The sequence below is a fragment of the Akebia trifoliata genome, chromosome 10 (genome assembly GCF_017979445.1).
Source record: "Akebia trifoliata isolate Shusen 1 chromosome 10, ASM1797944v1, whole genome shotgun sequence".
NCBI classification, from domain to species: Eukaryota; Viridiplantae; Streptophyta; class Magnoliopsida; order Ranunculales; family Lardizabalaceae; genus Akebia; species Akebia trifoliata.
The window spans coordinates 30,421,652-30,562,944 of record NC_141384.1 but is presented as its reverse complement, the minus strand read 5'-3'; the positions used below and the strand labels follow the sequence as shown (position 1 = coordinate 30,562,944).

General features: G+C 34.7%; 15 protein-coding genes, 1 non-coding gene and 1 pseudogene across 33 annotated transcripts in view; 7 read left to right on the top strand and 10 right to left on the bottom strand.

The window, feature by feature from the left end:
• The window catches only part of LOC147393809 (P-loop containing nucleoside triphosphate hydrolases superfamily protein), a 7,354-nt gene extending 4,960 nt beyond the window's left edge, over positions 1–2,394 (bottom strand). For 2 of the 3 annotated variants that reach the window (XM_086455017.1, XM_086455018.1), the window contains exon 1: positions 1,300–2,394. In XM_086455017.1, coding sequence (XP_086311143.1) covers positions 1,311–2,261 — 951 coding nt within the window. In that variant the 5' untranslated portion in view covers positions 2,262–2,394 and the 3' untranslated portion in view covers positions 1,300–1,310. The remainder of the gene's footprint in view (positions 1–1,299) is intronic. The other variant, XM_086455015.1, reaches the window with a different exon arrangement.
• A 2,538-nt stretch (positions 2,395–4,932) lies between these two features.
• Positions 4,933–9,058, bottom strand: LOC147393808 (uncharacterized). Of its 2 annotated transcripts, XM_086457164.1 has the most exons (3): positions 8,806–9,058; positions 5,673–5,959; positions 4,933–5,600 (listed from the first exon to the last, which is right to left on the bottom strand). In XM_086457164.1, exons 2-3 carry the CDS (start codon positions 5,935–5,937, stop codon positions 5,101–5,103), a joined length of 765 nt encoding a protein of 254 aa, XP_086313290.1. In that variant the 5' UTR covers positions 5,938–5,959; positions 8,806–9,058; the 3' UTR covers positions 4,933–5,100. The 2 variants fall into 2 exon arrangements, with proteins under 2 accessions (XP_086313290.1, XP_086313289.1); XM_086457163.1 differs by having other exon boundaries at positions 4,937–5,959.
• A 2,194-nt stretch (positions 9,059–11,252) lies between these two features.
• LOC147393807 (ubiquitin-conjugating enzyme E2-17 kDa-like) lies at positions 11,253–15,194 on the bottom strand. 2 transcript variants are annotated; one of them, XM_086455887.1, is made up of 5 exons: positions 15,056–15,194; positions 14,882–14,959; positions 13,571–13,698; positions 12,134–12,238; positions 11,253–11,650 (listed from the first exon to the last, which is right to left on the bottom strand). In XM_086455887.1, the coding sequence occupies exons 2-5, from the start codon at positions 14,949–14,951 to the stop codon at positions 11,507–11,509; spliced, it is 447 nt and encodes a 148-aa protein (XP_086312013.1). In that variant the 5' UTR covers positions 14,952–14,959; positions 15,056–15,194; the 3' UTR covers positions 11,253–11,506. The 2 variants fall into 2 exon arrangements, with proteins under 2 accessions (XP_086312013.1, XP_086312014.1); XM_086455888.1 differs by having other exon boundaries at positions 14,882–14,974; positions 15,056–15,112.
• A 2,308-nt stretch (positions 15,195–17,502) lies between these two features.
• On the top strand, positions 17,503–24,330 carry RRP41 (3'-5'-exoribonuclease family protein). 2 transcript variants are annotated; one of them, XM_086456521.1, is made up of 13 exons: positions 17,503–17,590; positions 18,434–18,541; positions 18,666–18,712; positions 18,858–18,918; positions 19,400–19,438; positions 19,542–19,609; positions 21,352–21,430; positions 21,515–21,551; positions 21,912–22,028; positions 22,132–22,217; positions 23,198–23,287; positions 23,460–23,519; positions 24,026–24,330. In XM_086456521.1, exons 2-12 carry the CDS (start codon positions 18,488–18,490, stop codon positions 23,505–23,507), a joined length of 726 nt encoding a protein of 241 aa, XP_086312647.1. In that variant the 5' UTR covers positions 17,503–17,590; positions 18,434–18,487; the 3' UTR covers positions 23,508–23,519; positions 24,026–24,330. The 2 variants fall into 2 exon arrangements, with proteins under 2 accessions (XP_086312647.1, XP_086312648.1); XM_086456522.1 differs by having other exon boundaries at positions 17,557–17,590; positions 18,427–18,541.
• Positions 24,331–26,387: 2,057 nt separating this feature from the next.
• LOC147393805 (hAT transposon superfamily) lies at positions 26,388–35,560 on the top strand. Of its 2 annotated transcripts, none has more exons than XM_086455518.1 (4): positions 26,388–26,545; positions 31,684–31,723; positions 32,221–33,855; positions 35,106–35,560. In XM_086455518.1, coding segments are annotated over exons 2-4 (2,043 nt in total). In that variant the 5' UTR covers positions 26,388–26,545; positions 31,684–31,722; the 3' UTR covers positions 35,513–35,560. The 2 variants fall into 2 exon arrangements, with proteins under 2 accessions (XP_086311644.1, XP_086311645.1); XM_086455519.1 differs by lacking the exon at positions 26,388–26,545 and adding an exon at positions 27,215–27,575.
• A 1,067-nt stretch (positions 35,561–36,627) lies between these two features.
• LOC147393804 (Galactose mutarotase-like superfamily protein) lies at positions 36,628–40,670 on the bottom strand. Its single transcript, XM_086455529.1, has 8 exons — positions 39,466–40,670; positions 39,156–39,230; positions 38,447–38,503; positions 38,199–38,362; positions 37,967–38,101; positions 37,775–37,877; positions 37,296–37,395; positions 36,628–37,147 (listed from the first exon to the last, which is right to left on the bottom strand). The coding sequence occupies exons 1-8, from the start codon at positions 39,574–39,576 to the stop codon at positions 36,960–36,962; spliced, it is 933 nt and encodes a 310-aa protein (XP_086311655.1). The 5' UTR covers positions 39,577–40,670; the 3' UTR covers positions 36,628–36,959.
• A 4,963-nt stretch (positions 40,671–45,633) lies between these two features.
• LOC147393803 (G-box-binding factor 3-like) lies at positions 45,634–55,506 on the bottom strand. 8 transcript variants are annotated; one of them, XM_086455526.1, is made up of 13 exons: positions 55,253–55,501; positions 53,394–53,467; positions 52,389–52,433; positions 52,149–52,260; positions 51,919–51,999; positions 50,760–50,816; positions 50,456–50,598; positions 50,205–50,262; positions 50,047–50,095; positions 49,383–49,594; positions 47,857–47,934; positions 47,635–47,760; positions 45,634–46,317 (listed from the first exon to the last, which is right to left on the bottom strand). In XM_086455526.1, exons 3-13 carry the CDS (start codon positions 52,427–52,429, stop codon positions 46,087–46,089), a joined length of 1,188 nt encoding a protein of 395 aa, XP_086311652.1. In that variant the 5' UTR covers positions 52,430–52,433; positions 53,394–53,467; positions 55,253–55,501; the 3' UTR covers positions 45,634–46,086. The 8 variants fall into 8 exon arrangements, with proteins under 8 accessions (XP_086311652.1, XP_086311646.1, XP_086311647.1 ...); XM_086455520.1 differs by having other exon boundaries at positions 52,149–52,247; positions 53,394–53,529; positions 55,253–55,500; XM_086455521.1 differs by having other exon boundaries at positions 52,149–52,247; positions 53,394–53,523; positions 55,253–55,500.
• A 6,357-nt stretch (positions 55,507–61,863) lies between these two features.
• Positions 61,864–66,472, top strand: LOC147393802 (Ubiquitin-associated/translation elongation factor EF1B protein). 2 transcript variants are annotated; one of them, XM_086456588.1, is made up of 5 exons: positions 61,864–62,113; positions 62,414–62,466; positions 62,646–62,810; positions 65,315–65,416; positions 66,068–66,472. In XM_086456588.1, exons 1-5 carry the CDS (start codon positions 61,915–61,917, stop codon positions 66,200–66,202), a joined length of 654 nt encoding a protein of 217 aa, XP_086312714.1. In that variant the 5' UTR covers positions 61,864–61,914; the 3' UTR covers positions 66,203–66,472. The 2 variants fall into 2 exon arrangements, with proteins under 2 accessions (XP_086312714.1, XP_086312715.1); XM_086456589.1 differs by having other exon boundaries at positions 61,867–62,110.
• A 2,659-nt stretch (positions 66,473–69,131) lies between these two features.
• Positions 69,132–77,856, bottom strand: LOC147393801 (Galactosyltransferase family protein). The gene is made up of 12 exons (XM_086456146.1): positions 77,503–77,856; positions 77,195–77,258; positions 76,711–76,760; positions 76,403–76,593; positions 74,736–74,799; positions 74,544–74,616; positions 73,571–73,694; positions 72,079–72,166; positions 71,906–71,956; positions 71,013–71,084; positions 69,805–69,917; positions 69,132–69,598 (listed from the first exon to the last, which is right to left on the bottom strand). Exons 1-12 carry the CDS (start codon positions 77,613–77,615, stop codon positions 69,576–69,578), a joined length of 1,026 nt encoding a protein of 341 aa, XP_086312272.1. The 5' UTR covers positions 77,616–77,856; the 3' UTR covers positions 69,132–69,575.
• A 4,120-nt stretch (positions 77,857–81,976) lies between these two features.
• LOC147393800 (V-type proton ATPase subunit E-like) lies at positions 81,977–86,590 on the top strand. The gene is made up of 6 exons (XM_086456471.1): positions 81,977–82,200; positions 82,540–82,640; positions 83,823–83,979; positions 84,934–85,130; positions 85,900–85,999; positions 86,281–86,590. The coding sequence occupies exons 1-6, from the start codon at positions 82,099–82,101 to the stop codon at positions 86,314–86,316; spliced, it is 693 nt and encodes a 230-aa protein (XP_086312597.1). The 5' UTR covers positions 81,977–82,098; the 3' UTR covers positions 86,317–86,590.
• A 1,848-nt stretch (positions 86,591–88,438) lies between these two features.
• Positions 88,439–91,396, bottom strand: LOC147393799 (tRNA dimethylallyltransferase; the record flags this gene model as incomplete). The annotated part of the gene is made up of 2 exons (XM_086456811.1): positions 88,439–88,803; positions 91,122–91,396. Coding segments are annotated over 2 exons (381 nt in total), but the record flags the coding sequence as incomplete, so codon positions are not given.
• A 2,723-nt stretch (positions 91,397–94,119) lies between these two features.
• Positions 94,120–95,019, bottom strand: LOC147393798 (uncharacterized). Its single transcript, XM_086455143.1, has one exon. The coding sequence runs from the start codon at positions 95,017–95,019 to the stop codon at positions 94,120–94,122; it is 900 nt and encodes a 299-aa protein (XP_086311269.1).
• Positions 95,020–98,782: 3,763 nt separating this feature from the next.
• On the top strand, positions 98,783–103,717 carry LOC147393797 (LIM domain protein). 3 transcript variants are annotated; one of them, XR_015182459.1, is made up of 4 exons: positions 98,783–101,217; positions 101,303–101,494; positions 101,928–102,049; positions 102,818–102,955. XR_015182459.1 is itself a non-coding variant. In XM_086457195.1 (3 exons), exons 1-3 carry the CDS (start codon positions 98,957–98,959, stop codon positions 101,932–101,934), a joined length of 2,460 nt encoding a protein of 819 aa, XP_086313321.1. In that variant the 5' UTR covers positions 98,783–98,956; the 3' UTR covers positions 101,935–102,962. The 3 variants fall into 3 exon arrangements, 2 of the variants coding, with proteins under 2 accessions (XP_086313321.1, XP_086313320.1); XM_086457195.1 differs by having other exon boundaries at positions 101,928–102,962; XM_086457194.1 differs by lacking the exon at positions 101,928–102,049 and having other exon boundaries at positions 98,790–101,217; positions 102,818–103,717.
• A 1,085-nt stretch (positions 103,718–104,802) lies between these two features.
• Positions 104,803–107,651, top strand: LOC147393796 (CURVATURE THYLAKOID 1A-like protein). The gene is made up of 5 exons (XM_086456855.1): positions 104,803–105,038; positions 106,234–106,328; positions 106,534–106,641; positions 106,804–106,875; positions 107,383–107,651. Exons 1-5 carry the CDS (start codon positions 104,885–104,887, stop codon positions 107,446–107,448), a joined length of 495 nt encoding a protein of 164 aa, XP_086312981.1. The 5' UTR covers positions 104,803–104,884; the 3' UTR covers positions 107,449–107,651.
• Positions 107,652–108,427: 776 nt separating this feature from the next.
• TRNAM-CAU (transfer RNA methionine (anticodon CAU)) lies at positions 108,428–108,512 on the top strand. The gene is given in 2 exon segments: positions 108,428–108,465; positions 108,477–108,512. It is a non-coding gene; the product is annotated as a tRNA-Met (tRNA).
• Positions 108,513–111,778: 3,266 nt separating this feature from the next.
• LOC147393794 (eukaryotic translation initiation factor 1A pseudogene) lies at positions 111,779–112,464 on the bottom strand (annotated as a pseudogene).
• Positions 112,465–115,632: 3,168 nt separating this feature from the next.
• Positions 115,633–121,235, bottom strand: LOC147393793 (BTB/POZ domain-containing protein POB1-like). Of its 2 annotated transcripts, none has more exons than XM_086457196.1 (6): positions 120,775–121,235; positions 118,976–119,101; positions 118,249–118,370; positions 118,109–118,175; positions 117,208–117,487; positions 115,633–116,739 (listed from the first exon to the last, which is right to left on the bottom strand). In XM_086457196.1, the coding sequence occupies exons 1-6, from the start codon at positions 121,031–121,033 to the stop codon at positions 115,926–115,928; spliced, it is 1,668 nt and encodes a 555-aa protein (XP_086313322.1). In that variant the 5' UTR covers positions 121,034–121,235; the 3' UTR covers positions 115,633–115,925. The 2 variants fall into 2 exon arrangements, with proteins under 2 accessions (XP_086313322.1, XP_086313323.1); XM_086457197.1 differs by having other exon boundaries at positions 118,109–118,172; positions 120,775–121,234.
• Positions 121,236–141,293: the final 20,058 nt, after the last annotated feature.

The following is a 141,293-nucleotide window of genomic DNA, read 5'->3' as shown; positions in this document are numbered from 1 at the left end:
GATTCAAAGGTTCACTAACAGAAAAATCCAATTCTTGGCCAATTTCTAGAAACAAACAAAAAGAAAGAACATGTGGTGATCTACATAATAGGAGAGGGACCAGGAGGGCGAAAAAGATGTCTACAAATAGGCACGCATTAGAGAAAGGATGACTAAAGACCTAGACCGTGTTAGATGTATTAAGGGAAAGGATGAAACACCTTATTACAATATGAAGCGATTAAAGAAAGGTGTGGGAGTTAGTTTCAGAAAGTATTAAATAAAGAACACATTCACGGCTTGTGACAATGAGGAGATACATAGGAGAGTCGAAGGCAGAAATACTTTTGTAGTATTATGGTATTGAGTGTGAAAGCAGATCTAGCAAACATAAATACGGAAAGGGCATTAGAACCAGATAATATTCCACTGAAATTCTGAAAATGCATAGGAAGTATTGCATTATCCTGGCAAATTTAATAACTCAATAATGTTTAGAAGAATCCAAATATGTCGGATAAATTACTAAATTAAAATCCACAGGTGGTGCTAGTATTGTATTCTTCTTTTGCTTCTACTTAGAACGCCATCTAAAAATGCAGGCATTTTACTTTTGTGAACACAGGTTGGTGTTAGAATTTTATTCTTCTTTTGCTTCTACTTGGAACACCATCTAAAAATGCAGGCATTTTACTTTTGTGAAACGATTTTTATGTACATCAAGTTATTCTAGTTTCAAATGACAATGGTGAATTCATCATTCGTAGAGCATTTACAATGGAGCTATTTGTGGGTCTGCTTGCGTCAGATCCACTAACTTTTCTTTGTTTTTTTGCTCCAATGGACTAGCCAAAAACACTTTTTAGTGTGTCAAACTTCAAACACATTGTTAACTTTAGCTAGTCACTTCGGCATCCAACCCATCCGAAATTTAAAAAAAATATATATGGGAGGTGGGGTGTGGGACCAGTGTGGAGGAAGTGGGAGTTTTAACCTGTATGATAGAGATCGTAGTTAGCTAGGGGGGTTTGTTTGTAAGTAAAGGTCCTACGTTGGCCCCTTTAGTGGTTGCTTTTTAACGGCTCCATTGAGTTGCTCTTATAAACTTAGTGTGTGATGCATTCACCCAGCTGACTAACATAGCTTGATAACTGATCCAAAAGGGGGCTTTTAAAGAATTGCAAGAATAAGAGATAAAAAAGACCATTAGGCAGCCAAATTTAACCGTTAAGCCATAGAAAACCTACAATTGGGGAATCAGGAAACAGTTTCAAGAACAGATTTTGATAAAGAAAGAATGCTTAGAAGTAACAATCTAACCTCTATACAAACTAGATCACAGCAGACCGTTTCCTGACTCTAGCTTTTTCCGCATCAATGATAGACTCCACGGTCTTAACCGCACTCTCAAGCTTTCCTTCTGCATTCACCACCACATAATCAAAGTTCTTGACATGTTTCACTTCTTCGCGAGCCGTGGCAATCCTCACAAGGAGCGTATCCGTGGTCTCTGTTTTACGATCGACAAGTCTCCTTACGAGTGCAGATTCACTCTCTGCTACAAGAAAAATGAAAATGGCTGAATCACCAAGAATGGATTTCAAGGTGGCTGCCCCTTGAATGTCCACCCTAAGAACGATATCGAACCCCTTAGACATGAAATCTCGAATCTGTTGCTTCGGAATTCCCTTGTAATCTCCATATACAAGAGCGTATTCTAAGAGTTCGTTTCTCTCAACCATTGAAAGAAACTGTTCTTTAGTAACAAAGTAGTAATCTTTCCCTTCTACTTCACCAGGTCGCTTCGATCGACTTGTTGCCGTAACAACAAAATGGATTCCTTCACGAACTTCGCGTAATTTCTTGATTACAGCATCTTTGCCGACTCCACTAGGTCCGCTAATAACGATGATTAGAGGGTTTGGTGGAGGTGTTAGAGGGTCAGAACTGAAGGGGGAACCCAAAACTGATTCGAGACCTCTTAATAATTCGGATTTTTCTGCTGTTATAGGCGGCAAGGGGACGATGGAAGATCTCTTGGCATCGCTCAGTCTGCAATCTGAAGCCATGAGAGAAGGAGATCTAGAGATCTCTCTTTGGGATCCGGTTCTGAATCTGAACTGGTTTCGAACTAATTGTGGAGAAACCGAGAGAGGAGTGGAGATTTCTCTGCGGAAGAGATAAGGATGTAAGCTTGATCGGCCGAGAGAGGTGAAGAATCTTCGAAAGATCATCGAAGGTGATTGTGATGAGCTCTGAAGGTTCATAACCGCCCTTCCCATCTTCTCATTGCCATTAAAGCTCTCGCTCAGTCTGCAACTCTTGAGTCTTGATGCCCTAACCCTAGCTTCAGATACATAGAGGATGCTGTAATAGTGTAATCCAATCCCACCACCCCGTGCAAATCGCACTTACTGACGTGAAAGTGGATAAGGAACCATAGATTCTTTTTCACTCGTGTCTCGATGAAAAGCATCTATGGTTCGTATACACTTTCACGTCAAGGAGTGTGAAATGAGGTCCCCAGCATTCTTCTTTTCCATCATAATTTTTAAGTCAACAAAAAAATCACATTTGTTGAGATTGACAAACTTATTGAATCAAGTATTGGGTCCAATTTAACCTGAACCAATACGGGTCGGATAAAAAATTGAATGGATAGGCCCTTAGGCCGATCCAATTAACTTGTGCCTCAATGATAGGTGATTCGACTAATAAGACCGGCCCCTCATCTCAACGTGTCCCTTCACACTACATGATTCGGCCAATATGCCCCTTCACACTCCATGGTTCAACCAACAAGACCAACCCATCCTCTTAACAAGTTCTTTTAACACTAGAGGGTTTGACCACTAAGGTCAACCCAACTTTTCATCGTGTTCCTTTACACTAAATGATTTAGTCATCAAGACCAGTGAGAAATCCACGCAATAATTGAAAAGGTAACCTTATATCAAATTACTCAAGTGGTATAAAATTATACATAGCGTCCAAAAGAATCACAACTACATAACTTAACTAGGTCAACTCAACAACTGAGTAGTCATCGAGTTAAGATAATTTCACATTTAAGGTCACTTCTCATGTAAAATATAAAAATTATGAGGAGTGGGTCTTCATTGCCATCAAAGCATCATAGATATTAATTTTTATAAATACTAGCTAACATAAGAAAGAGGTTATAATAGAGTTTACTACCTCCTTTAATGAGCTTAATGTATGTATAAGGAGACTACTCTCACTCAAAAGACACAAGACATAAATCATACAGAATTTTATTATATTTTTTTTCTCTATAACTTATATAAAAAATTAACTTGATTGTTGGAGGCTTTTTAGTAAGTATTACACTGGTGTCTTTTCAAGTTAAAGCGAATAAAGAAGATAATTCAGAAAATGAGATTTATTGGAGAAGACAATAAAAAACTTAGAAGAACATTAGAGAAGAAAATTGGAGAAACACATTAATTACAATGCAAATCTTGATGAGTGGAAGATCCGAAAAATCCCCCACAAATTTCTTTATCATTTTGTGTTAGAGGCCGAGTAATGCAACCTAGGATAAATAATTGTGGCTTTTCATTTGAAAATAATCTTATAAATAGTGGTAGTTGATTATTAATTCTTTTGGATAGAGTATCGTGGAAATCATCCCAATTATTCGAATCACAATCATTTGATTGATCTCTTTGAACAACTCTTTTTAAAAGTCATGTTTTGGTGAATACTTAAGATAACCCTTGGGTTTTTAACTAATCAATAATCTTGTGATCTTGTTTTAGATTGGAATACAAATATCTAAACTCCTTCACTTTCATCTTCCATCTAAAAAACCTTGATTTATCTTTCCAATCTTCAAACTTATAAGTTATATTCATTCAACATTCAAATGTCAAGGGCGACAAAATGAAATACATTCGATTATTATGATTGAAAATATCAAGTGTTTTTCCTAATGTAGTTAAAGGCAATGTATTGAAAGCAAGGCTAACTAAGTTGAAAATAAATTACTTTAAAAAGCTTAAGAGCTTAAAGATGTTTTTTTAAAGAAAAACAAGGTTTTTTTATTTTAATAAATATTCCAAAGATTAGGCTAGACAGATATTTCCAATATTCACCAAAATCTGAAAAAGTGTCTACACTTAGTGAATATTGGAGATACCATGTGCTTGAAGGCAATGACATTCCCCTTGACCCCAGGCTTTTCAAATAGATTAAGGGTGTGTTTGATTGCATTTTTTCATGAAAAATAAATTTTCAATATTCTTAAAAAATCTAGCAAATGGTAGATTTCATTTTCCCACTCATATTCATGAAAAAATAAAATTCACTTTCAATTTTCATCCATAAATCAAAATCTTAATCTCCTTTATTCTTCTTGTCCATCCCAACCACCATCACATTTGACTCCACCTTCCCTGTTGTCATCACCATCACTATTGTTGTCAACCACCTCCTTCTCCTCCTCATTTCTCTCTCTTCTTCTTCTTCTTTTTTCTCCACATCCGCTTTCACCATCGTTGTCGTCTTTTTCTTTCTTTTTTCCTTCTCTTTCTCAATTTTTTTTTATTATATATAAATACAATCAAACAATAAAAAATGATTTTCCAACCCTACTCATTTTCCACCACCATTATTTTTTATGGAAATTGACTTTTCATGTAATCCAACAGACCCTAAATGAAATGATCAAAATGCCCTTATTTAAACTTTTATCCCAAAATCAATCATCTTTGACCTTTGGATAATTATTTTACCCTCGTATTAATGTTCTATCTGTTACAATCTTCAAAACTCAAGGCAAGATAAGATGTTTGATGTTAAAAAAAAACAATGGGATTTTGGATATATATAAAAAAATGATCTTAGTTCAAAATAATAGATTGAAGAAAATATTGAAAAAACTAAAAATGATTTACGGTTCAGAGTTTAAAGATAATGGATTTTTTTGAAAGAAAATTACAGATTTATTTAAAAATGAGAATATTTATGTAATTTCACATTATTCTATAAGTTAAGACTACAGTCAAGGAACTTATCATCCATTTGAAAACATATAGGGCATCTAAAATATTTAATCAACAATAAAACAGTCGCGCACTAACGAAGAGCTTCAACACTTTAGTTGTCAGGATCTGAAACCAAAAAATCATCAATATCTTCAAACCAATCACTCATGTTCCAAGACCAAGACCCTAAATCCTCATCCGAACCCAGAAAATTACCCCCAAAATCATCTCTTTTAAAATTATCCTGTAAGCTTGCATCATCGAAGATATCCGCCATTGATGGAGCTTCAATATCCCAAAAGTTTTCAAAAATCGGAGTTTCTGGACGCAGAAACTCATCGATTGTATGTGATGGCTCACTTGTCTTGTCTTGATCTTCTTCTTCTCTTGCTCCTTCAACTGGTTTTTGAAGATTCTGTAGTTCTCGGGAAGAACAATTGAACTGGAAAACTGAGGTTGGAGAGGAGAGATTGTGAGATTCCTCAGCTGGATTGTACCCAGAAAGATTCGTTAGATTGATCTCTGGCTTCGATTTCTCTTCATGAGAAGGAGAGAAGTTCTTCAAAGTCACACGTCGCTTCGTCCACGAACGTCTTGACGGAATACTCGCCGCTGCAACTTTCTTTCGGCTGTTAACTTTAGATCTAGTAATACTCCTTAAATAACGGTTTCTCCTTCCGTTACCGTTATCTCGAGAAGAAGAGTGCTGTATCCTTATCTCGTTAATGTGCTTCTTCACACGTTGACGGGATAGGAACTCCTCGTCATCTTCATTGCTGGATGAATCCGTCGCGTTTCCGTCAGTTACCGTTACACGTACAACTCTGGGTCGAATCGGCCGATTCGAACCGCTTGATATAGTTCTCGATCTCGCAAACGGCTTCGAGGCTTTGTTGGTGAAGTTTCGGTGCTCTGTGTATTTGATTGTAGATAAAGCGCTTCCGTCCATCTCGAACAGCTTCAGATTCTCTCTGCTCACATTGGAAAAGAGAGAGAGAGAGAAACGAAAGCTAATTCAAAGAGTGTGCCAAAAAGAGAGAAAATTGAGCAAAACAAAAAAAAGACAAATTTCTTTGAGACCAAATTCTTCAAAGGGAATAAAGAAAAGCTGAGATAAAGAGAGAGAAATTTGAAGATCGAATACGCTCTCAAAAAGCACCAAAAGATGATAAAGTTCAAGGAGAGTTACAGAAGAGAGAGAAAATCTTCAAAACCACACTATACAGAGAGACAGACTTGGATAATAATGTTTGAAGCCAATAATTTCTTAACTAAAAAGTCTTCAGTCGGTCAATACTTGAATGGCGTTGCACCAACACATAATTATAGATATATTTTGTTCGGATACACAACTGCATATCTTTTATGGAGATTTGCAGTGTTATATCCCAAGAAATAGATCTACGATTCTATGTCCATGCCTCATCAGTCAAGTATTGACCTAGCGGTGACTTTCTAGTATATCAACACTCTATTATAATTATTATTATTATTATTTATTTATTTATTTATTATTTTTTTTTTGAATAATGCTGGGGTGACACAAACGGAGACATAAAGATGACAAAATGATGTAGTGTTGTGAATATTACTATAGATGCTTTTCCGCGAGATACAAATAAAAAGCATCTATAATTATGTGTGCATTGTCACATCATTTTTGTCACCTTTGTGTTTCTATCTGTGTCATTCTAGCATTTTTTTTTTTTTTATATGTCTTAGTACATTGGTGTTTAGGATTGTAATTGGGAGTTGGAATTATATTAAAGAGTTGTTATTATCACACCAATTTTTACTAACGCCACATCAAGTATGTGCAATTTATATAAGAATCGGTGTGGCAATAATAACTCTCCAGTATTATTAGACTAATTTTTTATTTTACTTTATTATTTTATTATTGATTTTTAAATTTATTTTAATAAGATTTAAGAATTTTTTTCAAAGTAAACTAACTTACAAGTTTGAGTGACCTCAAGTTGTACCTCATATCACACATCCTGACTTGAAAGTGTGCAAGGACCATAAATATTATTGACTCGTATCTTGATGAAAAGCATTATTGATTTCTACACACTCATTAACCTTTCAATCATTCGTTAGTTAATTACTATATAATTCGAAATTACCTGATCAAATCGCATTAGTGTTTCACACGTTAAGTGACCCTAACCCGCATAGGCCAAGGGTGAACAATCTTCATCTACGAAGTGAACTACTGAGGTATCTAATCACGTTCTCTTCACACCCCTAATGTTATTTGGAATCCAGATAGTTAGTTACCTTCGATTTTTGACATTCATTTATAGGTCTCTAGATTTCACTTGCACACATTGACACTCATCGGCCACGACATGGACTACTAAGGTATCTAATCACATACATTCACTCCACATGTTTCCACACCCCAATGTTAGTAGGAATCCTAATAGCTACCCCAAACCCCAAACTCTTTAAACATGTTTAAAAGATTAGGGTTCGTCACTTTCTGTTTCCTTTTCAAAACTAGGAAGATAAAATAAAAGTTCTCATTTAAAAAACATGTAGTATCTCATTCGCTGATCAAAATCAGAGCAAAAAAATCTTACATCTTCGTAGTCCAAAGCCTAGAGTCTTGAATCTCAAGTTTGTGAACCAATCAAATCTTACCTTTTTCTTCTTCTTCTTCTTCTTTTAAAAGTTTACAACTCATGTATCACATTAGAATTGAAGCTAAATACTTTTCACATTAACTTATATAATTATAATCCACACCCATCAAACCTCTACAGTCAATCCCTATAATATCCTAAATAATTATCTATCATAACTCTTTTCTTTCTCCAAACAAATCAATTATCATGATTAAATGAAATGCAAATCTTATCAAATAAATTCTAAAGACAATCTCTTCTAAATCTTAGTATCCTTTAAATCCTTAATTACTTACTCAATTGTCTCACTAATACAAAAATTAATGAAGAGCTAGAAAATGACTTGATTGTTTGAGAAAATTCAAGGGCTTTTGGTTAAAGTTGAAGAAAGGAATTTAGACTTATTTTTCTTTAGCCTATGAGATAAGACTGAAGTCAAGGGGGGCAATGTCATCATTATAAAAAGATACGGTATCTCAAATATTAATCAAATCTTCTCCGTTAAACTAATGCAAAATAACCTTATTACCTTAGTCTTCAACTTAAAATCAAAATACTTTTGATTTTTCTTCTCAAAATCAATCATCTTCAACTTCTTTGGTAAAAAGAAAAAAATTTCTGATTTTCAAGTACTTCAAAAATAATAATAAGGTTGATTTATGAAGTACAAGACCACGAAATTATATATATATATATATATATATATATATATATATATATATATATATCTAGGGTTTTCTACAAGGGATTAAGGCAAGTTCAAAATGATGGGTTGAAGATGAAGCTAATAGATTAAAATTGATTTACCATAGAGGCTGATGAGTTTAAAGATTAAGGTATTTTTTTAATTTATTTTTAGTCTAGAAAAGAAGAACAAAGTCAAAGGGGGCATGTCATCAGCTTGAAAACACAGGGGTATCTTAAGATTCACCAATTTAATAGAGGGATGTCTCAATCACACAAAAAATTGAAGGGGGGCACGCGCGCGGGTGGGGGGGGGCAACAAATTAAATCACTTCAAATTTACAAATTAGGGCACACCGATTTTGATCTACTCATCTAATCAAATTTGGATTTGTGCATCTCTAATTAAAATCACCAAACACTAACAAGATGAACTACCTAATTATCACAATTAATTTAAATTAGCTAACTAAATACTAATTAAATAAAAAGCTACTTACTTGGCGCACACTAATCGGACTCACTATTTGTTGACTAAACCACATACGAATGATCCTTGAATTTCATACTATATGTATCTCGAGCCAGCTGCATAACAAACTAATACTACGATGGGTGATCCTTCTGGGACGATTTCTAAGAATTTTTTTTTCCAAGGTTGATTTGGAATTTATGAATTTCCAAGAACCTAGGATGAATATGATCCACGGGAGCCTCAGGGTTGCCTGGTCGAACCTCCGAACCCCCACCTTCCTTATGCTAAAATTGTTGGATTTATGGCATGAGGTTAAGAGGTATAAATAGTTGCCTTAAGTGCGCCCTTACTACGTGTTTTCGATGTGGGACTAATATTTTCGATAATACCCCTTGTTATAAAATAGTAATAATATAATGACAAAACTTCCCAGAAGATCACCCATCCTAGTATTACTCTTGTTCAAACACGCTTAAGTATAGAGTTTTGGACTTTCCAATTAAATATTATTTTGAATTTATAATTTTTTAGATTTTATAAAATTATTTCAAACCCAATTTTAGGCATATTTAAATTATCATTTGTTAACTCCTAAGACCAGTTATTGTTATGCTTTATATAACTCAATGGAAGTAAAATTATAACCACATAACACTCTTATTTTAAAATATTATTATAATTATTATTTTTCAAAGAATATATATTTTTTTACTAGAAACATAAAATATAGTTTTGAATTATAAAAACAAAAATACTAAAGTGATTGTGCAAGACAAGACATTACGTTAGACACTGAACTGATGTGGAGGTGTGCACGGGACCATTGATCTCTTCCTTGAGATATGAGTGAAAAGCATCTATAGTTGTATGCACTACGTTAACTCAGTGTCTAACGCAGTGTCCTGCATAGTCAATGAAAACCCTGACTAGCCATCCACCGAATCTGAGGTTAAATCATCCCGTGAGCCTGGATTTGCTAACTCGACTAACAGGTTTTGCAAGAGAGGAGAAGAACTCAACTACTGTTCATAGGTTGCCCTGTCTTTCTCTTATGTGCAAGTTCATCACCTTTACTATAAAACGAAAATGTTGGTTTGACGTGATACACAATGAACAACATTCAGTGATAACAAAGTGAATTGTTATAGTGATTCATTGTAACGATATGTTATAGAGTTTTGCTTCAATAAATAGCATTTCGCAATTGTAATATGGCATTTCGCTTCAACTAAACTTCATACAAAATTTTATTTCCTCTTTCAAGCAAATCACTTACATTTTCTTCTACAAGTTGCTTGATCGTGCCTATATTATCTACATCTCTACAACTAATTTGGCATGCTTCATCACAACATAAGAAAAGCCTAATTTAACAAACCAGATGTCAAAATTTTCATTGTCAATTTTTTTTTTCAACGAATCGAAACTATCAAAATTAATAGAGGATGGGAGAAATTTGATGACTCTAAACCGTCAAATTGAATAACATAAAAAATTTCAACAGCTATGGGCCGTCGAAATTCGCTTTCTAAAATTTGTGGGCTTTGACCTGTCAAAATTTTCAGTTTCCACATAGTGCATCTACCAACTTAATCCTTCTTTTCCTACATTGCCTACAGAAACTCTAACCTTCACTGAAAAATAATTCAATCGTTTAATGGGACTTTCCATTGCCTTCCGTCGGCAATCGAAAGAATGTGCATATGTTGCTCTAAAGTTATCTATTTTGAATCAATATTCTTCACAATAATCATAAACATCTAATTTTCGATGACTAATTGTCACCCATGCCTGCAAACATAACAGCCCAGGAACTTGCCATTGTCAGACAAGTACATAGCCAATCTTCTAGGTTGATCGTGCATAATCTTACAAGTTTCTGCCTTTAGGCATTAACACTGAAGTCATTTTTTGCCTATCCAATTGTCATTTGTAATAAAATAATATTAATTGCTCTCTATCATTGCAATGATTGGGCATGATCTCGCAAATTTAAAAATGAGGATCACGGTCTCAACCTTTTATTGCATAATTTGTCTACAACTAAATAGAAGTACAGCTATAATATTATTCTCACTGCTGCACTCTCTTTTATCACCAAGATGTTAATGAAACCTGTTTGCATAGATTTCAATCCACATTGTTTAGCTAGGATTCTCATTAATTTAAAACCTTCAACTTACTCTATTAAAACTATGGTTGTAAAAACCTTTGTTGAATATCAGCCAAATCATGTCAATCTGACTTTCTGTTAGTTTATCACTTATTAGAACTAACTCCATTTTCATGAATGGGATCATTTCTGATTTTATCGTAGTCTTTTCACTATTAATCCATCTCAGTATCGTCATATCTAGTATTAGTTCACACACCACATTGCCAATAAAAGAGACCCAACTCTCATCCAGCAAGGTGTTGACCGCTATGTAGTGTGTGGCGTTCCTCTTCCCACCCTGCAATCACTTGTGAAAATAATTTTGAACTATAGATAGTTTACTTTTTCAAAGAAGGTCCAAAGCTTAAATTCTCATACAAGCAATCAAAAGCAATCAATTGTGTGTATTTATGGAGGAGAAGGGCGGGTTGGAGCAGGGATTAGACCTTTCTCTTTTGGTCCCTCTAATAAGTAAGAGTGAAGAGAGACAGATCACACTTCTTTGATCATACATATTTTACTGAAAGACCAAAATCATAAGAAAGGAAAACTACCCTCCACATGCAAACACTTAACCCATGGCATACTTCTGGGTCCAGCTCCTCGCAGTTGTCTCGTACTTGCTCCTGTCTGTCTTGTACATGTGAGCAATCTCTGGCACCAAAGGATCATCAGGGTTCGGATCCGTCAACAGAGAACAGATTGAGAGCAACACCTGAAAATGAAAATAGGAGCCGATGCCACCCACTTAAACAACAATTATGATTAAACAGACTGACTACTTAATTAATAAACATTCACCACAAAACATTTAAAAATAAATAAATTGTCACTCTACATTTTCATGTAGAGTTCCACCAAGATATTGACTCAAGGGGTATTTTCCGTTTGATTAGATCCTTCGCATGAAGAACGTATAAAATACTTTCCATCTGTAAATTGGGACCAAGACACATTTGGCCCAAACAAGCATATGATTAAACTGAGGGATCTCTTTCGAAATCTCAACCACACCAATAACCAAAAATGGTAATTCCAACTATTTAAGTCATGGTGTATAAGACTAAAAACCATGGACTACAAGTACCCTTTACATCGACACTTAGCTTTCAATTCTTCTTGATTGGTATTTCTTTGGAATAAGTAATATTTGTACACTGATGATGAAAAGAAAGTTGTAAAGTTATATAGGAAGAACCTTGGAAATGGTGAGTGCAGGGCTCCACTGCTCCTTCAAAATGTCAAGGCAGATGCTACCATTGCTGTTGATATTCGGGTGGAAAACCTTTGTCCTGAATGCGACCTGCATAAATCAACCAAAGGTGAGAGAGAAGATTTCATTAGGAAGTCTTGTTTATAAAGTGCAGGTTGGTTTATGTATCACATCCCGTGGGTCCATGGAACCTGAAAAGGAACTTGACAGACTCCTGTGTTCGATTGAAACCTTCTGGTAGGGCACATTTGCATTTTTCATAACACAAGACAAGCCCAGATTAAAAGCTTTGGTTTATTGTCGTTTCTCTCTTAGTTCTTCAGTTTGTGAAGATTCTGCCTCATCCAGCTATTCCTTGGACAACAACATTCCACACGAAGTTGACTTACAATAACCGCAATGACATGTTTTGAAATCATTGCTTGATGTACAAGCAAATATAGGAGAATAATAAATGGTTTGCATTTTCCTACATTTGTTTGTGCATCATGCAACATTTGGAAGCAAGGTATAGCCATTTTTATTTTTGATATGTATAATTTTATTGAGAGAAGAAGAGATACAAAGAAAGAAACAAAGAGGTGACCAAGTAAAGAAAACAAAAGGCAAAAGCCCTAAGTATGACACAAGCTCATTTTGATGGTCTCATCATGAAATATAAATCTACAAAACATAGAGGAATTGTGAGTAGGACCATAAACTCAAGGTAACTTTGTGTGTGTGTGTGTGTGTGTGTGTGTGTGGGTGGGTGGGGGAAGAATTGTGATTAAATGGGTCTAATTTCCAGAATTTGGAAAATATCCCAACATCGCATAGACATTTTGGATGGCCATGAGACAACAGGAAAGCATGAGTCTCCAAAAAAAAGTACAGTCCAACTCAAATCTCAGGAAAACAATACAAATGGGGATTTGGATTTTTCGAAAAAAGCTGAGTAGAGATGGCATCCATTCTCTTTCATAACTGGGTCTAGGCTTTCTAAAAATGAGAAATTACAAATGAACTTAGACAAGTATGCACATCAATATTTATCATCCCAATTAGCATACATGAAGTATCTACAAAAACAAATATGGTACATGATGAGTCACCACAAATATCGTGTAGCATAAATATTAGCAGGAAGCTTGTAGCATACCTCACTTTGAAACAAGACAATACCACTGGCACACTTCTTTATTACCATGTAAAAGATAAAAGATTATAATATCATCCTCCCACTAACTAGAAATCGACACAAGCAAGAAATTAAAACCAGATTTTATAACTGACTCATCAACAGAAGTAGAAATCGAATACTTTAAAATCCAAAGAAAATTTCCAAGGAAATAACAAAGAATGCTGGAGAAAATCAATTGTATGGGATTGACATTAAGAATATATACATATACTTTCACCATAGCAATTGAGTTGATGTGTTACCTTGGGTGGTTTAAATGGATAATCTGGAGGAAAATGGATAGTAACTAGAAAGACGCCCCCAGCATAAGGACTGTCTGGAGGACCCATAATCGTTGCTTGCCAGTGGAACATGTCTTCAGCAACAGGGCCTTCAAAATATCAAATGCAAAGATAAAATAATAAATAATTAAATAACAGTACAAAAAATCACTAATAAATATTCAATATTTGTGAACATATTCAAATTTTACAATGTCAGGATGTATAAACAGTCATGCATGAGAAACAGATGAGAAGACAATTGCACCCACACGTTGCTTAGTTTTCAAAGTTAGAAAAACATACTTCTTACCGTGTAATCTTCAAAAACCCATTAATACATACTAAGATGCTAGAGTTCCACTTTGTGGGTATAGAATTGCATCACATAGTAACTAACAAACACCAAAGAAATGAAAAATCAACGGTCAAAACTAAATATAGAATGATTGATCAGATTGTACTGACTTTGATCTCTTGTGGAGGTAAAAACTGGTGAACACGATCAGAAGGATAGAGATCAGAGATCCGATCTCAGAAACTGCAAATTGACAACAATAGCTCCCAAACATGTTTCATGGGTTGTGCCATTGGCTATGTGAGTTGCACCAAAAAACAGATCTAGCAATTAATGAGATTCTTCTTATGTCTATTTAAATATGGCTGTCAAAGGAAAAAATCCTTTAAAGGAACCTAATACCTAATGGATCTAGGATCAACAAGTCACCATTAGATAATAAAATTTCCTCCTTGTTTGTGGCAGAGAATCCCACGAAACATAGCAATATGAAATTATGAATACAACTCTGAAGGGATAACGCCAAGTACAGCTACACCAGAAGCAACCCCTTTTCAGAAGCTTCAGGTGAGGGGTTCAATCCAGCTCACTTAACCATAATAAAGCCAAAAAAAAAAAAAAAAGGCAATTTTATTAAATACTTGTATTTTGGGGATCAACCTTCAAAATCCAGTTTTTATCCCGAATTCCAAGAACAGTTTTGTAATCCTATTAAACACTTGTATCTTAAAATCTGATTTGGATAAAGAAAATTGACCACATCAAATCAGGAGAATTACATAATAAATCATACAACGATCAACACCATCATCTAAATCCACAACATATCTAGATCATTTTAACCCCAAAACAACCAAACAAGGCAGAAAAACACAAACAGACCACCAAATCCACAAAAAATCGCAGATCGAGACTCAGAACAATCCCAGATTCAATAACTCATCAAAAATGACCGAAAGTTATAATATTTACAGGTTTTAGATTGAAGAAGGTACCTGCGCTGCAAGATGTAGGAGGATCTTTCTGGAGATCCTTGAGTTCTTTCAAGATCCGCTTTGAAGCCATGGAGAAACCTAGATTTCGAAACCCTAGATCGTCTTAGTCGGGAGAGATTCAAAAGGGACTGCTAAGGAGAAATACGAATAAAAGCGAAAGAAAGCAAAGTGTACCTTAGAATTTCGATCCTCCTTTCCTTCCTTCCTTCTCTGTAGGTGTCTGAAGACGGAGGAATTGGGGATTCGCGGAATAATCACTTTTTATAACCAAAGGCCCGTCTTGTGGAATACTACACATCGTTTCTTGGTTGGTCAATGGTCAAATAGTCAGATGGTCAAATGGGTCCCACTTGAGAAATGGAAAACGGGTTGTAAATTGAAATCGGTTGACCCATGGATGGCTATATAGGCCTGTCAATGGACCGGATTAGATCAGAAATCCGATCCGTTTGGATTGGGTAAGTTAGGGTCTGGGTCAAGGATTTTGGATTTGGAGAAAGATTGAATCCAATAAGGTTCGGATTCAATATTGGATTGGTTCTGGATCAACCAAAGTCCTTATTTGATGAAATATGAGAAAGTATATAAATTATATTATATAATTTGTTTGAATATATGAAGATTATTAGATTTTGTATACCAGATTGGAATTGACCAACCATTCGAAGGGTTGGTGAGATGGCCAAGACCAAGTCTTGTTCGAAAGGGAATGAGAGTTGAGTATATAAATTTCAGGGTTATGGAGGTTTTGAGTTTGAATCCTCCCTTGGGGACTTTGTTGGAAACTTGGTAATGATTTTTAAGAAAAGTTTGTTAAGAAGATTGAGAAAAAAACAAAAAAAGATTTCAAAAGTGAATGTAAGAAAGAAAATACTTAACTAAAATTATGGTTGATGCACGCACAAATGCACTATCTTAAAATAATTTTCGCCTCTGTTGCAGTTTCATGGCTCTATAAGCCTCCGCACTCCTGGATACAACAACCTACACTTCAAGGGAGTACTTTGATTGGAACATTACAGTGACTTTGACTAATTAAGTACTTTCTCAATATAATAATAACATAATATAATGTTGATAAAACAGTGAACAATAGAGAGAAGTTGATGTGAAAATCGATGGATATAAAGAGGGAAGAAGTGCCCGTCCAAATAATCACAAAAACCTTATTAGTTTCTCTTTGTTGCATTGGTTCAAAACAGACATGAACAGGGAGATTTCAAGGACACCATGACCATGCACCAATGATTGGATTTTCAACGAACAAAATTTGGTTCGAAATTTTCAAAACAAAATTTGAGTAAAAACTTGGTCAATTTAAAATTCAAGTCCAATATGCGTACGTATATGTGTGAAACACGTAGGATGCACAACACCAAAACACACACACACACACACACACACAGGTGCATGCATTGAGGGATTTAGGAGGTTGGCTCCATATCCCAATAGAAATCTACTATGACTTTGGATTTCCCTCTTGGGCTCCCATGTATGCATGTGAGCCCTTCTACTAGTTATATTAACTTTAAGATTGATAGAAATATAAGAATATAAGAGTTGAATTCCAACTCTTCTTTTAATCAATTTGGGACTAAACCAAAAAGATAATAAAACACCAAAAAAACTACTAAACGATGAGATTTTTCCAAGGAATTTCACAAGGGGTTTTTCACATTCACCCTTCTTATAATTCCAACAGACCTACCCCCATAAAGTACCTGGTGTTTGTGAGGAGAGGGGACTACATGTGCCTTGAGGATTAGTCAAGTCCTCTAAGAGGCTTGAATACCTCAAATAAAAAACTAAGAATAAAAATTGACCTTGATGGTTACTGGATCATGTTTAGATGTTTAGATGCGAATATTGAGATCTAAGTTGAATTATGGGTTGTGAATAGGGCTATCAATGGGTGAGTTCGAGCCTAGCTTGGTTGAGCCCTAACCTGATCCTGAAAAGGGGGGCTCTACCTAGAACAACCCTAGCCACCTATTAGGGCCTAAATCGATTAAGCCTTAACCAGATTTAACAGGCATGAGCTTGATTCATGTTGGGTTTGATTCAAATAAAATGACTAGAATTTGATGCTTTTAATGAAAAAAAAGAGTGTAGTTTGCAAATAATTTTTGTTGTGTTTGATGATTTTCAATCAACTTCAAATTAATGTTTTATTAACCTATAATTATCATAGATGAGAGCTAAATTGTAATTACAATATATTTTATTTTTTTAGAAAAATATTCATCTAATTAAATATATGATGAATATTTTTATAATATATAATAGTGGATTGGGTCGGGCCGGACTGGGCACTATTAGGTCTTAACCCAAATCGGATTTGACGGGCGGGCCCTACCTTTGTGGATTCCATATGAAGGCGACAACCCTTATATTGTCGGGCGGGCCGGATTAGCGGACCAGCAGACTCAATTGATAAACCTAGTTGTGGAATACTTGATCATTCCTTGGGCCAGTGATCAAATGGGCCACACTTGAATAATGGAAAACGGGTTGTAAGTTGTAACCGGTTGACCCATGTATGGCTAAGAACGAATTGAATCGTCTTGAGTCGGTTTCGGATAGAACGGTTGGACTAGGAAGGTAACGATCCGATTCCTAAACTCATAAATTAGGGTGTTTTTCTTTAAACCATCGCACCCGCCCCCTTTTAAATTCTTCACTGAAGAAGGCGTCGAGTTAGAGAAAAAGGTCAGCTCTTCTCTTCCCATCTTTCGTGTTTTTTTTTTTTCTCTACTGGTTCAAAGTGCATTTTATATAGAATGCTACATATCAATCTGTTCTTCTTTCGTTCTCTCTCCCGACACCTAACCCTAACCATGAAATTCGGTAAAGAAAAATGGGTTTTCTGCCTATAATTTTATATCCAAAGATTTTTTTTGTCAAAAGTACGTTAAAATTTCTGAAAATTCGGTTCCCTTCTATATGTAAAGTTGATTTTTTGGGTCAAAATGTGTGTAATTTTTTTTTTTTAATGAAACTTGAGTTGGTTTTCTAAATTTTACTTATTTCCAAGGTTTCTGAGATGCTTACTATTCAAATATTGGAGTTTGTGTTAAATTTCCATTATCTGTTACTTACATTTTGGTAGTAAGTTTGATCACTCTGTAGAATTACTGCTTTTGATCTCAGTAACAATTCAAGAGCCAGGTACATAGTTGACAAGTGAATTGATAAAATTAAGCTGAGTTTGAGGGAAAAACAAATCATTTTTCAGTGAAAATACGAGATTATTATAGTTGGGGAAATTGGTTTGATGAAGACTCTACTTACTGTCATGGAAGGCAAAGCAAAAAATTTGGATATATGTTTAAAGCTTATGTAAATTAAATATATATTTTTTGTCGAAAACTAATTGGGATACCTTATTTGGTGTGTGAGAATAATTTCATTAATCTGGGTATTATTATTGTTTTTTTTAAAATCGGTGAAGTAATGCCCACTCTCAAGAAAATATTACAGTGCACAAGGGTAATCTTTCCACTCTGATTCTAAAATTAGTGTAAAAAAATGTTTCTTTTCCTATGTTAACAGGTCTCAAGACAATTGTAGGCACTCTTTATCTCTCTTCACACATATTTATCAGATATGGAGTATGTGAGCCCTGAAGGGCTTCGCTTAGATGGTCGTCGTCCCATGGAGGTTCTCTCTCTATCTCTCTTGTTGTGTGTGTTTGTGGGTGTATTTTAATTTATCTGGATTTAAACACGTCACTTTTTTTTTTGTTGGTGCATAAATTGATATTTAAAAAAAAAAAAAATCTCAGATGAGGCAGATTCGTGGAGAAATAGGTGTCGTTTCCAAGGCAGATGGGTATTTTTTTTTTTTCTTTTTTCATCTAATTATTTATATATTAGTCGTGCTAAGTGTAATCTAGGGATTTGTTTGTCAAATTGAGATTCTGTTTATATGGGTCTGGAACTAAGTGGGTCTAACTCCATCTCTGTTTTAATCACAGCTCTGCTGTTTTTGAGATGGGAAACACCAAAGTCATTGCTGCTGTATATGGCCCTAGAGAGGTATGAACAAATATCACTTCAGTATTTTTCTGTTTTAAGTTAGAACTAGAGTTCGTGTAGGCACATGCATCCTCTTTGGGGGTTAAGGAGGTAAAAGGGGAAAAATAATAAAATTGGAGGGGTATTATTGAAAAAGGGAAGGGGATAGGAGAGGAAGAGAGTAAAGACAATAAAGTTGAAGAGGTGGGAGGAAAGTAATAAAGTGGGATCACTGTTGCTGGATGGGATGTTTATACCTCACAAGTGGGCCCCAACCTTTTTGCCCATTCAAAAAACAAGGAAAATCTTGTAAGATATATGAGTACGAGAGAATAATTAGAGAGTTTAGGAAACTAAGAAATCTACATTAATTATGGAAATCTTAAGAATAACATGAAAAATAATTAGGATTGGTAACATTTTTTTTTAAACCTTGACAAACATTTTATGCTTGAAACTACTGTCATCCTAAGGAAAATTCTGTTTTTGTATTACATTGCAGGTCCAGAATCGGGGCCAACAAATTAGTGACCAGGCACTGGTACATGCTTTGACCATTTATTTCTGACCTTCTTCATTTTTTCAAATTTTCACGCTCTGATAATTTTCTCATTGCTCATCCTCATTTCTAATGTTGTATACAGGTGCGCTGTGAGTATAGCATGGCTAATTTTAGCACTGGAGATCGTATGAGAAAACCGAAGGGTGACAGGTTATTCCTTTCTTCTAACCTTTAGTGATACATCATATCATGATTAAGCTATTAAATAGTTTTCTTATCCCCTGTTTTTTAAAACATTGACTTGTATGCTTGGATATCCTTTTTCACTAAATTTAACATTTTGGTGAAGTTCCAAATGTCTAAACATTAGTGAAATAAAAAATCACTGGCCAATTAAAATGGACCTACTCAGAGTGAACATTTGTTCGGTATTTTATATCAATGAAAATAGAGTACCGATTTAGGAGAATCTATTGCCTATCACACTGTCTAGCTTCTTTTTGTCTATTGTACATTTTGTTATTTGTAATAAAATATAATTCATGTCTTAGAAGATTTTAGGAGTATAAATTCTTAATTTATAACGGGTTATTTTAAATGAAAGATATTTTTTAGCACCTTTATTATCCTCTGCACTCTTTTAAATCCAAATAATTACCCCATTTTATGACCTATGATATCCGGATACTTAAATATAACTAAGGTATCCGCATCCACATGATATGATACCGATCCTAGATACCACATGGACACCTCTACATTACAATTCTCTCATTTCTTATGGTACGCAAAGTCATTTTAACTCATAATATTTTTCCTGTTAATTAAAATGTGTAGATAGTATATTGTACAAGTACTATTGTAAAAATCTTCGCAATATTAGAAGTTCTATCACATCTGGCATTATTTTTAATACAAAAAAGAACCATACTTGGGTTAACATGGCTGGAAAAAATAATCAGTATTGGATAGGATACCTATGTCCATATCAATGTCCTAGATTTTGCGTAAGTAGGAGGCATATCCTGTTTTCTGTACTTGGTTTCGGATTGGTATTCATGCTGGGGGTATCTTAGCTAGTTGGAGGGATTCGCTGTTCATGATCAGGCTATGGATCCCAACATTAAGAAATGTTAACAATGAAAAGGATGTAAGTGAACTAGAACTTAGCAAGAGATATTGAGCTATAGTTGATGTCTTCATACCTTCAAGCTCCCCTAATACCGCCAAATCAAGTTGTTGTCAGGTTAGTGCTTACTGTTATATCACCATTGAAATTTATTCCCATTTTGACAGTTATTTCTTAAACAACAAGATTATCGTGTCCATGATGTTAACTCTAGAAGAATAATATGTCTAGGTAAAAAACATCTTCCCCCTTTTTTTTGGAACGGTAATTTTTTTTTTTTTAAATTGAAAATGAATAAACAAATATAGAAGTCAAGGGTCAAATTACAAAAATCAATATAGTAATCCCATGTAGGATGTGTGCAGATAGGGGATAAACTAGGGGAAGTCGATTGAGATAGTTTGAGCATGTGCAACAAAGATCGATATTGACCTCAACTAAAATGAAGTGCAAGTTGAAGGTTGTAAAAGAGTGAGAGGAAGACCAAAAGGACGCAGTTGAGGTAGTGACAGCGCACATGGACAATTACATTAATATAAGAGTTATATTAATTATATTATTAAGGTGCTCAAAAGGACCAATATAGCTTATGATGACATTTACCTAGCTACAGGTTCTAGAGCTTTCTCAACAATCCATTTTTTAATTATATTATTAAGGTGCTCAAAAGATACCCCTGGTGAATTTTCTAGAATGATTCTTACTTAAGACATTTTTCTGCTTTTGGGCTTTTGAAAATGAATGCTTTTAACATCATGACCAAATTGTGAGATATCATAGGTTCAATTTTCATGGTCCATGAATTTTCTCTTTCTATGCGTAGGCGATCCACAGAAATATCTCTTGTAATTCGCCAAACCTTGGAAGCTTGCATAATGACGCATCTAATGCCCCGTTCTCAGGTTTTATTACATTTATTTGGGGTAGTTTAACTATTGTCAATTTGGGTACTCCCTTTTCTAAAAATTTCTTTTTGTCTTTTGCAGATAGACATATTTGTTCAAGTCCTTCAAGCTGATGGAGGTAAACATAAATTTTCTTGAGAAATGCTAAGGGGGTTCTCTTAACGATTCTCAGCTATGGTAAATGTACAACTTATTTCTGGCTCCTCCTACTACCAAAAGTAGGGAAAAAAAATAAAAGATAAAAATTTTATGAGTTTTTATTTAATAATCCTATTAGCACCAAAATTTTGCAATAATTTCAGGAAATGTAGTGAACTATAATTTTTTCACCAGGGATATTCAAGTATTTAACACCTGATTAAACGTATTTTTATTCTCTTATGAAAATATTGGTATTTGTTCAAAATCTTACCATACTTGTTAGTATAGAATCCATTTCTGTGAATGAAACTGAAGCTATTGCAATCTTACTTTGCAGGAACGAGATCTGCATGCATAAATGCTGCAACCTTGGCACTTGCAGATGCTGGAATTCCAATGCGTGATCTTGTTACTTCCTGTAGTAGTGGATATCTTAACAGCACTCCTTTACTGGGTACATCAATAATTTGTCTTACACTTCTTAAATAGTTTACTGTTTAGAAGGATCTCAGGACTCGGATAAGAGCTCATCGTAGTTGAAAATTTTGAATTGGCAGATTTGAACTATGTAGAAGATAGTGCTGGAGGCCCTGATGTCACTGTAGGAATCCTAGCCAAGTTGGATAAAGTGACTTTACTTCAGGTTTCACTCTGACAATATTTTTTAAGTTTACCCTTATTTTATTTTGCAAGATTTTCTAGGATTTGTTACTTTGTGGAAACACCTTGGTCTGTCTTGCTTGGATATATTATTTTCATTGTTTACTGATAAGCACTCTGGATTCCTATCGTCGTCAGTAATCAATTTCCTGGAAAGGGTATGTTGTGGTGCTTCTTAGAACTGTTTGCTAAACCTTTCTGTGTGAGGAAAATAAGTCAATTCCTCATAAATGCCATGCCATATTCTAGGACCCTGATTTGTATTTAGCGCAGTGCTTGGGTCAAGGACAATTGTAGAATGCTGCTAACGGCACACCAGGCAAGTTTTTGGCACCTGCCATTAAATAAGATCCCTCTAGAGGACCATTTGGGTGAAAAATTGCTCATATAGGGTCTATAATTCCTTCGATTTTATTTTTTTTGGTATACCTGTTTTATGAATCTGAAAGTCCCTATGAAAAACAGCTTTTATATGAACTTCTGGGGCATATTGTTGATGTGCCTCACCAGGATTGGCCATTGCCTAAAAATCAGATTAATGTAATCAATAGAAAACTGAAGCTTTTTGTCCTGAATGTGTCCTCGACAAGACCCATGGTCTGAAGGGTTAAGATCATCTAATTGGGCTGCTTTGCGGGCTAGGAGATCCCCTACGTTGTTTTGATATTCCAGATCTGTTGTAATAAACTAAACAGGGATGGCCTGGTTTGGAAACTATACAAATTTCTGACCAATTGTATGACAAAATTGTGTATCATTTTTGGTACAATTCAAGTTCAAGTAATGTTTTCAAGCATAACCTTTTGCAGGGGTTGACATATCACTCATTCTCACATTTTTCTACTAAATTTGCAATGGAGTTCCATTTTTTATTTTTTAAGTGTTACACGTTTGAAAAATATTTTTTACATGACGCAACCAGTTTAATCTTTACAACATGATGATTATGTTGCTCTAATGCAGATGGATTCAAAACTACCAATGGATATCTTTGAAAATGTCATGCAACTTGCAATAGAGGGGTGCAAGGCAGTAGCAAATTACATTAGAGAAGTAAGAACTTTTTGACTTGGTTAGCTTATAATCCAAGATCATTTTTTTTTCCATGTTATTTTAATTTTTTAACTTTATGATTAAAGTGACTTGTGAGTGAGAAATAATTTCCTGATTTAAGAACCTGTTTTGTGGTGCTCTATTATCTTCCCTTGCTTGTTTTGATTGACAGATACTGCTAGAGAATACCAAGCAACTGGAGTGTCGGCGTGGTGTATAGTTTTTGGTCAGGGTAAGACGCTTGGAGCCTCTCTTAACCACTGAATTCTTTGATGGGAATGGATGGTATTATCTAGTATTATGGTTTTTATTGATCTCTAATATGGCGCCATGTGCAAGGGGCCGAGATCTCTAATTCATAATTGCATTATACAAATGGTTGGATTTCGCTATTCTGTATAGTGCACACGTATACAATATCGCCGTGGCTTCAAATTTTAATTTTCAAATTGGAATCAATGGGCAGATTCATCTTTTAATTTTATAATTCAACATTTCAACTTATGAGTCTGGGGCTTAGACCCATAGCTCAGTTGGTTTAACACATTGCAAACAACTTCGAGGTCGTGGGTTCAAGTCCAACACCTTACCCATCCAAAAAAAAAACTTATTGAGTCCGTGGAAGCTATTCTCTCTGGTTCCCTAAATATTTGTGCAAAATACTTGGAAGAGCTAGAATGTACTCCATTCTAACGGTAATCTGGCTAATGGTTGACGAAAAATTCCTATATTTTGCAGGTAAGCTTCCTCTGTTGCCTAAAACTTGTGTGCAGCACAGCATCAATAGTTCGTTACTTGATCTTTGGACCTCCCATTTTCTTAGAACTGCACCTCAAAGGGAGAATCTTCAACCCTGTTCGACATGCGAAAAGAGTCATTTAGTCGTCGTTTTTCTTCTGTTCTGGAAATGTTGTTAAACGGGTTGCTTGTTTTACTCCCTTTTTAAGGTAGAGCAACGTTACAGTTTCACAAAATTTACCGAAAATCTTACTCTTGAAGGATGGTCAAGCTTGGGTTTGTTAAATTTATTTGTCATTAAGACATGTTTCATGTTTCCTTGGTTACCAAGTCAAGAAGGATTGGAGAGCTTAGGTCAATTTGACAATTTCTTTAGATTCTTCTAAGTAGGAGGAGATAATTATTGATTATTTAGGAATCTAATTGAATTGGGCATTCTTCACGAGAATTCTGATTTAACGACAAAGAGACAAATAATAGATTCATCATTCCATTACAACCTAATCAAGAATGGGAGAATTAATACCTTATGAATCAATAGATTTGAAAGAAATTGAGAGATTATATTCAATGGAACATATAAAATCAGTTTGAATCAATAAATTTATATTTAGAAAAGAAGAGAAAATCATAAAAATAAATTAAAATAGAGATAACTAAATTTAAAATTTATTAAATGAGTTGTTATGTTGAATTTCGATTTTCAAATTCCTTATGTAGATAATTTTATTACAACTTTTGAAAGTGTCTAATCTATAAAAGAATAATTTTCTAATCAATCTATAAAACATTGCTAACTCTCTAAACACATTATTTGGCCATACATGCGTATTTCTAAATTTTAATTATTACCTAAAGAATAAAAATGAATTTAGACAAAAATAAAAATTAAATAAAAAATAATACTTTTAACGTAACTATGAAAAGATATCCTATCAGAAATACAAATATCTCTAGAATATGCTTTAAAGATTCATTTTTAAAGATCGAGATTGTGTGTTTATGTAAATAAAAAAAGAGTCATGATTTTCTAATACTCGCCCCTTGGCATTAGGGCTGTCAACGGATAGCTATCCGATCGGATAGTGCTATATCCGAATTCGAATCCGAAAATAACTAATACTATCCGAATTCGAATTCGAATCCGATCGGATATCCCTGACAAACATTCGAATTCGAATCCGAAAAAGATATCGGATATCCGATAATATCCGATTCGATCAAAAATGGACGAAACCCACATATTTGTTCGAAAAATCACTCCGACCAGTTCAGATAGAGCGAGAGAGAGACAGAGAGATAGAGATGTACCTGCATGCTCGCCGTACTGCATGCTCACCGGCCGGGGAAGACTTGTCGGAGTTCGCATAGTTGAAACGACGAAACCCACGGATTTGTCCGAAAAATCACTCCGACCGGTTCACGATAGAGAACGAGAGAGAGAGAGAGAAGAGAAGAGAAGAAGAGAGAAGAGAAGAGAAATGCTACCTGATGCTCGCGGCCGGAGAAGATAGTGGCCGAAGTTCGATTGAAACCCGCTGTGTCGTCTGGTTCTTTACGGCTAAGGTGGGTTAGATTGAGAAGACGAAGGTTTTAAAATAAATTTTCGTTGTATAAAACGAATACATAACACATATATACATATAGAAACGTTTTGTTGTAAAACATAAATACATGAATGTAGTGTTATCGGAGCGGATATTATCGAATCGGATATCGCAATATCCGATTCGTATCCGAAATCATTCGAATGTTAGAATGACATCCGAATCCGAATCCGATATTCGAAATTTCGAATAATATCCGAATTTTCGAATTCGAATTCGAATTCGAATTCGGATTTCGGCTATCCATTGACACCCTTACTTGGCATGGCATGGGTTAGAATCATAGATTGTTTTCCCGTGGGATACACACTTACACATCACCATAAATATGTGCAATTGTGTATCTTGAGGAAAATAATCTATGATTCTAACACATGCCACATTCGAGGGCATGTGTAGAGGGAGTGTCAAAAAATCATTATTATAAGTAGATATATGTATTTGGAATTGAACGGTGTACTGAAAATGGCCTTAAAAAATTTATTTTTTACTAAAATACCCCCAGTTCCAATTTTATGTAGTTTAAAATTAGTAAGCTTGATATAAAATATTACTCACACGTCACCCCCATAAACCACCAAACTTAACGACGTTTTTCTCGCTAATTTTCACTTGAAAGTTGAAACTGAAAACTGAAAAAGTTACTTTTCCGTGTTTGGACGTTTGTTTATTTCGAGAGAAAACGTAAAGATAATTAGCGTTTTAAAATATCTCAACTTTTCAATTTATATTGGTACACGTGTTTATCGATATATCGTCGATACAAACGAACAAAAGAGACTCTAACCCTAACTACAACGCGATATATCGCGATATTCGTCTCTCGTTGTAAGAGAAAAAAAATCGTCTTCGCGATAATTAAAATTTTTTTTTTGCAGAATCGGCGATTTCCGAGAAGATCTCTTCATCTCTTGTGAGTTCTCAACTCTCTATTTATTCTTTCTGCGCTTATATGTTTATTAATGGCGATTCTGATCTGGGAGATTTTTGGTATCTTAGGGTTTGTTTGAAAGACTTTATAAGTGGGTTTTCTGTGAAATTGCAGAAAATATTTGTTTTTCTGGTTCGATTATGAGTTGTGTCTGTAAGATGTGCTGAAGAACGGGGATCAAAATGTGAAAAAATGAAACTTTTTTCGTTATTAGTTCAAATTTCTCATGCAGACACTCAAATTTTTGGTATCTTAGGGTTGTTTGAGGACTTTGTCGGTGGATTTTCTGTAAATTGCAGAAATGAATTTGTTTTCTGGTTACTGTGTCTGTAAGATGAGATGAAGAATGAAGATCAAAATGGGACAAAATGAAACCTTTTTCGTTATTAATTTAAATTTCTCTCGCGAACACACAATTTTTTGGTATCTTAGGGTTTGTTTGAAGGAGTTGGTGGTTTTTCTGGGTTCGAATATGAACTGTGTCTGTAAGATGAGCTAAAGAACGAGGATCAAAATGGGAAGCAAGGAACTTTTTTCGTTATTAGTTCAAATTTCTCTTACAGACACTCAAAATTTTGGCATATTAGGGTTTGTTTGAGGAATTTGTTGGGGGGGGGGGGGGGGGATTTTTTGTAAATGCTGAAAATAATTTGTTTTTCTGGTTCGAATATTAAGTGCCTGTAGGATGAGCTCAAGAATGAGGATCAAAATGGGAAAAAATGAAACTTTTTTCGTTATTAGTTCAAGTTTCTCTTTCAAAAACTCAAATTCAGTAACAAGGTTTCGACAAGTTGGAGGATAAATGAGGGCAGAATCAGTGTCCGTACTAGTTTACATGGTTTGGTTGAAGAAGTCATGGTCTCGGAACTTGGGAATCGGGAATCGTGTCCGAAACGTGTTAAAAAGTCGGTTTCTTTGGCTCCAAAACACGCTTTTGGCTCTGTGGGAGACTGGAAGCCCGGAAGTAATTCCACAGAGAGGGTTTATGTCACACTGATGGGTATAGGGATTTGTAAGTAAATAAAACGAGTTGACTCACTCTATAAAGGAAGATTAATTTCATAAAAATCTTGATCTTGATATGACCTGTTTACAACCTTTTAACTCCTCAAAACAAGTAAACTTTCTTAGATTATTCTTCCAAATAACAATCCTAATAGACAACAAAAAAAGACAAAATAAATGGAAGGTAAATAATTCTCCTGATTGACTACAAATCCTAATTAATACTAATTCAATAAATTATCTAAGTTAAGATACGAGAATAATTAGAATTCCCCATGTAAAAGGAAGTGCATGGGTTCCACTTGCCATGTCAACTGTGAAAAATCCTAACAATCTCACCCCTTTTGCTAATGACTTGTCCTCAAGTAGAAAATATTGGAAAACATGCACAAAATTGGAGAAGTCCTCTTATTTTGTAGGATTTGAAGGGCATTTGTCTTATCAGGCGGGAGTGGATTATCCTTATCAAATGACCAATCACCTTCATTAATAACATTTGTATACGTTTGCTCCAATGCAAATGTTTGAAAATCTCATCACAATTAAATCAGAGACTTTTTTCCCTATGCTCCTGTATTTTTTATGAAGTCAAAGATAGATAGAGAGCTACAGAAGGAGTTGTAATAGTAATGGAGACTGCGACTGATAGAGTGGTTGTGGTATTAATGCAAGAGTTAACTGTTTGTTAGTAGTCCTGTAAAGAGATAGATTCTCTTCTTGAATTCGTTTAAGACTAATAGCCTATGAGATGCTAGTTGGTCAAAACGAGCATATCTCATATTGAATTCACTTTTTAGGTCATTGATGAAACAACCTATAAGTTACTTGTTTGTTGAATCATTCGCCTGACACGCTAAAACTAGTTTGATAATCACTTATAGATGTGATCGTCTGTAATATTGAGGAGGATCCATAGAATGTGCCATAACCGCATAAAGGAATCCATTCAAAGTAGGGTACGCGTTCTCATTCATGATAGTTGGACTAGGGAGTTGCATCACCATCCAAGTGGAAGGATGTCATATCGACTTTTGGTCATCTGATGCATTATGATAGCAAAGGAATCGCTCTGTCCTTGATATCCAATCGAGTGGATTAGAACCATTAAATTTCAAAAAAAATAATTTGAGGATTTGGGGTTGCATGAACAAAAGATGGGGTCATGGAGGAGCCTGGATAAAAGAAGCCTTATTAGTCACCCCTAATAGTTTTGTTTTAAAAAACAATCGTAACTCCTACATGACTAGATGTTGGAATTCACCTTGTTTCTTAGCCATTGTCACAAAAGACTCTCACATCTCTTTAAACTAAGTTAAGGTTTCTTTCTTGTGATGTTGTAAATCCCATTCCACAAGAAAGTTAATGACATTGATTTTTTTTTGTGCGTGTGTGTTATTTTTCTCCCCATAGAATCAATGCTCTGATACCAAATTGATGGGTTCAAGGATCTATTAGGCAAAGAAAACGAGTTGACTTACTTTTTCTTTTTTATAACAATTTTTTTATTAATGGAGGACAAGAACTCCTCAAGAAGAAACAAAGGAAGAAAAACAACAAACAAGAGCAAAGAAAACAACAAAAACACCACCCCACCAACAAGCAATATGCCCACCCAAACTGGAATCACTTTCTACTAACAAGCTCCCACCTAAACAAGAAATCCTCAAAATGGAAACCCCTAAACTCGAAGAATTGTTTACACTAATAAACCAACAAACCCATGAGAACTGTTTAATAAAAATCCTAGACTCCATAGGAGTTGTTTACACCCTTATAACTCATCAAATCAAGAGAATTTACCAATAAAGCTTGGCTAAGATTCTCATATCATTCTTACAAAAAAACAATACTAATATAAAGCACAAACCAAATAAATGGAAAGTAAATAATACTTCTAATTGGTCGCATGTCCTTATCTAGTAATTATCCAATAAACTATCTAAATTAAGAGGAGAATAATTAGAATTCTTCGTGCAAAAGGAAGTGCATGGGTCCTACTTGCTGCATCAATTGTGAAGAATCGCAATAGATACACAGAAAGGGAGGAACGGACAATAAAAATTGATGGAAAAAAATACTTTGAATTTACTATTTTTGACACTGGTTCTATCATTCATAAGATGAGAAATTGATAGGAATATTTTCCATAGAATTAGAGCTAGAGATATGGGGATAAGCGAGAAGCCGCTTTGCAGGGTAGACTCGCTCCTACCTGCAACTCAATCTGCTTCTATATCCCCCTCTTATCTTAGGGGGTCATCCAGCCGGCAATTCCTTCGGCATCAAGTCGGAAAACGGTAGTAAGATTAGTAACCAATACATCCAAATCAAATGAAAAGGTTATAAGACGGTTGTAAGATCACCTTGCTATATGGTGCTGAATGTTGCACATTCAAGAGAGAACATACTCATAGAGTGAATGCTGGGGATGAAATTGTTTAGATGGATGAGGGGAAAGACCCATCATCATCATGTATTATATTGAGATAGTTATGTCCAACGAGTGACTGGTGACAACCCCAATTACAAGGGACGTGCATCAACAAGAATGAAAAGAAAACCAAACAGGAATGGATCAAGGTACATAGAGTAGATATGAATGCAAAACAAAAGACATGGTTTTAAACATATTTAATAAAACACAATGGATGACCTCACTCCCTTTATCCTCCCATAAATAGGGGTTTGGATTTAATCTTGCTAAAAATCTCAAAGATAACTTTTAACTTTATTGTCTTTCCGCTTCTCTTCCTTTCCAAAAATACCCTTCCAACTTTATTGTCTTTCCTCTACTACCCTTTTCCAATAATATTACTCAAATTTTATTATCATTTCTCTTCTTCCCCCTTAAACCCAAAGAGAAAACTCTAGTTTAGATATTATAGAACAAGACGGGTGTCCCCCCGCCCCCCTCTTCTCAATCTTATCACTCCCAATAAAGAGGGGTTGGGATTTAATCTCAATACGAATTTCGAGGATAACTTTTAACTTTATTCCTTTTCTCTTTTTCCCCTTTCCAAGAATATCCTTCAATTTTATATAGTCTTTCCTCTTCTCCCCTCTTTGCCAATAGTACCCCTCCCACTTTATTGTCTTTCCTCGTCCACCCCATTACACCAAAGAGGATGCTCATGCCAATAGGCATGGGCAAATTCTAGTATATATATAAATTACAATTGTTGTGAAGTATACACATTGACACTCAGTTCATTGATTCAAATATATAAAGTATGAGGTGAGGTGTACAAAGAGTTTGCTTAGGGACTCAAGCATTCTTTTATTGAGTTAAACTGAAGTATCTGGTGCCACAAGACAGCCTGTGGATAGGACTCATATTTGTATTTGAAAAACAGAAGAGGATTGATATTATAATTTGGTTAGTAACCAAGAGTTTAGGTGAATCATGATAAAAGTAATTGTTTATTAGTAACCAAGAGTTTAAGTTGTAACCACGTGCTATGGTGTAGGATGAAGGGATGTAATGTGGTCTTTAACTTCTAATCTACATTTGCTATCTTATTTTCCATATGATTTTAAGCTAAAGCAGGTCTTAAACTCCATGTAGATTTTTGCTAACGTATAACAAACTTTTGAATGTGAGCTTTCAATCGGTCGAGACTTGATCATAGACCAATTGGTTACATTTTTATGATTGTCACTTGACAGATCATTTTGAATAAAATCTTTATTATATTTTTGCTGCGTTAGGGACTCTAGCAGTAGTTCCAATTCTTTATTTCTCTGTGTTTAGTGATAAAAAAAGAAGTTGTTTCAAGTTCCTCAATTGTAATTTACTTTTTGTTATGTTCTATCTTGTAGAAGCTGCAAGTTTTCTCCATGCCTTATGCTTGGTGGCAGCGTAATTAACATCCTTTCTTGGTTTTCAGTATAATTAACATCCCTAAAACACTAATAAAAAAAAATAAAAAAAAATCCTTAAATAGCATTGGCTATTTATTATCTATTAAATCTCTTAATAAATTTTTGCTGGTGTTTTTCTTGGCACCCATGATTTTTAATCTGCCGAGATGCTTAATTCTAATAGGCAGTTGTTGGTTGACTATTTAGCCTCTCACTGTCCTTGGCTCATTACTCTTTGTCTACTTCTTTTTCAGGTCAAGCATAGCAGGAGAGAATATAGTTCATTTGCCATCAGTAAGTTTGTCTAAACTTCTTATGCTTTATGGATTATGCAATTTCATATAGCATAGTCCCTTAGTGCACTAGGAAAGATGTTGGTGGTCCAATCTCTGCCCACCAACCTGTCCTCCTCATTGATGAGCACTTTTGAAGAGATGATCATCAATCAATTTTCCAGGTGAATGTACTTGTATTAAAAGAAAAAAAATCCATCAAAGGCTAGGTCTGTGGTTACGAGGCCAAGCACTACACAATATTTTCTCTTTCACAAACATGGAAAGAGAAGCATGTTTTTAAAAGTTGATGGCTGCATTAATTCATGATTAAGGTGTGGTTAAATTTTCATTGACGCAAATTTCAATCATAATGTGCATCTCTGTTCTTCTGAAGTTGAGGCATTGAGATTCTCAAATCTAGTTACATCTTCCATATTTTTTTTAGGTCAAATTATCAAGAAAATAAAGCAAGAAGTCCTACTTGATGTATAAATTCATCATATTCTTTTGTGGCAGTGGTTCGTGAAAAAGATGTGTGCTGGGAATATTGTGAGAAGTTAGAAGGCAACAAGGTGAGATGCAAATTTTGTCTTAGAGTTCTGAATGGGGGCATTAGTAGATTGAAGCATCATTTATCTAGACTTCCCAGTAAAGGTGTTCATCCATGTAGCAAAGTAAGGGATGATGTTACTGATAGAGTGAGAGCTATAATTGCATTAAAGGAGGAGGGTAAGGAAGCTTCGAGTGCTAAAAAACAAAGGCTAGCAGAAGCTAAATCTCCTGGAAACTTGTCCTCTAGTAAAGCCCTCATGTCTATGACTATGGAAACATCTCCAATGTCAAAAACCTTTCCTTCTAGTACACAAGTGCCTCCCTCAGCTTCGTATGACAAGGAAAATGCAGAGAGAAGCATTGCTCTTTTCTTTTTCGAAAATAAGTTGGACTTCAGTGTTGCACGTTCTCCGTCCTATCAGCTAATGATGGAAGCAATAGCAAAGTGCGGTCATGGATTTAGAGGTCCATCTTCAGAAGCTCTGAAGATCACATGGCTAGAAAGGGTCAAATCCGAAGTCAGCGAACAATCAAAAGAAATTGAGAAAGAGTGGGGCATCACTGGTTGTACGATCATAGCGGATACTTGGACTGACAATAAATCAAGAGCTTTAATAAACTTCTTAGTTTCATCACCCTCTGGTACCTTTTTTCACAAATCTGTTGAGGCATCCACATATTTCAAGAGCCCAAAATGTCTTGCTGATTTATTTGATTCGGTTATTCAAGATTTTGGCCCAGAAAATGTTGTTCAAGTAATTATGGATGGTTCACTCAACTACAGGGCTGTTGGAAGTTACATCATGCAGAGCTACAACTCCATCTTCTTTACTCCTTGTGCGTCTCATTGTTTGAATTTAATCTTGGAAGACTTTTCGAAGATTGATTGGGTGAACCGATGCATCTTACAAGCACAATCTATTTCAAAATTTATATACAATCACACATGGGTGCTTGAACTAATGAAGAAATTCACGGGGGGACAAGAACTGGTTCGAACTAGTATTACAAAGTCTACATCCAATTTTCTCTCCTTGCAGTCCATGTTGAAGCAAAGGTCAAGGTTGAAGCATATGTTCAATAGTCCGGAGTATTCAACAAATCCTGCATATGCAAATAAACCACAAAGCATATCATGCATTGACATTCTTGAGGATAATGATTTCTGGAAGGCAGTTGAGGAGTGTGTGGCCGTTTCCGAGCCTTTACTAAAGGTATTGAGGGAAATCTCCGGGGGAAAACCTTCTGTAGGGTCCATTTATGAGTTTATGACAAGGGCCAAGGACTCTATAAGGACATATTACATTATGGATGAAAATAAATGCAAGACATTCCTAGACATAGTGGATAGAAGATGGGAGAACCAGCTCCATTCACCTTTACATGCCGCAGCAGCATTTTTGAATCCTAGTATCCAATACAATCCAGAAGTAAAATTTCTTGGAAATATAAAGCAAGAGTTCCTCACAGTTCTGGAGAAACTATTGCCGACGCCCGAATTGAGAGAAGATATCACGGGACAAATTTTTCTTTTTAAGAAGGCTCAGGGGATGTTTGGTTGCAATCTAGCTAGAGAGGCACGTAACACAATCTCGCCTGGTACGTACACATCGTATTTGTTATTCTATCTATTCCTGTCCATATTCTTGACATTTATCGTGCATGTGGTAAAAATTGATAGGATATAAATATACAAGAATCATGATGAATGGATGATATCAGTCCCTACAGCTACAATAGATGGGTTTCTTTTTTAATATCAACTCTAGTGTTGATTGCGTAGTCCATGAAACAAAGAATTTCACATGGGTTCCACTTCTGATGGACGTGATTCTTGAATACGTGAATCTCCTTCATCGGGTACATCAATTGGTCATTTTTTGTTTTCGTACATGTATACAACATAGTGGGAATATGGGGGCATACAGGGAATGAGAAAACAAAAGAAAAAGAATAACATTATAAATTTTCATCCATGTCTTTCTATGTATATTTTAATAGTGCAAGAATAAAATTTGATAGTTTTGACACGTGTCCTGTCTTTTTTATGATCAAATTTAGAGTCGTGCTAGAGTGACCTCAAGCTGGAACCTCGTATCGCACTTCTTGATGTGAAAGTGGATAGAAACCATAGATGCTTTTTCACCCGTATCTCGAGGAAAGGCATCTATGGTTCCCACACACTTTCACGTCAAGAAGTGCGATATGAGTTTCCAGCCTGAGGTCACTTCAGCATTATTCTAAAACTTATAGATTTTTATTTTTGTTTCTAGGTATTATTTGTAAGCATCATTTTCTATGTTTAGCTTGTATTTATTATTTAGATTCCGTTCCGTCTGTGGAAGCAACATTATATGGAACAACAACCACACAACTTTAAGCCTTATAATCTGAGGCTGGATGAATGAATCATGTTCCTCCATTCCACTCAGTCCAGAGCCACACTTTTGTTATTGAAATTGAGTTCATATCCGCTTTCACTATCTTCATCCACGTATTTTTGGGTGTTTCTCTTTCTCTTGTTGGACCTTCAACTAGAATATTTCTTCTAAGGTTGTAATCAGCCTTTGTTGAATATACCCAAACCATCTCAGTCAACTTTCTCTTAGTTTAGCTCCTATTAGAGATCTCCTACATGTTTTTTTCTCTGTTCGTTTCTAAATTTTTTAACTCATTCATCTCAACATCCTCATCTCTGATGCTTCTTAACCGTGCGGCAATCAGCTTTGTTTGAGCAAAGTTTTATCAAGTATATCATATTAATGGATAGTCATGTCTACATGTTATAGGTACATGCACATATTATTTATTTGTCGAAATTCTTAAATACCCAGCAATAAAATATGCAGGACTATGGTGGGAACAGTATGGTGATTCAGCACCTGGTCTGCAACGAGTTGCAGTTAGAATACTCAGTCAAGTTTGCAGTGCTTCTAATTTTGAGAGGAACTGGAGTACATTTCAGCAGATCCACTCTGAGAAGCGAAATAGGCTAGATAAAGAGACATTGGGCGACCTTCTTTATATCAATTACAATCTCAAACTAGCAAGCCGGACGAAAGGGAAGCCCATAGAGACTGATCCTATTTTAGTTGATGACATAGATATGACTTCAGATTGGGTAGAGGAAACTGAAAACCCAAGCCCGACTCAGTGGCTTGATCGGTTTGGTTCTGCTCTGGATGGCAGTGACTTGAACACAAGACAGTTTACAAATGCTATGTTTGGTACAAATGACCACATATTTGGTTTGTAATTATGCCACCTTTAGTACCTACCTATTAAATATATGGAATTTTGTTTCTGATGTCGTTTCAAGTCTTCTTTTAGAAACTGTTTCTTTAAAGAGTTCTTGTTCTTCGTATATCCGCATCTTGGTTCGAATATTGGTTTTGCCTTTTCGTAAGAAATTTGGATGAATGTAGGCCTTCAATCTTAAAATGAGTCATAGCTGAATAAAATGTAAAAGCCTCCAAAGTTACTTAAAATACATACCAAGTTAGTTATCCTGTTAGAAGACACCTTTTGCACATTGGAATCCTTACAGCCCCCATATCATACTTTTTTTTAGGATCAATCAGCCCATAGTGCACTTGGAAGCTTTATGTGCTCTGCAGTTGAGACCCATAGTTTATAATCTTGCACTTAATAATCTGTAATTACTTATATTTAATATTCATGGAAAACAATGGAGAAATAGTGAAATATTTAGGTCTCAGATGCATATGATATCATTATGATACTTGGTTCGTGTGATCATGGATTCAATTTTTTTTTTTTAAGATCTCAGATATTTCTTTTGGTGGGTCGATCATATAACTTAAATCCATGTGGAAACTCAATCTGATACAGTCCTAACTTTGATCATGTCAAATGTGCTTCTCACTTGGTGACCTCCAATAACCTTATTTTTCCAATTGGAATACTAAATAAAAATTATCATGAATTATAATCATTAACATTTAATGCAGAACAAGTCCAAACTGGATATAATTTTTTAGAGTACCTGCAATGTAAGCTTCTGGAATCTGGATTACTGCTATGTTCATGTTAATACTTCGATCTCAGTATTTGTTCTCTGCACTACTGTTGATGAAAGTAACACAGAGAAGCTGAGTTCCCTTCTTGAGTTTTCGCATTTTAATGGTTTTTTTTTTATTGATTAAATAAATGGGCACATGCAACACCTGCACATCACACACACCGGGTAAGTGATGGTGCACCCTCGCAGGTGAGCCCGAGGAAATGCTGCTCATACCAGGTATCAAACAAAAGAGAAACGTCGCCTGAGAGATTTGAACTCTCGCGATATTCACATTTTAATGTTGCCGTTGGATCCTACTCTTATCTGGTATTTATTGCAATGGCATGGAGTTCGAATCATGAAAATTGAGCACTCACCCCCTTACATCCCAAGTGAAGACTGAGCCTCATATAGCCCTCTTACATTTCGACACAAAACATAATCAATCAAGGAAAACAACAGTTTTCAGTTAACATTACACAATTTTCACAAGCATGGTTGTGGCAAACGCTAAATTATGTTTTTAAGCCACTTCAATGCTGCTCCTAATATGGTTTGGACTTGGAGTTGGACTCAAGCTTCAAATGTGACAACCACTGTAACAACAACAATAAAATGGGTCATTACTACTATGGTCTTCTTCCACCCCTTGGAGATCTCTCTCTTCTGGTGAGGATCATCAAAGGTGCTCACTGCAGTAACTGGAAGGCACAACGGAAAGCTCCAACCGGCCTGTCCATTCCTTGCCTGGCTTCAAAGTGATAGGCTTCTCAATCACCGCACCATCAACACAAAGCATCTGTTTGTACTCATCGTCACCAAAATCTGCCATACTTTTGGATTTCTTCTCCCATGGATTCCAAACCACTGAGAAGAGGATACCCCGAAGTAATAATGTCAGATCAAATATTTATAATATTCCAATAGTTAAAACAATTGAAGGAAAAAAAAGAAGAAGAAAGAAAGAGCGATTATGCTCTTTTTTTTTAAGTTTAGCAAGAAAAAAACATCTTACCAACATCTGGCAGTCCATCCTTTCGTATAACAAACGTTCGCTTCTTTTCATGGTCTAGGACAGCAATTACATTTGGAGCACTAAGATAAACACGATCCACCTGCATTCATGAAGACTCGCACATTTTATTAAGGGCAACAAATCCTTTAGAAAAGAAAGCAAAGCAACATAACCATGCGTACCCCACATAATACCTCAACTTGTGTTATACAAGTCCTTAGATTTCTTTGAAGGTTCCAGAATCTTGGGAAGTTTTATTAGTGGCAACACAGTTATAAGCATATGTAAATTATCCGGAAAATAAAAATAAGGGAATACCTGAGAAAAACCAAAAGAAATTTTATATTTCCTCTAAATTGTTATTGGTAAAGAGGTCAGCATTTTTCTTCAAATTTTTCTAAAGAATTGTATGTGGGCACCATTTCCTTGTTCAAGAGAGACAACATGTCGTGCTACTCATATATTCAAAACGTATTTACCTCAGATTCGAACGTAATGGCATCTCCTTGTTCTGTAAAACGTTCTTTGTGACAAAGATTGTCCAAATAGTCGAGTGTTTCCAACCCTTCTATCCTCACTTCACTGTCAATGCAACCCATTTTCATATGAAATCCAACTTAACCTAAAAAGCGAACAAAAGTAACACTGATTGAAGATCGAGTACTCCATACCTAATGTCGGAAACAGTGAGATACGTGTGATAGGCAAATGAGAAATTAAAAGGCTTCCCATTGATATTCCTGATGCGTGAAATCATAGTGAGATCCCCACTAGTTGAAAGGGACACCCTGAGACGAAACTCGAAACTGCAAAGGCCATGGTAATTCTGGTTTCTGTTAGTAACACACCATTATTTACTTTGAAATAATCAGAAGGGTTTTCTACAATATCCAAGTTCCATACCTATGAGGCCAGCACTTCAGATCTTCTTCAGATGGTTTGAGTAGCAAATCAACAAAGGATTTACCAATAGAGTCATTGGGATGAAGAGGTGGGGGATTATTATCGAAGGTCCATATCTTGTTCCTTGCGAACCCATGTTGCTCCAATGATCCACAGTTTCCAAACTTCACAAATGTGAAATATAATCATTAAATCCGAGATGAAAAATTGGTATGCGGCTTGAAATTAATTAGTGAAGATGAAAATACCTGTGGGAAACAAATAGGGATTCCTCCTCTCATTGCTTTCGGTGGCCTAAAGATTGCCTGCGATAGTTGAAAAAATGAAATAGATCAAGTCTAATCCTTGTGGCGGAACAGGGGAAGAAAAAAAACATAAAACCCACATAAGTTTATTGTTTACTTATATCAATTCATGGATTTTTTCAGATTTTTATGTAATAGTAAATGACAGAGGACCCATTGTTCCATCTCATCTACCTTAGATGATACGATTGTGTTTTTCTCCAAAATCTTGAGTTATGATAGATCCAAGATGTAGTACATCAATTGAACCGTCCAGCTTGATACACAAGTGGTTGAAATTTATGATATTGGTGTTTGTGTATATTATATACAACTATACATCAAAGTCAAGCCCAAAAAAATTAAAATAAACATTAAAAAAAAAATTAAAAAGCATGAAACTACAACACTTTGCCAATATGTATCTAAGTGAATTATACAATTAATCTACAAGTTTTAAACAGGTTTTTAGTCAAACCAAGAAACCTTTTCAATGAGATTTTAATGTAAACTATAAGATTCACTAATTTGATTACTCAATTAATATTCGATTAGATGAAACATTTGTGCTAATGGAATCTTCTCAGGACCTTTGTGAATCAGTGTTTGCATCCAACTACTCATCGAGAATCAGAAATATTACAACGATAGAGAAAGAGCAGAAAAACTAGACCTTGGTACTTGTAAATAGGAGTTCTTCCCCTCGATCGTTCCTCCATGAAATAACCTGTCCTCCATGTAAACTAACCTGAATTGCTGACATAGAAATCATCAAGAAATAAACCAGACACCATTCATCTCAAAAAGAAAAAAAACTATGATTTTGAGTTTCGACCATAGAATTAATTACATAGAGAATTATCAATTATATCTAAACAAGGATCCTAAATTCAAATTCTACAACAAAATTCAAATTATACATCAAATTTGCATACCCAACAACCAAACAAACAAGTGGGGAGTATAGGATATTAGGATCTAACCTTTGCAGAAGCACCTCGTGGCGACCGAAGCATAACCTGATCGATTCCATTCCACTCCTTTGTGACCTCAATTGCTGCTCTTTGATCCCAAACCGCCGCGAAATGACTCATCTCTCAGAACCCAAAAAACCAGAAATTTAAAAACAAGAAAAGGTGGACTCCAAATCTCAGATTTGGGCTTTAAAAACAAGAATTTGAAGAACAGTTGTAATCAATGAAAGAAGTTCAGAGTCATGGCTACAGTTGAGAATCTGAATTTCCCCCACATTACTTTTCTTGTGATAAAGGCAATTTTCCCGTGAATAAAAACCAAAATCCTATCTAGTATCTACCAACCTACTTAATGCCAGAAATGGAAGAAAAAAAATTAAAATTTCGAATAACCCCAAAAGCAAATCCCTATGAGAAATTCAAAGAAAAAAACTTTAATGAACTTCACATGAAAATCTCTTCTTAACAAAAATACCCTCTAAAGTTCTAACAAATTTGCATCACAAGAACACAGACTAATACAGAGAAAAATCTCTTCTTTAATGAAAAATCCCCTAAATTTCCCTTTTTTTCAACCAAAAGAGAAAAAACCAATTCCCAAAAATAGAAACCAAAATCTCCCAAAATATATCTGAAAGTGCACTAATACTTCAAACTCGATTTCCAACAAAACCCAGATCCAGAAACTAATACCGAGAAGAACCAAATCCCTAAAATCACGAAAGTCCAACAGAAAACTCTTCAAAACCAACCCAAAATATAACGAAGTTTCCTCCCAAATGCTCAAACACCATGTTCAATAAAACCCCATTTTAAGTAACAATTGGAGATCCCAAAAAGAATTAGAAAATTATCAAAATCGAACAACACATGCATGGCGTGGAAAGAGAAAATGAATCTGCACTTGAACATAGACAGAAAGAGAGAGAGAGAGAGACGAGAAGACAAAACTGTTGCAAGTTGAAACAAGAGAAGAACCTCTAAATTAAAAAAGAGAAAAAAACCGTTTTTTTTTCGCTTCTCTTGCAAAGATTCAAGGAAAGATATGGAGATGCGTGAAGTACATTGACCTATACAAACGGTCAAAATTCAAAAAAGCTGCTTCGAGATTTATAATTTTTATTTATTTATTTACAGATTTCTTCTTATTTAAATAAAATTTAAAAATGAAGAAATATGAACAAGACTAAAATACGCCCATGGAGCACTACATGCCTTAGAGTTCGACATCACGTGGATTGAGGACCCAAATGGTACGGCTGAATATCAGACGGGCAACAAAAAGCCGTGTCTCAAGCCTAAAGCCTTGGGGTTTGACACGTTAAGAGTCCAATAAGGGCATTTTAGAAATTTTCAAATATGCTAGAATGCGCGGGATGCACACAAGTATAGGTCTTGCTATTTTACGCATGGAGTTTGGACGGAAGAGAGAAGGTTTAGGAAATTATCGGCGTATATTAGCAAATAGAGGAAGGGACCAGATATGTTGCGCATGGGGGGGCTGACCGGACTCGTTCTGCTGCTTTGAAAAGGAGAACGGAACGGAATTTGTGGTCTTATTTGTTAGGCTATCTAAGCAGGAAAATGCGGGGACACGTGTAAAGAAAAGAGGAGCCGGTTTCATTTATGGGTCTTGTTAGGGCACACGTTAAAGTGCATTAAATACAGGTAAGGGTAATTCAGGTAAAAGAAAAAAATTGAGGGTATTTTTGATAGAAAATTTAATTGTCAAGGTGTATTTAATGCATCTTAACGTATGCTCTTAGGGCACTTTGTTTGGGAATTGGTGAGTCCACCTGAAGTGGTTCTAGTTGGTTAAGTTTAGGAAAGTAGTTGGTCCAGCACTTGTGTTTCATAGAATTCATTCGGTAACTGTCGAGGAAAAATTATAATGACCTAAGATGATGCCATGTGTTGCACGGACATAAACTTGGATGGTTGGGAGTCAGGATCTCTTAAAAAATTTTTGACGATTTTTCTAATATTAACTTAAGCGTCGGAGGGTCTGTGATGCAAGAATACCCAAGGAGTAAGGGGTAGGAATCAGAAACATCAGATTTTGAGGTGGATTGCATTATAGCAAACTTTTGCATCCACAATGACCATCTTTTAAATATAAAAAATTATCAGGAACATTTTTTAGACATTTTGATAATTATATTAAAAAATTTGGACTTTTGATCATAGATTCAATATTCTAGATACATTTTTTTAGTTATTATAGAAAGATAAGGAATATTTTCATCTCAATAAATTGGAACTTTAAGTCGCATCAAATTTCGACAAACATTCAAAATGAAAGATTGGTCTTGGATAGTCAAAGTGACTCGTTAGACCAAGGCCGTGTTTAAAATTTTTTGACACAATAAATCCAGGTTGGACTAGGATTAACAAGGCCCAATTTGGTCTAACCCATTACTATATGTCCGTTATATTAGTTCGATGCATGATTTTATAATAAAATAAATAAATAAAATAAATCATAAAATAAGTTTATCCTCGTCTCTAACCATTATTCAATTAAAATGGAGATTTGACCCTATATTTGATGATAAGTGATTTAAAATGACTAAATAATTTTGAAATGTGTGTAAATTTATATTTTTATAAAATTCAAAAATAATCCAAAGAGAGGATTGGGCTTAGCCAATTTAGACCTAATGGAGTTTAAGATTGGTCTTAGGTGCATTTGCACCCTTTAAAGATAGGTTAGAATTCAAAATGATTCGGACTCACTCATAATCCTAAGTTGGTCTAAATAGTTTTTACTTCAAACTCATTTTAAACTTTTACATTTGGAGAAAAGTGAAAATCAAGTTGTTACAAGATAAAAATGAATCGTGATAATCTGGCTAACTCACATGGCAAACTCAATCGACTATCCTGACGTGACAAGTTTGAAAATCATAGATCTACGTTCCTCGGGATATAAACTGTACTTCCCCATAAAAACGTATATCTTGAGGGAATCATGTATCCCAAGGAGCACAAATCTACGATTCTCGAACTTATCACATCAGGTAAGTCGATTGAATATGGCAGTTGGGATAGTCAGATTATCACAACTCAAGTAAAATGGCTAATGATTTTTCTGACTCAAGTATTTTTACTCTGTTTGACGTGGCAAGGGCATAGAACTGTTGATTCTTTCTTGTGTATCTCGAAGAAAACGAGCTACGATTTTGTGCCATTTCCACATCAGACTGAGTGAAAATACTTAAGTCCGAAAATCACCGACTCGATTAAAATAGAACCCTAGAATGCTTTTAGAGCCTAAAAAGTGTGGGAAACAATCCCCAAAAAACCTTCCTAGATGCTGTTTATGATGTGGGGGTAGAGTGAGTTATGGGTGGTCATACGTTTGGACTTTATTCTTTAAATCACATAGGGCGCACGTTAGATTCTGTCGGAATTAGGTTGGGGGAAAGGACGTAAGAAGTTATCTCAGCACATGGAGGATGACACGATCATCTGTTTGAATTGTGAGCCCGGCAGGCGCGAAAATTCTCTCAAGAAAACTATCGGCGCACATTAGTTATCATCCTATGGATTAGGTAAAGTGCGCACATTAGTTATCATCCTAAGGAAGTTGGTTATTTTTTTTTTCTTTCTCACACTCCAACAGCCATTATGACATCAGCAATAAGAGAGAGAAATTATCTCTCCTCCATGGTGGAAAATGGAAATTTTCTGATCGGATCATCTTGTTCATTCAAAAATATGATCCAATGCCACAGGGTTGGAGAGGATGAAATTCTAAGAATTTTAAAATAATTATAAAAAAAATCTTTATTTTTTATTGATGAATTTTTATTTTAAATTGGGGTACTTGGTAGTCGTCCATAGTCAAGAGGCATGTCATTAAGTTTAAAACATAGGATTACTTCAAATATTCTCAAATAAATATGTTTCTTTAAATTTCAAAATTCGTTGAAAAGGTAATTATGTCATTTTTACTTCAAAATTTTTATTTAGACAAATATTTGATAAAATAAGTACTAAACATAAAGGACTTTTTGGTACATATTTTTAAAAAATAAGTCTTGGGGTCATTGTCCCCCAAAAAAATGTTGTTTTATTCCCATTTTTTTCAGTCTTTTTCATATGACAAATCTTTATTATTATTGTTATTATTATCAATTTCTTATTTTTTTCAGTGTGGGAGTTGACATATAATAGAATTTGGTGACTCATAAATGTAAAAAATATGGAATTTTATGATAATAACTTGATTTTATAAATTTCAATTATATATATATGTCCCATTTTCAACGTTTTTTTCAAAAAAATTCCTTGTCATTTTAAACCCGTACTCCTACTTTGTAACTATGTGTGACTCATAAAAACAAGTGAAACCCTTTCCTTACTAAAGATAGTAAGATTTTGAGTCTTACCAGAGCCCTCTAACTCATATATACGTATAGAATGAAAAATAATAATTTCTTTCAAATTAGATTCGAGGTTTTGAAAATGGACAACTACCAAACTTCAACATAACTCCCAAGCTTAAAAATGAAATTCAACAATGAAAAATAATTTATTTTTGAATTTCATTTTTTAAAATTTATAGAATTTCGTCTTCTACAACCCCAAAGCATCGGATCATATTGCCAAGAGCTGAGCCCAAGGACCCTCAGCAGGGGCGGAGCTAGGATTTTCTTGTAGTGGGGGCAAACTATGATTAGTTGTATAGTTGAAGAACTTAAATGGAGGGAGGTGAGGGTGTAGGGACAAAAATTGAAGGGACATGAGGGTGTGGGGGCAAATGGGGAGAGAGATGAGGGAGTGGAGACAAATGAGATATGTAATTAATTGAAAATATAGGAGTGTCTCAAAGTTTTGTGGGGGGCAATTGCCCCCACCAAAACCTTACTAGCTCCGCCCCTGACCCTTAGTAAGGGTGAAATCCTTGCTAACTTAGACTAGGAAGACTAAAAACAACAGGCCTTGTAAAACACCCTTTGGGACCCACTGGCAATGAATGCTTGGCCCACTCCTACCATTGCTAGATATAGGCATATAGCATGCTCTATGTTTTTTATTAAACCCATTGGATCCCTCAATTCCTGTAAAGTAGTCCTCATGGGAATAGTGAAAAAATTCTCCGATTTTACAAAAAAAAATCGAGATTAGTTTATGTTTCTTTCAATCAGTGATTTAATCCAGACTTATTAGAAAAACTTTGAAAAATTCATTTTTATTTTATATTTAATATGAAAAATTGTAATTTTGTTTAATATTATATTTAAAACATGAAATACACATTTTTATACCATTCTTAAGTAATATTATATTTTCATTTTTTTGATCTTTTTCCCTAACATAGTTGAATTTTTTTTTCCCTAATTTTTCCCTTGCTGAAGTTTCATGAATCCCAACTTTTTGACTATGCTTATGGGGGATTTTTTTCAACAATCGGCACAACTCGAGATATTATACAAGCAATCCAAATCCACTTCATCGACAATCAATTGTGGTACTTGTCAAAAAGTTTTCCAATCATTTCATGTCAAGGGATTAACAGTTATCATTTCATGTCAAGGGATTGACAGTTTTTACTCACCCGCTGTCTTTCATCGACTATCAATATGGTACTTGTCAAAGAGTTTTCCAATCATTTCGTGTCAAGGGATTGACAGTTTTTACTTGTCTGCTGTCGTTAAAGAATCTCTCGACACCCAAGTCAGATTTATGATACAATTGACTAAAATCTAATCCATCACATATTCCTTGGCTGGGCAAATGACATGAAGAATGGTGCGTTATTTAGACGCTTAAGAAAGTCAGGTGGTTGGATATCATATTTTTTTGGGAAATGTATTTATTGTTATTTTAAATAATAAAAAAATCATACTGATTTATACCATGATTATGTGTTGCATTTTATTTTTTTTTAGTCAAATTTTCAAATAGACTTTTTATTGTCAAAAATCCATTTGAGTCTATTTCGCTCAAGACCATCACCATTATTTTTCCTGAACCAAATATTAGATTTTGAATCTAATCGATAATAACCTTCAAAATCATCGGAAACTTCAGTGAGAAATTCTGAAATTAGATCCGTAAGTCGACTATGAGTATATTTTGGAGGGGGGGGGGGGTGTCAATGAGCCGAAAACGCCAAATGCGCTGTAATCTATTTTAAATAAAATCTATTTTAAATAAAAGACGAGAGAATGCAGAAACAACATTTTACTTTCAAACCAAGTTTCCAATAATACGTGGTTGAGCAAAACAAAGTTTACAAACCTTCTCACTGCATCTCCAACAATAATTGGTAGGATTGCATCTACCACTTCAGAAATCCAAGCAGCAGGGGAAGCAAGGAACCAATAAGTTTAATACACAACATCATTCATAATTCTCTTCAATGTTACAATAATTTCAAGTTTCAATGAAAATCTCCCTCGGACCTGTGGAATCTAATAGACCACATTAGAGAAACAATTTCCAATCGAAAACATCAGACTTACCTATTGAACTCAGTTTGGCGTCATTTACGGCAAGAGTTGTCCTGAATTACTGTTAGTAGAAATTATGGCCGGTAATTTTTTGCCGAAACCACAAATTAAGTTAAAATAAGGGAGAGCGGGGGCACGAAGTCTTGTTGCACAAACATCAGTTCCTTGATCAGCCCGCAACCACAGCATTGGCTTTGGTACTCGATTCTAAGAGTTGATGTAGCTTGGTTCCAGAATTTGAGTTTTCATGGGTTGCACTCTCTCGTTGCATGCTTTTAGTAACAGAGACAGAGTTGTTGTTCACTCTAGATAGGAAGTTCTCTGTACTGAGAGTTGGAACACCCTCTGCTTCCATGTCATTGGAAGCCAAAAGTTCCGACTGAGAAATTTTCAGCTTCTCCTGTAAGATGAAACCCAAGCAAGTTCAACATAAATATTAAAGATGTAGGAAAGGCATTTTAGTACACTATTGCACAGTATTTATTAAACCCAAAATCATCATTTCCACCAATCTATAGCATTATGTTGAGTTTAGTTCCACATCGGACACTCTTTGCCTTGTCTCTTTCCTTTTAAGCTCCTGGGCCTCCCCACTCATTGCCAAATGGTATCAGATCAGGCCTTTCCATCCTCCACGTCACCCAGTTCATATCTCGGCCCAGTTCGGTCCACACGTACGGGGGCGTGTTAGAGTTTAGTCCCACATCGGACACTCAATTGCTTTGTCTTTCTCCTTATAAGCTCCTGGGCCTCTCCATTCATTGCCAATTGGTTATGAGTTGGACCCCCAAACTTATCGCATTAAAGCCAACAAAATTTAAGAAACTGGGCAGAATTGTAATGACAATGAACATGCCTAAATCTAATATATTTTTAAACCGAAATGACTGAGATGAAACAGATTTGCTGAAATCTTATGTAATTCTGTATCATCTCATCTAGACATCTCAGCATCATTGGTGAATGGGAATATACATTGGAGGAATTCTCTGTATGTCACATACTGTATCGATCTAGATGATCTCGTTTTTCTCCTACCGAAACAATGCCTTCATGCAAGATTTTAAACCATGGATATGAGCACAAGTGTCAAATTCCAAACAAATATGAAATGTAGGGTTCAGCAAAACCCAAAAAATAAGATTCAAACTCAATATCATATTTTAAATAATTCATAACAAATGATTGGTTATCAAAGCCTTATCCCAAAATTTTAGGGTCAACTGAACTGCAGAATGTTTGTCTGTGATGGGCGACACCCTAATCATGCAAATGATGTCAGCAATGAGGCATCTTCTTCTAGGGAAAATTTTCTTTAATGAAAAATGAGGGTTTTTAACCTTGTTGCATCAACATGATATTTTCCCTACAAAACCATGTTTCCCCTCAGACGAACTAGGATTGTCCAATGTGATGTATGGGCGCAATAATCCATCTTGGAGGGGTCATGTGTACAATATAGTGGTGGATATAAGAGTTCCATCCTTCCGCTCAAATGTTCTATACATGGGCTAGCCATTCATGAAGTGGCTCAGGAATTCGTGCCCCAATTCTGATGTCCATACTGTACGCATTGTATGGACTACGGACCAAATATAGTATCAAATGAGTGCCATAACCGTCTATAAAGCCCTAACAAGGTGAAAGGATAGCAATAAGGTCCATCAGTCAAGGACAAGGATTGTGATAGATAATGAGGGGATAAGAGAGCGAGTACCATTAGTGCAGCATTCTTGAGCCTCAATTTTTCTGAATTTTTTGTTAATTGACTTATTTCCGACTTAAGGGACAAATTCTCAGCACTTAGGGATTCAACTTTCACCACAAGTTCTTCAGTCTCCGCCTGGAAGAAGAGAACAACAAGACTGACATGATGAATGGTCCAAACAGAACGAAATAGAAGAATTAAAGAATAGGCATGTTCACATATTTCCTGTACCTGCTTCCTTAACCTTGATCTTCTAGCAGATTCTCTGTTGGCCTGTTTCCTCCTTTCCCGTTTAAGCTCCCGTTCATCCTGAGGAAGTAAGCACCAATAAATAATGTGAAAAAAAAAGGGGGGAAAAAACGTACACATTTGCAACCCAAAGCTAACAAACCACAATTAATACCCAAAGCTAACAAACCCCAATTAATGAGTTGAATGGCCAACTAGCATTGAATCAGTTTGCTAGCTGATTACTAGTGAAATCATCACTTGTACCTTAGGCCTTTTGGTTAAGGTCAGTTTACTAAACTACTTTTATTCCTCGACATATTTTCATATGATGCTTTCTGTGTTAGGAAACTTGGTCACGGTAATATTCAGAATTACCCATTCAAATTCAAGAATTCAGAAGTTGATGAACATACAATTCAAAGCATAGTAAATTATATTTGACGCACAAATATAAACAATGAAGAAATACTAGAGAATGAAACATTTTTCAAAGAATCCAGTTAGTGTACAACCCTGTCAGCCAATGTGTATGTACCAACACAGCTAGAACACCTATTAATACTGTTGTTGCTTTCTGATTGATTGACAGGGAAATTCTAGTACAATATTGCTCCTTTTTTCGGATATTTCCTTTTGGTTTCTACTGGTCTAGACATGATTCACAACAAGATAAATCCTGGCTCAAGATCGATATGGTGGCACATAACAAAGACAGCAGTTATAGTTCTCTCATGAGTCAACACATTCAAATATGGACACCAGTGGCGGAAATGAAGAGTTGGGAAATGGGTTACAACTCTTCATGTCCAAAAATCAAGAACCTTGATATGAATAAACACATCATGTACAATATGCTGATATCATGACCTGGTTTTCAGTTTTTCTAAGCTGAATGACCTTTTTTTAGTGCTTTGTCATGCCAACTGTAATGAAACTTCTCATATTGCAGAGATGTTTAAGCAATAAGGTTTGGCATCATATGCAGTGCATGTGTGCGTCATTATTACATAGATGTGAGGTACAGATTTGAGAGTACCTTAAGATGGAAAAAAAAAATATTCTCCTTTTAAGGGGCTTTGGAACAGTAATCATAGAAAAGAATGGTATGGGACTTTCTAATTTTCAAAATAAGATAAAGAGTATAACTATACTTGTGCATTTACAAACATTTAATTCAAATACGGTCAACAAATAATCTGATAAATCCTTTAAAAACTCGATGAATCAATCAGGTCATGCACCAAGCCCCATATACAATTCAGCTAGCTCAGTTCTTCATTGATTCAACCATATCGAATTTGATAAATCCCAACAGACCTCCAGGTCAATATTGTTTAGCATTTTCATGATTAATGCCTGTTGCTAGCCAAATGTTGGATGGAATAGAAAAGGAAAACTAGGCTCCACACCTAGTCTTACTAGAACTTATTTATAATGAAAACTTGAAAAAATTTGCAAAAGACTTAGTGGTATAGAGAAGCTACAAGTATTAAACAACTAAACAGATAGTAATCTAAAAATTGTACCTTTATCCGGAGTTCCGAAGGTAAACTATCATGAGCTGGTAAATCTGATCCCTGTGTGGGAGGAAACGTAGCTGCAATAGTCTTTGCTTTCCCATCAGGTGAAGGTACAGTTCCTACAGGATTCCCCACAACACTAGCTGAAGCCATAGTAACTACATATGCCTCTCCACCATATATGGGATGGGCCTCTGTATCAAGTTTCTCATCCTTGACTGAAAAAAAAAATTGAGCAAACAAGCAAGGCTGAAATGATATACTAAACACAATAAAATTCCAAAACCAAGCCACCAACTACATAATTCCCTTTCTAAACTAAACCCAGGCAGGGCAGAATAATACTTGGCCATATTAATTGAGTTGTCACTCAAGAACAGAGGTTAGAAGTACCAGGGGAACAATGTCATAGTCCCAGGTTCATAATGTTATAGTAAACCAAGGTCTCTACAATTCTAGATTGATGCAGCACCAGTGGGAACAAGGTGTAATCCAACAATTATGCCAATCATGCATCCAATGATCTGTATTTTAGGCCATATGGAACATAAGATGTTGGTTATCAAGTATGTGGACCTGACACCAGACTGACAAGCCTATGCCCACCCAGTTATGACATCTTATAGTATTGGTTCCAAGAAATAATCCTGGGTTGACAATGTTATCATACCTGTGGTGGCTACACCCTTGCATCTTCTTTTCCTCTGCTTTTGGTCCCCCTAATAGGAGACAGAAGATCATAATAAATATTCGTTATTTTACACTTAAAAATTAAAACAATGAGATTGATGACATTAAGCATCAATCATAAAAAAAAAAAATTCTTACTCCTACAGCAGTATTCCCATCACTTGCATTACTGGAACCTTCTGTCCCACAGTCCAACCTGTACCCAAGGTCATCAAGTTCAAGAGTTAGCAAAGCAGAAAATTTAACTGGTTGTTGTAAACCATGGATATCTACAAAGTGGGACTCACTTAATAGGTCTACAACTCCTACATGTGCACCACAGGTAGGGTATGGGGGAAGAGAAGACAGGAAAATATCAGCATAGAGAATTTGGTATAAGATAAACAAACCTCTGTGATACCTCAGCACTCCCAGAATTTTCATTGCCTATTGACACTGTAAGCCCACCAAACCCTTTCAACTTCTTCATTAAGCCTCGACCTTTATTGTTGGACGACTTAGCAGGTGTTGCTAAGCTCAAAGGAGTTGCCACCTGCATTGTCACAATAGTTAGATATGACCCCCCCTTTGATGCAGAAATGAAAGCTTCTTCCCATCTTTCCTCCCGGATGAAAGTATTCCTCATGTTTTTCTGTCAAAATTAGCTTAGTTTGTGATATGTATAAGAGGAAATCGGAGGAAAAATTCTGTTACCATGGCTTCGGATACAGCAGTGGGAGATGAATTCCCATGGCCTTGTGAATGTGAGCCCTGGACATAGAACAATAAATTAATGTATTAGAGAATTTCTTCCTAGATTAGGTTTAATTTCAAATTAGAACTACTACGTTTTTTTTCTCTGAGAAGATAAAGTTCATCCAGTGTCATTAACCAACCAATAGCTGTACTGTGTTGCACGTGATCCTTTTTTTTTGGGGATAGGCAAGCAAGGGTTAGTGGTCAACAAAGGATGAAATCACATTCAATGGGTTTTGAACCCAGATTGTGGTATCAACATTCACAAACCTTGCCAACTTATCACCTTCCGATACAAGTGACCCTTGATCGGAAGTTCCAAACCATCCACATGATGAGCCCTTGAATAACATGTGTGCCAAATTTTACCCTTCATCTTGGGCCGGGATGAACTCAAACCAAAGTGACAACTTTTAAAAGATTGGGTTAAGCTGGGAGCACAATCCAACTCAATGTCAGGTTTCCCAAAAATTACATAATAGTTTTTCAACAAACATGATACAACTTAAGTTAGGGTGGAGAGTAGTAATCCAGACTAATACCGTTCATGCTGAGGACCTTAGATCAAACCTTGAATTGGTCAGGTTATTTTATAATTTTCAGTACACAGATTTGGACTTGGCTAGGTCTCAACCGACCTCGAATCGCACCTCATCCATAATTATCTGATATTATCATTTTTTTTTTATAAATAATTATCTGATTTTATCATTGATATTTGAACAGTTACTTAAGTTGAAGTATATTCTTTTACCATTGAACTACCTTGAGTTATATCTTTAATCATGGCATGGTCTGGCAATTCAAAGTCTGACCATCACTTCAAGTCCAGATTATAATATATTGACCTTGATCCTTCGTTAAGCCTTACGTGCATGAAATTGTCATCAAAATATAATGAGCTTGTGGTTATCAGACACCTCTCTTCCCTTAGGATTCTACAGAAGGTACTCAAGGCATGTTCAACCTTTTACAACCACCATCTCTTTGGTCTTTCATTTTGGGTTCAGTAAGTTGGTGCCAAATTTGCAAACAAGAGGTTGCAGCAAGGAAGGTACAACCATTTCTCTAACCAAGTAGCAAAAATAGATGCAGTTTCATCTAAATATAAACTTACAGGTGGAACTAAAGGATGAGCATAAACACCTCCATGTGAGTAGATTGCCGCATAGGGTGTGCCATAAGGTGGCACTAGAGGCTGAGACAATTAAGCAGGTGATGAGTTGAGAATCTCACTAAGCAAATAGTCTATTTTGTAGATTTGCTACAAACCTTGAATATAAAATTGCAAGAAAGACCAGATAGAAGACAAGGTAAAGGGCAAATTATCCTGAATAGGAGGAATACCTGAGGTGTTCCCCACATATATGGGTGAGGAGGATGGCCAGATGTAATTGCCGAATTGAAATATGGAGGTGGTATAGTGACTCCTGGCCCATAATATGCCTGAACATGTAAGCTAAAGAGCGAGTCATTTTTCATGAGCTATTTTCTTCTTGAGTCAGAGTTCTGGGCTTTTGAATTGTTCACCACAAATAACCGAATAGATAGATAAAGAGAGGAATAAGTGTGCATAAAGTAAATAACCTGGATAGCTGCCCAATTGGGATATGCATGAATGTTGGCATGTTCCTGCCAGCACAGAAAGATATACAACTATTCACGCACTAATATGAACCACCAAGAGGTATCAAAAAGTTTATGGTCCTAAACATAACCACCCGCAAACATATAGAAACGTGAGTCGGTATATTTTACTTGCTATTCTGACCTGTTGGTGGAACCCATACAGAGGTCATGTTGGACGATGAAATCATACATTGAGTTGTCCATGCACTGAATATCATCCTCTAAAAGTCAATCCCATATGTCTAACCTCATGAAAGCTGACTTGAAGTTGAATATCCGGTCCGGACCATCCAATTAAACAGCTACTTTAGATCAACTTTCCATATGGGAAATAATGTCAGAATGAACTAACTCTTGGTGGTGAAATCACCAGTGAGGACAATCATCGTATTGTTCAATTGTCTAACATGATGATCTCTTCATGGCCTCGCCAATAGAAGTAAGAGTAGAGAGCGAGAAATCCACAAGAGAGAGAGAGAGATGGGGGGAGTGTGTATGTGTGTGCGTGTGCGGGCGCGCGCGTCGGGATATTAAGATACCTTTTTTGGACACACTAAATGACACTTTCTTATGGGGTCCACATGGAAATGAGTGGATGATTTTCAGGGAGGATTATCACCTCACCATGTGAATCGGCCTCACCTAGAATCAGCTCAGTTTGAAATTTCTAGCTTTATCAAAAGAGAGTTGTAAAATGAAAAAAATATGGGCCGTGCAATGTACACATTGCTCAAGTAATGGCATTGTTTATTTATCTATTTATTGCAACTAGAGGTAATTCAAATAATAAGAGTTTCTTTAAATAGAACAAATACACTAATTATTAAGAAGGTAAATAGGTATAACAATTATATAACTTTTTGGGCTTAGACCCATAGCTCAGTTGGTTTAACACACTGCAAAGCAACTCTTCAAAAATCATCCACAAACTTCATGGAAGACTCAATAATTTTTCTCACTCACCTGTGTAGGTGAACATACTTTCTCACAATTAGATGGTGTCTCAGCTTCACTATTTCCCATGGTTAAGTTCCCAACTGAAAGGTAGCAAATTCTTTAGAGCAGACGTAAAATCCCTTTATCACAGCAAGCTCTGTTGCTAGGATAAAAAATTTCAGTCAGATTCATTGAAACTAAAAGATGTACAAGGAACTAGGAGATTTGATAGAATAATGTTTTGTGATACATAACCAAAAAAAAAAGGTAACAAAAGAAATGCCACATGAGAAACATGTAAAGTATGTTTTCTTTTAGGGAATACTGTCTCAGAGATCCTTTCATCTAAGAGGATAAAAACGCTAAAAGAACTTATCCACTACTAATAATGTGCTCGAAGGATGAGGTCCTTTCTAGTGGGACTGTAGAAAATATATTTGAGTGCACATTGGTTTTCTTGAGACGTAGATATTTCCAGTACTACCCACTAATTGAAATGATAATTCAGCATATGGCTGCTGCCTAGTTTTTGTAACTTGATTGCACTTAAGATCCCCATTGTGAACTGCCAATTGCAGCTATACAACCCAACGAACAATAGATATGCCCTGATTTACAAAGTAAACGAACTATGTTTTAACTAGCCATCTAATTGAACACTTACTCAACCTTCCTACGGGCTGTCACAAAATTCGTCAAACTTGGTTGAAAATTCAGAAAAAAAAAAATTTTTGCCAAAAAGGAGTGTTGAAAAAAAAAATCAACTATTAATAGGATAGATCGAAAAAATCAGTGATTATTAAATTATAAAAAGCATCAATTTTTTAAAAAAATTGTCGTTTTTCTTTTAATAAATCAGTAATTTATTAAAAAATCAGCATTTGTTATTTAATCACAGATTTTGTTGACCTACCCCTTTATTTGATTTTTTTTTTTTTCTTTCGCCCTACCCCCTCACCTGAAATTTTTTCAGATATATTCAAATTAACCAAATTGACTCTTGTTGAATAATTGTCTAATCCGAACTTAGTTACTATGCCTACTGGGGCTTATAGCCTATTTCGATCACCAATTTTGTGACCTGAAAAAAAAAAAACTAAAATTTCCTTTCAAAAAAAGCCTTTTTGGACAAAATGGTGCTCCAAATAGGCCAATGGAAAGTTAAACTTCTATTTTACCATATAAATCTAAGGATGGAAAGCATGGTACCATCACATGCCCAACAAAATATGAAAGAAATAATAGATTTCAAAATTATACAAGATTATTCTCTGATATAATTTTGGAGGTCTTACCAACTTTAAAGAAGAAGCACCTTCAAGCAGGAACCTATTTGAGGTTTGAAGGTATCTTATTAGTCATTTTCGTATTACAGATGAGGGTTTTTTTATTCAATCTCCACACATGATTTTTGATAAAGACAGGATATCAATGTCGTTTTACAAACATGAAACCTACTTCTCCATTTAACTTTACCATCAAACATGCATGAAGTAATGTGTGCTAAATTACGAAATTACCCTCGTTCCATGAGAAAGCAATCGTAAGGCAGTAAACCTGAGCTAAAGCTTTATGTTTTTTTGCTTGAAACCTAGTTTTTCATTTATTTCCTGATAATCTGGTTGTGTGGATATCTGTATTGTGATTCTTCAAAGTTTAGAGGCTCGTTCAGATAGCCATTTTTGTACCAAAATGAGAGAAAATCATAAGATCCGAATAAAACTTATAAATCAAATCAACGAAAAAACGTAGCAGTTACAACATTCTACTTCAAAAATTACAGAAAATCATATATCAACGTAAGCTCCAAATTCAAAAATTCAACCTTCATCGAAATTCGAAACTTCCAGATAAAATTCAATAAATCAGACTTAAGATCGACATACCTGAAACTGTAGATTCCTAAACCTCGTAGAATCCCTGAAAAAAAAAAAAAAACACACACACACACACACACACAAAATCTCCTCCTCGTGAACTCCGAAACTGAGAAACAAACTCGCAAGCTTCAGCACCGAGAGAGAGAGAGAGAGAGAGAGATTTAGGAGTAAAAAAACCCTAATTATCTTCTCTTCTTCATCATTTTTCCTTTTTTTTTCTCTCTCTCTCTTCTGAAGGAGAAGAGAAATAGCTTTTGTTGCAGAGCGGGGAAAGAGTAGCGGGAAGAAGAAGTAGCCAAGGCGACAGCCACGTCATTCAGCACGTGTCAGAATAACCGACTTATATACGACATGTATACAAAAGATATGGTAGTAGTTGAGTTGGCCATCGATATTCGTGCAGGCCATTCAATTTTTCTGCGTCAGGTACCCTGTACACGTGGAGGCTATTCTAGCGATATACGCATCGTTTGTCTTAGTTGACCAACCTATCACGTGGCTTTCGTGTATATTAGTGCCCACGTTAACAAAGCCCATAGATTCTATAATTTGATCACTCATTGACATTATGCTTCAATTTAGCATAATTGTCTGAGGGTTTAATCTAACTAATCAAAATTTAAATAAATTCAAATGATGATCTAAAAATAAGGGGAGTAAAGTGATCATCAATGATACGAAATGTGAAGGATATTCTTTTTGTAAAGGAGGCATCAACGACACACAACACCTAGAGATCTGGTGAACATAAGAAACTCTTATAAAGGAGACATCAACGATACACAACACCTAGAGATCTAGTGAACACAAGAAACTCAGACGATCACATCTGAGTTTGAACGATTAAGTAAATTCAATTGAGTTAGTCAAACTTATAATTGGGTTCTGATCTCCATGTCTTGAAATAGAGTATGGTTAAAAACACATGACTAAATGACTTAGTCATAATTCATAAATCTATAAAAATTAAAGATTTGACGAGGTTAAAAAATATTGAATATTAATAAGGAAATCCCAAAAAAATATTGATTGAATAAGAAAATAATTTCGATTACATATATTCTTAATTAAAATCTACATTTTTAATTGGATAAAAATCAAATTGACAACAAGATTTGAGGGGATCTCAAGGTTTTACCTTTATAAGTATATATAGATACAAACTCTTTTTAAAAAGAAAAGGTTTTTCCCCTCTTTACACTTCTATTTATTATTTTTTTTCAATTTTATCTCATTTGAGATCGAAGAGGTTGTGTTACAGGTACATCCAACATTAAGGAGAAGATCATTGAAGATCCTAAGATGGCATATCTCCAAGCTCGTTGTGTCCACTTACAAACATCTCCTCAATCTCTATATTACAAAAAAAAAAAAAAAAAACAATTCATGTGCCCTCAAAGACATGAGAACAAGCTCACATTCATAATATATAAATTAAGTGGCAAAATTACATTAGTTTTTTATTTATTTATTAATTATTATTATTATTTTTTTTTTTTTGGTAAATGTCATTTCAAAATTTTAGTTAGTTAGTTGTCAGTTCCTTTAGTCACATCACTAGTTATTTCTTCCTCGGAGAATTTTTTTTTCTCACATGGCATCCACTCAGCTTTAAGTACTTTCGTCTCTACTAGATTAACTTGTACTCAACATCCTAACTAAAGGTTGAGTGCTAATGTACTCTTGAGAGAGATGTCGTTTTTTGGACTCATTAATGTAGAACTCATGATTTATTGATCATTTTAAACCTTAAGATTGAATATTAATTTTATTTACTAGATCTCGATACAATAAGTCTACTTAGGACTTTTTTCATTACAAGTGTAGTGAATTGCCTATACGCTAATAGGTTTTTTATTCAAAAATTTCACTCGATTTGTACTCGACTAACGTGATAAGGGCACAAACTTGTTGTATTTTTTCTTGTGTATACCTAAGAAAAGATCTGTGGTTTTGTGCCCTTGCCACATCAACGGAGTACAAATCAAGTGAAAATTTTTGAGTAAAAAAATCACAACTCTTACATATATGCAATTCTACATGTACTCTAGATTGTACAATTTCCCATTGTTCACGCAATAATTATTAATCTGGTCTTCGTTTTTCATGTGGATTATGCAGATACTTTTAAACTAACAAGGGAAAATTACATAAAGAGGGTTAAATATATTAATATTTATAAAAATGTTATTTAAAAAAAAATTATTTAAATTATTGGACAGTCTAACGTTTTAGTAACTCACTAGACCATCATTTTAACATGTTGTATACAAAGCTTTACCAAAAATGCCCTCCAAAGGATTAAAACATTGGACTATCTGGCATTTTAATGTGTTCCTCCTGGGCATTCGAAGTGGTAAAACACATCAAAACACAGGACAGTCCAGCAAGTTACTAAAACGCTGGACTATCCAACAACTTAAATCACTTTTGGTAATTTCTTTAAAAAAATTAATAAATAGTTTAATATTTATTTGCCTTTTAGTAATTTCCCTATTACTATAATAACCACATCAATAAAATATTCATCAAAATATTTTTTAAAATTGTGTTATAGTGAATGACATGTAGTCAACTTACATTTTAGGAGAAATTGTTTGAGTAATTGTATTTTCCTTAATTATTGTGTTAGCCATTCTTTTAAAAATTTCAAAGACACCCGTACATCTAATTTCTTAATTCTATATTTTTATGGAAATGAAAATTTACACAATTCATTGTATAACAATTTTCATAAAATAAAATAAAAAATTAAGAAAACCAACAAATGATTAAATTATTTTTGCAAAATACTCACCTTAAAACATCCTATATTTTATTTGGAATGGGTACGTAGATCTATTTCTTCGCTTTTTGATCAATAAGTTAGTGGAGTCCAAAGTAGATGGTCTCCATTGCATTACCCATCCAATAACATTTTTTTGGGTCATAAAATTTCTAAGACCCAAAATAGATCGCTCCACTTGGTTATTCTTTGTTTTTTAAGGAATAAATTCAGTCAATTAACTGAAAATAAGTCAATTTCAAACCTATTTAAATATGAGTTGAATTAAAAAAAATATTAGAATATTTATGGGTAGCACAATTGAAATGGATAGCCCATGACTATCATAAGCATTCGATGACCCATATTACTAGTTCAAAATTTTAGATCATAAAGGCTTCTATAACAAAGTTTCTACGGGTTTTGTTAACGTGTCTTTTAATGACACAAGTTAAACTACAATAAATACACCTTGAGAATAAGCATATGGGATTTCTCATGAATGCCCAAAGTAACCAAGCATAACGGCTTAACGACCCATACGTCTGATGTGAGTGTTTCCCTACGCGACTTGTTATCGTCAAAGTGCAATGAGTACACCTTAGCAATCAGCTTTGGAGGGTATTTTCGGTACAAAATCCAATTTTCCTTGTGTATTTTTTGCACTTTAACGTATGCCCTAACAAACCCAATTTCTACAAAGTCGAGGGTATTTAGGTAAATCCACTTTTCCGCGTGGTCTAAGTCATGACCCCACCAGTCTAAGTCGGTGAGGTGGTTTCACTCTGACGTGTCAATCCATGCTCATAAAGAATTAGTGGGTCCTACTATCCGATTTCCCCAAAGATGCGACTCCAGCTCATGCATCCCACCTGCGACATCTTATGATGGACCACGTGTGATCACGAGGTCCACGTGGGAGATCGCCAGGTTTCGACCTCTCATTGGTAAGATGTCTGTGGTTACAACTAAGTATTAAAAGCTGCAAGTACGTGACAGATGTGCTGGTGCGCTGTAGCGTCAGCATGAAATGTGGGCCGTTAGATGTGGACGTAGACCGACGGAGATGCTTGTTTTGCAGTAAAGTACAAAAAGACAAATGAAATGTGGGTTCTGACGTGTGAAGCCTTTTTTTTTAAGGGTGTCGTGTCAAGCAATCACTTTAGGTGTATCGTACGCCACGTTTTGATGAGGTCAGTTGACGTGGACACGAAGTAAAGTAGTTTTCAACAAATGTACAAATTTCCACGTGTTAGGTAGATACTTTTTTAATATACTTTGCTTGTATCTGATAATTCTCTACTCTAGACTCTAGTTATTTGGATCATGATCTACCCAATTTGTCAAGTTTGTTAACGTGTGCTCTTGAGGGTAATCTTTGGGAATACTCAAGTGAGGGAATTTTGATTAAAAGAAAATAAAGGGCATTTTCGGCACAAATTTTGGATGATATCTTAATAATTCATTTGGTAGAATTTTCTTTTGGTAATAGTCCCTACACCTCATCCCTCATCTCTTGTTTATAATATCTTTGAACTACCCTTCTCTCATCTTCTTTCATATAATTAGATTTTTCAATGAAGATTATAATCATTTTCAACGATCTTTGATCATGAATGATGGATGGAGAATGCTCTTCTCTTAATTTTGAACATTAAGACGTTTTTTTTTTTCGATGATTTATAACAAAAAATGAAGAATTAAGTAGAGACTCTAATTTTTTTTTAATGATTATATATATAAAATTAGGATCCAACTCCAAAAAAAATATGAAAATATCTCGATCACATTTACAGGCTATTTCAACATTTGTATTTTATAATTCATTACTTAGTGTCAAGTTCACCATATTTACAAAGATCCTCCACTGAAGGTTGTGTATACATGTCATTTCCTGTAGGGAACCCTTTTAACTTAGACGAGGGATAGTTCATGTCCAAGATAAGACTTGCAACATTCTTTCATTCACGAGAGATGTTGATGATCACGAGAGACATGTGTCAGTCGCTGTCTCAACAAACAATTTTTCACAGTCTAATTTTAATTGGGAAGATACTGTAATATTCGATAAATTTATAATAAAAAATATTGGCCATTAAAGTTGGCAAGCTGAGCCTTGATAAGCTCCTCAAAAAGAGTAGATCAAAGTGTTTGAAATCCCACGAAGCAATGAATTCTGTGGGGCTACCCTCCACGGTCTGATTGATCCTTGAATCAACTATTTAATCAATACACTTAGGGCTGCCAATGGACCGGGCTGGGATAGATTCGGGCCCGCCTTTTAAGTCTTAAAAACTTGGCCGGAACCCTACCAACTAAATATCGGGCCGGGCTTAAGAAATCAAATCTTAGTCCAAGCCTAGTCCACCCCGAGTCATTTGCGGGCCAGGCAAAATCCACTTTTAACTCTTTTTTATTGTATGAAGAGTATAACAAATAATAATAAATTAATCAAAATAATATTTTATCATCACATTTGCATTCTATATAATAATATTTCATGGTTACCATTATTAATTTATAATTTTTTTTTAAATATAGTGAAACGGGCCAGGAAACGCAACCGGCCTATATTGAAAACCAAAATCCGGCCCTATAATAAAAAGGGCTTAGCCCAGCCCAAGAAGATAAATAAATGGACTAAAATACTAAACCCAAACCCAGTCCATTACGGGCCTATCAGGATTGGGCCAATTGTCCGGCCCATTTACAGCACTATATAATTTAGAATCACTTTGAACCGGTTAATACCAGACCCACGGTGCCGATCCAATCCTAAAATCCAATTTTCAAATTAAAGATGCACGCTTTGACCACGTTCTTCTGTGAAACAAAAAATTATACTAAGTATAAAGACCAAAATACCCCTATGCCCTACTTCTTTGTCTGCACCGGGACGCTCCAATTCCAACATTTTTCAACCTCTAGAAATTGATTTAGAAAAAAAAAAAATTACCAATTTTAAAACTAAAGTTGTACCCTTTGACCAAGTTCTTCTGTGAAAGACAAAAAGATTACTTAATAAAGAGACCAAAATACCCTTATTTCCAACTTCTTTAGCCCCGACAGCACGTTTCAATTCCAATATCTTCAATCTCTAGAAATTGGAAAATAACCACAAACAAAACCCTAAAAATTTAAGCCTAGCATTACTTTGTTGTATACACCTTTTCTTATTGATGCTTGCATAGCGTGTTTAATGTTTATTTTATTTTTTTGATAACCAGCATTCCTGTGGATAGCATATCGGACTTGTATTTACGCTTTGCCTAATCCATAGACCATGTTTTTGTACAAGGATTAGTCCAAGGATACGTGCAACGTCCGCACATCACACACACCAAGTAAGTGAGGATGCGTCCTCGTGGGTGTCTCCACAGTAATTAATGCTCATACTAAGTATCTAACTCACAACCTACGAGCATTAATCGCTTATTGATTGAGATGTTGAAAATGTTGGTTGTTGATGATGTTTAGTAAAATTAACGTCAAAGATTCAACTAATACCAGGTTGTGGAAGCTCTCAACTATTGTTCCTCTAAGCAATGACAACTTTCCTCTATGTTATAAAATGTGAAATTTGAGATTGTTCTCCTCATGCATTTGAAAGAGGGGCGTTAATTATTATTAAAATGGCAAAAAAATCTCCAAGGATTAGAAAGATAAGGGTTACTTTGGTATTTTTGACAAGAATCGTTAGTTTCTAACGGAAGACTGAAGTCAAGCCACGTCAAGGGGTATATTATAAGTTTGAAAACTCAGGGCATCTCTCGTATAGAAGAAAACACGGAGGGGCATTTAAAATTATCCATAATTCTTTCCAAAGAAGTTTGCGTGTTCTTCTAATTCGCAACCAAAACAACATCTTATTCTACCTCTTCTCTCTCTCTCTCTCTCTCGATTAATGGATTACGATCACAGAAACACAGTGGGCCCACCTTACGATTCACATATCCCGATGTACAGACCAACAGTCACGAATCCATCATCAAGCCATAAACACCATGGCTCTTCCCTCTACCCCAGAGTGGGTCAACCCGGTCAACCACCCAGTCATACCATCATACCTCCGTCCGTACGGACATCTTCCTCCACCTCTTGTAATAATTCTCTTCGTCTCTCTCCTTCTGTTTATTTTTATAATTTTTGTTTTGTTTCTGAATTTCAATTTTTAGTCTTATTTAAATTTTAAAAAAATTTCTGTTTTTTTTATTCTTTATACACAAACATAGTCTGGTTGAGAAAAATAGTTTTCAAAATCATATATTAAAAGAATTTTTATTATTATTTATAAGAATTAAAAAACCCTCATTTTCGTTCTATATCGATGTGCGAAGCTTATATAGAATTGGGTATTTCATGGGAAGGTCTGAATTCATGTTTTGATTTGGTTTGATTTGCAGCTGGATTGGGAATTAGGGTTGCAATAAAACCAGAATACCAGATAACTCCCCCTGTAAGTTCTTGTTGGTTTGTTTCAATTATGAGTGATGGAAATTGAAATCCGATCAGATTTTAGAATATAAATATATGTACTTTGTAATTAAACATCGTAATGTAGTTTGAAATCTATTAAAGTAGGCAAATTTTTTTATATATAGGATTAAGTTTTTGGGTTGGATGTTAACTTTGCAGCCTCAATTGTTGCCCCAAGTGGAAGATATTCCACGGTGTACGTTTCAATTTGATTTTGAATTTGAGAGGAAGATACTAGCCGAGGCGGGAAAGGAGAGCTCGAATTGGAGCCGACTTGGGCTCGAAAACCTTCCATCTAAAGCTGCTCAATCAAATTCTTCTTCGGTACAGTTTACTTTCATCGCAATCTCATAATGATAATTTTACTACTTTTTACCAATGGGTTTGATCTTAATGCTTGATATATGAGCCTATGTTGTAAAATGTATGGAGCATGAGTTATAAAACCTCCTCGCGGTTTTAGAAAACCAATAAGAAACTCGAGGACAATTATCATCATCTAAGCTTTATCCAAAATGTTGAATCCGTCGTGTAATTCCACCTAGCATATAATTATCTGCTTTGATATTATAACTTTATTTTGAATATGAGGCTGACCAAAACACTTACTAAGTATGACACCAATTGCATCAATTTATCAACACGTGTTACTTTAGTAAGAAAAGATATGAAGACACATGCCTTGATCGAAGACATGGATGTTGAATTTGTTAAATACAAGTAATTTATATTCCAAACTTGATCATTCTAGATCCACAATGTTTTTTGCTTCCATTTTCCGGGGGCTCCAAAATCCCATCTAAAGTGGCTTTTTTATGTCTAATTTGCTTCTCTTGAAAAGATTCTAACACTTGATCACGTAATTATCCATAGGAGAATCATAATTTTCTTGCTACACTTGTAAAGTGAATGGTGAATCACTTAATCACTTTCTAGTGCTTTGTGACATAGCTAGAAAGTAGTGATCATATCCTCCACCCCACCACCCTCTTTTAAGAACTCTACCATTATTTGTGTCGTCTCTTATTCCTAATCAGGATACTATGGTCTTTAGCGCTAGATGTAGGATTGTTTGGGGCATGGTTCTGTTTATAGTTTGTTGGAGCATCTACAAAGTGCATTACAGAGATACCTTGAAGGAAAGGTTGGATCTGTGCACGATTTTCATGGGCATCAAAGCTCACATATTCATTTCGTCAAAGCTGCACAAGGAATTTCAGGAAGAGAGGGTGGGCCTTCTTCATTTTTTTCCCGATGGAATAGCTCAATATAGTTGTTTTTTCTTCTATAAAATTTCCGCCTACATTTCATGAATATATAAATGGGTGGGTTCTTTTTGTTAGCTTTTAGTCATATATGTTGTAACTATGTCAAATAGAATTCCTCTTGTTCTAAAAATTGTTTATGTCAAATAGGATTTGATGTTGCTGAACCTAGAAATTGAGGTGAGATTAAGACGAAATCCTAGAACATTCCTTTGTTTAGTTAGCATAGCTTTTAAAACAACTTTTTTGTGGATTCTTCATTTGGCTTGCATCTCTCAGGAGGTCAAGCTTCCCTGGGGTAGATTTTTCCTATGAATGCATTTGGGAAATGGATGCAATCCAGTTTTTGCAAATTGGGCAAACATGAGGGAATTTCTATAGGATGTGTGGAAAACGCTACAAGAAACATGTGGGAAATGTTACAAGGTTATTTGGGAAAATGTACCGAAAATACAATAGAAAAACATTTGAATTTATTTATTATTCTATACATCCTGGGTTTGTTTTATATTCTTTAGAGTAGATTATTTTCTTTTCAAACTCGTGCTGCGTAAGATGTATGTAAACTAGCAACATTTTCGTGTTCTTTATTGTAGGATTGGAGAGAGTGGATATGTGTTATGCCTATTTACATTAATTTTTTTTTTTTTTTGTTTTGCTTGCATGATGCCTATTTAAGAAGTTGTTCTTCACTATTATTAGGTTTATTGATGGATTGATCTAATAAAAAAATCAAAAGTCAAGAAACCTAATTTATACTCTCGAGCTTAGTTACTAAATGAGATTTAGGACACTGTTCATTTATATATCTGTCCAATTATTCAATCAGTGGGCTTGTTTAAAAGATTTCTAAGACTAATAATGATTTAGACAAACCAAAATAGCTAGATCCATAGCATTCAAATGAGGCATCTTATACATCTTCACGCATTTCCCCTCACGTTTCCCTTGATGTTCCTACTTGTTTCCCATTGCCTGTTTCACTTATAATTTTTTAGGGCCATTTCCTGCTTCCACTTCACACACCTATTTCCTTCTCTGACAACTCTGATTTGTATTGGTACACTTTAGTGTTAAGGAACTTTAGAATGTGTAGCTTTTTTTTGCTTATATAAAAAAGTGTAGCTCTTGTAGTGAAATAAATGACAATTTGTTCAAAAGTGAGGGTATAAATGTGCAAGTAGTTGGTTATAGGAGTATAGTGGATTGGAAGCACATATTGAATGGTAGCATCACCCCGGCTTCCAAGTTATCCATCAAGATCCCTGAAGTCCATGGTATTCTTGTAGTCTGTGAATGTCATAAAACCTGTGGATTTGAAAAATGTTACTCTCTTAATTTTTCATTATTAAGTACATGTAACTTGATTATTTTTTTAAGAGTAAAACAAGTTTTGGAACTATTGAAGTTTCATTTGTCTACTGTGGGGATGTCACATTTTTGCTAGGCATCTTATAAAAGTGCATTGAGATCGTAATAATTCCTGCTTTCATGTTTAGCAAGTCATGATATCCATCAGCTGGATATACCTGGAAACTGGATGTAATACTATTTGTGTTTCAGGGCTCTGTGACAGATCCAATAGTGAGCAAATACATCGCCTCAGGACTCAGCCGAGAAGCCGTGACCCTTGCTGTTGCGAATTATGGAGACAATCCAACCAAGGTACCTTATCGTCACCTAAAAGTCTCACATGAAGTCTTGCATATGGTTTTTTGGTTTGCTTCCCCATAATTCTCTTCCATGCATATGGATGTTGCACACGAAGGTGGGTTTGCACCATTAATTTAATGGGGCACTAGAATAGAGATCTCCCACTCCCAACTGTTTGTATCACAGTGCTACTATTTAAACCTTCCAAAATATCCAATTGTTTGGATGGCCAAACATGAACTTTGTGTCTTGTATCTTTACATTACAATTTTATTGCATCAAGATACACATTACACAACACATCTGTTATCACGAGTAGGAGGAAAAAAGATAAGATCTTTTAGGAGGTTGACCAGAATTCCATCTACATCCCGGGCTCCAATCTTTTAACTCTTATTTATCTTCCTGCTTTAATATGACGTACATGAAAAGGTGTCGCGTGACACCTATCAGATTTTTCATGTCTAACTTCCAATGTGCCATCCCAAGCAGTCTGATACACAGTCTTCCCAACTTCTCTGGTCGTTCAAAGTTAGCCGTACATATCTCAATGTGATGTGTGCCTGTTCCAAACGCAAATATTTTAAACCTACATTGTCTTTGCAAAGGTGTAATGTGATTTGTTCTCAAATTGTGCAACTAAAGTGTGTTGTTTGTCTTCAGGTTCGGGAATTTGTTAATGGATATAACCTCCTTCGAGAAATGGGATTCCCGCCAAACAATATTGGTGAAGCATTAGCCACGTATGATAATGACACAGACAAGGCATTGGCACATTTTCTTAACAGTTCGTCCTGATGATGCAAAGAAACATATGGATTTCACAGTATATTAGGTGTATAGTGTTTTATGCTTTCTGCCTACAGATCTGTCTGAGTAACGGTATATGAATATGAAATAAACTTGTTTCTCTTCAATTCAAAGGATAGTTAGGAAGTTCACAGGGTTTATACTTTAATTTATGGTAGTTTTGTGTATCATGAGGCCTACTTTTATGTAGGGTATCAAAATGTTACGACTTTATTGCTCCATATTATTTAAATTTGTGGATGCAGCCATGGTGACACACTTGGCCAAGTGTTCATGTAGTGAATATTAGCTCTCATCATAATTTATAAACAAGTTCATGGAATCGAAATAGCCAATGTATTCTCGGGATACCTGTTTTATCCAGGGGACTGACTAATTGCACACTATTAATTGCTGGTTGCATGTCAAACTTAAAAAAATTCCCTTTGTTTTTAGTATTTTTATAACCTCTATCAGCCTACAAGTTGCACTTCAATACTTAATGTTATAGGGTTTAAAATGTATCCATCTTCCTGCAATTTTGTGTTCTTTGTCCATGTTGTACTTTGCTTGTGATCTATTTTTCTCGCAACAGATTTTGCATGTGTTCTTAGGGTCCGATCTAAGGTACTGTTTTCTGGTCTCTCTTTAGTTTTTGTTTAAAAATTAATATGAACCTATGTTTGAATCTCATCTCTTGGATTTCCATGATTTTAAAAATTAATACTTAATCTTATTAGTCAACAGAGAGATGTTTTCTCTTGCTTCTATATCTTTTAAATAAGAATAAAACACTGTAGGGTGGTGTTCAGAGGCCCTAAAGAGAGCCAAACATCGTGCCAAACATTTTTTCAATGTATGGGTTAAGGAGTTTCGGAATGGGCTGCTTTTTGGAGAGGAGGAGATCATCCTCACAAAAAATCAGCCTATTCCGAAACTTCTAATCCTTATTTTGAAAAATGTTTGGCTCTCTTTAGGGCCTCCGAACACTTCCCATACACACACACACACACACATATATATATATAATTACAGACGTCATTTTTAAATATAAAACGAAGAAGAAGCAGCTTGGCCCCTTTTGTTGTATGTTGTTGGTTTTCTTTAGTGGAATCTTATGTGTTGCTATTATTTTTGTGGGTATTATTGAGAAATAAGAAAAGAACTACGAAAAAAAGGAGTGCAACATTTTTTTAAAATTATTTTTGGACTGTAATTATCTAAATGGAGTGCAAAGAGGATTTTTTAAGTGATACGAGTGCAATTGGTAATGAGTGGTCTGCAACTTGTTGATCCCTTTATCCAATTGGTATTCTTGTTTAACAATTGGGATTTCTGTTTCTTCATAGCCCGACCCATATTAATAAAGGGTGAGGATCACTCAACTCTTCAAGAGTGGCTCAAGAAAAACACATGATCCCAATCCTTTAAACACAAAATCCAATGGTTGAGATTTATCCTTGGGATAAGCATCACCAAGATTTGTGTTATCAAAATACACATAAATCCCAACCAATGGATTTTGTATCTAAACAGTTGGGGTTAATGTAATTATGCCATTGAATGATCTCCACCCATGAGGCCAAAAATTCAAAAAAGTTGGCATTATTGGCTTGTTAGGAAACTGGTACCAGTATTGAACTGTGGAACAGGGAGTACAGCTTTAGATTTGAATCAATGGAAATGTTTGCTCATCGAAGGCATCGAAATATTTAAAACAAAAAATTTGCATTATGATGCTCGATTGCCTTTATGCATCTTGTAGTCTCAATTCTTACTCCTATTTGTAAACTTGTCCATATCTATACAAATCTTTACTATTATAATATTATAATGAGAGGTGAAGAAGTGGTTGGACACCAGAATTTAAAACCCCTCACATTAAGTATTTGTTTGATTGCATGGAAAGTCACTTTCCATGGAATTTGAAATCCATGAAAAATTAGTTGTGAAAAATAGGTAGGGTTGGAAAATCAAATTCCATTGTTTGATTTCACTTAGATAAAATCATGGAAAAATATGAGAAAAAAGAAGAAGAGGAAAAAGAGGAACAAGATGAGAGGAGGGGGAGAGGAAGAAGAAGATGACGAGGAAGAGGGAAGGGGGAGGATGTGGCGATGAAGGCGACGACAGCCACGGTGGCGACAATGGCGACTACGACGACGGCGATGACTGCGACGGTGGTGGTGACGACGATGGCAGCGACGGAGATAAGTGAGGAAGATGGAGGGAGAACGTCGTGGTGGTGGTGGTGGTGGCGAAGGAGATGAAGGATGGAGAAGAAGGAGAAGAAGAAAAAGAAGAAGAGAGAGAGAGTGATCGGAGACGAAGCCGATGGTGACGACGACGAGGTTAGTGTAATGGTGGTGATGGTGGTGGTAGGGGAGAATTGAGGATGGAAAACATGGGTGGATTTCATTTTCCCACCCATATGGGTGGAAAAGTGAAATCCATGATTTAGTGGACTTTTTGAATGGGGTGGAAAATGAATTTCCATTTCCATGTGCAATCAAACACTTGAAAAATGTCATTTTCCATGAAAATTGATTTTCCACCCTATTTTCCATGTGCAATCAAACATACCTTAATGCAACATAAAACCCTGTTACGTTGGTAAATTTTCAAATTATAGAAATATCTTCAAAATCCCTTTAATCTATATTTTAAATTACAAATTCTGATGTGTGATTTGAAATGTTCTAACTTCTAGTTTTTCTTCCCCAACAAAGTTCAATAATGGCAAAAAGTAGAGACGGATCTAAATATATCATCCCAAATATTACGCCATCTTATAGTTATAACCTATTTGTAAAATCTTCTTTTGATTAGGGAAGGAATCGAAATGATCTCAGCTGAAATATTCAATTTGGAGTCATTTTAAAACATTCCAAAACCTGGTTGCAGTATCAATGCGATGATCTTCAACATAAAGAATGAATTAAAACAGTACAACACAACCTAAAATAAATGCTCAGAAACTCGGTTCTAATCAGTTTGGATCCCTAAAAGAAAAAAAATAAAAAATCAAATTTGTTGTCTTCTTTCACTTTTCTCATAAGGGAAACATAATGGTTGTTGGAAACATATCAGAAGTCGAAATATTCCCTGCCAATACCATAAATCCATTATGCATAACAGTTGATTTGAACCAGTGCTCTGAAAAGCCTCTCTGCCAAGAACATAGCCTAGCAATAGCTGTAAAATTATGCCTTTCTCTGACTCATGAGGTGGTCGTAATCAAATTTCAATAAAAATTAGCTTTATCTACACCAATCAGCTCGGGTATGAATCCAAGGGGACTAGCAAAATAACGCCCTTTACAACAATCCGTAGACATTGGGTTGAGACTTTCTTTTTTTAGCTAAAATTGAGATGAATCGAATCAAACAGCTGCACATAAAGGCCCTATAATACAAGAAAAATCATCAGTTTCTGTCCTTGGGAAAATGCTACCATATTCATGAAAAATGAAACAAATGTTATTACTACGTGTGCATGTGGGTTGGGGGGGCGGGGGGGGGGGGGGGGGGATAATGGGGGATAAGGATTTGATTTTGATGATGATGGTGTGCGTCTGTGAGTGGACAAGTGAATGAGTTAGAAAGCTATACCTGAAGACCAGGATGAGCAGCAAAACTTCGCTTCGTCAATATGCTTGACATCAAGCCCGATGAACCATGATCCGACGCTAACATCATCATGGGCATACGTACGTAGAATAGCTCTGCCACCAACTCAATAAAAGTCAAGATATCTATCTTGTATAGATGAAAGGAGTACAAGAACTAAACGCACTAAGAGAACTTAAAAAATAAAAATAAAGGAATTAGATTCAAGGCAGGAAAGGGGGACAAAATCAGATTCTGGGAGGATATTTGGGGTGGCACATCGCCTCTAGCGACTCAATTTCCGTCTTTGTACGCTTGTTCTCGGAAAAAAAAAAGAGACTATACAACAGTGTTTGACTAGCAATGATTCCAGCTCTACTTGGGATTTGGGGTTTAGGAGAAATTTTAATGATTGGGAGCTAAGTGAGGTGACATCTTTCCTTGAGCTCTTGAATTCGTGACTTCTCAATGAGAGTAATCAGGATAGGTGGGAATGGACGAGAACGAAGGACTTGAGATTCTCTGTTAGATCTTTCCATAATTGGCTCAATACTCACACAGAACAATCATTCAGGGGAACCAGTATTTGGTCCAACTTTATTCCTTATAAAATTTCCTTTTTTGTATGGTTGGCTTGTCTTGGTAAAATTCTAACTTTAGATAACTTGATTACTCGGGGTTGGATTACGCCTAATTGTTGTCCGCTTTGCTTGAAAGATGGAGAGTCTGTTGACCATATTTTAATTCATTGCTCATTTTCTCATAAAATTTGGTCTTATTTTCTTGGGTTATTTCGTATTCAGTGGGTCTTTCCTTGTAAGTTCTCCTCGTTGGTAGAAGGGTGGGCCAATAATGATTTCTCTCCCAGAAAAAGATTTCTTTGGGCTATTCTTCCCTCGGCTATTGCTTGGGGGGTGTGGACCGAGAGAAATAATAAGATTTTCAATGACAAAATGAAGAGTGATCACAGCAGCTTCTTGGAGATCTTGGGTTTATTGTTCTTATGGTCCAAGCAGAATATTCAATTCAAGAGGACTACTTTTGATGATTTTGTCTTTAGATGGAATTCTTTATGTAATTGTTGATGTTCTTGCTTTCTTTTTGTAGCTATTTGTGAGACTTTCTCGGCCTCCATGCATATTGGTTTTCCTTCCTTTTCAATATATTATACTTTTTCAAAAAAAAAAATAATAATAATAAAAAAAACTGACCTGTTTATTGAAACAAACTGCGCCAGTGCTCGGGATACTACAAACATCTCACCAGAAGCATGGCGGAAGTACCTGTAGGAAACAAGAAACATATTTAACAAGGGATACGTAGAATAAAAGAATCATAAAAGAAAGTCGAGACTTGAGTAAAATGAAGAGGAAGAATGAGTGAACAAGCAGCAAACATGCTGCATAGACTGACACTGACAATAAAGCATATAAAATGATCAATTTTCCATGTGGCCTTATATATAAAAGGTATGGTTTGAAACTGGTAGGTAGGTCTGTGTAAGAGATAGTCTTGCTTCCTTGTGAATGTTGATAATTGAGTATTTATATGATATTCTGCATGATTTAGTACTGAGGAATTGAGATGCACTGTCAGATTCCAATTGGACTAGTGAATTGGGATTGTGAATAATGAATTTAGTTTACTAGTTGTAGTCCTGATCTTAAATTTAATTACATTCATGCTCAAATACTATTATTATGATATGTTTTACTGAATGAAAACATTACGAATTCTTTTCATTCCTTCTCTTTGAATCTCCAAATCAAAATCAGAATCAGCTTTAAATTCATAACTACATGCCCTCCTACCCTGGTTACATATTTAGTATTTCTTGCTAACAAGCTTGCGCGGCTCAAGTACTAAAATCATCATCGAGACAAATGCATGCACCTAATTGTTTTCCTTCAAATCAGTTTGTTAGAAAAAGATGCAGACTTATTAGTTTCATACCATTGTTTTGACATAATATAATTATTTCTTACAAAAAGTAAAAGAACGATGAAATATAAGTGCCAACTTCATAAGTTGATAAGCTCTGAGTTCAAACCTGCCAACCAAAAAAATAGAACAATAATAAGAGATAAAATGTAGTATCACTCACGATTTTCCATCGCCGAATTTCCACCAGTCTGGTTCATGCCATTTATGACCCCTGTAGAAGTTTGGCAATGAAAGGATTGTGAACAACAAAATGAATAAAGTGAAAATCCGATAAGCTACCACTCATCTTCTTAAGAACTGAACATTGAACCAGAGTTTTATGAATAAACTCACGGCTCAGAGAAAACTTCGCCTGATTTCATACATCCAATATAAACACGAGGCTTGTCCAAGTGAGTTGCAAGCATAGCTCCCAAGCCATCTGTACAAGAAGTAAAGGTTAAACCAGGATTATAGCATAATACCTAAACACCACATATGGTCTTATTTAATTTCATTAATGCCAAATTTTCTGAACTACCAAGGTGTTCAAGTAATGCCATTGTTTCCATTTGTAGCTAAGTATTAACTACTATTAGTATTCTCGTCACTAGTCTTTTTTTTTTTTTTTTAATTATTGTTGGTGCTGTTATCACCAACCATTATCATTACCAAACTGAGACTTTACTAATATAAAATATCTTTAAAAAGTTCACTACCATGGTTGTGAACTTACCTGGAGATTCAATTCAATTAAACTGAACTACAAAATACACAAATCTTAAATGTTTTACCAAGCTATGAGTAGTTACCAAGAATGCGCAAATAACATACACTTAGGTGTGTGCTCTTAAAATATGAATAGTTATATTATATATACTAGAACAAACAAACAAACATGGACTCAAAGTTGATCTCTGATGCAGGCCAATTGTAACATAGTCACAGCATTGAATGCACAACTATATGGGTACAAGGGGGAGTTTACCAACTCATTTAAAATTCTCGGTCATCAAACCTATAAAATTTGCCTAAATCACACAACCAGTTTTAGTCAATCTTTTATGAATCTAACGATAGAACATTTTAACCAGTTAATATTCCATAAGTCAACCAATAAATCAACCCACAAAAGCTTGCCAAATATCATCCAGATGAAAAGAAATACAATTAAAAGCCAAATTAGGCAATGCAAGGGAAAAAAAACATAAAAGAATGCTTGAAGTTCATGACCAAGAACCAATTCCATGTCAAATTTTGTTTATCATGTTGTGCCAAGTATATTCTTAAATAAAGAACATATGAGCAGTTACATTACATAACTAGAACAAACAAATATGAACTCAGAGTCAATCTCTAAAGCATACCAATTGTAACTAAGAACTCATTCGTCACCTCTGCCGTTGCACAATAGTCACAGCATTGAATATATAACTATATGCATACAGGGGTGAGTTAACCAACAAATTTAAAATTCTCGGTCATCAAACCTATAAAATTTGCCCAAATCACCCCAGTTTTAGTCAATCTATCATGAATCTAACGATAGAACATTTCAACAAGTTAATTTTCCATAAGTCAACAAATAAATCAACCCACAAAAGCTTGCCAAATATCATCCAAACGAAAAGAAATACAATTAAAAGCTAAATTTGGTAATGCAAGGGAAAAAAAACATAAAAGAATGCTTGAAGTTCATGACCAAGTATCAATTTCCATGTCAAATTTTGTTTAACATGTTATGCCAACTATATTCTAAAATAAAGAACTCATCCGTTAAGTCTGACATAAAGTATAACAGAGACACACTAAGATACCCCTTAATCTAATCAATGGGAGTACTTACCAATATTAACATAAACATCATCATTGACCTTGGTATAGAACTCAGCATCCCAGGTGTCTGCAGCATGAGCGAAGAACAATTTTGTCTTTTTTGCAAGCTCCTCAGGTGCCTCCACAAGACTATCCTGCAGAATGATACAAGAATACTGTTATGAAGATCATTGGCCTCTTGTTCGCATATTGCCAAACATTTTAGAGACAAATTTTTGGTAGCAAGTATAAATAAATTGTAGCCATCTCTGTTGATTTGGTACTTTTAAACTTTTATCACATCTAATGACACCCAAAACAACTGCTTCAAACACCAAGAAGAGAGAAATTGCCCACAGATGAGCACCCCTGGATATACCTCTTATTCAACTTATTTTGGTTAATTCCTGAGATATGCAACCCAACATTGGTTTCCAAAAATGTCCCCCATAAGTGCCATTCACCCCGTACTAATTGTGTATGATCCAATACGCACAGGATTAGGAAAGACAAATGGTATTCTACATGGTGAAGGATCTGGATTGTTTATTCTGGAGATGGAGGTTACAGAAATTTCGCAGAACAATGAAGTGGATGAAATTAGCGGAACCCATCACAACTACTACTCCAAATAATCAGGAATGCAAGTGAATCATTAAGGCCTTATAGTGGAAATCTGGAAGCTTAGTGAGTGACTGGATGTGAGTGTTAAGGGAGAACGAGAGACGTGGATACATGGAGCTGTTGGAATGACTAGAGAGACGAGCACCCTTCATGGTGTGGTTTTGATGTGAGTACCCTTAATGGATCCTGTGATGCTACAGATACAGTAATACAACTAAAGGTATTCAGAACTTCTTTAAGAGTTGAGCGTTTTAGGAAGGCCAAATACTTAAACTATATGTCAGAAAGAGTTGAAGAATAATATAAACGTCAACATGCATCGCATGTACAATACCATAGAAACCAAGCAAAAATAGAGTTTAATGATATGTTGAACATACAAGAATAATGAAATCATTTGTCTTCATATTTTCACTGTCAATGTCCCTATCCAAGCTGTCTCCACGATTTGCACTGTAGTATAATATTTAAGACTTGGTTAAACATAGAGTTGTGCAGATCCCATGATGAGATAAGCATATAATTTTAAACAATTCCCAAAAATATTTCTATAAGATGTAAATAAATCAGACCTTCTTCCTATTACAAATCGTACAATGATGCCCTTCTCATCTTCCAGTTTTTTCAAAGCTGCACCTGCATAGATTGTCCTTTAGGCTTAGCACTTCCAAAGAAAATAACTTTGAAGAGAGTTACTCAAATACTTCTACAAACTAAATACATTTGGAAAAGCATTTGACTGCACTAAAGATAACAACATCTATATTTATTTAAAACTAAAGTATGTCAGTCTGGAAGAATGCGACACAACACAAAAGGTAAAGCAAGTAAACAAATTCCAGGCATAAAGATCTCCTTAACACCAAGAAATGATAACTCATCAAGAGATAATTTCTGTTGTTTTGCCATACTTGATGTCAATGGAATGCGTGATTTGGATTGAATCTTCAAATGTGGCTTCCAATACTAGAAGCCAGGGTTACTTTTTTAGTCAGAATATGGATTCAGTGTTCCTTCATGTATCGCATGACTTAAATACTCGACACAACAACAAGCATGCACAAACAAAAAAGAACATGACAATTAAAAGTCAAATGATTCACATCCCAAGTTCAACACTGATTTATGAGCCCCAAACTTTTATTGATTCCTAGAGTAGAATAGTAAACGTACAATCTTATAAACTCCTTAACCATCTATGGTAACCTAAAATGAGTAAAAATGTCTACTACAACAAAAGCACTGGTAATTAAATGCAACAACCTCCAAGAATGGGATGTGTTCAAAATTTATATACTAGAGAATTATAGATAACAACAATAATCCAAAATATGTATCATCTCCAAACATCATTTAGTATTGAATGAAATGGTGACATTCCTTGTAAAGTCTACCGTTTATTAGTTTAATGTTTGTACACTTTCAACAAGGATGCAGCAGGTGCCAACTAGCTTAGTTGGTAAAGTCTTTGAGTGATGCGACCGGAGACTGGGGTTCAAACCTCGCCAGCACCGAGTTACTGAACTCATTAAAAACAGGCTTACCAATCCACACACACACACAAAAAAGGATGCAAATAAATGAGAAACTATAAGTACATAGCCTATAAAATGATTGGGTACACAATCCTAGTGCCCGAGAAATGGATAACTAGAACTGAATACGTGTCGTTCCTAACACATTCCGACCCATAGTCACAAAATTCTCCGAATCTTTCAAAAAATGCATAAAATTCTCCAAATTAGGGGTTAGCGAATTAGATCGGTGAATTGATGATTCATCAATTAATCGTGGAACATGGTAACATTTTTACCCTTTACCTTAAAAATCTTATTATTTTCAACATTCAAACATCGAGAAGACGATAGTGTTTTTAGAGAGGTTGAAGATGAAGGGTTTTGGTAAGAAACCCAAAAACATATTCTATATAATATCCAAAATTTTGCCGATTATTTTTTTTATACAAAACTACACCGAATTTATCCAAGTTAACCGAATTGAACCCCGACCAAATAATCCCCAAATCCGAACTTCATTACTATGCTCCAACCAAAGTGGTGTGTGTGGGTGAAATAAGGAGGGGAGTGGTGTAGCAGTGTTACCAACGGAATTCTAGTACCTAAATATGTTGAATATAGAACTACGTACGATGTGGGTCTTGGAAAGGGTAAAAGAGATGATCATCCTACCATTATGAGAAAACAAAGGAAGAAACTCACAAAGGGGGAAGGTATTCTACCAGTTGGCATCCATGCCTTACGGATCGCTTCTCTATTGTTCTTGCGGCCAAACCTCGTAACAATTCCTATCACAGCTAATGGCCTTTTCGTGTGATTCCTATTAGTTTCTGACAAGTGCTTTGAAACAAAACCTTCCTGTCTTGCTGCAGCCAACTCCATCTCAAGGGCTGATAACTTCTTCTGCTGTTCCCTGAAAAATAATAAATATAGTACAACATAATAAATATAGTACAACTCTCAACATAATAAATATAGTACAACATACTTCAAATTAAATCAACAGAGATGATAACTATAATCATATTACCTGCAAGCTATGACTTTTAGTGTGTCATCAACTGATATAGCTGACTGCCCCTGAAACAGACAACCACTCATCAATTTAAATTATCCCATCAAAAAGTCCCAAATACAAAATCGTTTTTCATCAGTAATTCCCAGAAAAAGTAATCTTTTTTTCATATAAGTTTAAGTCTGAAGATGGGGTTTCGATCATAGCTCTATGGAATTACCACATACAGACTTTTACCACTCATCACGGTGACATTTTTAAGAAATAATGTGTCTTTCCAACTCGAACAAAGCACTCGTCCCTCTATTCTTTCCAATTGCCAATAGGCCAGATCAATCATGACACAAACCAATTGCACGAAAAAAATTTACGATGAAGACAGGTGACACACAACAGTGCATTTTAAACTAAAATCACTGGTCCTAGTCACCAATCAGCAATTCCATAAATAACTGAATTTCAACCTAAAAATAAATAAAAAATTGAAACAAAAAGTTACCTGACCAGTAATCCTATCAAGCTCTTTGATTAAGTAAACCCTGTTCTCTGCATCCTGCCATAGTCTACCCAAAAACATATACATAAAAAAACCGAGTAAATTAAGGGCCTGTTTGTATCACCAATTTGGCATCGAAAAGTGGAAATCAAATTACATAATAGCCAATTCAAATTTTCGAAAAATAATTTAACTTAAGATTCAGATATACGTAAATTAAACAGATTTTATTTCAACACCGATAGATAGAAACCCTAACAATAAAAACTTAAATCGAACAAACAGAAATGCGAACAAGATTGGAAACTCACCGGCCGGCAACATAAATCACAGCCATTGTAGCGACCATAGAGAGCATGAGAGCAGAAACTCGGGATCGGATAACCAAACCATTCAATCGGTTATTCGATCCCCGACTCTGCATATTGTTTGTCTTTTGTAGTCGATCTTCAGATGCCCCTCATTCACGTCTTGATCGATCGAAAATGCTTCGATTTTCAGAGCCAGATCTACTGATATCTAGGGTTCCAAAGAAGTTCTGGAATCAAATCTGATTACAGATAGAGAAGGAAAGAGAGAGAAATCTGAAAACTTTTGTTATAGAGAGAGGGAAAGAGGGGTCGGTCTCGAGTAGAAAGACTCTGGAGTAGACGTTCCAACTAATTTTCGATAATAAGGCCGAAGTAACGGACCTTTTTAATATAATTATATAATGACGAAAATACCCTTGCTTTCGATTTTAATTAGAGAAGTTAATTTGAGATTACGAAAATAGAGGAGGGTTAATTCCGGAATTTTGTTGTCTTAAATTTTTATTTTTATTTTTATTTCATTTTAGTTTAGACATTGCTTTATCCTCAAAGAATAAAATAAGAGAGTTGCTATTGGCACCCCAATTAAAATAAAAAATTGTAAGCCAATTAGGTATAGAATTTTATATGAATCTAATCCTAATCGTAAACACTACACAATTCAGTTGCTATTGGCACTCCAATTTAACTTAATACACCCCAATTAAGATAAAAAAAAATACATAAGTCAATTAAATTTAGGATTTGAATGTGTTACTATTCTTTGTAATGTTGGGGTAATAATTTGAACCAAGATTTTGTAATATTTGAATGATGTGTTTAAATTTTTAACTAGAGTTTGTCGGGCATCCTCGTTGGTTAAGGATAAAAGTGAAAAAGTAATAAAATTTGAAAGGTATTTTAAAAATCTTTGAGGTTAGGAAGTAAAAGCATAAAACTAGTAAAGTTGGAAGGGTATTTTAAATTTTTTTAAGGTTAAGAGGAAAAATAATGGATTAAAGAGTGAGGATGGTAAAGTTAGAGAGGCATTATTGAAGAAGTTAAAGAGGGAAAATATGAAATATAGTAAAATTAGAAAAGGTGGAGAATAGAAAAAATAAAGTGGTCCCATAAAATTATAGTTTGATGGGAGTTGTATCACACAAAACTATAATGAAGGGGACGTTTCTCTCTCACAAAATTGTAGCAAAGGTAAGCTCTACAATTGTTTATTATGTAGACTAGAGTTCACATGTACCATAGGTACGAGCATCTTATTTGAGGTTAAGGGGTAAAAAAGAAAAATATATATATAATTTAAGAGGTGTGATTAAAAAAATAAAGGTTAAGGAGGTAAAAATGAAAAATAAGAAAGTAGACTAAAGAGGTAAATGAAAAAATATATCAAAATTAGAGGGAGTAAAAGACATCATCTTTCGAATTAAGGGTTAAAAGTGAAAAAAATAAAATTGAAAGAGTATTATTAAAATTTTATGAGATTAAGGGGTAAAAGATGAAAATCAATGAAATGGGTTAAATGGGTAAAAGGCAGTGAAGAGTAAAGAAACGAAAGTAACTCCACAAAATTGAAGTTAGGTAGGATGTTTATCCCACACAAAACTTTAACAAATGAGATGTTTACCCCCCCCCCCCCCCCAATTACAACAAAGTGGGCCCCATCGTTGTATTTTATTATATAAATAGTTGTGTGATAAATAATTTAAGAAATTGTGGTGTAATAAGTAAAAGTTGTGGTGCATATAGCATCACTCTAAACTAATGAAAGGGATTTTTTCCAAAATGTGCGCAACTTATGGCCAAATTCTAGGTTCGATATACTATTCATTTTTATTTCCAGGACATGCAATTTGGGTGAATTCATCACTTTTCCAATCAATGAATTGGTTGGTATGTCTACAAATTCATAGATATTAAAAGTAACAAACTCAACAGTTCGTAGGTTATAAAATTGACAAATGCATGTTTTGGGCATTAAAATGAATAGTGTACCGAATTTGGAATTTTGTTATATTCAACACACGAAATGGAGATTCGCTAATAATGAAATTTCTATCATGAAAATTACTTACAACACACCAATCAAAATAGGTTGGATAACCGATCCTTTTATTTCACCACTACATCCACCCCATTTCTTCTTCAAAGAGATGAGAGAGGAAAAGAATGTGAAATGGGAGAGTATAGAGAAATGAGAATGAGAGAACAAGAAAAAAACAAAAGGAAGAGAATCGTCGTTTTGATGATTTATGGGAGAGTAATAGCAAAATGAGAAGGAGATGCAATTTGTCGGTGATTTTAGAAATAATCTCTATTCATAATTTTAAAGGATTTTTTTACATTCTTGGATGATAGTTGTACTATTTGTCTATTTGTCTAATGACCTATCTTTCCCTCTCTCACTCTTTTCTCTCCCCCCTTTTCCACAATCTTTCTCTCTTGCTCCCTCCTTTCCTCCTTATGTTCCCCCTTATCTATTTATTTATCTTAGTTTAGGATTTTTTAAGAAATCGCAAAAGAAGTTTTGGTGTTTGCATACTCGTATTTGGATTGTGATTTATAATTTTATTAATTATTGGGCGAATTACTATTTCATGTGCTGAATATGATGAAATTTCAAGTCCAATATACTGTTCATATTAATTATAAAAACATGCATGAATCATTTTTCAGCAAATTTGTTGGTATGTATTTTTAATTTAAAGTGATGAGCTCGTTAACGAATTACCAACGAATTCACCATTAAAAAATAAGGATATTTTGTCTTTAAATTTATTTGTGAATTCGTCACTTTGATAGTAGAGAATCCGCTCTTTAAAATCAATAATATTTTGACTTTAAATTTATCAACAAATTCGCCACTTTAAATTAAAAATACCTACTAGTGAACTCGCTAGAAAATGATTCATGCATGTTTTGGGAATTAAAATGAACAATGTACCGAAATCAAAATTTGAACATATGTTACCTATGTTTTGAAAAAAAATTCGCTTTATTATTTTATCAATGTAAAAGTGGTGTGGCAATAGAAGTATTCTTAAATGAAGGTATCTTAATATGTACTCCATTTCCATAAGAGTGACGTTATGAAGTAGACCTATGGAAAGTCTACCAAACTTCTATGTAAAAATATACTCTATTGAATTACCACAGGCCACTCTCCTGGGTCATGAGTCAAATCTAGAAACGAAACCAATCATTGTCTCAATTCCTTATGGGATCATATTCTAATCCAAACTCGTTCGACTCAAGTTCGATTTGATAATAATTGAATTGGGTTGCTAACTTTGTATTGGATTATATTTGAATTTGGTTACAATTTGAAATAGAGAGACGTCTTGAGTTCAAGCCCCCTCATCAACCACTTAATGGGATTTATCTCAATTTACTTGATATGTGTGGTTCATGTGATATTGCATGTATCCAAGGGATTTGAGCGGGACATGGTGCTCTAAAAGGCCTATTGTCTTGCCCTCGTTAGTCAAGCATATAAGTTAATGCATCCAGGGTCATTACCACATGATCTTATTAAAAAGATCCAAAAACTACGGATTGGCTGTTTTTAAAATTCGTAAGTGAAAATTACATGTTAAATATCTCTCTCTTCAGTTTTTTTTTTCCCCTCTAAATTTCTTCAAAGAAATCACAATAGAAGATATAAGAGATATAGAGATGAGGAGAATGGAAACATGGCTGGGCGATATCACCAAAGGTGTGAATAATAAAAAATGGATCATATTTGAAAAAGGTACCTCTATTGTAGTTTTGAAGAAGAAAATAGGTGAAGGGTGAAAATAAAGAATGTCTATCCCCACCCTTGAAAACTTATTTAATGGGTGAATCTTCATTTCATGCACTAAATATGACAAAATTTCAAGTCTATTACACTATTCATTTTAATCTCAAAACATGTTTTTTCGTGTGAATTTGTCACTTTTATTATCAACGAATTCGTTGATAAATAACCAATGAGATCGTTGATATGGCGACGATCTCTCTGGTAATTTATCAACGAATTCGTTAATAAATTCATGAAAGTGATAAATTCACTCAAAAAACATGCTTTGAGAATTAAAATGAATAGTATATCAGAATTGGAATTTTGACATCCCTATTAAATAGAAGATTTGTGTCTTATACTAAAAAGTTGGTGTGGCAGTATAAGCTATCTAAAATCAGGGGAATCATTATGATTCCATGACAACCAATGTCATTAACTATCCACATGCCAAATCTGCCACGTGGACTTTAGAAATGGATCCAATGTTTTCTACCCATAATTCTGGCCAACGATTAAAGAAAAGAAATTCAAATCGAATGGCCATAAATCACCAATCAAGAACCAGAAGAGTGTGACACGTGGTGATTTGGACATTATTGTTAATGGGTTTTTAGACCAAGCCCAAGCTTCCTTTAGGGCTTTAGGCTATCAAATGGGCCCAGGCCCATTTACGATATAAAACGCAACTTCCTCTCTCCTTCCTATCATCTCGTCGTCGACATCTCTGACTCTGCTCTCTCCTTTACAGATCAAGGAAGGCTGAATTACGTTCAGAACTTCAAATCTCTGTGATCCTCGATTCTGCAATCTGATCGAAAATGAACGACGCAGATGTCTCAAAGCAGATCCAGCAAATGGTGAGGTTCATCCGACAAGAAGCGGAGGAGAAGGCGAACGAGATCTCCGTGTCTGCCGAAGAAGTACAGTCCAACTTCCATTAAAATTAAAAATAAAAATAAAAAAAAATGATCCGATTTTCTTGAAATTTGGTCGTTTTCTTGTTTTTATTTTGAATTTCTGTTGATCCATTGATTTCCCCCTTTTGTTCACGAATACAAATTCAAACACGAAGATACATTGAAAAAAAAATCCATTTTTTCCTATTTTGATCTGATTTTCTTTGAAATTTATCCTTTTTTATCATCGATTTTTATGTTTTTATTTTGAATTTCTGTTGATCCTTTGATTCCCCCCCTTTTTTCATGAATGCATGTACGGACACATAGATACATTGATGGTTTGAGTATTGGTTGGCGCAGGAATTCAACATTGAGAAGTTGCAATTGGTTGAAGCTGAGAAGAAGAAGATTAGGCAAGAATACGAGAGAAAAGAGAAGCAAGTCGATGTTCGGAAGAAAATGTAAATTATCAATAACTTCATCTTGAGTTCGTTTTACTTTTAAATTGTGGAGTTCAAATTTTTATCCATGAACATTAGATCAGCTTAGTATTAGTTGCATAATTAATGTTATCCCAATCTATAATTCTTGATCTGGATTCAGTACTTTGTGATTGATTGGGGATTGGAGTTAATTCAACACTTCATGCCTCAGATTTGGATATTTCGCAACAAAAAAAATAAAAAATAGTACGCTGTTTTAGGAACTATTAGGGATTCGGATAATTTGTAAATTCTCTATCAGTAGCAAAATGAGGACTTTAATCAGGGAGGAAGCCATGTTGGTGTGGGACAAACTCCAACTTACAGCCCTGGGATATGAAATTAATTGTAGAGAACGAACAGGAAATCAAACACAACACATGGTTTTACATGGAAAACCCTAAATCAGGAACATAGTGACAAAGTAGGGATTCAGGAAAATTTGGCAATTGAAAAAATTAAAAAAAAATGAGCAAAAGTTGGCAAATTCGGGGAAAGACATCATGAAAAATAAAAATATATTATTATTTATTGATAGTAGAAAAATGATATTTCATCTGTTAAACATAATATTAACCAAAACTACAAAATTTATATTAAATACAATATAAGTATGTGTTTTCTTAAGCTTTGTGAATAAGTGAGGATTAAATTGTTGATTTAAAGAATCGTGAATTAATTGTGACCTTTTCAAAAAATCGGAGAATTTTGTCACTTAGATAAGTAAAAAACTATTGAGTTACATCGGTTTCACTATGCTCAAAAAAAAAAAAAAAAAAGTCAAAAAAAACAATGTTTCGCCCACAAAACTACTTTAAATACCTCTAACGAATTAGGGTTAGCAACCTATCAACACAAAAAGTTGTGGATTGATTAACAATAACTCCTTGTTGATCAATACCATCAATCTCCACATACCATAATAGTTGGATAATTTATATTGAGTGGAATGGATTAATTATGAGAGCTACGAGGAAAATAACTTAACCAATGGTAATTTCACTGCCTATGGACTAGAGATTTGGATCGCACGAAAAAGGGTTGCCATTCTCCTCTCTCTCTTTCTCTCAATTTTTTTTGTTGATTTATTTATGTTCTCAGAGTGTACTTCTACTTCATATATGTACACAAATAAGAGCTTTATAAATTGGTTTTATGCAGTGAGTACTCTATGCAGCTCAATGCTTCTCGTATCAAAGTTCTTCAAGCTCAGGATGACTTAGTTAGCTCCATGAAGGAAGCGGCTGCAAAGGAACTCCTGCGTGTGAGCCATGACCGACATGCATACAAAAAGCTTCTAAGTGATCTCATTGTTCAGGTCTATTGAAACCACAGATATCTTTTTGTAGTTTTGTATATGTAAATTGTTTTTTCTTGGAAATTATGAAAACTTCCATATTTTATTAAAATGGTAAAATCACTTCAGTGTTAAAGAAACAATTATCTTTGCAACTGGTGTTCATCATGCCTAGAAGTGTTTGAGAGAACAGGAAGTTAGAATACCAAGATTCTAGACTTGTTTCGGAATCTCGTGAGGATTTAAAATTCTCTCTTTTTTGGTCTCAGCAAAGTTGAGAAAAATTAAGTCAAAGAAAGAGAATATGGGGGAAATATCATTGTCATCGAAGCCTAGTCCCAACAAATTTGTGTTTGGATGAATGAATCATATTCCTCCATTCAATAGGGAGGGAATATGAGGACCAATATACATTATCGATAAGGTTTACAAACACTAAAATCTTGCATAAACCTGCAATGTTTTCTTAAGGAAATGGAAGAATTGAACTTCTCGTAAGATATAAGAATGACCACTTAGCTAAGTGGTAAGACCTTGTGGAGGTCCTTATACTAAATGCTAACTATTAACCACTAACCCCACCAAGTAAAAAAAAAAAACTTCTCATAAGATAATGAAGTTTCATGTTTTGGAATGTCTCACAATATTAAATGAGGTTCTTAAAGTCTCTTCATATTTGTGACCGTGTCTTGTTGATAGATCCCAGAATGGTCCGTAAAATGTTAAAAAACTCTTTCAACATGGACAATATGAGCTTCTATATATTGCTTTGGATCCTTTTAGGAGAATTCTCTGCTTAACTAGTGGGATTTTTAAAATTATTTTTTTTATTACTTTTGGGAATTCATAACTTTTTGTAAGTACTTTGGGAATTACTGATGACTTTAAGTATGGCTGTTGGATCAAAATTTAATTTCATAATTTGGACTTTGAACTATTTTACTAGTGGAATAACATGTCCTGCTTCTTTTGCAGAGCTTGCTCCGACTGAAAGAGCCTGCTGTCTTATTGCGATGTCGGAAAGCTGATCTGGAATTGGTAGAGTCTGTTCTCCATTCTGCAAAGCATGAGTATGCAGAGAAAGCGAAGGTTCATTCTCCTGAGATAATAGTTGACAATCAAGTCTATCTGCCGCCAGCTCCTACCCATTACGACGCCCATGGCCCTCACTGGTAAAGTTTCAATTTTGATCGAAGTTGATGAATAAATACTTAGGCATGATTGTAGTGTTATACTTCCTTTTTCATCAAGATTTATGCTACTCTTTTTTTTTTTTTTTTCCAAAGCTTTTAGTGTCAGTTTGGTACCTCGATTTTAAATGATGGATATGTGGTCTGTCATCCTCATTGAACCTTGTCTGTTATACCCTAGTCATACATTCAACAAGCTTAATCAGTGGGCCATTCCTTGTATGAAGAATAGCTTGGAAGTCATATAGAACTCAACTGCTAACCTAAAGTTTTCTTAGTCATTAAGATTTTAAATCTGGACTGGAAAGGTTATTTTGGGTTGGCTCTTTAGAGAGGTGCCCTACGGAATGAATGGTCCAGAATGATGATTTTGTGAGCCTTGTGTATATTGTAAGGTGGGTTCCGAATGCACATATGCCTCAATTATTCATGTAACACCTCCCTCACAATGAATTTTCGGATCTGAGGAGCAAAATTCGTGTAGCTGACCTCAAATAGTTGGGATAAGTTCTTATCGATTGATTGATTTATTGATAGCTTGAATAGGATATTTGAGGGGAATCTATTATTGTTACGTGGTTATGATGGCACGAGAATTTGTTTAGACTGATATAACAGCTATGGTGCCTGAGTGAGAGCTATTCTGCTTGACAAATCTATGGATCATGCATCATTTGCATTTTGTGTATTATTTAAAGCATGCTAATGACAATTAATAACCCGTGCTGATAATATATGTGGGATTGTTCAGCTCTGGAGGTGTCGTGCTGGCTTCTCGAGACGGGAAGATTGTGTTCGAGAACACCCTTGATGCACGGTTGGATGTTGTATTCCGGAAAAAACTGCCAGAGGTATCTTTCCATTCCTATTTTGTTCAGTAAAAATTTTCGGATGTTTAAGTTGTACTCTTTGTTTCCTAACCAAATAGCAAACAATTTTTTTCTTGGATTGGTAATGGTTCCAAATCTAGAGATGATAAGCATCTAGGGTATACTTCTGTGCACAATGAAAAACAACCATGTGACTAGCTTGAAAGTTAGTTTAATAAATGTCATAGCAACTATAAATTATTCCTTACAATTTTAATCATTTATGATTGTGCTGAAGCATATTTATCTCTTGTTTATTGCAGATCCGAAAGCGACTTTTTGGTGAGATTGCTGCATAAGTGGTTGGTTTATTTCACTATCATTGCCCCTTGTTATTCAACTTCATAAGATAGGGATTCGCCTTCGGCGATAAAATCTCTTGTTGTGTTGTGTTCTCGAGTATTCCCCCCCCCCCCCCCCCCCCCAAATCCTAGGAGGTTTTTATTTGTTTCTTTTAATAAAACTTCTATACGTTTGATTCTATCTATCTTAGTTGAGATACTGGTAGAACACTGTATTGAACCATATTAAATCATAAAGGATGATGAATTTGAATGGACCTGATTTGTAGTATGCCTCTGTAGAATGTACCTTACTGATTCATTGATCTGATCTGAACCGTTCAATCACTTATTAGTCAAAAACAATCACTAGACCTGACCTTTTAATATAAAATACAACTCTCATGACTTTGTATACAAAGCAATGGCTGACGTTTACATTGTAAAATAAAGTGAAATAAGGTGGTGAAGATAATCTTTCGCATCCTTAATGCATAATGAAGATCTTAGTATGTAAATCTTTGCAAACTTGGTCTTACTAATGTTGTTGTCCACACTTAGGGCATTGAGTTGCTTGAGGACAGAGCCATATATGTGATGTTGAGGGACTTGAAGTATATATATATATATAGGTCCTGTTCAGCGCCAAACATTTTGGCCAACATTTTAGCCAATCAATTTTGCCCTACATGGGTTAGAAGTTTTGGAATGGGCTGATTTTTGGTGAGGATGTGAGGAGATCATCCTCACCAAAAATCAGCCCATTTCAAAACTTCTAGCCCCATATTTACAAGTTGAAAACTTGTGGACCGTTCATTTTTTGTAAACCATTTTTGATAGGGTTAGAAGTTTTGGAATGGGCTGATTTTTGGTGATGATGATCATCACCAAAAATCAGCCCATTCCAAAACTTCTAACCCCATATTTACAAGTTGAAAACTTGTGGATCGTTCATTTTTTGTAAACCATTTTTAATAGGGTTAGAAGTTTTGGAATGGGCTGATTTTTGGTGAGGATGTGAGGAGATCATCATCACCAAAAATCAGCCCATTCCAAAACTTTTAACCCATGTTTTGAAAAATGTTTTGTCAAAATGTTTGTTGCTGAACATTTCCCATATATATATATACCAAAAGCTTTCTGGCAACTGAGTTGCAGAACCCAAGAATGATGGCTTGGACGAATTTGGCACATCTTGCTAGGTCACTTGTGTCCAGTGGAGTATTTGGTTAAAGCTGCGTTGTTAACTTCACCAGTCCATCCCGGAAAGTAAGATCATATTAGTAAGGATGGATTCAATTCAGTTCCTTGGTGATATTGTGCAAGACTAATGCTGAAGTGACGTCAAGATTGTAACTCGATATCCAATTTAAGGTTTATGTTCTTCCCAACATAAACAATAAGACGTATGTGTGCTCATTCACTCAACATGTACTAATACCGATGCTTAGGAACATTAAGAACACAAGACTCCCATCTCTTCTTGCACTTCGCTGAACATATCTTTCTTATAGAAGAGAAGAATCGATTAATCGAAGCTATAAAAAGTCAGAGAGACCAAATTATAAGTGGCAGTATGGACTAATACAATCACGACTATCCAATTGTTACGTTCGGATTGAGAGATCAAATTTAATTCTGATTACTTCTGATAATCTAAATTGTCCAATCGATGGCAACATTCTAGTCCCGGTGGTGAGACTTTCGCACCTTGAAGATAATGAGGGCAATAGTTTTAAGGAAGAGTCATGCTGGAGTGACCTCAAGATTATATCATATATCGCACTTTCCTGACAGGGAAGTGTGTATACTTCCATGGAAAGTGCGATGTGAGATCACTTCAGCATTATTCTTTAAATTTTTTTTTCCTTATTATAAAGTGGAAGAGTAGAAGCAAAGCCAAGAGATTTTATTTTTATATTTAATGTAGACAATAACTATTTAAATTGTCAACAAAAATAACACACAAACAAATAAAAAAACTAAACTTTTTTTTAATCCAGGAAAAAAAAATGAATGATTTGATCGAGATGACAACTTGGAATTCCTTACTTTTCAGCTCATTCAATCACACAACCAAACCCAAAAGTTCCCACAAACAAGTGAATCTGAGATTTACCAAAAGTAAAACAAACAAATATCAACGAAGAAATCACTAAGAACCCTGGATTATGAGAGCAAATAATTTATTGATTCTTGATTAAGGAACATAAAAACAAGTTATAATTTTCCTAACTCTTACAGGGAAAGCAAGAAGTGACTGGATGGAGAATGAAGACTTTACAACCAACTTTCAAGTCTATTTATAGACAAGATGGATTAAACAAAAAGCTTAATGGGAAGTGAAGAAATTTCAACAAACTCATGCCGAATGGGAACTGAAATCGTGGTTTTGGTCCTTAAGGTCCTCCAAGTATTGCATTCTCGATATCATCTCTACTCAATGCATAGCTAAATCTCCTCTCGACATCTTTCTCAAGATTCCCAGGGCCACTCTTCAAGTATCTGCATAAAAAATAAAACCCTCTTGAGTGAGCCACCGCAGGTCAAGATCGAATAGAGGAACCATAGTATCTTAAATTCGCTTGAAAACCAACAGATGTCTTTTTCTAAATGATGTAACAAGGTATTAAACTAAAAAAATGTGGGGTAAAAATTTCCAAATTATTCAAGATCCCAACTCCCTATAGTGCCCACCAAAAAACTTAGAAAAATAGGAATAAAACATCAAACTAAGCTTTGCATATTGGACAAATTTGGAACAAAATGCATCACTCAAAATTCTGCCTGACACCTCAGAAACTTATGGACCCATCTTTGGGTCTTTCTTCCTAACTGCGAGTGTACTTCGGACCATCACCATTGCTTGTCTGACATCCTTCAGTATTTTTTTTCAAAACATCCAATTCAAGAACTTCAAACATTGGAACTCATGAGATAATTTGACCAAACATAATAATTCTTACTCTAGTTATCCATATCAGGATCAATGCACATTTTACAAAATCCATCATGCTTCATGGAGCATTAAAGGCCCAAACATTCTTTTGAATCAGAAGGTCAAATCCACATTGCAACAATTCCACGTAAAAAAATCAGCAATGAAAATAATAACAATCAGACCTAGGGCTTCACCTTTAAATTTCTTGAAGATACAGGAGTATTGGTCTAGAAAAAAGCCATATGTTTGACAGTAGGATCATCCCTTCAACGTACTTTTGGGGTTGTGACCAATCTAAAAGGTCACCCACCAAGTCGACTTCCTAAGTTTGACAGACTTGGACTTGGTCATCATCATCATCATCATCATCGGAAAAATGTGTTGGATACATTGACACCATGAACATGATACATTGATCCATACAGTTTATTTTTATTTTTTGATAGGCAAAAGATTTATTGAGGAAGAAGAAGAAAGAATTTAAAAGTTGTTTGAGTAGGAACACTTAAAAACAACAAAGAAAAAACAAACAATGAAGAAAACTAACCCAAAGTTAAGCTACAAACGCGATCCCATCAAACCAACAAATCCTTGAAGAAGATTCCTCTAAAAACTTTGAACACTTTTCCCCAGAAGAAAATGATAGAAAGAATAGAGAAAATTAAATCTTGTAAGTCAAGTTCCTTATCTTCGTAACTAGTTTAAACAATTGATATAAATAATGAAAGGTAGGTGTCATCTTGTACCCAAAAATTGAATTAAATAATGAAATTTTTTATTTATAATATCTATACTAAACAATGCCATATATTTCACGAAAGGTCATATTTTGGCTTATCTAAGCATTAAACATAGTTTATATCCAAAGGTTTTATACAAGCTCTTTCAGCTTACAAGTAGGGTACATGACTCCAGAATTTGAACCCAATCACTCTTCTATCTTCATCAAGGTTTTAAATCTCGTCCGAGACCAAGACGACTTGTTAGATTCATCTCGGTATCACCCACCAACAAGATGAATTGACAAGTCGTCTCAAACCTGATGTGTCTCTCAAAAGTCAGTCGATTGTATCGTTGTTGAATGAGACAACTCAAATAAATAAGACAACTTGTCCGAGATGACTCAGTCTTGTTCATGGACGAGACAAAATGTCAAAACTAGTTTTAAAACCATGATATTCATTCAATTGCACCTTTTATTATCAAATCTTCTATTTCTGATATTTTATGTTCGCTTATTTCTTATTCAAATATCATACACCTCTCTATTGTTCTCTAACCCAATTTCCAAAAAGAACATAGATTAGCTGTTCATGGAAGCCTTCCTAAGATCTGAAGTCTCATTTTGAACCATCAAACAAGGATAGAACTGAACTAAATCATGAATTAAAAAATTAAAAAATAGAGACATTTGAAGCCACAACGTTCCATAAACCATCCAACGGTGAGTAATACAAAACAATCTTCTAATTGAGCATCAACCACCAACTAAAAAACCCTAACAAAGATCAATTTTCAATCCAACCTATAACTATAATTCTATAAGAAACCAATATTCTCTCACAATACCTACAAACAAGAACCCAGTTATCATAATTTCTTAATTGAGAAAAAAATGAAAAAAAAAAAAATCCAATTTTGAAAGAAAATCTAAGAAGTCTGAAAGTATAATTTAATCACTGAGAACTAATTAAAAAATAGTAATAAAAATAAATAAATAAATTACAATAACCAGTAAAAATATAAATCCCTAAAATGAAACCTAAGCGCTTCTAAGATATTTGTTAGATTCGTGCCAAACACAAAACTAACCCACAAAACCCTAACAACCCAAACCATCAAATACCACAAAAAAGATCGGAAATTGGCCATATTAGCAAACCTTATATAGAGATCAGTGACGTCAAGAGAGAGCTGAGCGTGCCAACCGGATTTCTCAATGTACCAGACAGCTCTATCTTCTCTACTCTGATAAAACCCTAATTTCTTCAACCAGACCTCTATGCAGGGAAGACTATGAGAATACAAGGGTTTCTTCTTGTCTGGAAGCTTTTTAATCCATTCTTCCTCTGCAGAAGAGAGCTCTGTTTCAGAAGATTTTGTGAAAATTTGGGTTTTTAATCTGATTGGGGCTAAGGTTTGGTTACAAAAAAGGATTTAGAGAAAGAAAAGTGACCAAAGGAGGTAACTTGAAGGGCATTTGCAGTTGTTGAAGAAGGGAAGGATGAAACAACACCAGGGATTGGAAATTTAGAGAGAGAAATGGCGGGCATTTTAAAAAGTACAGATTTTTATGTGTGAGAGAGAGAGAGAGATGGATGGATGGTTGTTTCCGTCAAATTTAGAAGTATCGCTAGATTTAGAGGAAAAAGAGTTGAAGGGTCCGAAATGAAAACGATATGTAACGTGGGCCTTATCTATACGTATCGGATAGATCAACCGATACGGAAGTCTTAGGTCCAAGTTCGTGTTTTGTAGAGAGGTGTTTGGTTGCAAGTGTATAAAATATAGATAGACGCGATCTTAAGCGGTGCAATATAAAACCAGAATCTTCTTGGATGTGTTGATTTTAGAACACTTCATCCAAACACTCCCCATAATGGTTCTCCAAAAGTATTAATCAGAGTAAATCACCATGCTTTGTGTGGGATTTTTCGATAAAATCAATGAGAAAATGCAATTTGTATGTGTATGTGTATGTGTTGAGTTTAGTCCACATAAGACACTCATTGCCTTGTAAGCTCGTGGGCCTCTCTACTAATTGCCAATTGGTTTTGAGTTTGACTCCAAATTTATCAGAGTATGAGAGTGAACCTTTCTTTCCTTATATCTTCACATATTTTGGCCTACACGTGTGGGACGTATTGAGTTTAGTCCATTCATTTCCTCTCTCTCTCTCTCTCTCTATCGAAAGGTTGGTGAGATGATCAAGATCACGTCTCAAGAAACATAGGTCTTGAGTTCGAATCATCCCTTATCACATAAAGTACTCGCTGCAAGTGGTGGGGTGGCACTGCACATGTCGAGGGTTATTAGTTGGGTGTTCTAAGAGATTCGGATACCTCAATTCCTAAAGAGTGAACTCTTTTTTTTTTGACATTTTCTTGTGCCTATTTGTAGGAAAAATAATTTTCTTACGTAAACAATTTCTTTGCAATCATATACATATATTTACATAAACATCTTTATCATTCCACTTGGCCTTAAGACACTATGATCACTCGATGGGAATCAAAGTTTATCATTACTAAGATAATGACTTTTGATCAAAATTACATAATTTGATCCAATTGCTTCAATTTCAATCCTCTTACGTAGCATCCCATAATACCAGAGGACCAATTAAGAATCCTTCGAGCCAGAAAGATACACTCAAATGATCATAACCATCAATTCCATAAAGTGTTTTCAAGGCCCAATGGTACGATCATCTTTTACATGGTTGAGGTGAGCGTCCCTTGCACACACTTGCATACACCCCATACACAGACATCACAACATTTATAAGAAATCAAGCTAAATTATGAAAGCAAACCCGAGATGAGGGACGTCCTTCATGATCAGTACCGCTAGGCAGTAAACGATATTCACAGACATTCAACTTCTCACTAAGAATTTATTTGACAAAGGGCTTCATAGCTAAAGCATTGGTGACAACAACAACAACAACAAAGCCTTATCCCAAAGATTTGGGGTCGGCTAAATGAACGTTGTTCCTCTATTCTATTCTATCCAAAACCAAGTCTTTGGTTTCCATAACTACTTTACTATCGCCAGCCACGTTCCTTCAGGTCTTCCTCTCATTCTTCTAGGACTCTAAACTCGAATATATGATAACTTATCTTCGATGAACTCTAAATTTTCGAAGCAATTTAGCAATTATAACTAGAAGCAGGGGAATTTGAATTCCCTCACAAGGAACAAAGGTGAGACTTAGTAAAAAGATTTAGAACAGTTCTAAGAAACTAAAAAATGTGTTGTTATCTCACATAAATTCTATTGCAAATGTTCCAGACCATGACACTTGAATTACTAGTTGTACAAATCAGATTATATGTTCTTAGAAATAAAAATAACAGAAGACATCAAATACATTTCTAAATTAGTTTCTCATTTCGGTTCAATCTACATGGCTTACAAGCTGTTTAATTTTTAATTAAATTAAAGGAGAGCTAGTCTAATTTGGCCAGCTAATTCACAACTAATTTATTTATTTTGTTTGCTAAGCACCAACTCGATATAAATTTGTGGGTGGTTTGGGGAATCAGTTAATTGAACAGAGAAATATGATTCATGTTGCCAACCCCATTATTTAAGATAAAGACCTGAATGACGATGATGTTGATGTTGATGAAACAACTACGTTTCGAGGATAAACCAAGAGAAGGAGATCCAGTAATGCTTCAAGCAAAGAAAGGATAATTTAAAAATGAGAGGAAAAAAAAAGGACGGGAAAATGATTTTCCTTGAAAAATACGATTTTTTGGTGTTTGATTGCTCGTTTTTCATGAAACATTTTCTCACCCATAACGATTTCATACCCATTGGAGGGAAAATGATTTTCACATCACCGCCCAGGAAAAATCATTTTTCTACATTCGAATATTATTCTCTCACAATTCCTCGTAATTCATTTTCTCATAACCATTTTCCTAAGGATTTCAAATTCCCATGAAATTGAATTCCATGCAATCATAACAACCCTAAATAAATGTTACATTCTAAATAATTTGAAAATTGACAAATTGGATTTTGATCATAAATCCACTAACACTACACTTCAAAAAGTCTGAATTGTAGATCTAACAATCCTCAATTCATATAGGGATATTTCCCAAGAAAGAGAAATAAAGTTGGAAAAAAAAAAGCTTAAAAAGAAGTCATAGAGCCTCACCATGCTCAAGAGCTGGTTTGGTTCTTATAACTGTGGCAGAAGGCATTTTACTATTTCTAATCCAAATTGTACTAAAAGCCTCGCCTTCATCAGCTTTCTTTTCCATTTCTCCAATTTTCTTCATCTTCAAAAATCTCAAAACTAAGATCCCAACCAAACCCATCACAACCAAACCCGTAAATCCGAGCGCAAACCCGATCACCAACCATTTCCATAGTCTCTCTTTTTTCTTCTGCCCCGACTTATTTGGCTCTATCGACTGAACAACGAGCGAGAAGTGTCCTTGATCGCGTGTAAAACATACATTATCCAAACCCATCTCACTAAATTCTATCGACCCACTTACATCAAATCGTACGCATCTTAAACTCGAATTTGAACCTTCGGGTAATGTAAAATTTGGGAAACGAATAGAAATCGGATCCTCCGCCACAAGAAGATTGAGCTTCGTGACACCATTGACACTTGGATTGGATGCATTATAAGCTAAGAAACCAACAACAGGAGTAACCATCGTATGTCCCGGCACATTGTAGTAATAAGAAGACCAATTACCCAAATTTTGATAGACTATAGCTAGTCTCCTTACATAAGGTATCGGTATAATTCTTGGTGGGATATGAAAATCACTAAAATTCGCTCCCCTTGCCCAAAAACTCCCACTCCTGAGCCGGACGACCAAAGCTTCCATGCCTGATAAATCAGTCGGTAGGGTAGCTTTGTAGAGAGTGCCCGTGTGACGATGTCTAACTAATTCCTTGAACGCAAAATCCCAAAGAAGATCATCTAACAAATTGCGAGAGAAGTTATTCGAGCTTTGTCCAAATGAAGATATAAATAAGGAGAAGATCACCAAGAGAATCAACCAGCTTCTTTTGGAACCCATCAAAATTAATCAACTTGTGCACTTGACTATGTTCCTCATCGTCGAGCACCGAAGAACAAATTTAATTATAAATTCAGCAATTTGGAACGACAGGGATCGAAACCTTTCCTTTGGGTTCATTTGTAGCTCGAAATCTTATCATAGGGTCGAGATTGAACCCAAAATCTCATAATTGTGACAAAGAACAATATTCGATTCTTCAAATTGTTCAATCCCTATCATTGTTTTAACCAAATAACACAACCATCATAAACCCGGACTCTTAAAACGTGTCGTTCTTCGATGAAATTCAATCTTGAAAATCTAAAACATCAAAGAATTTAACAAAGGTAAATTGAATCACCTCAAATAGAAAAAGTTTCACGAACAATTTGAAAGAGACGTAGATTTGGATCGAATTCTTCCTCTCTTTCTTTTCCCTGCTTAAAAATTAAATGAAATTGAGAAGAAATTGAATCAAAGATGGTCTTGGAAGATTTGAATTTCTTGAAAGAAGAAGAGAGGAAGCCCTGTTAGTGTTGGAGGAATTGTTCCCCACAAAAGAAGGGTTGTTCTGAGCTGTTTTATGGTGTTTTTTAATTTGTGATTCCTTGTCAGTTGGGTTGGTTGGAGTGTCAAAGGAAAGAGTTGGAATCCTGTACCTCAGCAGTTGGTTATAAACCTACTCCTCTTAGTTGGGTTTCAACTTGGAATCCAAATCCTTACCACTTAGTAATTGTTTTTGGGCCTAATGACCTATGAAGTCCTGCTTTTTTTATGGATAAAAATCACCAATCAAGTTGAATTTTAAGTGTCAGAATTATGGCACAATCTAATATATTTCTTTGTGTCCTTCAAATGAGATGATGATGCAAAATCTCTTCGATAAATGATCAATCTCATTCTTTCTTGACTTTGTTGTTCTATTATCTTTTAATGCCACCAAGGCGAAGAGTTGAGCCCAAAAAAAAAAAAAAACTTTCTTCATCATCAATGTAAGTATTATTTGATGGCTATTATTTTATTTTGAGTCGTGATAAATTGACTCGAAAAAAGTCACTTAAAATTCACTCGATGACATGGCATGTATAATACCTAGATTTTTTTCGTTGGGATACACAAAGAAAAAATATATATGGTTATGTACACATATCACGTCAACGAGTGAATTTTGAGTGATTTTTTTCGATTCAGTTTATCAATCCCACATACGCTTTCCAAGTGTAACAAATTAAATCAACAAGCCACCCAATTTCAATCAAAGGAAGCAAACCGTTTAGCGCATTAGATCTCTTAATTTTTACTATATATATATATATAAGGTTGCGTTCGGAGGCCCTAAAGTGAGTCAAACATTATCTCAAACATTTTTCAAAACATGGCTTAGAAGTTTTGGATTGGACTAATTTTTTGTGAGGAAGATCTCCTCATCATATAGATCACTCGTGGAAAAAATCAACCCATTCCAAAACTTCTAACCCAATCAAAAGTGATTTATAAAAATTGGACGATCCATGATTCTTCAACTTGTAAACTAGGGTTAGAAATTTCGAAATGATCTAATTTATGGTGAGGATGATCTTTTCATCGTAAAGATCATCCTCACAAAAAATCAACCAATTCCAAAACTTCTAAGTCATGTTTTGAAAAATGTTTGATTATCTTTACAGCCTTTGAACGCGCCCAATATATATATTGCTGAAGCAACATTGTAGGAGATATTTTTGACATGGAAGTGTGTAAGACCACAGATGCTTTTCATCTAGATTTCACTCGTATCTTAATGAAACATCTATGATTCCTACACAGTTCCATGTTATAAATGCTCCTACAATGTTACTTCAGCACGACTCAATAAATAAATAAAAATAGTACGGATTTGGATTTTTTAAATTCTTAGAAATGACTCATGAAACCCCAATCATTAAAGACTAACAATAATTTGATGCTCTTTTTTTAGACTTTTCTTGATTTGATAGTCACAGCACCATGAATCTTTTTTTTTGCGTATCCCAAAACAAAGGATTTACGATTCTATGATAGAGTCATATAGAGAGCATCCGAAAAAAAGATCATCAAAATATCACGACTCATCATTAAAATATGAAATCTATGCCCAAGATATAAATCATATACGTCTACAATGAATCTCAACCACAACATTTTATATATTAACGGCTAGGATTTCATTTTTTCCAAGTCAACGGATTCTAAAATATATTTGAGAATCAATATGAAGATGAGCATAAAAATACGCCACGTGTGATGCAGAAAATATGATTGGTGGTTTAGGTTATACGAAAGAGAAAATTTGTCGGTGATGACTAAAAATAGGTGTGCGTGTACTTCCAAAACTAAAATTAAGGAAAGTTGGCTACAGTTGGGTTGGTACAAAGTCGTTATCTAGCCTGCATGTTCCACTTACGCCACGTGGAGTGTGATAGCTTAGCTAATCTTTCTCGATTTACTTGGTCAATGATTATGGGTTAGTTACGATGTGGGGATGTTCGTTCAAGTGTGTTAGTTAGCTATGATTATGGAAAATAATTTCTACAGAAAATATTTTTAATAAAAATCAAGAAAACTTATGCGAAAAGCATTGAGATTGATACTTCATAAATAATGCACCCAAAGATACTCAAACCATTTCTTTTTAGACTTGAACAAAATGAAAGACCTATATTATATTTGATTAACAAAAAAAAATCGTGTTGGGTGACGTAGGATTTGTTGTGATTGTCACAATTCTAATGTGGACATGCATGCATAACCGTTAATGATTTTTTACTCATATCACGAGAAAATACATCTATGGTTATGTGCACAGTCCACGTCAAATTTGTGAGAATCGTCGTAAATACTTTTTGTTATTTCAACATTTTTCAAAAAAAAAAAAAAAAAGAGTCAAATAGATAATTAAAAGAGTAAATTACCTTTTTGAGAGCTGAAAATGATGAAATTTTGATTCTAGCTCAAACATGCCTACTGAGATCGTAGACTTTTTAAAATGAAATTCTTTTTGATAAAAAGTAATGAGATCCCAATTTTTATTTGTTGGGTCTTGTTAAAGTCCAATAAATACACTTTGGAAATTAGAATTTGTATAAAAAATGCCCTCAAATTCCAATTTCCAAAGTGTATTTATTTCCTTTTAAAGACACACGTTAATAAAATCTTTATTTTTTTCTCAAAAAGTGATGATCTGACTATTTTTTTTTTATTAGCGAGATTGTCACTTTTAAAAACTTGCGATCTCTCTAGACATGTTTTTAGAATTAAAATGAATAGTAGAAAAGAATGGGAATTACATCAAAAGTTGGTTACATTTCAATAATCCTCTCAAGATAAAAATCAATCATGAAAAATTATTAAAAATCTAATAACTTGAAGTCAACAATCAAGTTGAATGTTTATATAGATTAACCAGAAGGTTGGCCCATAGCGTTACGTCGTGTTTGGAAATATTATCTTTGGACTATCGTTGCTAAACAACAACAACCAAAAGCTTAGTGCGATCTAATGTTAGTCGAGAATTGAGATATTCTATATTAATTTTATTGTATTTCTTCGACAAACATCATCTTTGATAAACGTGTTCATAGTGGACCCAAATAATATTTCTCAAGTTATGGGAGAGATTGACATCAAGCTTTAACTTAAATAATAATAATAAAAAAATAATAATAAAGCATCAAGTTTTGGTGTATATAGGTACATTGAATCTGCTCCTTACTTCTGTTCTCCTTCCCGCCAAAAAAAAAAAAAAAATCTGAAGCGCTTTATGCCCACCCGCGCACATTAGCAGACGCTCCCTGCAAATGATCATCCTTCCCTCCATTTCTGCTAAAGCGATTCAAATTTCAAAACCCTAGAGATCTCTCTCTCTATCTCTCTCTCACGCACACACACACACACACACACACACATACACACAGACACACATAGGGATTCATTATTCATGGAAGAAATTGTAGATCTCTCACAGACCCAACGAATCGTCTTCCTAATCGATCTCCATCCCCTCTTCAACCTCCAAAACCCTAACCCTAACCCTTACATTTCCTCTATACTCGCTTCAGCTCGTACTCTTCTCACCTTCCCATCTCTCTCATCCTCTCTCTTCGCATTCAAGCTTTTCTTCTCCTCTCTTTCCCCTCTCCTCTCATCCTCCAAACTCCACTCCCTCTTTGGCAAATCCGCCAATTCTTTCTCCTTTGATCACCCATCAGAAACCCTAATTTCCCTCTCAGAAACCCTTAATTCCCTATCATCAACCCTCCCCAACACCTTAATTTCACCACCTCGGGCATCTATGATGGCAAGTTCACTGCATCAGCTCGTCCACGATTATGCTTGGGAGACCCAAATTCAAGATCTGATAGGTACACCGAATAATTCTCCTTTTGTTAGGTCGAATTTGATTATCCTGTTTTCGCCAGTTTCTAGATCTTTAAATTGTTTATCTAAGTTCATGGATGTTGAATTGGATGATGAATCGGTAATTACCATCGATATGTTTTGTAAGAAATTCTATCAATTTTTTGGCAATGTGAATGAAGGGTTTGTTAGTAGAGATATACATTTCAGTTGGATTGATGTTAATTATGAACTAGAATGTAACGAAGAAACGGTTAAAAAGGACACATCTTTGTTATACTTAGGGTTTATTGAGAGGGGAATTAAGAATTTGGGTTGGGGCTTTTGCTCAACAGATGCCATTATTTTGGGTTCTGTTCTTATTCCCTTTGGATTGATTTATCCACACATTGGGTGTTCTTTAATGGGTTTTAATCCTACTGAAATGGGCAAGAAAGTTAATGCTGAACTGAGTCTCAAAATCTCGGATGTGAGTGGGAAGCCCTTAGAGTGCAGATGTTGTGATCTTGAATTGCTTGATTTCAATTGGTCGTGTGCAAAAAGATACAAAGATATTTCTCGAAATCGGGAATCCACAAATCCAAGCATTGGAGGTTGTGATCTATCCAAATTTTTTGGGGGAAATGCTGGTGATAAAATTATGAAGATCTGTGTTAGGGAGGTGTGGAAGAACGATGAAAATATGAGAATCAAAGACAATTTATGTGATTTTGCTTTATTACGTGGGCTTTCAGGGGAATGTGGGAAGGACCAAATGAGAGATACTTCAGGTGGTTTTTTTGCCGATAGGGTTCTAGAAATGCTTTGTCTGGAAACAAGTGAGTTCACTCCAGGCAAACCCATCTGGCAGATTCTTCTGACTTTCCTCTACAGGCGGAGCTACTCGGCTTTGGTGTCTGTTACAAATGGAGATGGGCTTACCTTAATGGGAATCCTAAAGCCATTCACAGTTCACTCAGCTCTCCTTTGTATTTTAGATAGTGGGTTCTCTTCTCATAACTTGCTACATGATTTTGATGGGTTTTCTTCTCGCTTGGTCGAAATTGTTACCAAGAGAGAGGGTGAGATACCTAAACCCATTTCTGAATCAAACCAATTAGAAGTGTCAACTGTTTCTCAGGTTTACACGAAGTCATTTGCGATTTGGGATGGTAAAATAACAAAGAATAAAAAAGGTCTAAAGTCGCTCCAAGATCTCTCTTGGAGCTCCTTCTATAAGGCAGCGCTTAGCCGCTCTGAAATAGATTTGGAAGGCGTTTACTTTGCCAGGGAGTGTAATAACTCAAAGAAATTGAGATTTTTGAAATGCTGGATGAAACAATCAATGAGGTCTAGCCGTTGTTTCCGAAATGAACCAAGTGAGTCTAACTCACAGCCGGGCATTGAAGAAGAAATGAAACAAAGACTAGCTGGGTCAGAGCAAGAAAGTGAACAACCCATGTCCTCTTCTTTCTCCACCGAAGAACCTTCTTTGACTGGAGCTTCTAATATGAATGTAGAAGTCACTCCTGCTTCTTGCTTAGAAACCTCGGAAACTTTCTTCAGTGGTATTTCTCAGAGGATACAAGAATGCCTCGAATCTGAAGAAGTGGACCTTGGTGCTTTAGCAGAGCGGCTCGTCAACTCATCTATATATTGGTTACATTCGAAGCATGAAATGGAGAATTCAACTCCTGAGGAACAAACAGAGGAAGGTTTTGGTGGAATGGTTGCTGCCGAACTGGTAAAACTTTTACTAAGGGAGCCCAAGGATTTGGCAGCAAAGTTCAAAAGCTGTGACACACAATCTCTTCCGTCTGATTCAAGTTCTGCCATGTACACTTCGGAAAAGAAAGTCAGAGAGTATCCTCCTCATCAATTTTTTTTTTTCATTCAATAGTAGATGTATAGTGCTTACTTGATTGGCGTGTTCCTTAATGAACACAAGATTTGAGTTGCAAATTTTGTTCCGAATGGAGATACTTCGGTCGAAGGTTGGGGAGTTCATTGAAAAGACTGCAAAACAGAAGATGGTGAAGCAGGTTTGCTCTCTCTTAGAGAACATTCAATACCATCTTGAAGGAGGTTTTTTTGGTGATGTTAGCCTTGATAAATATGTGGGAAGGACCATAAGAAACAGGTATCCTTTCAGTTGGTATAAGTGTTCACTTCTTCCTGAATTACTTCTTAAAATTTGAGGCATGGGTATTATGAAAACCTCATTTCTCGTCATAAGTAACTTTCTTATCTCTCATTTATTGCATCGGAATAATGACAATATCCATTTTCAAAGTCAAGAAATAAAAGAAATTTTTAATAAATAATAAACAATTGTTTATTTTCTATAGCTTGGGGGCTAATGGCATGGTCGTCCTCCTATTAAACACATAGAGAGGAGATATCTTTTCATATTGATGTGGTTGGAGATGTCCTTGGATGCTATTGTGATTTCATTATGTTGAGATTATTTCTTTTTGGAGTCCTGAGTACATACCCTCATCCCTGTTTATATGCTACTGCCTCTGCATGAAGTTAGAGATCATGGATGCCCGCCTTTCATAATGTGTGTTCAGGTCATAAATTGAGGATGCATTTTGCTCCGCCATTATCTTATTTAAGAGATGAAATTGCTTTCTTTGGGCTCTCAATACATGGGACATTTTAGTACCCATCAACTTAGCTGCTACAATCAATGGTAAAGGGCATGGATTTCTTCATTTTATCCTGCAATTTATCAGCTTTACGAGTTACTAATTTTAGTGTTGTTTGCTACATACTTTTATTAGACTAACCATTTAGCCTTATAATTGTGTAACGTAAAAGATGTAGCTTACCCATTATCTGTTAGTGAATTTACCAAGTTGGATCGTTTACCAAAAATGCCCCTATACTTCAAAATCAAGATAATTCTATTATTTAATGGAGGGTGCCTTTATAACCATCCCTTAAGTTGCCTGATTACAATACTAGTAATACTTTGTTACAACTAACCATATCTTTCACCTATTTTTATTCATCTCTTTTCAAAAGTAGTTTTGTTTGGATTTTCAAATTGCCGTAACATCTAATGTGTAAGTTGGTCTGTCATAAAAATAGTACCATTAGAAAGCTCTGGATAATATCTTTACAATTGCATTATATTTAATGTACATTTTATTTATAATAATATGAAAATTCATTTATTGCATTCGAAACTTGATGTTTTACAACTGACAATCATATAAACAAAAGTAACATAGTTATTCTTACTTCTCGTTCACCTTCTTAATAAGTTTTCTACTACTTTTATCTAGAAAATTCTTATTTTTGAGAAACATTTATTGGTTAAAAAATGAATAATACTATTACTTAAACAACACGAGTTTTCCCCCTACTTGAATATTAAAGCAATATAAAGGTTCATGGTGTCGATTTGAAGAATTTACTTAAGACTAAAATTGTGTTTATTTGTCTAACACTGCAGATATTCTGAGTCTCTAGGAGATGTGGTTTGCAAAATCTACACCAGAATGGATCTATTGCTGTTCAAAGATGATGAAGGAGAGGCGCCTGGATCTCTAATCAATAGCGAAGAGGGTGATGAAGCTGAGAGAGACAAACTAGATGAAAATGAGATTGGTGGAAATGCATCCACCTTGGCCAGTACAACTTCCCAATCGAAAGAAATTTACATTGAGAGCCCACGAGAGATTAAGGACAAGTTGCACAAGCGCGACTTAATGGAAGCTCAGGAAAGGAGAGAGAGAGCTCGGAGGTTTGCATCTTTCACGAGTTGGGTCCCAGATTTGGAAAGGGTGTGGGCTCCAAAGCAGCCATGTCCAGTTAGAGCGAAGTCGGATTCTCTTCGGAAGCTGTCAAAGAGGAAGCAGCGTAAAGGAGCACATTATTCCGTGGTGTGCGAGACCCCAATGACAGGGAAGAAACGTTCTTGCACACGAGTAAGCATTGGAGATGAAGTGCAGATAAATAATGAGATGAAGTCTAGTGGGTCGGTGTCTAAAGCATTGTTTCAGGACAATGGTGATACGAAGACCAGCACCATTACTTGATGGCCTTGATGAATGTACTGCACGTGTATGGGCTTAAATGAATGCACATCAAATGAGAATTTGTTTCTTGAGGGCTCAACACGTGAAAATTGAACCAGAATTGGATGATCTTAACCACTGGATTCTACAATTTTTCTTATCTAATTGTGATCCTATTAAATGTAAACGATTTCATTTTTATCTAACATAAAATGATATGTAATCAATGTACTCAATTTCTCTTAAATATTAAGCCATACCACAGGAAATATGTTTAGTTTATGTGCTACCGGCAACAAATGTTTATGAATCGGAGTTGTACACGAAGAAAAAAGGTCCCTAATGATTATTATCAATTCAATCTGGATTTATTTTTTCTCCCTACCAAGGCTTGGATCATCTTTAGCGAGAGTTGCTTGCCAATTCTTCTATACAATTGGTACTTGCCATTCCATGTTGCAACGTAGGGTTGACTTATGATATTAGTTGGTCAAATAAGCGCACGCAACGTTACTTAAATGGATCCGTGAGCTATATCTTGTGAAGCTCGGTACTCCAAATTTGAATCATTGATATGGTATTGTAATAGTAGCATAATATGGAGATGACATTGTGCAGTATGTTATGTCTTGCAAGATTCCTTAGTTGTGTCCTATGCACACTAAGTGATATATGAGAGGCATTTGAACACTAGGGAAGAATTCCATTAACATTGAATATGCTAATCATCATTGGCCTACACTATTTGGATTTCATTGGAGGGTACCTTGATTGAAAAATAAAGGAAGGGTTGATATATTTAAGATAATTACATACTTACAAAATATTGTTTCAATTCATCAGATCCGGGAATGTGACATAGTTCCAAATGATGAACTAGACATGAACAATTCCAATAAGATTTCATTCTTGAATCAAAATTTATTCATTCGATATATCTCATATATATTATAATGAGAACAAGGATATATGTTGTTAATAATGATTTTCTGATGCCCCCCTATGACCCCATCATAGAATCATATAGATCATTTGCCTCTGCATATGTAGAATCATAATTATTTTTTTTACGTATCACGATGCAAATGATCTACGATTTTGTGAAGGAGTTGTATGCTAGAGATTTCAAGAAATGGCAGATCCATTCACTCTATTAATCAATGATTTGACTTTTTAAGAAATTGGCACTATACCTTGTGATATATGTGAGAATATAGGGGTGGGGGGATGATTACAATGAGGTGATATTTTTATGATATAATTGGCCAATAGAAGGGAAAGAAGGGTTGGGGTGGGAGGATTCTTGATAGGTGAACAGCGAATCAGGTACTTACTTAATGCCACGTGTCAATATAAGGGGAGAGAGAAAACAAATGGATAATTGAATGGATGGACAAGCAATTACTTGGGAAAAAGTGTGTATTTTGGCAAAATCTAAAGGAAACTAAAGATAGATAAAGAGAGATCAATTAGAGACACAGAGAGGTACTGTTTCAGTGGCCATGGCGACGGCATACGCAGCGAGCGCATCTTCCATGGCAGTGTTGGGGACACGTTTGCCAGCAACAACTAAGAGCTCAATCCGCTCTGCTTTACCTTATCTCCCACCTCGCCCATCCATCTCAGCTTTCTTGACTTCCTTCAAACAGTTCCCAGGTATCAATCTTAAAAAAAATTGAATTTTTTATTTTTAACTTCTTGTTTCCATGCTAGAATCATAGAAGATAAAAAAATTAACATGGATTACAGGAACCCAGACTGAATTTTGTAGTTTTGGGTGATTGCCCATTTTGTAAAATACCCATTTCTTTAAGTAATCATGTAGGTTTGCTTTTGTTTGAAACAAAACAGTTAAAAATCTCAGATTTCCATGCTGGAACCATGGATGAGATAAAAATTAACATGGATTAGAGGAACCCAGACTGAGTTTTTTAGTTTTTTTTACAATACCCATTTAAGTAATCTATTGATTTGCTTTTGTTTGTAAAGAAAAGTTGTAAAATTGAGAGTTAGGTGTGGTGGAAAATACTTGAATATTGATTGAGATAAAAGCTTTAGTTTGTTACTTAAAAGAACTAAGTAACTAATCACATTGCAGTTATGGGTTCAATTAGAAGGTCCTTTGAACCATAGTTCCACCTTGAGTAGCCTTTCAAGGGTGGAATTAAAGTCAGAAATGAACAAAATGATAGTTTGAAGGAAACCCGTTTCATAACTAGCTTGAATTACTTTCGTTGGGTGCAAGCTTTATTGTAGATATTCTCTCTTTATTGTAGCTCAATTGACAACCATAAATAGTTGAAAGAAAGAAAGAAATGAATTTCCCTTTGCAAAGATACTTTATGGAAATATAATTGTAGTTTTCATCAGATGGATTACTTGTCTCTTGTTTCCTATTCTCTGTGAAGCCATAGCTATCGGGTACCACTAAGTTGCTTTCTTGGGTCCCAAATAGAGTAGATTTATAACGTGTTTAGGTTCGACCATATCCTTGAGAAGCTCGATTAGGGGTGCCCACTTTAATGCTTATCTTGAAGATAAGTGTCTATTATTCTGTGGCATTTCTCCGTATTGGTGGTGAGACCCTTTTTGAGATCGATTCCCTCTTTGAATGTGAGTTACTTAATAATTTGTACAAGCTTTCACAAACTCAGTGGTGCAAACTTTGATTGTCCATCGATACTTAGGGCCAAAACTGCCTTGAAAATTATGAAACATTTGAACTTTTTGAAGAAAAAATTGTCTTGAGAAAATATTGTTGGAGCTTATTGTATGGTCCATATTTTGGATATGCTTTCTTTGCTTTGGGTTGATAAACAATAATATGTTTCCGATTTCTCTTTTGTGATAGAGTCACGCAGGTTTTCGTCGCTCCAGATCAGAGCCTCAGAAGAGACATCTGGTCCTGTTGAAGTTGAAGCAGTATTTGAGGACTTAAAGGGAAAGGTGAGAGCCACCCTACTCCATTATGATCACACCCAATCAGTAACCGTCCATATCAGATAAAAGCCCTTCAATCATGTTGGGTCATATGTTTTCTGATTTATCTGTGATTGAGCCTGATTTTCTAGTAATAATGAACCAAGTAGTCACCTTGATTCTATTCTCTAATGAATTCTAAACCTGTTTTTGTTTCTCTTAAAATTAATAGTGGGATGCACTTGAAAACAAGTCGACAGTACTTCTTTATGGAGGTGGTGCAATAGTGGCAGTTTGGCTATCTTCCATTGTTGTTGGTGCCATTAACTCAGTACCTTTGGTAAGTAATCTTTCAAATACTCGTACCCGTACTTTTTTTACTTCATTTGGGCTTAACGAAGAAGATTCTTTGATCTTTTGGTCAAGATGATTTTGACTAGCTAATTTAGTTTTTCTTTCTGGATTCTTTGATGAACTTCTCTGAATTTGGTTCTCTTACCAGCTTCCAAAGATCATGGAGTTAGTAGGGCTTGGATATACCGGATGGTTTGTCTACCGATACCTTCTTTTCAAGGTAAAAATCTGAAGACCCACATTGCAGTGTTCAACATCTGATTTAAATTACTGTTGTTTTACTAACACAGATTAAAAGTATTAATCATTGTGATTGGTGATTATCGCATAATAAAATTTTATTCATTGGTGTTTGACATTTTGTATGTTATATCCTTGCAAAAGGAGAAAGTATAGGAGGAAAATCAACTATTACTGATTTGTAATGTTCCAGGAAAACTTTCGTAATGAATTATAATAATATTGGTATGTTATCCTAGATACTTCAAAATGGGTGTTGCATCCAAGGAGAATGAATATTTGAAATTTTACGTGTAGTGTGTCCTCACCATATTAGTTCCATTTCTTTGCTATATCTTTGTAACATAGAATATATGTCCCCGTTACGTTAAAGTCATTTGTGTCTTTGCTATTTTCTTCAACCAATAAAATCATATTGCTTTGATACTCATGTTATTGTTCTTTCTCATGGGCCATAATTTACTAATAATTACATTTATTTTCTCAGTCAAGCAGAAAAGAATTAGCCACAGATATTGAAGCCTTGAAGAAGAAGGTTACAGGAACCGAATAGAGCTGCAGATAATGTTTGGTTACAAGTTTGATCTTAAATTTAGTTGCGATAATTGATTCAAAATGGTTCTCTCTCTTTCTATCTTGTATAAGAGGCACTTGTATCCTCTTAATGTAAACGTGGTTCTCTTCGTTCTTCTCCTTTCGTTTTTGTAACATTCAGCTTGTTCATCGGAATGACAATTAGCAATTTTCATCACAAAAGGCTTCCATTGTCTCTGTCTACTATAACAAATGCGCGCACCATTTTTTTTTTCCACGCCCACTTATGGATTGATTTTAGAATGGGTAATGTGTATAAATGCTATGAAGGTTGATTACAAGTGAGAGGAAGACCTAAAAGAATATGGATCAAAACAGTGAATGAATACAAATATACATGCAACGACAGCAAGCCAACCCCAATTTTATGCCATACGGTTTCGTGCATAATATGTGATATACTTCAAATTTGGCCTATTGATATTTCTACAATTATAACGAGAGAATGGTGAGTAGAGTTGATGGAAATCCAAATCAAATAATCATTTTGGATTCTTTAAAAGATATTTCCTTGCTTTCTGCTAGAAAGATGGCTAGGTATTGTATACATGAATTAATTTTTGAACTTTTTTTCCCTCGTGAATTCTCCTTCCTTAAAGCCGATTAAGGCTCATTCTTCCTGTTTTTTTTTTTTTTCAATAATCTCTCTTCCTCCTTAAAATCATCGAAGTCAAACTCATTTCCTCTCTTTTATATCCTTTTAAGTTAAAAAGATTTAATCTTTTCTCCATGAATTTGAATTAAAGCAATTCATCTTCGGAATGTAAAGTTAAAAAGTTGGAACCTATATAGACTCTTTCTTTTTCCCCCTTATATATTTTTTTGTTGAATTTTCCTTTCATTTTATTTTAATCCATGTACTTCTTTTAGTAGAAAAAACATCAAAATATTATTAGTTAACTTTTATATATAGAAAACAGAGACTTTCTAACACCAATGGGGTGGTGGCGCAGTTGGCTAGCGCGTAGGTCTCATAGCAAAAGAGTGATCCTGAGGTCGAGAGTTCGAGCCTCTCTCACCCCATTACTGTTTTTTTATTCTGCACATTTCCTTTTTAAATTCGGATATCTCTAGATATGCTTACATAGATATAAAAAAAATAGGAAAAATTACTTTGCAGATTCATTCTAAGTAGTCCAAAAGTTTTAGTTTAGGGCTACTCTTAATAGTTTATATAGTAAAATTTTCTTTTTTCTAATCAGTTCCTAAATCGCATTTATCACCTTTATTCTCACGGTTACCTTCCAAAAAAAAAATGATTTTCGACATCCCAATCATGTTTCAGAGTCTTCATTTTGTTAAAAAGGATTTAAAAATGAAGAGAAAACCATTTTCAAGGGATTTGAAGATGTATGTAAAAAATTCAAATTTTTTCATTTTTTTTTCTTCGTTTTTAATGAAATTCAATAAGGATGGTTCTTTTGGTTTGCAATCATCTCGATAGGTCATTATCTCAAGTTTTTAATCGATTATTCAATGTATTGTAGTTGAAAAAACTTGATAAACGATGATGGGTGGATTTTAGCAACTTCAACTTCACTACTTATTGTGGGGTTCGACATTTTTTTAAAAACTGTCAAATTCAACAATAAAAATGTTGAACTCGACAATAAATAAAAAGTGGTGAGCTCGCCAAGAATGAGGGATCATTAAGAAATATAAAGTTTAATGATAGCTATAGTTATAACAAGTAAAAAGCTAGCTTAAATTTGTCTAAGAGAGCTGCTATTGACACCCCAATTTTTACGTATTACATCTCAATTTCCTAATCAGTCCCTAAACCTTATTTATCACTGTTTTTGTCCGAATTTTTTTTTTTTAATTTTCGACATCCCAATCAAGTTTCGGAGTCTTCATTTTGTCGGAAGGGATTTAACAAGGAAGAAAAAATCATTTTCAAGGGTTTTAAAGACGTATGAAAAATAATCATTTTTTAATGAAATTCGATCAAGGATGGTTCTTTTGGTTTGAAATCCTCTAGACAAGTTCTTGTCTCAAGTTTTTAGTCAATTTTTCCATGCATTTTAGTTGAAAAAACTTGATAAGCGTCGCCACTTTTTATTATGGGGTTCGACATTTTTTCAGAAACTGTCAAATTCAACAATAAAAATGTCAAAGTCTGACAACAAAAATATTGAACTCGACAATAAATAAAAAGTGGTGAGCTTGCCAACAATGAGGGACTATTAAGAAATAAAAAGTTTGATGATAGCTATAATCATAACAAGGAAAAGGCTAGCTTAAATTTGTCAAAGAGAGCTGCTATTGACACCCTAACTTTTACTTATTACATCCCAATTTCTTAAAATATTTATAACATCTCATTTAAAGATTAAAACACTCTTCAAACGTTACAATGGTTTTGTCTCAAATTATAATCTCAACATTATAAGACGCCTTCAAACAATTTCAGTAGTTGTTTACAATTACGGTTAGACTTAAATAAAATCCTAAACCCAATGAACATGATTTTAAAACTCGTCCAAGTCATAGGGGATTTAGCTCATTATGATTCGGATGAAAGATGTTTTTAGGTTTCTTCCCAAAAACTATCATCATCTTCAACCTCTTTAAAACCCATCTTATTATTCCATTTTGAAGGTTGAAGAAGGTAAAATGTTGGGGTTGAAGAGTAAACATTTTACCCTATTCAGTGATTAATTTAATCAATTGGCTCATAGAGTGTTGATACCACAAAGTGAGTTCAGAACCATTAAGCCAACCTTCACCTCTACCGACCAACAACCATACCTTGCCTAGTAAAAACAGTAAATTCGTGAAGAGGACCCAATGCAGTCATGTTTAAACATTCCATTCTTTCGAGAACAAACACAAACCATCGCACGATAAGAATGTCAAGAACAGCTGAAGCTTTGCTGATTTATCTCATAGCAACAACTCCAAGTTGGTTCTTGGTCTCTACAATTAATAGGGTAGGATCAGAGATTATGATATATGGAATTGCAATGTTAATTTGCGTTGTGCTCGACATACTTCTCAAACTGACTTAAACCGATTTATTGTCAACATATTGGACATCACAACTTGAAAATATCCAATCTGGAAAAATTTACAAGTAGAACACAACAAAGATGATCATCAACATCGTCTATTCTTATTTATTTAATAAAATAGATTGGGAAACAAACCAGGAAAGCCCATGTCAAGGATAAGTGAGAGAGACACCCAATTCATACTCCTGTCATCATTCCAGTCCAAGATTCAAATTCCTTCCATCACTAAACATGTCAACTACAGAGTCCTCGACTTATTGTTCCTTTCTTCTCTAAGAAAGCAATCATCGAAAATGTTGTCCAAATAATCTGTATGCTATAATAACAATCATTGGACTCCCTATACTAGCCTGCTAATATAATCCCATTACCAGAACTTACATCCAAATCATGAACAACTTGATTAGGATAACCCACAAAAGACCCAAGTTTTGCTTGCAAATTAAAATAAAGGAAATATAAACAAAATAAAATATAGACAATCAATAAAACAATATACATGCTTCAATAAAAAAAATGGGCTTGGAGATTAAAAGGAGATTTACAGCCTTAACACTCCTAAAAGCCCAAATCTACCATATCCAATTTCAACTAAGCCCCAGCAATGTTGCTAAATCCCAATCTAGTCACCACTTCCATGGCCATAAAACCAGAGCAACCATGTAATTGGACCCAAAACGCCTTGGTTTAGAAAGTTCTTCTAAACCAAGCAGAAAATCACCCTCCCAATTAGAAAACTAGTAAATCAAGCCCACCACTTTTAAACCTTTTATACTATTGAAGCAAACTTACTAGTAAACATAATACCCTTATACCAAAAGGAACACAATCATGATATTCTATCACAAAACCCTACACCAAACTTACCTACTGTAAATTGATTAATGAAACCCTACTAACAGAACCCCCAAATCAAGCAAACAAACAAAAAACTAAAACCCTAAGAGTTCAATTCATACAAGAAGCACCACACCTAGCCTAAAATCACAATAAAAAAAAAGATCTTTAGAGACAATAGTATAATCTGAAACCAAGTAAATTCAATTACATCCATTAACAGCAAACTATAGTTCCAAATATTCCAATTCTGATCCGTTAAAATTCCAATCATTCGCCACAAAATTATAATATAAAAAAACTAAAACACAGCAATTTATCATAACCCTACACCAAACCTAAAATCACAATAAAAAAATTACCAGTCAAAACATCACAGATGAATAATCGTTAGCATCAAATCCATTAAAAAAAAAAAGAACTTTAAAATCAGTAATATAATTTGAAAACAAGCAAAATTAATAAAGGACGTTTCACTGTTATTCAATTACATCCATTATCAGTAAACCCAAATTCAAAACACCAAATATTCCAAGATGCGCAACAAAATTATAATATAAAACACAGAAATTTAAAATTACCGCAACAACCCTAGATCTTATCGATGTCCTCATCTTCAAATTCGATGTAATCATCTCCAGCCCCATCATCCTCCTCATCGAGTCCAGCCGCGATACCCTCATTAAGCCTCGTATTCTCCGGTAATTCTCCGTAAGCTTTCAAGAGTCTAGCCTCATCAGGCATGTATTTCAAGATCACATCAGCCTTGTCATCCTGATAATCTCTCAATCCAACAAGAATTATGTCTCCAGCTGCGATCCAGACTTTTTTGTGCATCTTTCCTCGAATATGGCAAAGCCTCTTAGTTCCATCTATGCACATGGCTTCGCATCGGCCATTACCGAGCATTCGAAGGACCTGCGCATACTCTTGTCCGTCTTCTTTGAAGACGAGCTCTCGTTTCTCGTCATCTGCTTCGTTCTTCCCTCTCTTACGATTCTTCCCTCCCTTTCCCTTGTTCTTCGGCATGTTGTTTCAAAAGCCTAACCCTAGTTTCCTTCGATTCTTCTTTGATCCCTCTTTGTTTCTCTTTCGATTGTTTCAGTGTGGAAGCAGAACGCCTAAGCAATTTCTGAGATTTATAGGACATATTATTGAGACGAATGGGCGATTTTACCCTTCAGAAGGAGTTTATTTCTAATTTTTATTGCCACCCGCACCCCACCGGAGATCAATTGCCTCGAGATACTCAATTTTTAAAATGATTATGCGTATCCCTATGTAACTGATCTACCATTCTGTGATGGGGGTGTGTGCCAGAAAACCATTACAATTCTAACAATGGGTATCAGTTTGAATCGTGAACCCGTAAAACCTAACCAGTTCATGGTAAGATTTGTACTGGGTTGGTAAAATCAAGCAAACCACGATTTTGATTGAGTTTGATGAACCAAACAATTTTTAATTGATTTGAATATCAAATCGATTTATTATGTTTTTTTTATTTATTTATATGAGAATTTGGATGATTATATTAATTATAGTTCGCATGTGCATACAACATCCTCTTTGAAGTTTAAAGGGGTAAAAAGGGAAAAATAATAAAGTTTAAGGTGTATTATTGAAAAAGAGAAGGTAAGTTGGAGGAAAAGGAGAGTAAAAACAATAAAGTTGGATCCCACCATATAAATTTGTTTCTATCTAACTTAAAAATATTTTAAAGTATTAATTAAATTTAGCCAATGATTCAGGAGATGCAGGATAAGCTCCTTTAGCCGAGTTACCAAGTTTAGGCTCGATGTAATTCAGTTCGTTTCAACAATAGATCTCGTTTTATAAGTTGAATTATTAGATAAAATATTTTAAGAGTCGTGCTAGAGTAACATTGAAATTGACATCATTGAGGACATTGGTATGCAAATAACCATAGATGGTTCTTACTTGTATCTCGATGAAAATCATCTATTGTTCTATAGATACATCCAGGTCAACAATGTTCCAAACAATGTTAATTTCAATGTTACTTTAGCATTTTCCATATTTTAAAATTATTCTTAAACTTTTAACTTGCATACATGAATTTAGTGTAATCGGCGAAGAAATCAACCTCACAAAAAATTTACTCATTATGAAACTTTTAACTCCAATTTATAACTTGAAGAATCGTGGACCATACATAATTTTGTAAACCACCAAATGGAGTTAGAATTATAGAATGGGCAACTTTTTTATTTTTATTTTTAGGATGATCTCCTAATCATAGTGATCATACTCACAAAATATATGAAAAAATCTACCTCCATATAGGACAAAACACCTTTGCCATTTAGTCAGCTATTATTGAACTCGTCCTGATGAACCGAGTTCATTTTACAGTGGCAAACAACGAATTCGAATTCAAATCAAGCGAACCAACAAATCAGGTAACATAGAATCTAGTTACTTATTGAACTCCACACATGTTTTTTACTTATCAATCAATCAGATCAAACTCAAAATCCGATCCATTCCAATTTGATAATTATGGGTTTGAATCATGGATTTATATTATATATATATACATATAATACATATCATATCTGATAGGATCCAGATTCGGATTTTAGAAATAATATATCAAATAAGGTCTAAATTAAGTCCAAGTTTAATAAATTTCTTATTAGATTAGCCTCAAGCTGATCTAAAGGATCCATGTAGTCCTAGTTCCTCTTTGTCTTAATAAATGGAAACATCTCTACATGTAGGGATGGCAAGTCGTAACATAACTCGAAAACACCATGAAGTTCACATATTTAAGTTGAGTCTAAGTGTGTTTGGGTTGTAATTGTGTCAACCTGTCAAACTTAATTATTAAACTGGCCATTTTCATGTTAGGGTCATCAAACAATTGCGACCCATTTAGTTATCATGTTATTAATGTTGTGTTAAATCACATATAACCCGAGTCAACCTATGGGTTGTGTCAAGTTTGATTAATTAAAAGAATAATACTAAAGTGATCTCAAGATTGAATCTCCCATTACACACACCATGACGTGAAAGTGTAGGAGAATCATAAATACTTTTTCTTGAGATAGAAGGAAAAAAAAATGTATAGCTATTATTCACTTTCACGTCGTCAAGATATCCAATATGAGATTAAAAATCTAGAGGTCACACTCCAACACGACTCTTAATAAATATGTCTGAGTTTCAAGATTTTGACTATAAAATTAAACGGGTAGGATTCGAGTTCGAATAGATGACGAAATTGACGTGTTTGTGTTTGTGATGAGCATTGACTTTGGCGTGGTTTGAACTTTGAAGGAATCAAGATCAGTACATTTGATTTGATAGCGTTACCGACCCTGCACCACTCGTATTATAATAGGGCCCACATTGTTGAAGAGGAAAACTCCATCTATGGTTGTTGCCTCATACTTTCCTAGGCATCATCATACCCCATGGATATTCCATGGTATACGAGAACGCTATGTCAATCAATCAACCAAGTGTGTCCAAAGACACGAAACATGATGGCACGGATGTTAGTCACTTTGAAGATTTTTTTTTTTTTTAATTTAATAATGCTGGAGTGACCTCACGTTTGTACCCCATGTCACACGTCCCAACTTGAAACTGTGTAAAAATCATAAATATTTTTCATCGAGATACGAGTCAAAACCACTTATGATCCTCTACACTTTCACGTCAGGATGTGGAATATGGGGTACAATCTTGAAGTCACTCCAACACGACTCATTTTTTTTATGTGCAATATGGGGTACAATCTTGAAGTCACTCCAACACGACTCATTTTTTTTTTTTCTAATGATAATTTGACTCGAAAATTTTCACTCGATGCACAAACTCGTAGATCTTTTTTCTTGTATATCTTGAACAAAAACATCTATGGTTTAGTGCACTAACCACGTTGACCGAGTGAAAATTTTGAGTCAAAATATCACGACTTTTTGTGTGTGCTCAAACCGACCAATCACATTAGCTCATGTGTATTGAGACATCCATATATTTACAAAACTAAGCACATTTGGTTGCATGTGTCACACTAGCCCATGTGTATTGAGACATCCACTTATTTACAAAACTAAGCTCATTAGGTTGCATGTGTCACACGCAGTGGAGTGGTTGTGACTGAAAAGTCTTGAGCAAGAACTCACTCAGAATTTTGATTATGTTTGGACAAAACAATATGGTTTAACGGGTGATATTTGGCTCAAATGCTCTTTCCGAGGTCAATTTTCGTTTATACTTGGTGTGACTAACCATAAGTACCAACAGTTGGACATGAGTTGTAATCGTAATAGTTGTCATCTAATCAAATATTTGGCTTACAAATTCCAAGTTACAAGAACATGTATGTTACCATTGCCACGGACACTAAATATGATATAGCAAGATTACATTTTTAAGCATACAAAAATGTCACCTCCTCTCGCTTGGCACAATTTAGCCCGGATTAAAAAGAAAAGTATTTCCATCTTCCAACACTACATTTTTTTTTTACTTTTAAACATACATATGAGAGGCCAAACAAGTAGAAAAAACCACACCGAAGTTCTTTAGAAAAGCAACCTTGTGAGATTCAATGCTTGATGGTTAGCTCTGCCCTGAGGTGGAGGATGCCGTTTATGAAGTAGAAGCTATCATCGGCCATGAAAGGCGCCCATGCAATTGCAAACAGATTCCTATAACCAACTGCCTTCCCACCTGTGAACGTGTAGTTCCCCTTGTACTTGCTCACGTACTCCTCCGTTGGTTTCGTTCTTGCAGCAAACTCGTAGTCCACGGCAAAACTCACCGACCCTTTCTCCTGCATTCCCAAGAACAGTCCAAAGCAGTGAAACGAGCTCTGTTGGTCCATGTTACAGTGGGCCGAAAGAAAGAAACCCTGTCCACCGAGGTGGAATGCTTGCGAATAAACCCGTCCTGATGGAAAAAGGTTTGCACACTCTTCCTTCTTGAGGTCTAGATAAACCACACATTGCTGACGTGGCAGCTCAAACTCTACCACCTTTACAGGGCGGTACTTGTATGCTCGCTCCACAAAACGCCGGTTTGTGGCTGCGGACTCCTCAGCAGCCAAGGTGCGCTGTCTATGCGGGGCCTCAGCCTTGAAGAAAAGAGCCTCAAGGACAACCTTGGATGCGAGATCATGTTCGAAGTCATTGCAGCTGAGAACCTTCTTCAGCTTCCGACAGGTCATGTATGGGAAACGGATGAGACGTCCGAGGCGTGTTCCAAGAACCTCACGCCTATCCTCCAGCTTTGGGAAATGGGTTCGTGCCCACTTCAACACAAAGTCATATACAGCATCCTCTGATGCCACCTGAAGATCATCACTGGACAAGATTGCCTCGATCCCAGCCAAGGGCAAGCTTAACACCTCCTCTTGAAACCTGGTTTAAGGGTAGAAGAAACACAATCAATAGGCCTCCCAAATTACAATACAACTCCAAAATAACATGATGAAGGAAATTAACCAATTTGGCATAAGAGAATGTTCTCTACCTTGTCCGGCCAAGTAAAAGACAGTTGTCCAAGTTTCAACTAGAAAGGAAAGAATTGGGCTTAGACCCATAGCTAAGTTGGTTTGACACATTGCAAAGCAACTTTGAGAATGTGGGTTCAAGTCCAACTAACCCATCCAGAAAAAAAGTAGTAGAAAGGAATACCGTATCATTGAAAAATAGGTTCCACAAGAAGTCACAGTGGAATTTTATTCGTAACAAAGAAAAAAAAAAACTACACTCAGTGAAGAGGTCTTCTAAAGATCAGCGAAAACCCCAAACTCTAAATGAAAAGCACAGAAGAACAAAAAACAGTACACACAGAAAATAAAATTACATGTAACAGAAAATACTCACTTGGTTATGTCCTTGTAACGTGCAGCGAGGTATTGCTTAGCTGTGTCTGTCAAGGGCTGAACGGCTTCGGCCATTAACACACTAGATGGAAGCTCCAGATAGAGCAATGCAGAATCAGGTGTCATGGGCAAGTTACGAAGAAGCCGGCTGCAGTATCTCATGCACGAAGCGACCTCAAACTTGTCAGCAGCCATCAGTACATCCAGCAAAGCAGGAGCACTGGTCATTGTTAAGCTATTGCTGTACATAAAATTCAGAAGCTCCATGAGGGCAGCTTCCTCTGTTACAGGGAAAGAAAAAGAAAACATAAGAGTGGTGTTGTGGTTACTTTGTCTGGTCGACTAAGTACTGTCAATTTAAAATGGTAATCCCAAGTTAATGCAAATAATTGTACAAGCAGAAACTAAGAATAAGTATTTAATTTCTTTCTTTCTTTCTTTTTGGGTTGGTAAGTCTTTTTTTAATGAGTTCGGTAACTCAGTGCTGGGGGGATTTACCCAGGTCTCTCGTATCATCACCTCAAGACTTTTACCAACTAAGCTTAGCTGGCACAAGAAGACATCACCAACTAAAATTTCTGGTTCAACCAGAATTTCTGTCTCTCTCACCCCAACCTTTCCAATATGTAGTCTAGTATGGAATCCCTATATAAACTGATCGAAGCAGCAAGTTAGCAGTCTGGACACCACTTGGGTTTTAAAACAGTGTTTCAACAATCATGCAGTAAATCGGTAACACTGGGTAATGCAGCTTCATTACAAACATGGCACGAAATGACACACACGAGCTTACCCCCACAAGAGATTTTAAAAATAAAAAAATTAAGCAAGAAGAAAAATATATAGGAAAAGAAAAATTGCAAAAAGAACACAATGAGAAAATGATGTTCTTGTTTATCTACCAGAAGCATTGATTCGCAAGGTTACATGTCGCTGCTCGGATTCTCTCATCCCATTTGAGAAGAGCTGCTAAACAGAAGACAGGGCAATGAGTAATTAAGGCAAGCAAAGAAAATTGCTTCAGTAGCATTAATATTTTTACCTTATAGAAGAATGGACTTTTCGCAGCTAAAATTGGAGAGCTGATGTGTAAAGTCTTAACTCTCACAACTGTAGAGCAGTCCATGCTCCAGGAGAAATCATCGTTGTGTGTAGCCTCATCACCTGTAAAATAACACTCACTTTTGGAATCAATGACATGGCTGACTAAATAATGAAGGAAACAAATCACCATTGTCAACCAATAAGGCTTTGCATGCAGAAGCAAAATGACAAGAATGTTCTATTGCTAGTGAGATATGCCTAATTTCCACTAAGAATCTTTTGCCACAAAAAACAATTGACCATCTGAAGCTCCAAGGTGGGATGACATACTATATTGAAAAGCTCCAAGAAAAGGATTCAAGCCAACCAGTCAGTATGGTCCAGCCATTTTTTAGGTTTAAGGGGTACAAATAACATGGCACACCAAATCAACTTATATGTCCTCTAGAAGTGTATTTGACACAGAACTACCGCTTTCAATCTAAGAAAACAGGACATTTAAAATTATCAGGGAGAGGGGGGGTTCTAAAATGTTTGGCTATCAGGTGCAAATAGAAATAAGCCATTTCTAATATGTCACTAGATTTATAGGAAATAAAAGCACGTGTACATTCAAATCTGTGCATCCATTCTCAACAAGTTTTCAAGGCAGTTAGTTTCTGGTGGAAAAAGTTGACACACAAAGGAGACAAATTTACCAACTCAACCGGAAAGTATTACAGCACCTGAATGTGATTCTTCAATCATTGCAACCACTTCCTCATCTTGATTTTCATAGATCACACCCTCCTCAGGATCAGACTGGTTGCAGTTTACAACATGCTCCTCGTGGTACACAGACAACTCCGTAGCTAAGAACAAAAAAGAAATGGTTAGACAATTAGAAAAAATATTTCCCAAATGGTTTTCCTTGAAAACTAAAAATACAATATGTATTACAACCAGTATAGACATATCTACCAAGAATGAATGTCAAAGAACACCAATCTTTATGCAGCAAGTAACCAAAAAAATTACCAAGTACTTCTCTATTCCACGTCAAAAATTATAAGGTCTGAGTTCTGGATGTTCTGTTTCACTAAGGGCTTTATGCTGTTAATAGAGTTAAGATTAGACAGTTTAGTAAATTAGTTCCATCATAAAGTCCTGAGCACTGGCCATTTTGTAAGGACTATTGAGGACACTATTTAACTTTGTGTCAGCATTGTAACTAAGTTACAATAAAAAATTGAAAAGAAGACGAAATAAAAAAGGATTTTCTTCTTCTTCCTTTTTTTTTTATGGGTACGCTGGACTTGAACCCACAACCTCAAAGTTGTTTTGCAATATCTCAAACCAACTGAGCTATGGGTCTAAGCCCAGGGGGAGGGTTGCAATTTCACTCCTTCAGTTCTCACTAACCATATTTTTTCTCCTGAAATATCAACAAACCATCACTGGAGAACCCAAGAACCTCCTTCCTCCATTTATTCCCCTAATTTTATTTGATAGATGCAAACATTTGGTCAAAGACTACTACTTCCCAAATATCATAGTGTGGTAAGAGAAGTTTTACACCACCTAGGAAATTGACCAATCATAATTTGCAAATGATGCACCCTGCCCAAAGAACCTGATATATAAGATTCAAAGTAAGAATTGGGTGTCATGGCATAGGTAATGTGGAAGTTCTAGAAATTTATTTCACTTCATTATATGATACGGTGCCATGAATAACTACATAATAATGTATCTTTTACAGTTCACTGATATATGAGCAATAAAAAAGATATTCAATCTCAGATTGTGTACAAAGGTACTCAATTCTTAGTATATTACCGAAACATCAGTAAAAAAAACCTACCAAATTGAGATTACAAGAAATTGTACTTTAATTGTGATATGATTTTTTTTCTATGCAATCTGTGGTTTAATTTCATTAAGGTTCACAAATAAAATTGAATCCCCCATGCCCCACCTTCACACCTAAACCTTTTAAAAAAAAAAAGGAGTATCCATGTCAAAGAAAAATAAGAAATGATTATGTCATATGGAATTGGGGATCATTGACAGCCTTGAAACATTCAACAACAACAGGAACGCTCTTGCAATTTAAAACAAATTAAATTAGAGAAAAAAAAAGGTTTCGTGATGCCTGATTTCCGAATAGTATATTTTCACCTGAAAATTGAGTTAAAGGGGATTTTTTTAAATCTTTCTACCACAGAATTTACCATAAATTTCCACGTTGAAGACAAATTGGGACAACGTAACAAAGCACAAAAACCCTAAGTAACAGATTCAAAAACTAATAACAGAAACATCGAGAAAAGGGGGAAAAGGGCTATAGATGCCTAATTTCCGAGTTGTCACCTGAAAATTGAGTGTTAAAGGGGGAAATTTTTTATCTTTCTACCAGAATTAGCTATAAATTTCCACATTCAAGACAAATTAGGACAAAATAACAAAGAACATAAACCCTAATTCACAAGATTTAAAAACTAATAACAGAATACATCAAGAAATAGGGGGAAAAGTAACAAACCATTCTCCTTCTTGATCTCTTCCCTTCTTCTCTTTCGATTCCTGGCCCAATCAGCGATGCTGGTGCACCCCTCACCATCAGATTTATTCTCTGGCAATCCATCCATGATCTCTATCCGAAGAACCCTATCAGAGAAATTACTGTCATTGAACGCGAAAGCAAAATCCCCATCAGAAGAAGACCCAGTGTTACCACCAAGAGAGAAATCAGAGTCCATGATTGTTCGAGGATCGAATAGATCCAAATTCGATTCCTTCATTCTCCTCTGTGGATCTCGAACATCACCAAACGAACAAGAAGAAGAGAGCCAGAGAGCGCGAGAGCAAGAATGGAAACCCTAGCTTTGATTGTAGAAAACTTGCAGAGTGATCGAAAACCGTACAACAATGTCAACAAACCCTATTTTTCTCTGTGGCTGAACGTCTGAAACCCTACAAATTTAAAGGGCTCAAATGCAATAAATAAAATTGTCGGCCCTTCACTTGAGATAAAACTCTTTTAATATATTTCCTTTTTCACATTTTGTCTCCTGGTTAGCACCGTTGGATTAACATTCTTTTCTTAACTGTTGAGAATCTTTAAAAAAATCTAACGGTTTATATATAAGGAGTACATCTTACGCAGACTGACAACAATGGATATGGATACCTGAATAACTGATAACCGACTTGAGCTGAATAAACCGATCCTAGGATCCGGATCTTTTTCTTTCAGACCCGATTGAAATCGACTATCACTTCTCATTTGATAGGCAATTATTAGTCAAGAAAAGATGAGTTTTTTACAAAATTTATTACGTTTAAGGCTTGAGAAAAAAAATCATTTTCTTTTACTATAATTGATTTTGAGATCCGAAACTATTTTTTTATTTGAAAAACTTTCTAAATAAATATTTTTAAATTCTTTTGGTTGGGTGATGTAGACACACAACCCCACCCTATTTGGTGAATATTTGAGATACATGTGTTCCAAATTGTTGACATAATCTCCATGAGATTGATCTTATCTAATAAATTAATAAAAAAATAACGTAAATGCCCTCATCGCCGGCTCGACGATTTTTTTTTTTCATATAAATAATGAGAGATTGATAACGTGAGTTAAATAAACTAAAAATAATTTACTATAAAATTTGAAGAAGGCTAGTTTCGTCAAAAGATTAAAGTCAAGGTTATCATCAAATCGAAAACATAAAGGTATCTGAAATATTTACTATAGGCGGAGACGTATTTCTAAATCACCATTTTTTCCTCTCTAATAACAATATGGAGGAGAATATATTATAAGTGTATTAATTTGGGTAAAAATATTGTTTCATATTTTATTATAGGTTTGTATAGGGGTGTACATTTTACACAAATTGAAAATCGGATTGAAGAAATGGACCAAATTCGATCGGGTTTAGACTGAATCGAAATGGAGAAAATTAAGTTCGAGTTTGGGTTGACCCCTCCAAAATTGGACTAAACCTGTTATAAGGTAAAAAATCGAATATTATAATATGGTTATTTTTATAAGTTTTAGCATAAATGCAATGTTAGTGAGTTGGTGAGATGTGATGGTTTTGCCGCAACCTTGGTTCAATTCCCCTAGAACTCACTACTTTTAAAAAAAAAAAAAATATTTCAAATTCAAATATTTGAATTTCGATTTTACCCGACCCTAAAATTATTTGAAAGTTTAGGTTCAGTCTGGGTTCGATTTTGACATTTAAAACTTGAACCTGGATTGATACCCGAGATTTTCAGGTTGATTTCGATTTTAGCCAAACCTAGATCAAACCTGAAAATTCGATTCGATTTGGATTTACCTGAATGTACATCTATAGGTTTTCTACAAAAAAATGGAATGTGGATCACCCTGGTAGCACAGGTAAAATAAAATAAAAAAAGATTTTGTTATTATTTTTTTATTGAAAAAATAAATATATTATAACTTATTTGGATCCTTCTATGTAGGTGTTCATTGGGAATTTTTTTTGTTTCTCTTATTGTATAGTTGTATTTTATTATTCTAAAGTTTAAATAAAGGTAGTCGTCTAGTATTTTTTTTAATGGGTTAGGCGGCCTAACCAATCATGCCAAAGAAAATGCGGTCAAAGGTGGCACCTAAAACCAAACTTTCAAAGGAACAAACAAACCTTAAAAACCCGTTCTAGGAAAGGGTGTTCTATGAAAATGGTCAAGTATTTTGTCCAAATTACTGTTCCAGTCATTTTACAATATTGGTCAAAATTATCATATACTCGTACTATTCATTTTTACCAAATAGGTATCTCCAATACAGACATGAAACTCAATTTATCCCTCCCCCCTTCTCTCTCATTCAAATATATGACTTTTTTTTTTCTTTTCAGAATATTATAAATTTTTTCATGCGAGGAAATCGCATCAAACGCATTCTCTTTTTTAACGAGGTATCGTTTAAAATTCTCCAATTGAATTTCTTCGATGACCTCATGATTTTGATTAAAGAATATCTTCAACGACACATGGCCCATGAAAAATAATGTTTTTATAAGAGTGGAAAAATCAAAGTATATCTGCAAAATTTAAAGGCCAACTCTCTTTTGGCATTTTCCCATAATCACTTGTAAATCTTTTTTATTTATTATTTTTTTTTTTAATATCAGAAAATCATAATTTTTTATTTTTGATAATCTAGTATCCCTGTAGACAACATATTAGACCCGTATTTGGATTTTGCCTAATCTATGGACCATGATCTTGTCCAAGGACTAGCAAGGGCATGTGCAACGTCCGCATATCACATGCATCAGGTAAGTGAGGGTTTACCCTCGCGGGTGACTCATGAGGAATTAATGCTCATATTGGGTATCGAACTCACGCCCTATGGGTATTAAATTCTTATCGGTTCAAAATTGCCATTGAGCCAACCCCTCGGGTTTGAGAAAATTACAATTTCATCAGAAGAATTATGAAAATTTGCACTCCTCATAGATGGTAAAAGAGAAAATAATTTATTCCTACAATAATACATTAAACATTTAAACTGAACATATTAAATTCTATGTGAAATGCACTACGTGAAAACTTAACTATTCCTGATTGTCAAAAAAAAAATTATGTTCCCTGATTCGACAGCTTAGAACAGTCAAATATTTCCCATCCTCTATTAATTTGAGGTTTTTGCCTCTTGAAAAAAAAATTGATAATGAAAAATTTGATGGCCTTTGGCCATCAAATATGGCCAAAAACATTATACTTATCACCATCATTTACATAAAATTAAACTTTCGAAACCTCGATTACTGAATATGAAGTAAGCGTTGTACAACATTGTTGGCTAGAATAGAAACGCAAACGTAATTAGTTGCATACCATTGGAAATGATCTAAACCTAGCATATATAAGATCATCGGCCACAACCTAGATAGGCTCCGGGTCCAACTATGATAATGTGGCCAATTAAGTTAATACTTTATGAACAGTTATTAATGGCTGAATTATTGGTGCAAACCTAATTAAAAAGGTTTAATTTATTAATCTTTTTTAGTCCAAATTAATTTTCAAATGGAGTGAAAAAAGGGGAAATGAAATCAACCTAAATTTTTGACAAATTCAACAAAGCTGTATATCAAGTCATCAAATTGTGTGAAGATGGTGTAAGAGTGAAATTTCGTCATTCTAGCCCATTTTCAGTCATGATGGCCTCCTTAGGATTTTCATGGGGTCCGCCACACTTTCTTGGATGATTCCAAAGGAAGAAAAAAAAAAAAAAAAAGTCAAATAGATTGATTGATTCAATCCTCAAGCCTTGAGATATACTTTTATATGGACAAGAGCGATCATCTGTAACCCATTTCTTCGATAGTTCTTGTTCTATTGTCCATAGAACACCATATTCAAGGAAAATAACAACATAATCCTTTTGGATTCATGATTTAGATCAGATTAGAAAAAAAAATTTAAAAAAAAAAAAAAAAACTTTTTTTTAACCCTAATCAAGAAAAACTTTTTTTTCTTTTTACCTTAATCAAGTATTTGAAAATGGATGGTCACTGTACTCCTATATTTAAATGACTGGTTGCAATCATCTTGATGATGTGGCACACCCTCAAATGTTGATATGGGCTACAGCTGATCTGCTCCCCATATGGACAGTGTTTTGTAGACAACATTTTAGGCAACGTTTTGTCCTATACGACAAAAAAAATTCAAAATGGGCTGATAAAAGAGGATGATCTTTATGGGAGGAGATCATCTAATTCTAAAACCTCTAACCCTATGAAAAGTGGTTACAACCTAACGGTAAAAAATGAATGGTCCACGATTCTTCAACTTCTAAATTGGAGTTAGCAATTTTAGAATGGGCTGATTTTTGTGAGGATGATCTTCTCACTATAAGGTTCATCCTCACAAAAAATCAGCCCATAGAACATGGTCTACATTGTTGCTTATAGAATCCAACCATATATATGTATGGGTCGGGTTCAATAATCAAATTCCTAGACAAAGTTTTGTCTTATATTTTTTGAATATCCTCACAAAAAATCAGCTCATCGAACGTTGTCTACATTGTTGCCTATGGAACCCGACTCTACATATGTATTGGTCAGGTTAAACAATCAAATTCCTAGACAAGGTTGTCTTATATGGACTAAATTTTTGGGAATTTGTGAGAATGATATCTGTGGTGAAGAGATCATTCTCACAAAAATCAATCCATTATGAAACTTTTAAGCCAATGAAAAATGGTTTCAAGCTAATGGTTAAAAATCAACGATCCATAATTCTTCAACTTATAAATTAGGGTTAAAAATTTCAGAATGAACTGATTTTTTGTTAGGATAGTCTCCACATCATAGAGATCATTCTCATAGAAAATCAGCTCATTCTAAAACTCTTAGCTCGTATAAAACAAAATACTTTGACTAGGAATTTGACTAGGAGTGGTTGCACTTCGGGATCAAGGGGTGTGCTCCCCTTGTGGTCTCAAGCTAGCCCAAATATCCTTCTAATAATAAATAAAAAAAAGGAGTTTGATATATATATGATTTTACTTTTAAATATTTCCTGTGAACCTCAAATGGAAGATAATTTGTATTAAATTCAAAATAAAGGTACAAAAAGCAAATTCATTAATAGTGATTCTTAAATTTTTGGTCAAAATAAATAGGTAGACTTATGAAAAAAAAAAAAAAAAAACTCATATGTTCACTCTTTATCGTACTCGTGTAAATACAAAGTCTAATGGTTGAGATAAAAAATGTATCTTAAAAATATATTGCGTATCTCTAAGATTGATTCTAACCATTGGATTTCACGTTTATGCTCTTGGGATTGAAAGTGAATGTATGAGTTCTCATTGCACGAGTCTATAGATCCCAATATAGGGATCTTATCATTTTCCATGACATTTTTTTTCTATGATTCCTCCCTTCATTTTATCTTTTAGTGAAAAAGATAATGGTGTATTACTTTTTTGCGTAACAAATAAATTTATTATGCCCTAATAAATGCATTTATTATATTGCATTGATTGCTAAAATATTTAATACAAAAAAAGACATTTAAATTAAATGATTAAAATGCTTTTAACATTTATTATATATACAAACATTTATTACGTAAAAAACAAATATACCCTTACCTTTTTCATATAAAGACAAAATATATAAGGGTATTATTAATCTTTGGATTTAAATACCATTTTTGTACTAATACTTTGACAATCAATGCCAACATAAGAAATATATTTATTATGTAAAAGACTAACACACCCTTATCGTTTTTACTAAAAGATAAAATAAAGAGTATTATTGAAAAAAAAATATATTGAAAAATGCTAACATCCTTATGAAATCTTGAACATTATCATTCCCTAAAATACTTGTAATATTTATTAGATAAAAAATTAATATTCCCTTATTTTTTTTTTACTAAAAGACAAAATGAGAAGATATATTATTAGAAAGTAATTGTATTAAAAAATACTCATCTACTTTGATAAAAAAAATATGCATTTTCTAACGTAGAGACAAAAAGTAACTTTTTATTTCACCAACCCCAAATCCAATTATTATTTAAATTTTCTTCCTTGAAGATGTGAAAACTCTCTCATAACCTTTTTATTTTATTTTATTTTTTATAACTCACCTAAAAGCCACTTGTTTACCAAACTAAATGATTTCAAATGATTATATATATATATATATATATATATATATAATATATATATATATATATATATATTATATATATATATATTATATATATATATATATATATATATATATATATATATATATATATACCAAAGTCTTTTAACACCCCCAACTACTATTTAAAAATTCACCCTAAAAATTGAAACAATTCTTTTCAAACCTTTCCTTTAAAACTTTGTTACTAATTCTCCGGTCATCAATCCATTAATTTTTTAATGACAAGGTCATCCTTCTTTATAACGATTGAAAAAAAAATCACAAAAGAATACTCATAAGATGCAATGATGTTCAATATAAAATGGGAGCGGTTCGGCAGCCCAAAAGTTTGTCAAGTTTGGTGCCAAACATTTTTTGTAAATCACTTTTGCTGGGGTTATAAGTTTTGGAATAGGTTGATTTTTTGTGAGGATAATCTCTACGGTGAAGAGATCATCCTTACAAAAAATCAGCTCATTTTGAAACTTCTAAGCCTAGTTTACAAGTTGAAGAATCGTGGACCGTCCAATTTTTGTAAATCACTTTTGATGGGGTTAGAAGTTTTGGAATAGGCTGATTTTTGGTGATGATGATCTCCTCACCATAGAGATCATCCTCACAAAAAATCAGCTCATTCCAAAGCTTCTAACCCATATTTTGAAAAATGTTTGGCACCAAACTTGGCAAACTTTAGGATTGCTGAACCGTCCCCATATAAAATATCCAACACCATTAATGTATTACTTATTTTAAAAGGTAAAAAATACCCTTCATTTTTTAAATAGATCATTAAGATATTCCTATATGTATAACATAAATTTGGAATCATAGTAGGTCCATATTTTTATTTTCTTTATCTTTATTTTCATTTTTTCTCCATCACTTCTAAAATAGCATAAAAGTGATTAACGGAATAATATTTTACTTAATTTAATTTTTGACTATTTAAAATATATTCTTTTATAAATATTTTACGAAAAAGTAAAATCTTTTTCTATGTCTTATATGTTTCTGTTGTTACTTTATGAACCTAAGTATATATGTAAAACAGAAGTAAGGAAATAAATATTGAATTTAGCTTTTTAATATATGTATGGCACAATCTTAGTGGTGATAGACATTTTTTTGTGTATATTATCGATTAATACAATAAAATTTCCTATGCACTTTTCTTATAAAGGGAATAATGTATCTCATCCATTTAAATAAGAGCATTTTTTTCTCTTTTTAAATAAGTAATATTTTAATGGTGTTAGATTTTTGTTTCCAACATCATCGTATTTATAATTTTTATTGAGCCTCTTGCAGAGAGGGATAACCTTGTCACTTAAAAATAAATACTTTAATGAAGGGAGAATTTGTAACAAAGTTTAAAAGACAAGATTTGAGACGAGTTTTTCAAATTTATGAAAATTTATACAAATCTTACTTGGGTTTTAGCTATTGTAATAGAAAAAATCTCAAAAACTCCTAATGAAACGATTTTTTATTTTTGGACAGGTAAAGATAATTTCATTTCATAAAAATGGAGATTGAGGGGATCAACCGAAAGAAAGGAGAACACACCTATCAAAAGATGGTCAAGCCGTAAAAAAAAAAAAAAAAAAAACAGATTACCCCATATCTACATTAAACACCCTCTCCCCATGGAACATGAAATTCTTCGAAGAATATACTCTTAAATTTCTTGAACTTTTTACACCAAAAAACTAACAAAACTAACACTTCAAAAACTAACTCGTGCTCTTCCATAACTTTGTTCTCGAACACTCAGTTGTTATTTTTCTTCCAAATCAGCCAACACACTGTAAATAAAACTAAATCCCAAAACGTCTATTTTCCTTGATGAAATACCTCCCTCAATCAATCCAACTCTCCGTTAAAACCTACACCGAACTTGACAAGCATCTCACCACCCCAAGTAATTTAAGATAATGATTCCAAACCTTAGAAGTGTAGCGACAATGAAAAAGTAAATGATTTGTCATCTCCCCATCAAAAAGGTAACAAAAATTTATTAAATAAAACTTTCTCAAGACGTCAATGGTTGACAATCTTCCAAGCATTGGAAGCCACATAACTGAATGAATGTAATTTCAAAAGATACTATTGGGTTGCAAATGGTCCATCCCAAACATTAAAAATTTGAAAGGGAACTTCAATTATTTGTTTAAAAACAAACTGAGTCTTATACCAGGATGAACTCCTAATCAAAGTACCATTTATATTCTATCTTAAAATTAGAAGAACTCAAATTTTTTTTTTTTCAATTTCATCATTGATTTCCTCTTAATAATATTTATTAACTTTAAATGATAAAGATACCCTTCATTTGAGATTCGAAATATAAATTGAAAAGAAATACTTAATACATACGTATTAGACGCAAATCATTCTAATATTATTATATTGTACACCACTAAAATGTTATTTATCTCTAGAAGACAAAAATGCCTCCTTATTTAGAGAATAAGATGAGGTTGACTTTCTTTGTTGATAAAATATGGAGATTCATAGCATCGAAAGGTTGGGCATAGAAAGTGTCAAGATTGTGTCACTTGGGTATCGAAAAATTATAAAACATTGTAGACTCCTTTATTTTCTTTCTCTTTAGTTTTCACAATCATGTTCTAACATAATAAGCAACAACAAAAAACTACAAATTTGTTTGATCTATACATTTTCGGCCAATGATTTATTTTTAACTATTTTATATATGAATTGTGATAATCTGACTGCCCCATGTGGCACACTTAATCAACTCTCCTGATGTGACAAGTACGGGAATTGTGGATCTGTACATCTTGGAAAACAAAACTGCACCTCCCCATAAAAATGTGTATCCTGAGGGAATCGTGTATCTCAAAAGATACAGATCCACTGTTCCTGAACTTGTCACGTCAAGAGAGTCGATATAGTGTGCCACGTGAGGTAGTCAGATTATCACGACTCTTTATATATATATAAATCCTCGCCCTGCCTAAAAGAGTGTTAGAGTTTGCCAATTCCTTAGCCTACTTTTTTTTAATATAGATAAGAATGAAGTTGGCCTGCTTGATTCAATCTTGAACTCAAATGGAGGAGATAGAAGGAAGCGTTTGACACCCTGTTTGCCCTCAATGGAAAGGGAGAATAAATCGGAAAACTCATCTCTTGAGCTAGCTAGCTAGTCCAACAAATCTAGTAGTTGATGGAGTAAGAAAGACCACTTAGCTCAGTGGTAAGACCTTGTGGAGGTTGTTCCCAAGGTCTTAGGTTCAAACTCCTTGAACCCCTTCGTATGCTAGTTTGGGTCTGACCTACTCACCTTCAATATATATATATATTAGTTGATGGTGCAGCTACTTCTCGGTGAGGCAGCTTTATTAATCCTACAAGTTCTAGCCCGTCCAACCGATTAATAGACAGATGATCCTTAAGAGTGGCTTGCATGCCCTCCTCGGGCATAGAGTTGAGAGGAGACCTTATCCGCCATAGGATATATGCATTTTCAATAAATGCATGGATCTCATGCCCATAATCTTAATTATGTTGTCCAATACAAAGTGACGACCGAAAGTACGAAAGGCACATAATATGGAGTAGTTTATATGCGAAAACTTAAGTAGCTCCCTCTAGGTTTTAGAGATTTCAAAATCGGTCTCTCATCTCATATGTTGGCACCTTGGAATTCACAAAGAAATTCTGAATTCATGTGATTGCGAATTGCCACTTGTTATCATCAAAATGTTGTGGTCAGCACGTCATTCGATTTCTTGGATGTCAATATGTCAATCAGCAAATGTTAGTTCCCTCCTAGTCTCGATTTCTTAGATGTCAATATGTCAATCAGCAAATGTTAGTTCCCTCCTAGTCTCAATGAGGCTCAGAGCTACTGATTATAGTTTATTTTTATTCATATTCACTTAATTGAAATGAAAGACAATCTTATCATCTATGATGGTGTGAAGGAAGATTACATACATTTTACTATGTAATGAAAAGTAGAAAGTAACCAGGGAAGAAAGTGACTTAAAAAAAAGTGTGAGCGATGATCCCACATCACCTGGGTTTCATACGCTCGGGCTATACATAAACATGGGGCGATCCTCGCCTTACAAACTGATTTTGTGAGAAAGACTTACGCCTATGGGCTTTTACAAAAGTACATTTTATAAAGTGAACAATAAAAATTAAATTTCTTTCTAAAAAGTTTAATATTTTTTTTTTACTTTTTAAAATTAATCCAGATTATCTTTTTAACTTCTCAACTTAAAAAAAAAAAAAAAAAATTACTTTCAAGTATACAATTAATTTTTTTTTCTTTTAAAAGTTAAATTTTAAAATGATTTGAATTAATTTTAAAACCTACTTTTAAAAAATAAAGAAATTATTTTGTACTTTATCTAAATAATAAGTCAAAAAAATCAAACACAAGATAAAATAACACAAAAAAACAGAGAGATTTTACGTGATTCCCTCTAGATTGAAATACGTCCACGGATCACATTAATTCCATCATGAAGAAAAATTCACAATTATAGATTACACCCTTTCACCAAAAAAAAGAAATATATAATATCCCAAGAAACCGAACTAGGATTTTATACTCTCGACAAACGTGAAGGCATGGTTTGAAAAATAATTTTGGAAGAGAGATTTCTTAACCTTAGATGAGAACATACTTGATACTCATCTTTGGTGGTGTACCCAAATCCGGGGTCAATAGGAATCAATCCCATTAAGGATTGAACTAAATCCAAAAATGACTGATAAGATATCAGATCAAACCTCTGTTAGATCGAAAATTCATCAAATCAGAACCTTATAGGGTTGGATCCTTATCAAAGCCTTAAATGGATCGAACGGATTGGATACGGGTCTGATCTGATCCATTAACAGTCCTACGCCACAAGCCTACAAGACTAAAAATAAAGCACCTTTGTGAAGGTCCAACCGACAACGTTGGTCACACTCTACATCCAACGATGGTAGGAATAAGTTTGATTTTTTCTACTTCTAACATGCGCCGTCGGTGGAAGATTCAATCCTGCATGCCCATCACACAGACCTACACGAAAGAAGTTACATAACAGGCACACGTTAGATAAATTAGAAAACAAAACAAAGACACAAACGAGAGAGAGAGAGAGGGCAACAGAACTTCCTTTAGACCACGTAAGGATAGAAGAAGGCAATCTCGTCTCCTCGTTCATGCGCACCCTTGACCTGCGCATCACCTCTTAACGTGAGCAACCAAAGGTTTTCATGAACAAGCAGATGTAAACACCCTCTCATCCTTCCTCAGTTGCCTCAAAGGGAGCTTCATCGATCCAAACCTCCCTAAAAAGTAACCCCACAATCAAAAAGCACTGAACATCACAGACCCAAAATCTCTAGTGGTTTTGCACATAAGATGAGATGATTTGATTGATGGTGAGAACCGAGGAAGACCTATAGTGAGTTTAAATGGGTAGAGTAGTAAACTATGGATTGACTGTGAACCGTTGGTTGTAATAAAGTAGGTGAAATAGAGGATCTAAGAGGATAGATTTTCTCATTATACGAGAGATCGTGTGGGGTGCAGTTGGATGGTGGGCATCACTTTTTAGAGAGAATCTAATAGTGATATTATAACGGTTGGATTTAGGCATCTCCTCTTTGTCTATTATGGCATTTTATTTATGTTCATTTACTGCCTTTCTAACAAACTCTAACGGATCAATCTGAACCACAAATACTTTTCCAATTCTGTTCTCTATTTATTATTTTTGTTGAAGTTTAATAATCTACCCAAATTTCCTAAGGGTGTCAAGTTCAAATCCCGCTACCCATAAAAAACCTTAGTGAGTACGCACTACTCCACGTAGTGGGGTATAGCCTGACTGTGGGGCGTAGGGACTAGTCTAGTTCGCGCAAGCTGGCCCGGATACCCTTCATTATCAAAAATAAAAAAATTGAAGCACCACCATGACATACAAATCACATGGTATGAGTTAATTGTTAAGCACATTGGTAGTTTCTTGACATACACATTTCAGCTAATATGTTGAGGCCATTGTTGTACTCAAGAAATTAAATTTTCATATAAACCAAGTCGATGGTTGTGCAATCATTGAGAGAGTGGGTATTGTGTCCTCAAGGTACTTTCTCTACCTCTTCTCACATTGAAAAAGCAAACTCACCTCCTTACCACCTTGAACTGATAACCATCTTTCTACTAAACTAATGTTAGTATAGGAATATTCACATGTTGTCCATCAACTACACCTTTCGGCCTGATCTTAAGCCCTAACTCATCCTCTCTAGACTTACCCCGCAAGGAGTTAGATTAAATCAGGAGAAGAGTTGATTATGGTTTAGGGCTTGGGAGGGGGGTTTCTTTAGGAGAGAATTTTAATTCTCAATGAAACATGAACGGAGCCATATTTATGTAATTGTTGGATATGAACTGACAAGTTATGTCATCTACTTGTGCTGTCTATTTTCTTTGCAAAAAATTTAGCAAATGACATCCTAATCAACTTGTTTTTATATATCGAATCCTCCATGAAAGACTTGCATGGAACTCCCTGAATGACTTTGCATGGGCACTGTTATTAATAATGAATTAAATCCATAGCGGATCTCCTCTTCCCCGTACAATCTAAACCTCAAAATTTCCTTACTATAACAATGAAATATCTTAAATGAAAGTATAATATGCCTTGGATGATCGACATCTTTCTGTTAGGTTTTGATTACACTACGTGAAAACTAAAAAATTCGACCAAAAAAATTGATGGGCCAAGGCCTACAAATTTTAGAAATTGAATTTTGATGGTCTAGAAATGTCAAAATTCTAGATATTCCCATATTTGATGGCTTAGGGCTGTCGAATTTCTCCCATCCTTCATTAATTTGACAGTTTTGATCTATTGAAAAAAAATTGACAATGAAAATTTTGATATCAATTCAACTCCTTTATCCGTCAAAGTTTAAGAAATTTGACAGCCTAGGCCTATTAAATTTGGGCTTTTTTCACATTGTGTTAATGCATTGAAGATGACACAATTATCAGGGGTCACTCTGCCACTAAGCTAATAGCCTGTCATACAGACCTCCTACTGAGGGCCCGCTATGCCCAAAGCGAGAGAAGCCCTCTCATTCCTTTTTTTGTGTCCCCCCAATTGTTACATGGGAGGGACATGAGTACGTCACATTTTATACCAGACCCAAAATGCACCATCTTAAAGGTAGAATGCTAGCATATTTTATGTAATAGTATTCCCCCATTTTTCCCTTTTTAATGGTAAATGGTTCAAGGCAACCAACTACTGAAGGTGGCCAACAAGGAATTTAAAAAATGAAAAAGAAGAGAAAAAATATGTAATTTATATATACCCCTCCATTTTCAAGTGAATATTTGAGACATAAATATATTTTCAAATTGGAGGCATGTAATCTCCTCCCAACCCTTTCAATAAACCATTAACGAGAATCCCAAATCTTTTCCTCTTGAGATTTGAATGTAAAGGTAGATACATTAAAATGGTGTTTTATCAAAACTTGTATAAAAAATTGAAAAATTATAAAACTGTACACTATTCATTTTTATTTCAAAAATGATAAATTATTATATTTGAAATTAAAATATTTTATCAAAACTATAAATTTTAAAATAAACAAAATTTTAATATTATAAATACCCTATTAACTTTCTTTTATATAACAATATATATATCTCCTCTTTAAGTAAAGAGATAAATCAATGATACTTTCCTTTCTATATATAGTTGTTTTCAACATTCGATGGCCTTGCAGGCACTTTCTAGCATCAATGGAGATCTGGAAATCTGAAAATCATATTCTTCGTTAGAGTTCAGGATTGTAGACCTATAATCAAACATGCAGATCTAACCATAAAAATTTGGATTTTCAAATCTCCATCCATTGATGTTGAAAATAGCCTACAAGATCATCAATTGTGGTAATAAACTAAATCTTGAAATGAAACATCATTGTATTAAAACAATTATTTCTATATGTCCACCTACTGAGAGGATATTTATACTGTTTTATAAAATGATGATAAAAATATATTTTGGAGATGGAGATTTTAAACACTGTTTGTTTTGAAGCTTACCACTTGTATAAACTATTTTAATTTCAAAATTTAAATCAGTAGTGTTCCGTTCTGGTATCTTCAATTTTGGTGTGCTGATTTTACAATTTACTCTGAAACCAAATCATAAGGTTGGAGAATTTACAATTTTTGCTAAGTGAGATTAGTAGTTAGTGATCACTAAGTGATGGCAGATTTTGAGTCTACGTCGTGGAAACAACACATACCAACTTTAACAAGCAAGATTGAAGGCATTGGGTGAAATGTTGTGTACCCAAAAGAGTGACGATGATGTTAAAAATTGAAATAGCAAGATAATACAATCACACAAAACACAAGGATTTATGTGACTTGGTGGTGTGCTTACGTCCACGGAATAGAAAAAAAACAATCATCATTTTCTCATAGTTTTACAATCCTAAAGATCTTTATTTATATAACCGAGAGTTAGTAAAACATCCAAAACTCCCCAAAACAAAAACCCCAAAACTGACAAATCTCTTAAACAAATATTACATGATTACCTTTATACTCATTAAAAAAATTTGTAATGGAATACAAGACATTTATACAACAGATGACTGGTTTGGGAGAAGAAAAAAAATCTGAATAAACAAGCAAAGTTTTCTTTGCTTAGAGAAACTCTAAGAGACTCTTTAGATGTCAAATGCTCTTGATCATAAATAGTCAAATGAAAAAAATAAGGGTCCAACAAATTTTACTACTTGAAGTTATCATGGTAGCAAATACAATAAATGATACCTAGAATCACCATATGCAACGAGATTGCTTTGGCTCATTACTAACACAAATATAATATAAAATCATAAGAAAAATATTAGTTTACTTGGGAAGATTGGCTCGTTATTAATGCAAATATAATATTATTATTTTCTTTTGTTGAGCAAGCAAAGGATACAATAAAAATATAATATAAAATCATAAATAAAAAAATATTAACTTAGTAAGATTTGAAATTTTACTAAGGGTCATTGAGTTCACATAGATTATCACATTGACAATCGGACACAACATCGTTCTATATTCTATGAAAAAACTTATATTAAAAAAAAAATTAATTTTTTTTTGAACTTGATACAAGGCCTTGAAAATGGACAACTATCAAACTCTAAAAACTTAAAATTACTATTCAACTGTGAGAAATAATGTTCTCGTGGCATCAAAGCATATTTTCAAATTTCAAAATATGAGATCAAAATTCTTATTAAGATTTGAATCAATTTTCAATAGATGAAAGATTTGCTAGATCTCTTAGAGCAATCAACAAATTTTAAACCATTTAAAATAATATTTGTCAGATTTTGACAAAATAAATGCTCTTAGTAGGGTAAATTTATTGACCCCGACCCTATAGCATCTAAAAACATGATCTGATGCCACGAGGATCGCTTTGAAAAATTTTAGAGAGATGTTATTACCACACCAACTAAAGAATTGTCAGCAATATAGTTAAAGTTGGTGTGGGAATAGTAACTCTCAAAATTTAATTATAAATTTGGGCAACACATTAGTTAAAGTTGGTGTGGGAATAGTAACCCTCAAAAATTAATTATAAATTTGGGCAACACATTAGGGATCAAGCTCAAAACAAATTCTTAGTTTTTTTCTTTTTGATCTGAGTTTTCCAATGAAAAACAAAAAGTAGTGGTGTTGGAATTCTTATGTTTTAATCCTTGTGAACCGAGGACCATATCTTACTAAGGCTGGCCTGGTTCATAAAAGCAAATATAATTACAACCACACAATTGTACGCTCTCTCTCTCTCTCTTAGGCTCTTTACTAGGATGAGTCTCACATTACTGGAAGAGAGCCATCGTCTTAAAAATGACAATATTACATACACAAGCATTTACAAGTTACAGCCACGCTCATACAAGATCTCAGATTAACAGATGCAATAAAATTCAACATTTTAATAACAAAACAAATTGAATAGTGATAATCTGACCTAGGCAATCGTCTTACCTGCCGTGACAGACTCGAAAACTCTAGACGTGCTAGTTCTGAATCTTGAGAAAAGCACATCTAAGATTTTTGAATCTGTCATATCAGATAAGTCAGCCTATATTTAACAGTTCAAGACCACCGAATTTCATAAAATTCAACAGATCAATGACAGACTCGAAAACTCTGGACGTGCTAGTTCTGAATCTTGAGAAAAGCACATCTAAATTTTCGAATCTGTCATATCAGATAAGTCAGCCTATATTTAATAGTTCAAGACCATCGAATTTCATAAAATTCAACAGATCAATGAAGGATGGAAAAAATTTGATGGCTTTAACAATCCAATTAAGTTACATAAAAAATTTCAACCATCATGGGCTGACAATTTGATTTCTAAAATTTGTGAGCCTTTGGTTACTCTTGTAAAAATTTTCAATTTTCACATAGTAGAGCCCATAATCCATAGCGTTTCAACGGTGTTGATTGAGTAATCAAAGACGTGGAAGAATTTATATTGGTAGATGTGATTCACCATAACAATCACACTACTACATCTGTTTTGAAGATCTCAAGCCTCCACTGTTTCCACGTCTGCTATCATTCCAAGCCATTCAAACTAAAATCAAACATCAGATAAGTCAGATGATTTGATCATGATTTCACTATATTATAAATGCTTCAAATAAAACAACTAGAAAATATACAAAAAGCTAATCTTTTTTGTGAAGAAGGTTCACCAAGTGCTACGGCCAGCCAGACATCTTGGTTCAGTGGGCCCAAAGAGTGTGACCCATATATGGTGTACAAAATCAACTAAGACAAAAAAAAAAAAGAGGTGAGTATTTGGTTGCAAGAAGAAGTTAATCCCTTTTCACTTTAACCAGAAAAAAAATGAAAAAAATCCTGATCCGACCCATCAACCCTCTACACACAATACCACTAGCTGTTTACCAAACCCACAAACCAAAACCAGAGAAATAAGTGGTTTTGCTAACTCGTATTAGATGTTAGGATGGTTTTTCTTGGTGCATGGTAGGTACTCTCTTTATATAGACTGATACGTGAGACCATATCAGTAATTGGTAGGAATAAATTTGGTTTTTGCTACTTCTAACATGCGCCGTTGATGGAAGATTCAGCCCCGTACGTGCCCATCACACAAACCTACACGAAACATAAGAAGCGCACGTTAGATAGAGTAGAAAATAAAACAAACAAAGAGACCGAGAGAGAGAGAGAGAGAGAGAGAGAGAGAGAGTGGGCAATAGAGCTCCCTTCAAACCAAGTAAGAACAGAAGAAGGTAATCTCGTCTCCTCGCTCATGCGCACCCTTAACCTGCGCACCACCTCTTTACGAGCGCAGCCAAAGGTATTCATGAACAAGCAGATGTAAACACCCTCTTATCCTTTCTCAATTGGCTCAAAGGGAGCTTCAACGATCCAATCGTCCCTAAAAGCAAACCCACAATCCAAAACCACCGAACTTCACAGATTCAAAACCGTGGGTGGTTTAAGGTTTTGTACATAATAAGAGGAGATGATGGATTGATTCTGAGAAATGAGGAAGACCTAGAGTGGGTTTAAATAGGTAGAGTAGTCAATGTGAACCGTTGGATGTAATAAAGTAGGTGAAATAGAGGATCTAAGAGGAAAGATTTTCTCGTTATCCTATTCCTAGAGGGGATGTGAGGGTGTAGTTATTGGACAATGGGCATCACTTTTTAGAGAGAATCTAATAGTAAAATTATAAGGCTCGGATTTTGGCATCTGATCTTTGCCTATTATGGCGTTTTATTTATTTATTTATTTATTTATTTTTGATAAATAGTAAAAACCAGGCGTTTTATTTAGAGTGCTGATAATGTGACGGACTTGACGTACGCTGGCTGGCGTGGCAGCAAATAATTGATTAAAAGAAAAAAGAATCTCGCCAATGGTGGCAAAAAGAAACTTTCAGATCTAATCAACTTATGACATTTAACGTTATGATCCAATGAAATATGATTATAAAGAATAAAATTATATGAAATTAAAAAAAAAATATTATTTTTTACTGTTGAATTTTATTTATAAATGTGGGTGTTCGAATATTGTCCGTTTTATACATCATGTATCAAACTCAAAAAAAAAATTATTTTTAAATATATATATTTTTTTAATATGAATATTTTTATGAAATCTAGATGTTTGTATTGATAGATTGTCAATGTGATAATCAATGTGAGCCCAACAATCTTTTTTAAGATTGGAAATCTAAAAAAATAAATATATGGATAGGAATAAGTAAGAGAGAAATTTTCTCTCATTTTTTTTATAAAATAAATTATGTACTTTCATGTCATCGTGCATCAAGTTAGTCCACCAAAAATCTGTCATATTATCAGCACTCTTTTATTTGTGTTAATTTACTACTTAGATGCATTGTTTGACCCTAAATTTCAACAAAAGTAATAAAAAAGAATAGAGGATAGGGTAGAAAAAGTATTTGTGGATCCGATAGGCCCTTTAGAGTTTGTTAGAAAGGCAGTACATGAACACAAATAAAATGCTATAATAGCAAAGATGAGATGCTAAAAGAGACTGTTATAATTTCACTATTAGATTCTCCTTAAAATGTGATGCCCACCAATAACCAACAACTACACCCTCTCTTATAATGAGAAAATCTATCCTCTACGATACATTTTTTTTTTTTTTAATTATAAATGAGTTGTGCTAGAGTGACCTCAGCGAGTGATACCTTAACATGGTGGTGCGCATATCTGTAAACGCGATTTACTCATAATTGAGACCAAGACACGTTGCATGCAACGAGTTGCTTTAGCTCGTTATTATGAAAGTATAAATATAAAACAAATAAAAATAAATAAAAAAATACTCCGCATATTGAGTTAATAAGATTTTAAACCTTACTTGGGGTCATTGAACGCACATGGATTATCACATTGACAATCGAAGTCAACATTCTTCTATATTTCATGGAAGACATCATATTCATAATATTTTTTTTAAAGACTTGATCCAAGATCCTAAAAATAGACGACTAGTGTACACCCAAAACTTAAAATTAAAAATCAATGGTGAAAAATAATGTTTTCTTTTAATTTTTATTTTGAAAGTTATTTTGAAAAAGGACTTTTTGTACAGATGGGATGGGATTTGTTATTCTATGTGTGAGTAGTTTTTTTTTGTAAGGTCTCATCAAGTTGATCAACTCGACTGACTCGGCTTTGTTTCATGAATACAATACTATTTATCAAAAAAAAAAAAAAATAGAAAATTTAAAATTATTTGAATTATTTTAAAAAAATTACTTCTAAAAAAACAAAATTTTAATTTTTTTAATAGATTAGAATATTAATTTCTACTTTACAAAATTTATTTTATCCCAAAATTACATTCTCTCAGAGTTATATTCTACCTTCTACATTGTATCCAAACGAAAACAAAGTTGAAAAAGTAATTTTTTGAAAGAGAATTCTTAACTTTAGATGAAAACATAGTTATTTGTCATCTTTGGGGGTGTACCTGAATTCGAGGTCGATCGGAATCGATCTCATCAGGATTGAACTAAATCCAAAAATGACTAACAAGATATCAGATCGAACTCTTGTCGGATAAAAAATCCATCAAATCCGTATTTATAGTGTTGGATCCTTTTCAAAACCAAGTCCTTGATCCTTTCCAAAGTATATGGATTGGAACAGATTGGATTGGGTATGGGGCTGATCTGATCCATTGATAGTCCTACCCTACAAGACTAAAAACTATTGTAATTTTTGGAGTGTCCAACAATGTTAGTTACTCTACATCCATGATCGTAGGAATAAATGTGATTTTCGCTCATTATAAAATGCGCCGTTCGTTGAAGATTTAGTCTTGCGCACCCATCACAGAAACTTACATGAAATAAGAAACATAACAGGCGCACGTTAGATAAACTAAAAAATAAAACAAAGAAACAAACGAGAGAGAGAGAGAGAGAGAGAGAGAGAGCTCCCTATTGAGATTTTAGGAGATCAGTAATATATAATCATTTGTGATTCTTTCCTTTTTAAGTCTAATTGAGATTAACTGTGAGATCATGCTTAATTAGGAATGTTGGGTGTGATTGTATAGCTGTAAATGAAAGTGATTATGGGTGATTGACTTAATTGTAGGAAAATTCTTCTTTATATACTGGTTGTACAGTAACAGAAGAACATGAATAAAAAATACCATTAATCCTTTCTTTGAAGATGGTATCAGAGCCTCTCTTTTGAAATTTTTTGAAGAAAGAAGAAGAAAAAAAATTCCTTTGAAAAT

What these genes read in the sequence shown, in the direction of transcription:
- LOC147393808 (XM_086457163.1), bottom strand. Translation starts at nt 5,937, where the DNA reads ATGGACGGAAGCGCTTTATCTACAATCAAATACACAGAGCACCGAAAC.
- LOC147393807 (XM_086455887.1), bottom strand. Translation starts at nt 14,951, where the DNA reads ATGGCTTCAAAGCGGATCTTGAAAGAACTCAAGGATCTCCAGAAAGAT. An exon ending in TCCTACATCTTGCAGCGCAG is followed by an intron (nt 13,699 to 14,881) that starts GTACCTTCTTCA and finishes GATATTTTGAAG; the next exon opens with GCCCTGTTGCTGAAGACATG. An exon ending in ATCCATTTAAACCACCCAAG is followed by an intron (nt 12,239 to 13,570) that starts GTAACACATCAA and finishes TGATTTATGCAG; the next exon opens with GTCGCATTCAGGACAAAGGT.
- RRP41 (XM_086456521.1), top strand. Translation starts at nt 18,488, where the DNA reads ATGGAGTATGTGAGCCCTGAAGGGCTTCGCTTAGATGGTCGTCGTCCC. An exon ending in ATGGTCGTCGTCCCATGGAG is followed by an intron (nt 18,542 to 18,665) that starts GTTCTCTCTCTA and finishes AAAAAATCTCAG; the next exon opens with ATGAGGCAGATTCGTGGAGA. An exon ending in ATAAAGTGACTTTACTTCAG is followed by an intron (nt 22,218 to 23,197) that starts GTTTCACTCTGA and finishes GCTCTAATGCAG; the next exon opens with ATGGATTCAAAACTACCAAT.
- LOC147393805 (XM_086455518.1), top strand. An exon ending in ACGTAACACAATCTCGCCTG is followed by an intron (nt 33,856 to 35,105) that starts GTACGTACACAT and finishes TAAAATATGCAG; the next exon opens with GACTATGGTGGGAACAGTAT.
- LOC147393804 (XM_086455529.1), bottom strand. Translation starts at nt 39,576, where the DNA reads ATGAGTCATTTCGCGGCGGTTTGGGATCAAAGAGCAGCAATTGAGGTC. An exon ending in TCCTATTTACAAGTACCAAG is followed by an intron (nt 38,504 to 39,155) that starts GTCTAGTTTTTC and finishes CAACTATCGCAG; the next exon opens with GCAATCTTTAGGCCACCGAA. An exon ending in CCATTACGTTCGAATCTGAG is followed by an intron (nt 37,396 to 37,774) that starts GTAAATACGTTT and finishes TCATGAATGCAG; the next exon opens with GTGGATCGTGTTTATCTTAG.
- LOC147393803 (XM_086455520.1), bottom strand. Translation starts at nt 53,453, where the DNA reads ATGGGAAATAGTGAAGCTGAGACACCATCTAATTGTGAGAAAGTATGT. An exon ending in CTCATCCTTTAGTTCCACCT is followed by an intron (nt 50,817 to 51,918) that starts GTAAGTTTATAT and finishes TTCTATGTCCAG; the next exon opens with GGCTCACATTCACAAGGCCA. An exon ending in GATCAAGGTTAAGGAAGCAG is followed by an intron (nt 47,761 to 47,856) that starts GTACAGGAAATA and finishes CTCTTCTTCCAG; the next exon opens with GCGGAGACTGAAGAACTTGT.
- LOC147393802 (XM_086456588.1), top strand. Translation starts at nt 61,915, where the DNA reads ATGGATTACGATCACAGAAACACAGTGGGCCCACCTTACGATTCACAT. An exon ending in AATACCAGATAACTCCCCCT is followed by an intron (nt 62,467 to 62,645) that starts GTAAGTTCTTGT and finishes TTAACTTTGCAG; the next exon opens with CCTCAATTGTTGCCCCAAGT. An exon ending in ATGGAGACAATCCAACCAAG is followed by an intron (nt 65,417 to 66,067) that starts GTACCTTATCGT and finishes GTTTGTCTTCAG; the next exon opens with GTTCGGGAATTTGTTAATGG.
- LOC147393801 (XM_086456146.1), bottom strand. Translation starts at nt 77,615, where the DNA reads ATGCAGAGTCGGGGATCGAATAACCGATTGAATGGTTTGGTTATCCGA. An exon ending in CGATTTGTAATAGGAAGAAG is followed by an intron (nt 74,617 to 74,735) that starts GTCTGATTTATT and finishes ATTATACTACAG; the next exon opens with TGCAAATCGTGGAGACAGCT. An exon ending in AAATTCGGCGATGGAAAATC is followed by an intron (nt 71,085 to 71,905) that starts GTGAGTGATACT and finishes TGTTTCCTACAG; the next exon opens with GTACTTCCGCCATGCTTCTG.
- LOC147393800 (XM_086456471.1), top strand. Translation starts at nt 82,099, where the DNA reads ATGAACGACGCAGATGTCTCAAAGCAGATCCAGCAAATGGTGAGGTTC. An exon ending in TCTCCGTGTCTGCCGAAGAA is followed by an intron (nt 82,201 to 82,539) that starts GTACAGTCCAAC and finishes TGGTTGGCGCAG; the next exon opens with GAATTCAACATTGAGAAGTT. An exon ending in TCCGGAAAAAACTGCCAGAG is followed by an intron (nt 86,000 to 86,280) that starts GTATCTTTCCAT and finishes TGTTTATTGCAG; the next exon opens with ATCCGAAAGCGACTTTTTGG.
- LOC147393798 (XM_086455143.1), bottom strand. Translation starts at nt 95,019, where the DNA reads ATGGGTTCCAAAAGAAGCTGGTTGATTCTCTTGGTGATCTTCTCCTTA.
- LOC147393797 (XM_086457194.1), top strand. Translation starts at nt 98,957, where the DNA reads ATGGAAGAAATTGTAGATCTCTCACAGACCCAACGAATCGTCTTCCTA. An exon ending in TCGGAAAAGAAAGTCAGAGA is followed by an intron (nt 101,218 to 101,302) that starts GTATCCTCCTCA and finishes AATGAACACAAG; the next exon opens with ATTTGAGTTGCAAATTTTGT. An exon ending in GGAAGGACCATAAGAAACAG is followed by an intron (nt 101,495 to 102,817) that starts GTATCCTTTCAG and finishes CTAACACTGCAG; the next exon opens with ATATTCTGAGTCTCTAGGAG.
- LOC147393796 (XM_086456855.1), top strand. Translation starts at nt 104,885, where the DNA reads ATGGCGACGGCATACGCAGCGAGCGCATCTTCCATGGCAGTGTTGGGG. An exon ending in CCATTAACTCAGTACCTTTG is followed by an intron (nt 106,642 to 106,803) that starts GTAAGTAATCTT and finishes TTCTCTTACCAG; the next exon opens with CTTCCAAAGATCATGGAGTT. An exon ending in ACCGATACCTTCTTTTCAAG is followed by an intron (nt 106,876 to 107,382) that starts GTAAAAATCTGA and finishes TTATTTTCTCAG; the next exon opens with TCAAGCAGAAAAGAATTAGC.
- LOC147393793 (XM_086457196.1), bottom strand. Translation starts at nt 121,033, where the DNA reads ATGAAGGAATCGAATTTGGATCTATTCGATCCTCGAACAATCATGGAC. An exon ending in AAAGTCCATTCTTCTATAAG is followed by an intron (nt 118,176 to 118,248) that starts GTAAAAATATTA and finishes TCTTCTGTTTAG; the next exon opens with CAGCTCTTCTCAAATGGGAT. An exon ending in CGTTACAAGGACATAACCAA is followed by an intron (nt 116,740 to 117,207) that starts GTGAGTATTTTC and finishes CCCTTAAACCAG; the next exon opens with GTTTCAAGAGGAGGTGTTAA.